General features: G+C 38.8%; 1 protein-coding gene, 1 long non-coding RNA gene and 1 other non-coding gene across 15 annotated transcripts; 2 read left to right on the top strand and 1 right to left on the bottom strand.

The window, feature by feature from the left end:
- Positions 1-35,100: 35,100 nt before the first annotated feature.
- Positions 35,101-137,362, bottom strand: MBNL3 (muscleblind like splicing regulator 3). Of its 13 annotated transcripts, none has more exons than XM_081567217.1 (11): positions 137,154-137,362; positions 104,446-105,300; positions 68,875-69,039; positions 59,919-59,933; positions 55,003-55,197; positions 53,499-53,735; positions 50,164-50,338; positions 48,452-48,487; positions 45,537-45,631; positions 44,562-44,635; positions 35,101-42,784 (listed from the first exon to the last, which is right to left on the bottom strand). In XM_081567217.1, the coding sequence occupies exons 2-10, from the start codon at positions 104,620-104,622 to the stop codon at positions 44,579-44,581; spliced, it is 1,152 nt and encodes a 383-aa protein (XP_081423343.1). In that variant the 5' UTR covers positions 104,623-105,300; positions 137,154-137,362; the 3' UTR covers positions 35,101-42,784; positions 44,562-44,578. The 13 variants fall into 13 exon arrangements, with proteins under 13 accessions (XP_081423343.1, XP_081423342.1, XP_081423339.1 ...); XM_081567216.1 differs by lacking the exons at positions 59,919-59,933; positions 137,154-137,362 and adding exons at positions 136,264-136,344; positions 136,802-137,071; XM_081567213.1 differs by lacking the exon at positions 59,919-59,933.
- LOC145537238 (U6 spliceosomal RNA) lies at positions 91,160-91,266 on the top strand. Its single transcript, XR_014076269.1, has one exon. It is a non-coding gene; the product is annotated as a U6 spliceosomal RNA (small nuclear RNA).
- On the top strand, positions 92,972-100,773 carry LOC145536923 (uncharacterized). The gene is made up of 2 exons (XR_014076083.1): positions 92,972-97,656; positions 98,306-100,773. It is a non-coding gene; the product is annotated as an uncharacterized LOC145536923 (long non-coding RNA).
- Positions 137,363-144,179: the final 6,817 nt, after the last annotated feature.

The following is a 144,179-nucleotide window of genomic DNA, read 5'->3' as shown; positions in this document are numbered from 1 at the left end:
ACCCGTGACACTTTTACAGTCTCTGTAAAGCTTTCACATTCAGCCAATATCTCCCCTTTTAAATGATGCCCTTGGAAATGTTTCTTTAACTTCAGTATCCACTCTGAACTCAGCACCTTGGCATAGATTAGGTACTCAGATACTTGCTGAATGAATCAGTGATGAAATGATGGAAGGAAGGAATGATTGAGACAGATTTCCAAATCCCAAACAATATCAAATAGGCACTAGCAGTGAACGAAGACAAACGTTCACTTTGGGGTTCATCTTTCCCTATCTTTGTGGTTTTGTTTTTTAAAACCATGGTAGAGGGAGCCCTAATAGATTCCTAGTTTAGAGGTATGCTGTACCTTGCCAAGGTGGCAGTAGCTGTTTCCAAGTTGACAGTTTTTTATAAATTAAAACGTCTTTCTGAGTCAAATCATTAGCCACTCCATCAGTCTTGAATTTGGTCCCATAATCACCAAGCCCTAATGTCAAGGTAGCCACAGATTGAGACTCATATGCTCCACCTCTGGCTTACAGTGTTGAGCCTAAGGACCAAAATCCTACATTAAAAATATGGCAAAGACAGTTATGGCAAAGTCAGCTTCACTCTCTGTGCTGATCCCATACCCTGGTTCTCTTACCATCTCTTCCTCAAAGCTATTGAGCTCAGACTGAAGAGAAACAAAGAGATATTAATGGTCTCAACCTACTTTCCTGAGGGCCAGGGAGATGTGGACTTCACTCTTTTCTATTTTGACTTCTCCCAAACATACCATACATTCTGACTGATGATGATGCATCCAGCCAATAGGTAACAAGTATTATCATAATAACAATGTAGCAGCACATTGCCCTCAGAATCACTTGTGCTGTATATTTGGGTAATACTTTTTCAATATCCATTTGCTCCTTAAAACAAAAAACAGAACTCTTTATTCAAAGGAGCTTGCCCTGCATCTTAGGAATAGCCATATTTCAGATTTCAGCCAGTTAAACGTAAACAGAAGTTAATAGATAAGGCTACCAGGAAAGCTGTTTTCCTTCTAAGAAGACAGAGATTCAGTTATCATCCTTGTCTGGAGCATGGACTCAGTGCTTGGAGCTACAATAGCTATCCTAAATGCACAAGGAAAGAAGACAAATAGTAAGAAAGCATAAAAGGAAGATTGGATCAGGACTGCTCTTGAGCAATTAAACCAATCCTGGGATGCCAACCACCAAACCCACTGTAAAAGGAGAAGGGGAAACCCCTTATTTGCCTCCAAACACTCCTAGGTGATATCTCTCTTTAACTCTGAGCATCAGTAGGCTCTTTCTCAGGGCACATCTCTACCATGCAAAGTTCTCATCTTTGCTCACCACCAAGAAAGGCCCTGTTGAGAGTTTCTGTGATTGTCTCAGTTACTTTGGGTGTCCCTCTTTTCACCCCTCTTCTTCCATGGCTGGTTTTGTTTTCCATGGAAAGAGGTTGAGAGGCACACATTCTTCTTCCACAGGGGGAACAGCTTCCACTGAAGTTGAGGGAACCCAACCTCAGCCTATTACACAGACTACCATTATCTGTGGGAAAAGTAGAAAAATAGTGATTGAAGGGGAATATAATGCCTGTAGAAATATTTTGTGTTGGCCTGCTCAGTGTTTTAAGACATTCGAATCCATTGCCAAGAATTACAAGTCAGAGGATTTTTCATAATTTCTGGATTTCCTGCATCTCATGAAAAATCCGAAGAAGTGACAAGACTGGGTCCTCATGGCAACAATCGACTAAAGTATCACCTTCTCGATTTAGAAGAGAGTAGGCACTTTCCAGACTACCACAGTTCCTAGCCCTCTTCCACATGGCTCCCTCTCTGCTGACCACTCCAGACAGCTAGTGGCAGGAGATTGGGTGGGGGAAGTGCAGCATGACCGCATCTCCATTGAGTATACCTATTTGTCAAAACTCATTGAACTATATACTTGAACTGTATGCATTCTACTTTTTTAAAGTTCTTTTTGGAAAAGGAAGGAATGTTGAACAGATTACATGGTAAGCATGTATGTCAACCTAAGTAAACATTTTATGTATAAAATATTAATCATATTTAATTTATTGGCCTAAAAAGAGGTCAAAAATAAAATATCGGACCAAACAGCCTGCTGTAGGCAGGAATGGGAGGAGGGTTGCTTAGAATTAAAAGGTACTAACATGCATGGTTTTTGGGGGAGGGAGAGTAAGGTGTTCTTGTAACTTTAGGCTGTGTTATGAAAGAAAATGTACTAATAACTACCTAAAGAATATTACTAGAGGGACTTCCCTAGTGTTCCAGTGGTTAAGACTCCATGGTTCTACTGCAGGGGGCATGGGTTTGATCCCTGGTCAATAAGCTAAGATCCTATATATCATGTAGTGTGGCCAAAAAATTATGTATTACTTGATGCATAAATTCCAAACTGTTACAAAAAGAGTGGAATGTGAAAAAGAATAAAATGAAATAATTTTACCATAAAAATCATGAGATTTTTATCTCATGAGAGAGAAAGAATTAGAAGAATAGAAAAAGAAGTTTGAATAGAAATGAAGCAGTAATATGGTGGCCCAGATGGTAAACGAGCCCGCCTGCAATGCAGGAGACCCAGGTTTGATTCCTGGGTTGGGAAGATCCCCTGGAGAAGGGAATGGCTACCCACTCCAATATTCTTGCCTGGAGCATTCCATGGACAGAGGAGACTTGTAGGCTACAGTCCATGGGGTCTCAAAGAGTCAGACATGCCTGTCAGTCAGTCAGTTCAGTTGCTCAGTCGTGTCCGACTCTTGGCGACCCCAAGGACTGCAGCACGCCAGGCCTCCCTGTCCATCACCAACTCCCGGAGTTTACTCAAACTGTCCACTGAGTCAGTGATGCCATCCAACCATCTCATCCTCTGTCGTCCCCTTCTCCTGCCTTCAATCTTTCCCAGCATCAGGGTCTTTTCAAATGAGTCAGTTCTTCACATCAGGGGGCCAAAGTATTGGAGTTTCAGCTTCAACATCAGTCCTTCCAATGAACACCCAGGACTGATCTCCTTTAGGATGGACTCGTTGGATCTCCTTGCAGTCCAAGGGGCTCTCAAGAGTCTTCTCCAAAAGAAGAAGCACACTTCAAAAGCATCAATTCTTTGGCACTCAGCTTTCTTTATAGTCCAACTCTCACACCCGTACATGACTACTGGAAAAACCATAGCCTTGACTAGACGGACCTTTGTTGGCAAAGTAATGTCTCTGGTTTTTAATATGCTGTCTAGGTTGGTCATAACTTTTCTCCCAAGGGGTAAGCATCTTTTAATTTCATGGCTGCACCATCTTCAGTGACTTTGGAGCCCCGGAAAAAAAGTCTGCCACTGTTTCCACTGTTTCACCATCTATTTGCCATGAAATGATGGGACCGGATGCCACAATCTTTGTTTTCTGAATGTTGAGCTTTAAGCCAACTTTTTCACTCTCCTCTTTCACTTTCATCAAGGGGCTCTTTAGTTCTTCTTCACTTTCTGCCATAAGGGTGGTGTCATCCGCATGTTTGAGGTTATTTATATTTCTCGCGGCAATCTTGATTCCAGCTTGTGCTTCCTCCACCCCAGCATTTCTCATGATGTACTCTGCATATAAGTTAAATAAGCAGGGTGACAATATACAGCCTTGACGTACTCCTTTTCCTGTTTGGAACCAGTCTGTTGTTCCATGTCCAGTTCTAACTGTTGCTTCCTGACCTGCATACAGGTTTCTCAAGAGGCAGGTCAGGTGGTCTGGTATTCCCCTCTCTTTCAGAATTTTCCAGTTTATTGTGATAAACTGTGACTGAGTGGCTAAGAAATATATATAATCTCAATAAGAAAATATTTCTAGGAAGGGTTGAAATAGTAGATTATCAAAAGATATACCAAGGGCAGAAAAAATATGTACCAGGCAAAACAATAGAACAAAGAAAGCTACGATAGCACTATTACTAAATTTAAAAAAGAGACTAAGACAAAAAGCATTATTAAGGCTAGAGATGGTCACCACAGAACAAAAGGCTGAATTCACCAGAGATATATAGTAATTCTAAAATACAGCACATGTAGATAGCTTTGAAAATTCAGCAATGTAGAAAGAGAGAAACGAGCAAAAAAAAAAATAGAAACAAGTGGCTCACACAAAGTCCTACCTTATCAGTAATTATATTAATGTAAATACATTAAGCACTCCAAAGAAAAGGTAGAAATTAGAAGAATGGATTTTTGGAAGATGATCCAATTATATGCTCTCAGCAAAACACATGGATTGAATTCAAGGGCACAAAGAGTAAAAGGAAAGATCAATGACCTAAATGTAAGATCTAAAATTGTAAAACTCTTCAATGAAAACGTAGGAATAAATCTTTGTGATCATGGGTTAGGCAACAGATTCTTGGAGATAACACCAAAAGCACAATGACGAAAGAAAGAGTGAAATTGGAATTAATCAAATTGAAACCATTTCTGCTTCAAAAGATACTATCAATGAAGTGAAAGTTAACCCACACAATGAGAGAAAATATTTGCAAAGTATATATTTGATAAGACATATCCAGATTACATTAACAATTCTTACAACTCAACATTAAAAGCAAATAAATGAGTGCTAAACTTTTGTTTTCTGGTTTCCCATGTAAGGAACTTAAAAGCCGCCACCATATCCTAATAACAGGTAAAAAGCTGAACAGACTGAAAAATCAACAACTCTTCTTGGACACATAATAGAGAGGCGAGGACACTGGACAAACCACTGCCCGCAAGATTAGAGAGGCAGACAGGCAAATACAGGGAGTCATGGCTTACTGGAGCTGACTCAAAAGTGCAAACTGCCGCAGCAACTGGTGCCAAGGTAGGAAAACCCAAACTGTAACTGACAAATTGCTGGAGATTCAGTGTAGACAAGACTGAGAATTAAAAACTCCACGGGGACCCAGTCATAGCGGGGACCCTATGCTTTTGTGAGTTTTACATCCAGGAACTCAACCAGGTTGTGACAGTAAATGTTGGAGAAAATTTCTGTAAAATAAATAAATAAATAAATAAGAAACAAAAACCTCAGTTAAATAGAATTGGAAAACCAGAAGGGGGTGCTCTCGTGCCCTGCAAAGATAGTAGAGCTCAACAGGAAGAAAGCTTTCTCTTCTTCCCTGGGGAAGACTCAGCCAATGAAAAGCCATAGACTCTTTGTTCATTATCACTCTCCCAACCTCCTATTCCCCTCTGTAAAAGAGTTCTCCTTCCCTTGCTGTGCAGGGCTTGGTTTGCCATGATTGGAGACTTCTGAATTGGAATTTTCTGCTGACCGCCAATAAACCCATCTTTACTGGACAAATATCTGGCAGTCTATTTGTGTCCTATTCCCTTGTTCTTCTGGCAAAGGGAGAGGAGAAGAAACCATTTTGCAATATGCCATACAGTGGAAATTAGTGAACAAGAGCTTAACCTGCTGGAGTGTTATCAGAGCCCAACTGACCTGAGAGAAGGGACATACTCAGCTACAGCCCCCTCTAGCCAACCTGTCCCACCATAGTGGGAATAGGGAGGTATGGAGAAGCACTTGTGAAGTTCACAGTCTTGAGGTATAGGTTCCCTTAAATAATGAGAACTAATCATAAGATTATAGAATGCTTCCCTTCCCGTCACATGTCACCACAATATTACTAAAGGCCTATTTACCATAGTTCCTCTTACCTGGTACATCATGTCTGAATATAAATAAAATTACAAAGCCTACTAAAAATAAAAATATGTGGTTTGAGGAGACAGAGCAAGCATAAGAACCAGACATGGCAGGGTGCTGAAATGATCAGATGAGGAATTTAAACAACAATAAACAATATGCTAAGAAGTCTAACAAAGTAGGCAGCATGCAAAAACAACTGGGTAATGTAAACAAAGAGATGGAACTCCTAAGAAAGAACCAAAAAGAAATGCTAGAGATCTTTAAAAAATGAAATCAAGAATGGCTTTGATGGGCTTATTAGTAGACTGGACATTCCTGAGGAAGGAATCTCTGAGCTTGAGGGTATCTCTTCAGAAGAAACTTCCAAAATGCAAATCTAAGGGAACAAAGACTGAAAAAAGAAGAGAATATCCAAGGACCGTAAGGCAACTACAAAAGCTGTAACATACATGTAATAGGCATACCCTCTCCAGAGGGAAGAGAAAGAGAAAAAAGGATAGAAGAAATATTTGAAAGAATAACAAAAACTTCTCCAAATTAATATCAGATACCAAGCTTCAAATCCAGGATGAATGCCCTTGAAAGACACCTATACATATCATTTCAAACTACAGAAAATAAAACACAAACAAAAAATTGTGAAAGAAGCCAAGGGGAGGAATACCTACTTATAAAAGAGCAAAGATAAGAATTATATCTGATTTCTCTTCAGAAAACATGTTAAGAAGAGAGTGATGAGAAATATTTAAAGTGATGACAAGAAAACCCCCACCAACTTATAATTCTACACCCTGTGAAATTATACTTCAAAAGTAAGGATAAATAAATACCTCCTCAGACAAAAATTGAGGGAATGTGTTACCAGTAGACCTGCTTTGCAAGAAAATTTTAAAGTTCTTTAAAGAAGGAGAATAATATAATCAATGTAAAATAATAGAAAACCCAGAAACAGAAACATGTATATATAAGATCTTGATATATGACCCCCTGGAGGAGGAAATGGCAACCCATTCCAGTATTTTTTGTTGGGATAATACCATGGACAGAGGAGCCTGGCAGGCTACAGTCCATGGGGTCGCGAAGAGTCGGACACAACTGAATGACTGAGCACCATATGACAAAGGCATTAAACTCACCGGGTAAGAAAGATTTAGTTGTTCAATAAATGGAACTAGTGCAGTTGGTTATCCACATGGAAAATGAAATAAAACTACCACTTCATGCCCTACAGCTAAATAAGTTCCATATGAATTAAGGACTGAAATGTGAAGCAACTCAGAGTGAAAAGGATGAAACAAAACTATTTTTTATTCAAAATTCATATGATATTATTTACATAGAAAACCAAAAAGAATCTATGTGCAAATTTTTACAAATAATAGAGTTTCTTACATGGCGTACAGTATGATCAATATATAAATTTTATTGCATTTATATATTATAGCAACAAATAGAAAAACATAATTTCTTTAAAAAGCTATCATTTATGGAAGCTAGGAAATTATTAAGGTACTTAGGAATAAATATAATAAAAGATGAACAAGATATCTATGGAGAAGTATCTGAACCTACATTTAATCACATTACAAAAGACTTAAGTAAATGGAGATATATTACATGTCTATGAATTTCATGTTCATGTTCTAACACTTTTAGAAGAAACTATAGAAGAATATCTTTATGACCTCGTCGTGGTGGTGGTAAATCGCTTGAGTCATGTCCAACCTTTTGCAACCCTATGGACTGCAGCTCACCAGGCTTCTCTGTCCATGGGATTCTCCCGGCAAGAATACTGGAGTGGGTTGCAATTTCCTTCTCCAAGGGATCTTCCCAACCCAGGTATCGAACCTGAGTCTCTTACATCTCCTGCACTGGCAGGCAGGTTCTTTAACACTAGCGTCACCTTATGACCTCAGGCTAGGTTACATTGAAGACCAAAAAAAAAAAAACCTACTATTTAAAAAAAAAACAACTAAGTTTGATAAATTTGATTACATTAAAATCAAAATATATGCTTATGAAAATATACCATAAAGAAAGTGAAAAGATAAACTCTAGGTTGGGAAAGCATACCTGCAACATATATAATAGACAAAATTTTGGTATCTTAAATAAAGAAAGCATTTCTTACAAATCAGTAAAGAAAAACAAAAAATTCAGTGGATAAAAGCAGACAGGGAGTGAAGAGAAAAAATAGACATTTCACATCAGCAGAAACATGAATGACAGTATAAAAATAGGAAATTAATAATCTGAAAAGTGAAAATGAAGACCTCAGTAAGGTACTATTTTACAAGTGATTGACAGTGATTAGATTATCTGACAATCCCAAGTTTTAGAATGTAGATCAATGGGAATTCTTATATAGTACTGCTGTTGGTATAAATTTGTACAATCTCATTGAAAATAATATTATTAAAATTATTAATAAATTATTGAAAAATAATTTGACTTTATGATGAAGAGTCACATAATCTTATTCTCAGAAATTCTGTTCCTAAGTCTTTACCCTATAGCATGCCTGCATGCTCAGTTGCTCCATCGTGTCCGACTGTTTGCAACCCCATGGACTGTAGCCCACCAGGCTCCTCTGTCTGTGGAATTTTCCAGGCAAGAATACTGGAGCAGGTTGCCATTTCCTATTCCAGGGGATCTTCCCGACCCAGGGATCAGACTTGTGTCTACTGCATTGGCAGGAGGATTCTTTACCAGTGTGCCACCTGGGAATTCCTTACCCTAGCAGCACATTCTGACAGAAATCTAGGATGATCCACAAATGAAGGCCAGATATGTCATTTTTAATATTCTTGGAGCTAAACAAAAAAGTGAAGAGAAACAGGTGATATTAATTTAATAATATATTTAATTTAAGAAATATAACCAATATATCACCAATTCAACATGTAACCAATATAAAACTATAAGTTAAATATTTTATATCTTTTTTTTCACACTAAGTCTTTGAAATTCAGTGTATATTTTATACTGTTGGCATATTTCAATTCTTTTTTTTTATTAAATAAATTTATTTATTTTAGTTGGGGGCTAATTACTTTACAATATTGTAGTAGTTTTTGCCATACATTGACATGAATCAGCCATGAGTTTACATGTGTTCCCCTTCCTGGACCCCCCCCCCACCCTTCCTGGACCCCCCTCCCACCTCCCTCCCCATCCCATCCCTCTGGGTCATCCCATTGCCCCAGCCCTGAGCATTTGTCTCATACATCAAACATGGAATGGTGTTCTGTTTCACATAAGATAATATACATGTTTCAATGCTATTCTCCCAGAACGTCCCATCCTCACCTTCTCCCTCAGAGTCCATAAGTCTGTTCTATGCATCTGTGTCTCTTATTCTGTCTCGCATATAGGGTTATCATTGCCATTTTTCAAATTCCATATATATGCATTAGTATACTGTATTGGTGTTTTTCTTTCTGGCTTACTTCACTCTGTATAATGGGCTCCAGTTACATCCATCTCAATAGAACTGATTCAAATGTATTCCTTTTTAATGGCTGGGTAATATTCCATTGTGTATATGTACCACAGCTTCCTTATCCATTCGTCTGCTGATGGACATCTAGGTTGCTTCCATGTCCTGGCTATTGTAAACAGTGCTGCGATGAACATTGGGGTACACGTGTCTCTTTCAATTCTGGTTTCCTCGGTGTGTATGCCCAGCAGTGGGATTGCTGGGTCATATGGCAGTTCTATTTCCAGTTTTTTAAGGAATCTCCACACTGCTCTCCATAGTGGCTGTACTAGTTTGCATTCCCACCAACAGTGTAAGAGGGTTCCCTTTTCTCCACACCCTCTCCAGCATTTATTGCTTGTAGACTTTTGGATAGCAGCCATTCTGACTGGTGTGAAATGGTGCCTCATTGTGGTTTTGATTTGCATTTCTCTAATAATGAGTGATGTTGAGCATCTGTTCATGTGTTTGTTAGCCATCTGTATGTCTTCTTTGGAGAAATGTCTGTTTAGTTCTTTGGCCCATTTTTTGATTGGGTCGTTTATTTTTCTGGAATTCAGCTGCAGAAGTTGCTTGTATATTTTTGAGATTAATTGTTTGTCTGTCGTTTCGTTTGCTATTATTTTCTCCCATTCTGAAGGCTGTCTTTTCACCTTGCTTATAGTTTCCTTTGTTGTGCAAAAGCTTTTAATTTTAATTAAGTCCCATTTGTTTATTTTTGCTTTTATTTCCAATATTCTGGGAGGTGGGTCATGGAGGATCCTGCTGTGATTTATGTCGGAGAGTGTTTTGCCTATGTTTTCCTCTAGGAGTTTTATAGTTTCTGCTCTTACGTTTAGATCTTTAATCCATTTTGAGTTTATTTTTGTGTGTGGTGTTAGGAAGTGTTCTAGTTTCATTCTTTTACAAGTGGTTGACCAGTTTTCCCAGCACCACTTGTTAAAGAGATTGTCTTTTCTCCATTGTATATTCTTGCCTCCTTTGTCGAAGATAAGGTGTCCATAGGTGCGTGGGTTTATCTCTGGGCTTTCTATTTTGTTCCATTGATCTATTTTTCTGTCTTTGTGCCAGTACTATACTGTCTTGATGACTGTGGCTTTGTAGTAGAGCCTGAAGTCAGGCAGGTTGATTCCTCCAGTTCCATTCTTCTTTCTCAAGATTGCTTTGGCTATTCGAGGTTTCTTATATTTCCATACAAATTGTGAAATGATTTGTTCTAGTTCTGTGAAAAATACCATTGGTAGCTTGATAGGGATTGCATTGAATCTATAGATTGCTTTGGGTAGTATACTCATTTTCACTATATTAATTCTTCCAATCCATGAACACGGTCTATTTCTCCATCTGTTTGTGTCCTCTTTGATTTCTTTCATCAGTGTTTTATAGTTTTCTATATATAAGTCTTTTGTTTCTTTAGGTAGATATATTCCTAAGTATTTTATTCTTTTTGTTGCAATGGTGAATGGTATTGTTTCCTTAATTTCTCTTTCTGTTTTCTCATTCTTGGAGTATAGGAATGCAAGAGATTTCTGTGTGTTAATTTTATATCCTGCAACTTTACTATATTCATTGATCAACTCTAGTAATTTTCTAGTAGAGTCTTTAGGGTTTTCTATGTAGAGGATCATGTCATCTGCAAACAGTGAGAGTTTTACTTCTTCTTTTCCTATCTGGATTCCTTTTATTTCTTTTTCCGCTCTGATTGCTGTGGCCAAAACTTCCAAAACTATGTTGAATAGTAGTGGTGAAAGTGGGCATCCTTGCCTTGTTCCTGACTTTAGGGGAAATGCTTTCAATTTTTCACCATTGAGGATAATGTTTGCCGTGGGTTTGTCATATATAGCTTTTATTATGTTGAGGTATGTTCCTTCTATTCCTGCTTTCTGGAGGGTTTTTATCATGAATGGATGTTGAATTTTGTCAAAGGCTTTTTCTGCATCTATTGAGATAATCATATGTTTTTTATCTTTCAATTTGTTAATGTGGTGTATTACATTGATTGATTTGCAGATGTTAAAGAAACCTTGCATTCCTGGGATAAAGCCCACTTGGTCATCATGTATGATCTTTTTAATATGATGTTGGATTCTGTTTGCTAGAATTTTATTAAGGATTTTTGCATCTATGTTCATCAGTGATATTGGCCTGTAGTTTTCTTTTTTTGTGGCATCTTTGTCTGTTTTTGGAATTAGGGTGATGGTGGCCTCATAGAATGAGTTTGGAAGTTTACCATCTTCTGCAATTTTCTGGAAGAGTTTGAGTAGGATAGGTGTTAGCTCTTCTCTAAATTTTTGGTAGAATTCAGCTGTGAAGCCGTCTGGTCCTGGGCTTTTGTTTGCTGGAAGATTTCTGATTACAGTTTCGATTTCCGAGCTTGTGATGAGTCTGTTAAGATCTTCTATTTCTTCCTGGTTCAGTTTTGGAAAGTTATACTTTTCTAAGAATTTGTCCATTTCTTCCAAGTTGTCCATTTTATTGGCATATAGCTGTTGGTAGTAGTCTCTTATGATCCTTTGTATTTCTGTGTAGTCTGTTGTGATCTCTCCATTTTCATTTCTAATTTTGTTGATCTGATTCTTCTCCCTTTGTTTCTTGATGAGTCTGGCTAATGGCATGTCAATTTTGTTTATCTTCTCGAAAAACCAGCTTTTAGTTTTATTGATTTTTGCTATGGTCTCTTTTGTTTCTTTTGCATTTATTTCTGCCCTAATTTTTAAGATTTCTTTCCTTCTACTGACCCTGGGGTTCTTCATTTCTTCCTTCTCTAGTTGCTTTAGGTGTAGAGTTAGCTTATTTGTTTGATTTTTTTCTTGTTTCTTGAGGTACGCCTGTATTGCTATGAACCTTCCCCTTAGCATTGCTTTTACAGTGTCCCATAGGTTTTGGGTTGTTGTGTTTTCATTTTCATTCGTTTCTATGCATAATTTGATTTCTTTTTTGATTTCTTCTGTGATTTGTTGGTTATTCAGAAGCGTGTTGTTTAGCATCCATATGTTGGAATTTTTAATAGTTTTTTTCCTATAATTGAGGTCTAATCTTACTGCATTGTGGTCAGAGAAGATGGCTGGGATGATTTCAATTTTTTGGAATTTACCAAGGCTAGATTTATGGCCCAGGATGTGATCTATCCTGGAGAAAAGTTCCGTGTGCACTTGAGAAAAAGGTGAAATTGATTGTTTTGGGGTGGAAAGTCCTGTAAATATCAATTAAATCTAATTTGTCTATTGTATCATTTAAAGTTTGTGTTTCCTTGTTAATTTTGTGTTTAGTTGATCTATCCATATGTGTGAGTGGAGTATTAAAGTCTCCCACTATTATTGTGTTATTGTTAATTTCCCCTTTCATACTTGTTAGTATTTGCCTTATATATTGTGGTGCTCCTATGTTGGGTGCATATATATTTATAATTGTTACATCTTCTTGGATTGATCCTTTGATCATTATGTAGTATCCTTCTTTGTCCCTTTTCACAGCCTTTATTTTAAAGTCTATTTTATCTGAAATGAGTATTGCGACTCCTGCTTTCTTTTGGTCTCCGTTTGCAGGAAATATGTTTTTCCATCCCTTCACTTTCAGTCGGTATGTGTCCCTCGTTTTGAGGTGGGTCTCTTGTAGACAGCATATATAGGGGTCTTGTTTTTGTATCCATTCAGCAAGCCTTTGTCTTTTGGTTGGGGCATTCAACCCATTTACATTTAAGGTAATTATTGATAAGTATGGTCCCGTTGCCATTTACTTTGTTGTTTTGAGTTCGTGTTTAAACATCCTTTCTGTGTTTCCTGTTTAGAGAAGATCCTTTAGCATTTGTTGGAGAGCTGGTTTGGTGGTGCTGAATTCCCTCAGCTCTTGCTTGTCTGTAAAGCTTTTGAATTCTCCTTGATATCTGAATGAGATCCTTGCTGGGTACAGTAATCTGGGTTGTAGATTATTCTCTTTCATTACTTTAAGTATGTCCTGCCATTCCCTTCTAGCCTGAAGAGTTTCTATTGAAAGATCAGCTGTTATCCTTATGGGGATCCCCTTGTGTGTTATTTGTTGTTTTTCCCTTGCTGCTTTTAATATTTGTTCTTTGTGTTTGATCTGTGTTAATTTGATTAATATGTGTCTTGGGGTGTTTCGCCTTGGGTTTATCCTGTTTGGGATTCTCTGGGTTTCTTGGACTTCTGTGACTATTTCCTTCCTCATTTTAGGGAAATTTTCATTTTAGGGAAATGTTCATAATTATCTCCTCGAGTATCTTTTCATGGCCTTTCCTTTTATCTTCTTCTTCTGGGGCTCCTATGATTCGAATGTTGGGGCATTTCATATTGTCCCAGAGGTCCCTGAGGTTTTCCTCATTTCTTTTGATTCTTTTTTCTTTTTTCCTCTCTGCTTCGTTTATTTCCACCATTCTATCTTCTACCTCACTTACCCTATCTTCTGCCTCTGTTATTCTACTGTTGGTTCCCTCCAGAGTGTTTTTTATCTCCTTTATTTCATTATTCATTATATATTGACTCCTTTTTATTTCTTCTAGGTCCTTGATAAACATTTCTTGCATCTTCTCAATCCTTGTCTCCAGGCTATTTATCTCTAACTCCATTTTGCTTTCAAGATTTTGGATCATTTTTATTATCATTATTCTAAATTCTTTTTCAGATAGATTCCCTGTCTCTTCCTCTTTTGTTTGGTTTGGTGGGCATTTCTCATTTTCCTTTACTTGCTGAGTATTTCTCTGCCTTTTCATCTTGTTTAGATTGCTGTGTTAGGCGTGGCCTTTCTGTATTCTGGTAGTTTGAAGTTCCTCTTTATTGTGGAGGTTCCTCACTGTGGGTGGGGTTGGACGGGTGGCTTGTCAAGGTTTCCTGGTTGGGGGAGCTTGTGTCGGTGTTCTGGTGGGTGGAGCTGGATTTCTTCTCTCTAGAGTGCAATGGAGTGTCCCGTATTGAGTTTTGAGATGTCTATGGATTTGGTGTGCCTCTGGGCAGCCTGTATATTGATGCTCAGGGCTATGTTCCTGCGTTGCTGGAGAATTTGCGTGGTATGTCTTGCTCTGGAACTTATTGGCTCTTGGGTGGAGCTTGGTTTCAGTGTATATGTGGAGGCTATTGGATGATCTCTTATTAATTAATGTTTCCCCTGGCTTTCAGTCTTATTCTTGCAGTAGCCTCAAGACTTCTCCATCCATACAACATCAATAATAAAACTTTTAGGTTAATGGTGAAAAGATTCTCCACAGTGAGGGATACCCAGCAAGGTTCACTGAGTTACATGGAAAGGTGAAGTGGGGGAGGGGGGGTTGAGGTGACCAGGAGGAAAAGAGGGGGACTCAAACGTGGAGAGAGCAGTCTAGCCAGTAAGCACTTCCCTCTGTGCTCTCCACAGTCTGGAACCCTCAGAGCCGTTCACAGAGATACATAGAGAGGGGGGTGGAAGGTAATAGAGGTGAGCATGAGTAGAAAGGGAGGAATCAAGAGGGGAGAGAGATATCTGGGCAGTATTCTGTTCCCGAAGTGTTCTCCGGTACTCAGAACACCCTCAGAGATTCACAGAATTGGGTTGAGAAGAGGAGGAGGAGGGTGGGAGATAGAGGTTCCCTGGGGGAAAAGAAAGAGCGTCAATACGGGGAGAGAGTAATCAAGCCAGTAATCACACTCCTGAGTAAAAATGCGTACTAAAGATTGGGTTTTTAAATGTACGAAATTGATATCAAATATGTAAAACAAAGATTAAAAATCTAGAGTAGAGGTTAGACTCTTATAAAACATACAATATAAAAAAAAAGAAAACAGTGTAAAAAGGAAAAAAACAGTAAAACAGTAAAAAAAGAAACAGTAAAACAGGAAAAAAACAGTAAAAAAAAGAAAACGCAAAAGGTATAAGATATATGTATGCAGTTTGCTTTAAAAATAGGGGTTTTTTTTTGCAAGGTAATAGTGGGTTATGAAAATGAAAATTAAAGGTGTAATAGAGGACTTAACGAAAAAAGAAAAAAATTTTTAAAAAAAAAAAAAAATGATAATCGTAAAAATATATACCCCGGACTTTCTCTGGAGCTGTTGTGAGCAGTGTGGGGTCTGTTCAGTTTCAGATAGATCCTTGTTCCTGCTTATACTTTTCAAGATCTATAGGCCCCTTTCAATGCAGTCGGTGTTAACTACAGGGATTTTAATCTGTTGGCCTGTCACTTCCAACGCGCTTCCCTCTGTTTATTTGGCTTCTGTTTGCAGGTCTCTTCAGTATCTAATTTCCGTCCTGCCACAAAGGGGCGGAGGCGGTCTCTTTAGGTTCGCTTGTTCAGTCGTGCTGTGGGGAGGGAGGAACACTGCAAACCAATATCACTGGCGTGTGTGTGGAGAGCTCGCAGTGTCTCGGCCGCACTGGGTTCGCCCCCACTCACAGCGTGTATGCTTTCCCCGTCTACCCTGGTCAGGCTTCAGGTTACTCGGCCGGGGAGTGGGCTCTGAGATGTGTGCACTTCCCAGGTCTAAGCCGCTCAGATTCAGGCCCCCGGTTACTCCACAAAGGCGCAGACTTGGTTGCGCCAGCGGTTTGTGCCATTCCCGGTCGGAGCTGCCAAGGCGGCCAGGAGTTTGGCGAACGCACTCTCCCCTGTTGGGCTGGTGCAGCTTATCACCTCCCTGGCCCCCACCTCGGTTTACGGGGCGCACCAGGCTCCGGTGTGCTTTGTGTTGATTCTGGGGAGCTGGTCTCTGGCTGCGACCCTCCCGGTGGCTGTCGACCCTCCAGGATCTCAGGCAGTCTTTGCTTAGAAACCGGGAGCCTGTTTGCAGTTCGGTAGGGGGTGCCCTCTCTGGGGCCGAGTTTGCCCCTTTCAGGCTCTGGCTGGCCCCGCCTGCCTGCTGTGTCGCGGGGGATGGGGCGGTCCGCAGCCGGCTAGCTCTCCTCTGGTATCGCTCAGTCCTTTGTTCTGTGAGCCGGCCGGCAGTGCCTTAGATTTGAGCTTTTCCCAGGATAGTTCTCTCTCTCTGGCTGTCCCACAGTTTAGGTTACTATTTCACGTTAGCTCCCTCAGATTGCCCTCAGGGCGTTAGGGCCCAGTCCTTACCCTAAGCAGTGCCGCCCGCTCCTCTCCGTTCAGCCCCTACTTGCTGGTGGCGGATGCGAGTGTCTGGGGTTCTTTGCTGGGAGTTGCCTTTAAGCACGTAATCTGTGGGTTTTATTTATTTTTTCTCCCAGTTACGTTGCCCTCCGAGATTCGAAATCTTCCCCCAAACCCGCCGGTGAGAGGGTTTCCTGGTGCTTGGAAATTTCTCCTCTTTTTCGACTCCCTCCCTGGGACGGGTCTCCGTCCCTAACTCTTTTGTCTCTCTTTTTATCTTTTATAATTTCTCCTACCTGCTTTCGAAGATAATGCGCTGTCGTTCTGGGTGCCTGACATCCTCTGCCAGCGTTCAGAAGTAGTTTTGTGAAGTTTGCTCAGCGTTCAGATGTTCTTTCGGTAAATTTGTGGAGGAGAGAGTGGTCTTCCCCTCTTATTCCTCCGCCATCTTCCATATTTCAATTCTTACTTGACCATTTTAAATGCTCAGTAGTGAAATGTAACTAGTGCATACCACATTGGACAATGCAGCCCTAGAGAAAGTCTTGTACGTGAGCAACAAGAGATATGTACTGTTTATGTTTATAGTAGCATTGATTGTAGTCACAAAGATAAAAAATAATCTATATGCCGATCAGTAGTAGTATCAATAATAAGCAGTCATATAATGAAATGCATTTTTACAGCAGTAAAGATGAGAGAACTATAGCTATATAACAACATGGTTGAGTATTAGAATGATGAGGAAAAATGCAATTCCATGAAGAATATATATAGTATGACTGCATTTTTATAAAGCTCAACATAAGCAAAACTAAACCGAGTAAATTTAGGGAAACGTACATTATATGGTTAAACTATTTGTTAAAAGCCAGAGAAGCGAATTTAGAGAACAGTGATGGCTGCCTGATTCTAAATTTCCTCCACACCCTTCCCTCAAAAGCCCGTAAAATCAACAAGGAGGACCTATTAAAGCATACATTACCCATACCTTCAGCATTTCTGGAAAATCAAGAACACGGCAACCTTAAAATTACCCCTAAATAGAGAAAATAATAATATGATAAATAAAATAATCAAATGGGCAGAGTTCTTTCTGCCTACTTGTTGCTGGAAGCTTATGTGTGCAGAAAATGGGAGAGGGATGGTTTAAGAGGCTTCTGGAAAAACAGTTGATGTAACCAGAGGGCTTAGATGAAGCAGTGATAAAATTACCTCAAAATGTGAGCATTCAACATTAAATGACAAAAAAATGTTTAGGTATAACAGATATGAATCAGTGTTTTTACATATTGTATAAAATATACCCACATCATATGCTGCTGCTGCTGCTGCTAAGTCACTATAGTCGTGTCCAACTCTGTGTGACCCCATAGACGGCAGCCCACCAGGCTCCACCGTCCCTGGGATTCTCCAGGCAAGAACACTGGAGTGGGTTGCCATTTCCTTCTCCAATGCATGAAAGGGAAAAGTGAAAGTGAAGTCGCTCAGTCGTGTCTGACTCTTAGAGACCCCATGGACTATAGCCTACCAGGCTCCTCCGTCCATGGGGTTTTCCAGGCAAGAGTACTGAAGTGGGTTGCTATTTCCTTCTCCAGGGGATCTTCCCGACCCAGGGATCGAACCCGGGTCTCCCACATTGTAGGCAGACGCTTTACCATCTGAGCCACCAGAGAAGTCACAGAGAGGTGACAGTAAACTAGAAAAATGAGGCTGTGTAAGGAGAGAGGGGAAGATCAGGGTAAAATTAAAGATGTTGTGGAAAAAAAAGGAAAATAAGACAGATCAACCCCCCTCTCTCTCCCTTGCACCAACAGCACTGTCCACAAAAGAAACTTCAAGGAAGAGGGCAGAATGGACAACAGCATTCTCTAAGAATTCTGTCCATAAAAATAATAGAAAAAAGTAGATCATATTCATACAAAGCTACTGTAAAAATAATCAGAACATACGAATCAAAGAATTTTTGGTGGTGAAAGTTATCTCCAAAAAAAAAAAAAAAAGCCATGCAGTTAAGTAAAACTGAAAACAGTATTCCATACTGAATTTTATATATCCCCCCAAAAGCTTTTAGATATATTTTTTAAATACCTTGAATCAGATATAAAAAAAAGAACATAGATAGACCAAAAAAAAAAAAACAGTAAGATATGAAATAAAAGTTGACTCAACTCAGATTAAATAGGGGCTTCCGTGGTGGTCCAGTGGCTAAGAGTCTGCCTTCCAAAAGCAGGGGGCCGGGTTCATTTCCTGGTCAGGAAACTAGATCCTACATGGCACGACTAAGATCTGGTGCAGCCAAATAAATGAATAAATATAAATATTTTTTAAAAACTCAGGAAAAATAGAAAAAATTAAAATTAATATAACAAGACAAAACAGCCCTTATGAAAGTCATCAGTGACCTCCATGTCACCACCTCAAATGGACACATTTTCCTAATGGCTGTTTTGTTGGAATGGTAGAGAACAAATCAGAATGGGTTGATGAATGAGGAAATTAATAAATATAGACAAAATTTTAGAGAATTGTGTCTGTGAATGGGAGGAGAAAGACAAGGAGGCATCTGGAAAGTGCTGTATGAGCTAGGGCAGGATTTTTAAATTAGGAATGGACTTGACGAGCCATAACTATTAATGAGGAAGGTCATAGTGAAAGAAAGAAGTTGACTTTACAGGAGATAGGATTTGATGATTGCTGATAGTGTAAGTAAGTTTCTCTAGAAAGCAGGGAAGGGAAGAATTTAAGGACAGAAATAGATCAAGAGGGTGGGAATATTTATATAGTTACGACTGATTCATTTTGTTGTACAGCAGAAATCAACACAACATTGTAAAAGCAACTAACCTCCAATTAAAAAAAAAAAAAAGAAATAGGGATTGCCTCGTATAGGAACACGGAGAAGGCAATGGCACCCCACTGCAGTACTCTTGCCTGGAAAATCCCACGGACGGAGGAGCCTGGTAGGCTGCAGTCCATGGGATCGTGAAGAGTCAGACACGACTGAGCGACTTCACTTTCACTTTTCACTTTCATGCACTGGAGAAGGAAATGGCAACCCATTCCAGTGTTCTTGCCTGGAGAATCCCAGGGACGGCGGAGCCTGGTGGGCTTCCGTCTATGGGGTCGCAGAGTCGGACACGACTGAAGCGACTTAGCAGCAGCAGCAGCATATAGGAATAGGGACATTTTCTTTGTTATATAAAAGGAGGATAGAGTTGCAAATTGAAAAACAAAAATCATAGCTTATATGATATTATCCTATGATTACTCCATGAACAAAAGACACATGTCAATTTAAATATAGGATAAAATGCAGAGAAACAGTTTAGTGGGCTGAAGTTGGAATCAGAAGATGGGAATAGTGATGACTTGAATATTCTATATTATGAATGATGTTAACTAACATTGATTAAGGGCTTATAGTATGCCCTTATTTACCATGCTGTGCTGTGTTGTGCTCAGTCACTTCAGTTGTGTCCAACTCTTTGTGACCCTGTGAGCTGTAGCCCACCAGGCTCCTCTGTCCATGGGACTCTCCAAGCAAGAGTACTTGAGTAGATTGCCATTCTCCTCTCTAAGAGATATTCCTGATCCAGGCATTGAACCCACGTCTCTTATGTGTCCTGCAGTGGCTGCTGCTGCTAAGTCGCTTCAGTCGTGTCCGACTCTGTGTGACCCCATAGACGGCAGCCCACCAGGCTCCGCCGTCCCTGGGATTCTCCAGGCAAGAACACTGGAGTGGGTTGCCATTTCCTTCTCCAGTGCATGAAAGGGAAAAGTGAAAGTGAAGTCGCTCAGTCGTGTCTGACTCTTAGCGACCCCATGGACTGCAGCCTACCCGGCTCCTCCGTCCATGGGATTTCCCAGGCAAGAGTACTGGAGTGGGGTGCCATTGCCTTCTCCTCCTGCAGTGGCAGGCAGGTTCTTTACCACTAGCACCACCTGGAAAGCCCCATATTTACTATATGTCTTCCCTCATAGCTCAGTTGGTAAAGAATCCACCTGCAATGCGGGAGACCCCAGTTCAATTCCTGGGTTAGCAAGATCCACTGGAGAAGTGATAGGCTACCCACTCCAGTATTCTTGGGCTTCTCTTCTGGTTCAGCTGGTAAAGAATGTGCCTGCAATGTGGGAGACTTGGGTTTGATCCCTCGGTTCGGAAGATCCCCTGAAGAAGGGAAAGGGTACCCACTCCAGTATTCTAGCCTGGAGAATTCCATGAACTGTATAGTCCACGGGGTCACAAAGAGGCGGACATGACTGAGTGACTTTCACTTCATTTCACTTTATCATAAGAACACAGGCAATGTTCTTAGCACTTTTGTACATTACCACATTTAATTTTCATAAATAACCCATGAAGTCAGTATTATCGTGTTCCCTACTTTGCAGGCGAGGATACTGAAATTCGGAAAAGATCAGTATCTTACCGAGAATCACAAAATTAAAATGTGTTTGAGTAATATTGAAAGCAGAGATCTATCTGATTTCAGAGACATGCTTTTCACCAAAATGCCACACTGAATTTCTCTATATTTGTATTTTTTAAACAATGAACAGTTATTATTTTTGTAAGTAGAAAAAAAACACATGTAAGGGTCAAGGTCTGTAGTGAACATAATACCTCTTAGATTCAGCCCAACAGTACTTTGTTTTAGGAACTACCCCTCCCTAATTACCTTATGTAAGTTGTTTTCACAAATGATACATTTCTCATGGACACAGAGATGGGTATGGTACCCAGAATAGGCCGATCTTCACACTGAATTCCCATAGACATAGCAATTTGTACAGAGAACAGCTCATGAGCCAAGTGGAGCTGGACTTGAGATTTTCTATGAGTATTTTGGGGGAGAAAAGCTCTCTCTACTTTTTAAATTTTGAGTTACAAAAATAAAGCCTCAGAACTACCACAAAACATCTTTCATGCCCAATGGAGAGAGCCCAGCAAAGAAATAATCAGCATATAGAGAGGCACAGAGCTGGGAAGTGAAAGGGTTCCCAGACTTCATTGTCGAGCATCTAGATCTAGCTCTGCCAGATCTCCACTTGGACATGTGAGCCCATACACTTTCTGTTGCTTAAGCTGTTTTAACATGGATTTCTGTTGCCTGTATCTGAAAGATTCCTGACTAAAGCAATGTTAGAAACAAAATCGATATCTAGAAAGTGACGGACCTATAATACAAAATTTGCTGCATTGACATGGAAAGTTGGACAAGAGATCCCTTCATCTCTGACTGGAAAGATGATAATCTTTACTATGAATCTGCACGCCATCAAGTTAAACTGGTTTTATTAATTCTTGTAGATAAGTTCATGTACCTAGTGGTCTGAAGTTTGGAAAAGATAAAGATGCTGAGGTGGTTACTACTTTTTGTAGCTTTTTTAAGTGTCTGCATAGATCTAAGTTTTAGTCCATGCTGTGGAGAAGGCAATGGCACCCCACTCCAGTGTTCTTGCCTGGAGAATCCCAGGGATGGAGGAGCCTGGTGGGCTGCCGTCTATGGGGTCGCACAGGGTTGGACACGACTGAAGAGACTTAGCAGCAGCAGCAGCAGCAGCAGTCCATGCTGGCCCATATGTAAGTGGAAAGGAAAGAGCACAAAATTTTCTTTAATGAGGCCATATCTTCCTACTGCCAAAAATGTTAGATGGCTGAGAGTCATTGTGTATGTTTAAGTATTTCCCATGTTAGAGAAAGAAAAAAGTAGGAAGTCTGGAAGTATTGGTAAATCAGACTAGGACCAGGTGAGCCTTAAAATTGAGGGACACTTGATTCATTAGCTCCATCCCCAAAATACTTACATACATTCCCTTCCTGAAACAAGTTAGTAATTATCATCCTTTGGAATACAGCCTAGGAACAAGGAATAAATTATCCCTGTCTCTACTCCAGCTCATTTATCAGAGACGGAGACTGTTTCAAAGAAATCCTCAAGTGGGAGTTGGTCTGGATTTAAGGACCATGATTTAGTACTATCTCTTGTTTGGTTACTAGCCAGTTGATTCAAACTGTACATTCTCCAGCAGCTGTCTAAATACATATGTACTATATTATTAGGTATATTCATATTTAGTTATACATATAACCACTGTTGAGTTGAGCTTTTTACAATTATAAAATTTTCTTATCTTGCATAATACTTCACTCCTTAAACTGTAGTTGGCCTGATGCTAATATAGTCACACTTCTTTTGATTAGTGTTTGCATAGTGCATCTTTTTCCTTAATTTTATTTTCAATCTATTTCTATCTTTACATTTAAAGTGTATTTCTTGGGACTTCCCTGGTGGTCCAAGACTCTGTGCTTCCACTGCAGGGGGGTATGAGTTTGATCCCTGATTGGGGAAGTAAGATCCCATATGCCACATGGTGTGCCCCCCCCCAAAGTGCTTTTTGTAAATAGATATAGTTGAGGGCTCTATTTTCTAAAATGCAAGTCTGATAATTTAGTTATTTGCACTGGAGTGTTTTGTCTATATTTAGTGTAATTGCTGATATGCGTGCATGCGTGCTAAGTTGCTTCAGTCATGTCTGACTCTTTGCAACCATAGGGACTGTAGCCTGCAAGGCTCCTCTGTCCATGGAACTCTCCAAGCAAGAATGCTATAGTGGGTTTCCATGCCTTCGTTCAGGGAATCTTCCCGATCCAGGGATCGAATCTGCATCTCTTATGTCTCCTATACTGGCAGGAAGATTCAGTTGATCTTAAGTCTACCACCTTGCTGTTTGCTTTCTTTATGTCTCATCTATTTTAATTTCTTTATTCTTCCTTTTTCTACCTTCTTTATTTTAAAGAAGTGTTTTTTTTATTATTCTATATTTTATCTCTTTTATTAGCCTTTTTCTTATGCCTTTCTGTATCATTCTTTTAGAAGTCACTCTAAAAAATTTTTAAAATCCATCTGTAACTTGTTACAGTCTGTCTTAAGTTAGTATTTCTACCACATTCAGAACAATACAAGAACTTTATAGCAGTTTAGCTCTATGTACCCCTCCAATCTTTTAAATTAACACAGTATATTTTGCATTTAACCCTACAAAACATTATCATTGTTGTTTTCTTTTTTCTCTTTTAAATTAGTTTATTTATCTATTTTTAACTTTACAATAGTGTTGTTTTAAATAGTCTTTTATAATTGCCAAAATATTTATACTTTCCATTCCTGTTCATTCTTTCTTAGACTTCCATGCTTGTATCTGGAAAAATTTCCTTTCAGTTTACAAGAACTTCCTTTAGTATTTTTTCTACTCTAAGGTGGCTGTTAAAAAATCTTGCAGCCTTTCTTGGTCTGAGAATGTCTCTGTTTCAGTGACCTTTGAAATATTTTTATTAGGTATAGAATTCTAAGTTGGTCATATTTTTGTCTTCCCTTTATTCTTTCTGGCACTTTAAAGATGTTGCTTCATTGTCCTCTGCTTTCCATAGTTGCTGTTGATAAGGCAACTATTTCCTTGTATTGTTCACCTAAGGAAACATGTTTCTTTCCCCTCTAGGCACTTTAAAGATTTTCACTTGAACTTTGGTTTGAGCAGCTTGACTATAATATACGTAAGTGTGGAGTTATTTTCCCTGACAAATGCTACAACAAGATGAACCTTGAGGACACTATGCTAAGTGAAATGAGCCAGTCACAATAAGACAAATATTTTATGATTTTACTCATACAAAGTATAAAGAGTAGTCAAAGTCATAGAGAAATTTGCATGGTGGTTGTCAGGGGCTGAAGGGAGGGCCAAGTGGAGAATTTAAAAAAGTTTTTTCTTGAAATATGGTTGATTTACAATGTTGTGTTAATTTCTGCTGTACAGCAAAGTGATTTAGTTATACATATATATATTATTTTAAAATATTCTTTTTCAGTATGGTTTATCTTAGAATACTGAATATATTATAGTTCTCTGTGCTATACACTAGGACCTTGTTGTTTGTCTATGCTATATATAATAACTTATATCTGTTAACCTTAACTTTCCATTCCATCACTCCCCTAACCCTCTCCTCCTCAGCAACCACAAGTCTATTTTCTGTGTCTGTGAGTCTGTTTCTGTTTCATAGATAAGTTCATTTGTGTCATATTTCGGATTTCACATGTAAGTGATATCATATGGTATTTTTCTTTCTTTTTCTGAATTACTGTACTTAGTATAATCTTTAGTTTCATCCATGATGCTGCAAATGGCATTTTATTCTTTTTTAGAGTTTCAGTTTTATGGCTGAGTAGTATTCCATTGTAGATATGTACCACTTCTTTTTCCATTCATCTGTTGATGGACGTTTAGGCTGTTTCCATGTCTCAGCTATTGTGAATAGTGGTGCTATGGACATAGGAGTGCATGTATCTTTTTGAATTGGAGTGTTGTCTGAATATATACCCAGGAGTAGGGTTGCTGGATCATATGGTAATTGTATTTTTAGATTTCTGAGGAACCTTCATACTGTTTTCCATAGTGACTATACATTCCCACCAAGAGTGAGGAGGATTCCCTTTCCTCCACATCCTTTCCATCATTTGCTATTTGTAGAGTTTTTAATGATGGTCGTTCTAACCAGGGTGAGGTGGTATCTCGTTGTAGTTTTGATGAATTGTTTTATTAATTGAAGTGTAATTGATTTACAATATTGTGTTAGTTTCAGTTGTACCAGTGGGGAAAGTGGGGAGGGATGAATTTGGAATTTGAGATAAACAGATACACACTACTATATATAAAATAGACAACAAAGATTTACTATATAGCACAGGGAAGTATAATTAATACCATCTAATAACTTATAATGGGAGAGCATTGTTTTTTAAAGCAAATTGTTTTATTTTTTTAACTTTTTATTTTGTATTGGAATATAATTGGTTAACAATGTTGTGATACTTTCAGATATACAGCAAAGTGATTCAGTTATATATATACATGCATGCTTCTATTCTTTTTCAAATTCTTTTCCCATTTAGATTGTTCCATAGTATTCAGCAGAGTTCCTTTCCCTGTGTTATATGGTAGGTCCTTGTTGGTTATCCACTTTAAAGATAGCAGTGTGTCCATGTCAATCCCAAACTCCCTAACTAGAGAACTGCTTTTTAATGAGTATAGAGTTTCAGTTTTGTAAGATGAAAAAGTTCTAGAGGTTATTTGCACAACAGTGTGAATATACTTAACACTACTGTGTTGTACACTTAACAGTGGTTAAGATGGTAAATTTTATTTATGTTATGTGGGGGCAGATTAGGGGTGTGAGCTCTGCTACATCTCTACTGATTGAGTTAATAGGAGTTGAGATTTCCCAAAGGAAAATCAGGATTTTGTTACTTAAAGAAGCAAAATAAGATGTTAGGCAGTTATAAATAGCAGTTGTTTATTTATAGTATCTTGGCAAAACACAGTCCTAGATTTGAGTAACAAACTCTTTTGGAATAGAAGATTTGTGGAGCAATTTTCTTCTTCATGTCTTCCTTCCCACCCTGGTCTATCGAAGAGGGATTCTGACCCCTTCATAAATATTAAATAGAGATTATGCTCTCTTTTCCTGCCTCTCACTCACTGTTGCGGTCCAAGAGGAATGAGTTATGTGTTTGATGAAACTGGGAAAAAAGATTATGTGTAGCTCAGACCTGCCTTCCCCCACTATGTGGCCATGTGGTAAATGCACTGAGTCTAGGCTTTGTCTCGGTAGCTAGTCAGTCCAGTTCGATTTGGGGAGGGGCAAAGTGACAGGTATTAGAATCCCATTTATGGCCACAGATCCAGGCCACATTTTCCAATCAAACCTTAGCAATAAGAAAGCTGATATTTTGGTCTCTGACTCCATATCTATTTTTCAAATGTGTCTAAGTGTACATGGTCAAAGGGATATGACCACTTGAATTGGTGTGCAGTGATAGGAAGTATATCAAGTTGGAAATTAGGTGACCTAGGTCTCCAGACCAGCAGGTAGATCACATCTTTTCTCTAGGATTTAGCTTTCTCATTTATGAAACAAGTAAGGGAGCTTTGGAGAGTTCTAAGGGTATCTCCAAATCTAGCATGCCATGGCTATCATCGGGCTATAAAATGAGTCCTGAAGGGAATATATGATTCACATTTTTAAAGAGAAGGATGTGAAGAGTTGGGGAGAATCTAACAGGGATGAAAGCATCAAAAGAAGAGTTAGCATGGTAAATATGAAGAATAGAAAGAGGCAGAGCTGATTATCCAGCCCAGGTTGGGATTTGGTGATGGACAGGAAGGCCTGGCATGCTGCAGTCCATGGGGTCGCAAAGAGTTGGACACAACTGAGCGACTGAACTGAACTGAAGACCTGATACAAGAGGGATCATCCAATATTTGCCTTTTGTGTCTGGCTTATTTCACTTAGCATAATGTTCTCAAGGTTCATCCATGTTGTAGCATGTGTCAGAATTTTGTTCCTTTTAATGGTGGGATGTATTCCATTGCACATGTGTATCACATCTTATTTATCCATTCATTTGTTGATGAATAATTGGATTGTTTTTTACCGTATAGCTATTGTGAATAATGCTGCTAGGAACACTGGTGTGCAAGTATCTGAATCCATGTTTTCACTTCTTTGGGGTATATACCCAGGTGTGGAATTGCTTATTCATATGGTAATTCTATGTTTAAATTTTTGAGAAACTGCCAAACTGTTTTCCAAAAAGGCTATACCATTTTACATGGCTACCGGCAATGCAAAAGGATTCCAATTTCTCTACACCCTTAACAATACTAGTTATTTTCCATTTTTAAAATTATAGCCATTTTAGTGAATGTGAGGTGGTATCTCATTGTAGTTTTGATTTGCATTTCCCTAAGATGATGTTGAGCATCTATTCATGTGTTTATTGGCCATTTCTTTACCTTCTTTGGAGAAATACCTGCAATGGACAAAGGAAGGACAAAGTTCTTCCTTTGTCCATTTTTGAATTATTTGGTTTTTTGTTGTTGAGCTGTATGATTCTACTTTTTAAATCACTATGTTAAATGCTGGAAATATAGTAATGAGTAAGACACAGACCCTGTCCTCAAGAAATTCACAAACTAGTGGGAGAAGCAGACAATATTCTAATGCAGTGTGGTGAACCCAGTGATAATTATATGCTCGAGATATTATTAGAGTTTCAAAGAGGGGTACACTAGTGGAGGTGGGACACAGACATGGAAGTTTTCCTGGGTGATATGGTACCTAGAATCTCAAAGGATGCTAGCTAAGCAAAAAAGGGAAAGGGGTTCATATTCCAGGCAGAAAGGAAATGATGAGCAATGGTTTGCGGACATGCAACAGCAGGGCATGTGTTGGAAACTCCAAGCATTTCCCTGCTGATGGGATGGGAAGTCCAACGAAGGCAGGGACAAAAGATGAGGCTGGAGAGCTAGACAGGGATTGGATCATGCCAAATGTTATAAGCTGTTATAAGGTGTATTTATGATTTATCCTGAGAGCTCTGGGGAGTCATTCAAGAATTTTAAGCAGAGGAGTTACATAGTGAAACTTGTGTGTTAGATCAAATCTTCCCAATCTTTTTTCATATTATATCATGGTATACATAGCATGATGAGTTTTGTATGGCATTCTGAGGTAGGTATACTTACAGCTGTATGCTGCTGGCGATGACAGGCCCAGGCTTTAGCTTCCCCAGGTCCAACACAGCTGTCTCGAGAGCTAAGAGACAGCTGGGAAAGTGTTTTAGATAGATCGTGGTGACAGTCATGTGAAGAACAGGTTGGAGGAAAACAGCACCACAGGCAAAGTGTCAACCAGGTATAGCAGGGGTAGAGAATATAACTAGGAGATAGAACTGACCAGACTTGATAGATTAAAGATAGAGGATGGGGAGGAGGAGTCAAAAGTGATTCCCAGGTTTCCTGCTTGGACCACTGGAAGGAGAAGCAGCATATTTAAGAGGGAAGATTATGATTTAGGGCTGGATATAAAGATTTGATTTACTTTGATGGGCTGGATATGCCCAATAGATGGTCATTATGTTCTTACTGGCTCTGTTGGCTATGGAGAAATGAACTGCATAGACCAAGAATCCAGTTCAGTGTGGAAATTCTTATGGGAATGACTCTACCAGAGATCCACCTGTGTTGAAAAGCTTCCCAGTCCACAGTCTCAAAAAGGGCAACCTTTTCTATATACCGTGTGACTTCAAACTTTGTCCACGCTGAATGTTATAGGGATAAATATTTGACCCACTCTTGAAATGATCTCTCATGAGAATCAGGCATTGGGGCCCCATGACTTTGTTTCATGGGGAACCAAACTTAAAGGTCAGATAGATCCATCATTCTCAAATTTCATCCCCAGATTATCAGAATCATTTGAGAACTTGTTAGAAATGTAAAATCTCATACCTCTTCCCCTAGCTACTGAATCAGAGCCTGTTTAACGGCTCTCAGTAATATATGTTTTACAAACTTTCTTTCTGGTACAGGGTATCACTGATAGAGACTCTAAGGATAAGACTGCCATTCTGGGAGTAACCCTGATCAAGCACCCAAGTGCTGATAAGTAAGTGGAGAAAGCTGGTTTGCAGAGAGAAGCAGGAGGCTGAAGAGAGACAGGCAGGGAGGCAAAGAAACAAAGAGAGGAGAAACAAGCTACCCAATAACTTTCCAGTTCCATGAGTCCCAGTTGTTCCTCCTGCAGTTGGAGTTTGTGAAATTTCCCTGCATCATTGCACAAATCAGGTTTTCTTCTTTACGATAAAATGCCTGATTTCTTAGTTTTCTATTTTTCCAAAAATCTATTGTGCACTGACTGTATGGCTACTGTACAAGACATTATAAAGGATAACAAGATCAACTAGACCTACCTAGTTATCGCCCTTGAGAAGCTCCATTTAATGAAGGAGGAATGTTAGAAGCCCTGTAGGGGAAGTGGCTCCTGAACTTTGAGATTAACTGGTAAAAACTAAATACAGACCTTCTGTCATTTACAATGGAATTACATCCCCATAAACCCACTGGAAGTCGAAAATGCATTTAAAACATTGAACCCACAGAACTTTGAAGCTTAGCCTCAGTTCAGTTCAGTCACTCAGTCGCGTCCAACTCTTTGCAATCCCATAGACTGCAGCACACCAGGTTTCCCTGCCCATCACCAACACCCAGAGCTCACTCAAACTTACGTCCATTGAGTCAGTGGTGCCATCCAACCATGTCATCCTTTGATGTCCCCTTCTCTTCCCACCTTCAATCTTTCCCAGCATCAGGGTCTTCAAATGAGTCAGCTCTTTGCATCAGGTGGCCAAAGTATTGACGCTTCAGCATCAGACCTTCCAATGAATATTCAGGACTGATCTCCTTTAGGATGGACTGGTTGGATCTCCTTGCAGTCCAAGGGACTCTCAAGAGTCTTCTCCAACACCACAGTTCAAAAGCAGCAATTCTTCAGCACTCAGCTTTCTTTATAGTCCAACTCTCACATCCATACGTGACTACTGGAAAAACCATAGCTTTGACTAGACAGACCTTTGTTGGCAAAGTAATGTCTCTGTTTTTTAATATGCTGTCTAGGTTGGTAAAAAAAAAAAAAGCTAGTGGAGGGGATGGAATTCCAGTTGAGCTATTTCAAATCCTAAAAGATGATGCTGTGAAAGTGCTGCACTCAATATGCCAGCAAATTTGGAAAACTCAGCAGTGGCCACAGGACTGGAAAAGACCAGTTTTCATTCCAATCCCAAAGAAAGGCAATGCCAAAGAATGCTCAAACTACTGCACAATTGCAGTCATCTCACATGCTAGTGGACTTCCCTGGTGGCTCAGACGGTAAAGCATCTGCCTACAATGCGGGAGACCCGGGTTTGATCCCTGGGTCAGGAGGATCTCCTGGAGAAGGAAATTGCAACCCACTCCAGTATTCTTGCCTGGAAAATCCCATGGACAGGGGAGCCTGGCGTGCTGCAGTCCTTGGGGTCGCAAAGGATCGGACATGACTGAGCGACTGAACTGAAATTAAAGGAACTGAGATTGGTAAATGTGTTCAGAACACTTATATTAGCCAGCAGTTGGGCCCATTTACCCAACACAAAACTGATTTTACAATAAAGTGTGAACTGTCTCATGTAACTTCTTGAATCCTGTGCTAAAGCTGGAAAACAAAATGGTTGTGTTTTGGGTGTTTACTCTCGTGATCACCGAGCTGACTGGCATTGCAAAATCGAAAAATTGTAAATCAGGGACCATCAGTAGTAGCCCCATCTCAGTATCTAGTAAGGCCAAAGAAGACCTCAAGGAAGAGGCAATAGTTAATATATACCTTGAATAATGAGTGCAAAGAAGAGGAGGAAGAAGAGGGGTAGGTGTTCCAAATAGAAAAATAGCACAAAGATATGGGAATCGATGGGGTGCCTGTGTGAAACAGCGAGTGGTGTAAGGCAAATGCAGATTAAAAATGAGACCCTTAATTCTCCTGGTTGAGAATAAGGGAGGAGACTTGCTCTCCACTTCTCCCATTTCTTTCCAAATTTCATTCCCTGTCCCTTTCAAATGAATGTAAATCTTTTAAATGGCTAAAGAAGCCTCTCACAGCTCTGGAATGTTACCTGGAGGACCTGGAAACTATCTCTTTGAAATGCAAATATCAAGGGAAGTAGAGCCCTGCCCTATCTCTCAGTTGCTGTAGGAGTTTAGGAGTCTAACTTCTCTGGGCACCTTGCTCCAATTTGCAAAACTATCTCCTGTGGTAAAGATAGGTTAAGTTTGTTTCTCCAACAGATACAGTCAACATAGGTGGTCTCCCCAGTAGATGAGAAAGCTAGGACGCAGTCTGACCACAAGTGCTCTTAATTGAGGACTAGTTATGGTGTATCCTGAAAACATGTATGGAATGGGTTCTATCTGTTTGACCACAAAAGAGGGGCAAGATTCCTTTCTGTCTCTGCAGTCACATAGTGGGTTGCCTCTGATGCTCATCCCATTCTGCTTTAATGTTTATTCAATAATAAACATGTTTTCCTTCACAACTATTTTTGTGGAGAGGATTTGGGGGTTGGAAGATCTCATTTTTTTTTAATTTCCCCACCAGGGATTTGGGGATTCCCTCGTGGCTCAGCTGGTAAGTCTGCCTGCAATCTGGGAGACCTGGGTTTGATCCCTGGGTTGGGAGGATCCCCTGGAGAAGGAAATGGCAGCTCACTCCAGTATTCTTGCCTGGAACATCCTACAGACGGAGGAGCCTGGTGGGTTCCATGGGGTTGCAAAGAGTCGGACACAACCAAGCGACCTCACTCTCACTTTTCACCAGGGGTTTGGCTTGTCTGGAGCGTACAGGTTACAGAAGGTGGGGGAGACAGGAAGTGAGAGGGTGAGCCTAAGGCCAGAGCACAAGCGTGTTATGTGAGCAGATCAGTGTTATTCTACAGGCAGGAAGGAGCTATGGAAGAACTAATCCAGGAAATGAAGTAATGTTCTACCTTAGAAAAATGACTCTGGCAGTAGTGTATGTGGTGGGTTGGAAGGAAGAAGCATCTAGTGACATAGCACTGCACGTGGACACAATCTTAGTGCGTATCACTCAAAGATTATTCTTGGACTGACCTTTCCCTAAGCCCCCCTACCAATATCTGCATTTGTGTATTTTAAGTTTTACCACAGTGACATTTCTCCAGGATATGGACAGTAGTGGACAATAGTGGATGTAGCTGCACGTCTGACGCTCCTTTGCTGTTTTTCCTCTATGGTTTGGGAGCTCCTCTGGCCCCACAGCCTCCACCCAGTGGCTCTTGAGGTCCCCAGTATCTTCAGATTCTAGACTATCTCTGGTGATTTCCATCAGGAGAAGGGACTTGCTTATATTGCAGGGATCTCTACCATTGGCTGGTGCTCAGTTTATGATAAACACTTGCTTGATATTCAGGGAGGTCCTGTAAATCAGCCAAACTGAGGTGTGCCGGTTAGCTCAGATGCCTTATTTATTGGCAACCCCTACTGGGAAGCCCCGGATTGTGACCATTGATTCCTTGGATTCATGTGAGTTCAGGCTTTCCTATTAAAACAACCCATTAAGTGGATTTCTTTCACTTGGGGCTTTGTAAACAGAAATTGAGAAGAGTCAAAACTCTGTGAATGAACTACATATACATTTATTAAATAGTTAACAAAGGCACAGCAATAACCACTTACTATATATATATATATAATAATACACACACACATATATATATATATATATAATTAATACACATATGATTCTCCCTTAACTACCAGTTTCCCCAAAGAATTATTCACTTCAGGTCACGAAGGCTAAAGGCAAAGTCTCAATCCCCACCCTCTTCTTGATCCTCCATGGGTTGACCATCATTTCCTGTAGCCATAATGTCTCTAGAAGCATGCTGAATGCAGAGAGATACCTCAGGTTCCTTCTGCATTCTCAGGTCCAGCTCATGAACAGGCTATCTGCTTTAACAGGTGCTGTTACTACTGCTTACTGCTATTCATCCAGTTATTCTACGATTTTTCACCAAGTTTTCTCTTTGCACTCAGACACACATGCTGGGCAGCGTGCTAAATCACTTATAAGGTGAAACCTCCCTCTCTCTCATCAGGAAAATCTTTGATTTTTCTTGCATCTCTCAGTTTTGCCCAGGTGTCCTGCCTGCCTCCGCACTGCACTGCAAAACAGAAAAATGCTGGGCTGACCAGAACTTCCTTCTTATACAGATTTCAGCATGCACTTTGGAATGGAGTATCTATTTGAGAGGACAGAAATCAAATCTCCTGTTCCTCTCACAAACCTCACCCTTCTGTCAGGGTGGCTATCCTTTCTATCAGTGGAGCTGTTGGCTTTTGTTCCCCAGACTCCTACTGTCCTCCTGCTGAAGGGAGAGTCCAGACATTGAGAGAAAAATCTGGGAGGGCTCAGTTAAACAAACACTTCTAGTACAGAAAAGCATCAAGTAAAAAGGCTGAGTATGTGCATCCATCTGTTGGAGATTACCAAATACAGGCATGAGGCTACTCCAGAAATGTCATCACTTGTCAGGCCCATCACTCTGTTATGCTCTTTACTACCAAAGTGGACCATGAGGGTGGATTCAGGTCTGTGGAATTTGGGGATACTCAGTGTCAAGTCAGTATTTTAGGTTCATTATTATATCAGAACTTTTCTGACCATGAGAAAATTACAGAAATCTGTCTTTTTTGGCCTTCTTGAGGTAGTGAATGGCTGTATCGCCCATACATGGGAATTTGGTTGCTGGTTAAACGTTGTGATTCAAGTGCCCAGAGTTTTGCTTCAGTAAAGCGTTTCTCCCTCATCTGTGCATGTGGCCTCTGATACTTGACCACCAGCGTCATGCTTTTTTAAATATAAACACTCCCAGCAGGGGCCACACATTAAGCACGGCTGCTAACACCTTAGTGTGATTTGTCTCTTAGATCTCAGTGATGAGCTGCTCTCCATAGCCTGAGATAACCAACAGGAAAGTTCTAATGGGAAAAAACCCATTATCTATCTGGGGAAGCAGGCCTGATAAGTTGCTATCTTGGGGTTTCTGGAAAGTCAGGGGATGAGAAAAGGAGGGACTTAAAAGGATATTGGGGAAATGGTCAAAGAATGCCAAGGTAAACTCGGTTAACACCTGGTTTTGCCCCTGGGTCAACTTCCCTCTGCCCGGTAGAAACTCCATTTTGATGATGGTCGAGAACGCCTGCCCTGAACTCTTGCTGTTATCATTCAGCAGCTTCAAAGAGAGACATTAGCTGAATTATTTAGAGGCCAAAGACCTCTTGTAAATGTCTATATACTGAACTGGTTTTAGTGTGGAATTATCAGAGTCACAGAAACATATCAAACACACCAAAGGGCTCAAAGTCAGCTTATCAAGAAATGCCACAGTGGGAACCACACTTAGAAATAGTCTAGCAGGGCACAAGGGGCCAGGAAGCTAGTAGCTCTGTATGACTCAACTGATACTAGACAAGAACGCAACCTCCTTTCTGGCCCTTTTCATTGTCCCAGATATGTGAATAATACTGTGTTGTTCAGTTGCTCAGTCGTGTCCGACTCTTTGCAACCCCATGGACTACAGCACACCAGGCTTCCCTGTTCTCCACTATCTCCCAGAGTTTGCTTAAGTTCATGTCCATTGAGTCAGTGATGCTGTCTAACCATCTCATCCTCTGCCATCCCCTTCTTCTTTCACCTTCAGTCTCTCCCAGCATCAGGGTCTTTTTCACTCTGTCACAACCTCTTATCCAAAGTCTCTTCACCTCAGTTTTCTATAAGCCAACTACTGAACAGTGGAGAAGTTCCTGATTAGTGTTTTAAGTATTTAGAAATCTGACTAAATAAAGTGTTACCAAGTTACATTTTGCTTTCCTTAAAGAACAAAATTGATTATCCTTTCATTCCTGTGCCATTGGTTGGAAAAACCAATTTGAAGTGAGAGAAAACATTTAAAAGGAAAGTCATGCAACCTCGTGTCATGAAACCAGTGATGCCCATCTTGAAAAGAATGAAATGAATGACACTGGCTTCATATGTTACACTCAAGATAAAGGATAGAAATTAATAACAGGAAAATACAAACACCTAATAATAATGTATCTTAGAATATGCCTCAGAATTTCTGAAGCACAATAGAAACCAGTGAGCATTATCTCAAAATGTTTAGCGTTCTTTTGCTAAAATAGAAGTGTGTCTTTCTTGTGGTAGTTACCTCAATATTATAGGAATAATATATCTAATACACTGGATGTATTAGCTATATAATTCAAAATACTGAAGGTATATATTTAGAAATAAATTTATTCTATGTATGAAATATAGCATTGAACCAAGTCAAATTTTACATTAAAATTACTAAATATTAAGATTAATATGCTAGAAGACAAATAGCTTTTAAGTGAACTCCTAATGTGTAAATATGGATTCATAAAAAAAGACAAAACCAGGAAATTTACACATTTTATTAAAAGAACGAAAAATAAACAACATGGAAATAGCATACTAAAATGAATTGCATAATGCACACTTCCAAACACAAACAAGCAGTATACAACTATAACTTGGAAAAACAAAAACAAAAAATCAAAGCATCTGACCTGATAACAGTTGAGGAAATGAGCTATTGCATTTTGGAGGCAAAATATTAGGGGAACAGTTTATATTTATATTATGATCATTATTTAAATCTATAATTGTTGCACAGGCCTAATAATTTTCATATTGTATGTGAAAAAGTGAAGTCGCTCAGTCGTGTCCGACTCTTTGCGACCCCATGGACTGTAGCCTACCAGCTCCTCCATCCATGGGATTTTCCAGGCAAGAGTACTGGAGTGGGGTGCCATTGCCTTCTCCAGAGGATCTTCCCAACCCAGGGATCGAACCTGGGTCTCCTGCATTGTAGGCAGAAGCTTTACCATCTGAGCCACGAGGGAAGTTTACATATTGTATATAAACTGGCATTTTTCTGTCCAAAATATGTACTTCCATTTTCTACATTATACCAGACTGTTGTTATATGAATGCATAGAGTTAGCTTCTTAAAAAAGAATATATTTAGGAGCATCTTTAAAAAGTCTTATTTAAATTATTGTAATTTTGGTGCATGTAACGAATGGTTCATTTTCTAATAATTAAAGCAACAACAGTAATAAAAGGAAATTGATTTTGACAAGGGCAACCCTCAAATCCAATGATATAATAGTCATAATAATTCTCTCAACTGCTAGACACGAAAGACACAGCAACAAAATAATTTGGTTTCTATCATTAACAAATAGCATCTGTATACAGAAATAAAGCTTTGCAATCATGCAGTTCTATGACAGATAAATGCTTAGGTTGTGTGGGGGAAAAGAGGACTGATTAAAGTTGGGTTACTTTTATAGAGGTTTTTTTCTTAAAAGAATTAAAGTAATATGATGTAGCTTGATTTATTTCACAGTGATACATTTCCTAAGTATGCTATAATTGAGGATGGTTAAAGAGAAAAATGCCTCTGGGATAATCCTGCTTTGGAGTATTGATGGGTAGTTCTCTTCCAGGGAAGAAGTGTAGGGGGTGGAAACTGAATTAGTGAAACTAAATCCTTTTCTGGGTTTAACAGAGGTCCTTTCATCCTCTAATTTTACTTACTTAGAAGACAGCACTGTGTTTAAGCTCCAAAGAGTGTGACCCAGTGGCTGTCAGTACACACAACATGCCATTAATGAACTGATTATCTTTTGTGATGCTTCTAGGTTCATTCTTACTATTTTATAGTTTATTCTGCCTAACTTAAAATCTTACTATATTTCTATTTACCTTATGAAAATATATTCGTGTGGCTTATATTTTCACAAGGAAATATTAACACAAGAACATAGGTTAAGCTGGGAAAATACATTGGTGGTAAGGTTAAAGTTGGAGTTCCTAACTACAAAATAAATGAATGCTTACATTTTACATCAATGGAAATGCTGGTCAGATGGTCAGGCTGTTAGCTGTAAGTGATCATGGATTGAAGGGGGAAAAAAAAACAAATTTCTAACCAACTGGCCCTGAGCTGTTGGACAACTGTAAGGCTTGGATTGCTTTCTGGCTTTGGCTTATTTTCATGTCTCTGTAAGTGAGAACTATCAAACTTGGTAGCAATACTAACACCAACTCCGTCAACCCCAAGATGTGCTCCTTTTCCAGGGCAAGGGCAACAGGTCTCAAGATGGGAAGGAGTCAAAGTCCGTATGGTGATCTATCCTTAAACCTTTCTAACCTTGACCTTTTTCTAAGCCTCATTGCCTGGAGGCAACAAAAAGATAAATGGTGATCTTTAGGTGATGAGGGAGCTGAAATTGACAGAGATGGTCTGACAGACATTCTTTTCTAGCTCCAATGTATTACTATGTAAGATTTTGGCTGGTTCTCTTCTGTTTGGTTAAAAGAGTAGGAGGCTGAGGTGGCACAGTGAAGCACTGTCTAATCTGCTAAAGGTAAGTCAGAAAATAGCTTCCACTGAACAGGTGTAAATATAAAATTGTGCCAGAAGCATTTTTTTCCTTTTGTTGGAGGGGATGAAATGCCCTGTGCTGGCCATACTTAACTGTTAAATTATATCTTTCAATAGTTGCCACTTTGGTTTTGGCTTCTGGATCTTGAAGGGGAAATAGTGGTGAGGGTTAACAATTTGATTGTCACTTAAATATATATTAATTGATATAACCGATATATCCCAATTGATAATTTTCTGTGAAAGATGAAATCTAATTGGATCAGAATGGGAATATCCATCTTGCAGCTTACAAGGTATTTCACTGCTTGTAACCATTGAAAAAAGAAGACCTTAGCACCAGAAACCTGCCTGGGGTTGTGTGTGTGAGTGTGTTCACACTGAGGATTAATTCACAAAACAATCTTTGCTAGAGATCTTGCTAAAAGTTGAAGTACCTGAACTTTTGTTTAGTGCCATTGGCTGAAGTAGACCTGTTACCTGCCACCAGTCTTGTCTTATGGTGAGCCGTAGAAAACTAGAAAGCCTCCACAACAGGAAAGCAACATCGTGCTTTAGTTAAGTCTTGTAGGAAAAAAAAAAAACAACCTTCTTCTCAAAGTCTTAGAAATAACTCTCTCTTACTTTTCCACTATTATCACAGACTTCTTATATTAAAAAAAAAAAAAAAAACTCCAAGGGTCGCTTTCATGAACTATGTACATAAGTGCAAAAAAGGTGTGTCTCACACGTTCGCACCCTAACTGAGACCATCAGTTAACTGCAGCATATGTCTCTTCAACACTGTTATGGGATCATTCCACAGTATCTGTATGAATGAGTTGTTCACCTATGTGAATGAATGTAATCTGTGCTTTTGTCATTCTTTAACCCTCCTTTGGATAGATTTGAATAAGAAAATTTTTGTAGCTACAGTTATGCCACTTGAGTAATTTTGAATAAGTCAGGTTATAAAAAGAGTTCAGGACGTATTATGAATACAATTGTGTCTAAATACTGTGGAATAACCCTATCCACACAACAAATTCTATCAGCTCTAAAGCCTGATTCTAGAATCCACATGTTGTAAACTTTTTGCTCAAAAAGTCACAGAAGGACGCAAATTCAGTTTTCACAGGGAACTTTGGGATTAAAAAGACAAATCAACCCTATCTATATCTGAGCTGTGAGCTGTATCTGCTACATGCCACACTGTCAAAAAACCACAGTTTTACAAGTAAAATTTTCACACACACAAAAATGTCTAAAGGTAGCCATGTTGTAGGTTTGTTGCTGAAGCAACAACTAAATATAATTAGTTCAAAATTATTATTTGAATATAAAGTTAAGTTTGTTCTTAAATTGTGAACTGTAAGAAATAGTCATGAACTAAACTCTACACCTTGCTTGAGGATCTATCTAGGCGGGTTGAATACACGCAGTAAAATCTTAAAATTTTCTAACTCTCCTTCAAAATTAAATTTGTGAACTACTTAAAGATATGAAAAAGGAACAAGATAAAAACCTTAAAAACAAGAAAAAGGAAAACATGGCACCGATTAGTGAGTTGGTGCTCAGAACCTTATTTGTAGTTATATTTACAGTTGCATTAGGCTATCAGTTAAACTTGCTAAAGAAAGTTGTTATACTCTGTTACCTAGTGTCTATTCTATTGCCTTTGCCAGGCAGTGATAAACAGTGAGGCCACCATCTTCCTAAATGTATTCAACAGAATTTGGATATCATATTTCCCTATTTCTATTTAAACATGTGTGAAATGTAGAAGAGATTCAAAGAAAGAAGATTCCAGTTTCTATTCATTCTGTGCATCACAGCCTACCCTACAGACTGAAATAACCTGAAAACCTGTGGCTGCATTTCGTCTAAGAGCATCCTCATAAACTCTCTAAAGGAGTAGTGTAGTGCAAGGCCGAAATAACATTCCAAGTAGCACACGGGCCTTCCCTATATGTTATTTAATAAAATTTAATGCCAATGTTGTCCTTCATCAGACATCACTGTGCTGCTTGGTCGTGCCATGAAAACAGATTCATGTTGTAATGATTCATTTTACTTGGTTGCTGATGATGGTAGGGAGGAGGTACTTGCTTTGCCCAAATTGGAAAGCTAGTGAGCTGAGGCTGCCCATTAGTGAACACAGCCTAGTGGTGTAGGACAACACTTACGGCAAGAACAAAGTGCTTCAGTGTGTTCAGGAATGGATGGAGAAGATTGATGGAGTAGGCAGAGGATGGCTTTACACAGAGCAATTAACTACAAATTAAACACTGTAGACAAGTGAAATGAAATGCAACAGCTAGTTGAGGAATCATGCTCCAACTGCAAAAGCAAATACTGCATTTTACATAGCGATTTTATGAATCCATTTTAATCCCTCTTTAAAACATACTTATGTTACGGTCACGTAGTGCTTTTAGAAATTTGCCATTACTAAAACCCTCTTAAAAGAAACATTTAGATTATTTTCTCTGTATACATGACCTGTTTTTGTCCAAGTTGCAGCACACTTGCGTATTTTTGAAAGAGACTGAGAGAAGGGGACAAAAACAATAATTTTGGATAAATAAAAAAGAGGCCCTTGTAAACTACAAAGCTTATAAAATGTTAACTAAGAATCACAAGTGATTAGAATTTTACATATATACATGTAATCCAGTAAATTGTCGTTTAGAGTCACTGATTAGTTCTGTGACTTCTCTTTTTCACCAAACTTTATAGTCTATGATTTGTCTTTTCTTGAATAAAGATCATTTGAATAAGTCATTGCACAACTAAAGAGTGCTATCTTAAAATTGCATTTTTGTCAAAATTCTTTCACATCAGAACCTTAGTGCTTTGAGTTTTCTTTCTCTAAATTCACTCACAAAGCAACTTTTAAAATGCCAACAATATAAAAAAATTGTGGCACCAAAAATACCACTACCCTGAATATCTCTCACCGAACCTCTTACTCAAAAATAGATCACTATTCATGTCTTCCAGTGCTTAAGGCAACATGCAAACAGCTGTACTCTAGGTTTATTGTCCATGTACATCTTTGTCAGAAGTTTAAAAAATGAGACAGTATGCTGTATCAAAACGTCAGATGACCCAAAAATCTTCATTTCACACTGAAGATGTCTCTGTCTCTTTTAAGAAATACATCTAGAGTAGCTCAGGTACACCCTTCCTCAATCAAATCTGCCCTTCTGGAGAGGCCCCAGGACAGGTTTTATAAAACTCAGCTCCAAACACAAGTAACAATGCTAGAGTACAGAGTTAACATTTTGGGAAATAGAAATTAAGTGGTTCAAAGGACTAGTAAGTAAAAGTCAACACACCTCTTGTTCTCTAACTCCAGACAACGCTGTTAGCAGATGACAATGGTTCAATACAAGCAAGATCACTTAGAAATCACTGATGATCGTGATTTGAATGGATAATTAAGATCAACAGGATATCAGCTACTGAAGAGCTAATTTTGCTCTTTTGTATTCTGAGCCAAAATGATCTGCTTTGGGCTGGAGTCTCAAATGTTCTGAAGCACAGACAACGTGAAATGGAGGAACAACCAGGAGTCAGGAGATATTTCTGGGTCCAACTTCTACCAAGTAGCTAGGCAGTCCTGGACAAGTCACACGCTCTGGTGGTGAAAAGGTTTTTGCCAGTTCCACTGTTCTGTGCTTCAAATACTACTAGCTGGCTTAAGGTATCCAAAATCTGATTTTACCTTGGCTTGTCATTTTCATGAAGGAGAATAATAAACTTGGGACATACAACAAATTTGATGACTTTATACTTTCCAGTGAGGGAACATATATATAGTAGAAAATACTAAATCTGTCTAAACCAATGCAAATTATCACATGGTTCTACCACTGATTAATAATAGTAACTTTAATAACTGAGTGGGGTGGAGGAGGTATGTGACATACCATAGGAATTAATTACTATTTTACTTGGCTGTTCAATTATTTCAGAAGTGTTAGTAGTGTGAATTCAGGTCAGTTCTGTGGAGTGCAGCCACTCCATTTCATCTAAAGGGTGTTACAAATTCTCTTACAATTTTCAAAACATATATATAAAAAAAAAGAAATCCAAAGAGACAAAAAAGAGGCTTGGTTGTGATATGAAAGATTCTGTTGCTAATAAAGTTTGGGAAGGTGAAAATGTATTAACATATATCACAGGTGCTTGCTTCTTCACTGAAATGTTTTAACAAAATGGAAAACTCAATTGAACTGAAACTAAAGACAACTGTGGCCATCCTTCCTAGAAATTTTAAATGAATCGAAGAGTAATTTCAAGTGGCTCCCTCCCTCCTTAGACCAGCCATTTCTCCAAACCTATACTCAGTCTCCAACTGTGATCAACAGAAAAGACTGTCCATTTGGGGAGGTAAGGCCTCACTTGGAACCAATTTTCCTTCACCCTGACTGACTTCTTCAGATTGCATCTTCCTTGTTATTCAAAGAGTAGTGTAAAGAGCATGAGCCATTTCCATTTGGAAAATGGCACTTGTATCAAAGGTTCCATTGCTAAGGTTTTTACACACTTCTTCCAAAACATAAAAACTATCTCCATGCCCCCCTCTCTCTGCTTAATTTATAACCTGTAATTAGAATACCTTTAAGCTTCCAAGAACCAATTTTTCAGCTGAAGATTACAAATCGCTCAGTTTTAGACACTTAACCTAGAAGAGAGGATTCTTGAGCCACAAAAACTGTAATGGGCACTTTACACAATTTATAGTCTAAATGCTGAGAAAACCATTTAAAGGTAAATCCAGAATTTACCTTAAGTAGCTTTTGCAAGCTACTTAAGGAGTGAAATTTAGGTTAATGTTTTAAGAGGTTCCCTGCTATTTTCAGGTATTTTCCTCTCTCACAAAAAAATCTAGTAACATTGACTGTACTACAGGTCAGATCTACAGGTACAAACTATATACATGCATGTTTATGAACAGGTTTTAGACATACTCAAAAGAGAGGCCTTGTAAACGTCTGCCTCAAGAAACCTACAGAAATATTCTAAAGAGAGAGCATATCAATATTAACCTGTCATGTTTTTCAAGCACATGTGTTTCTGTTTCCCATTGATAACATTTTAGTTAAAATCAAACATCACACATTACAGTAAAACACTTTATACTATGTAAAAACCTAACACAACACACAACAACACAATATGATACAATAATGAAGAAAATGGTACTGGATATATGCGTTACATTCTGAATAAGCCCAATAGACTCGGTGTAAACAAACTGGTAAGGTTAACACTTCAAAACAGAGGAACATTTATCCACCAAGAATGCACAATAAGCCAACAGTCCACTGTAGAGATTGACTCAGCATAATAGTTACTGGAAAATCGCAGAGAAACATGTGCTAAATTACAAAATGTTATGCTGTTTTACATAATAATTCAAATAAGATAGACAGATGGTAGTTATTCATTTTCCATTTGTGTTTTAACATCTCCTTTGTTTAATGCCTTATTTTTTGTTTGAATTTGCCGGTTGGCATGTTTGTTTTAATATATTGACTGCACCATGCTTATTGTTGTGTTGGTAGAAGAGGACATACGTGAATGAATATAGAAAGGCCACGTGGAGGTCCTCATGCAGAGATTCTGGTAATCTGTAACTCTGTTGTTCAGAATTTCAACTGAAATGGAAAAAAAAAAAGAAAAGAGTGAGAAATATTGGACGGTCATGGAGGTAGGAGTCAGGATATTTGGTTTTTGCTCTAGTTGTGTGTGTGAACCATTTGCCAAGATATTCTCCATCCTGAATTTCATAGTCTACATCTGTGAAAACCGAACTGTTGGGAATGTTCACTAAGGAGTCACATACCATGACAGCCCATGGTTCTCGATGAGTGCCAATGCAGACAGTTGCCCTTAAGTTATCAGAGAAGCACTCAACTGTTTAAGGTCTTATCTGCACAATGCCAAAACTTTTTGATGAACATCCACCCATCCATCCACTTCCTCCAACAAGCAGATATTGAGAAAATAGGTTTGATTCCATTTTGAAATATGCAAATATTAAACAAACTTTAATTTTGTTTTTATCTGAATGTTTTGGACCTACACAGGAATGGCCTAAGTGTGAATTCTGGGTACATAGTATTTTACAAGATTACATTTTTGCATTCTGGAAAAATGATCAATATCTGTTACATGTTGCAATGATTATGGCGTGCCAAATCTAACTTTTCTCATGGAATCAAGCAAAAAGGAATCACTATTCCCAAACATGTTCTGTTGGAAACTTAACTGCATTTGACCACTTTTGTTTACCTTGATGTGAAGCAGCCCATGAAAATCAGGCAAATGTTTATAAAACCTATTATTCTCACATTTGGTGCTATTCCCAAGTTGCCACTATAACAAATGATACCTCTGAAAATGACTACAATTTACAGCTACTTCAGTTATTCTGTATATGCAAAGATGTCTTTTTAGAACATTCCTTATGATTAAGGGGACCTGTTCGTCTAATGTACAAATTGTCTATATGCTCTGTCCAGAACCATTAGTGTTCTGGGCCTGCATGTCCTCAGCAAGAAACAAATGCTAATTAGCTTCTGGGGAACCAGTCCATCAAGAGAACGGCACTGTTGCCTCCTTCAACCAAGTCAGACACTCCCATGGTGAAAACTTCAAGCTTTCAATGACTAATGGATGCAATTCAGAATCACTGTATTTTTTTTTTTTAGTAACTCCCTATAATCAATCAATTAAGATGCCTCAGTGGCTTAAGTGACTTCCAAAGTCACATGTTCCATGTGAACGACTGCTCAATTTAAGTGTGTCGCTATTACAAGCTTTGGACCAGGCATAGGACATCAAAGGTGAAGGGGGGAACTCTGAAAACAGCAACAAAAATTTTTTAAAAAAGGTGTCATGATTTGAATGAAAATAATGATTAAACTACTAAATTAAGTCACTGAAAATTGAAAACAGCTGGAGCAAATCTGCTAGACTTACATGGGAAGAAACACAAAGCGGCAGAATGTGAAAGCACTCTTTAATATCTTAGGAGAAGCATATTGCTTACTATCTTTAATCATCTTAATCAAATTGTGACAAAATTACCTAGCTTTATTTCAATTAAAAAAACAAAGCTAGAAAAATGTTAAAAGATTAAAATTCAGAAGCGATCTGTGTCTTTGGCTAACCAGTCATACCCCTTTAATAATGGGAAAACATTTGGGAACTTATAAGCTTACTGGTAAAATACAGCTCTCATTTTCATATAAAAAATCACCTATATGCTCTCCACAATTCGAGGTGGAAAATTTAGAATGCTTAAATTGAGCTCTAAAGTTATAAGCAATGTCTATTAATGAAAATATTTACCAAAGTCTTTAGCAAATGCAACCGCGTAGATAAAAGATATAACCTACAAATATTACATTAATACTTAAAGAAACTTACTGTTCTACTGGGAACTTCTACATCTGTGTAACAAACATGCTGTTATTCAGATCATCTATTGATAATGGGGGTATCTATAGTAGTAAAAAAGATTTTAGATTAAAACAGTTTCTTGAGAGAATTCCATTTATTTTGTTTACTGCTTGGACATGGTAATCAAAAACCATAGTCAATTTTACAGAAAAATTTAGACATATTAACCATATCCAATAATAGTTAATGTTGCAAAGCACAGGTTAGAATGTGGTTTGTTTCCCCAATGAATTAATGCTCTGTGTCCTATAGGGTTATCAAACTTGTAATTAAAACAGCAGTGGACTTAAAGTCTTAAAGCGTGGTTACCATTTTAATAAGGTGAAATGCCCATATTACACAATAATTATTTTAAGTATCTCCTTACAATTTCAAGATTTCCCCAAAATTCATAATTTGCCTTGTGACTCTGCCTGTAAAAACCTCAAGCAAATGAAAATTAAGACAGCACAAACACATCTAATGTATCAGAAGGAATTTCTGATGTAATCACTGGGTAATGATAAGCGTATCTGTGCCTTGGAAAGAAATGTGTTATCTTTCTTTCCAGTAGACCTGAAGACAAAGGTGATGATAGTACTAAACAAAGTTCAAATGCAATAACTAGAAATGGTAGTAAAGTAAATTCTGTTCTCAACCAATGGGAAACATTAAAAAAAATTAGCATATGTATTTGAGGATTGCTGTAGTAGCAACAACTGTATATATAATCTAGCAAGAGTAACACATGTAACCAATTAAAAGAGCCTATTCTGCTGATTCATCTCAGGATGAGTAGCAAAGCAGGAACATCTGTCCAGAAAATACAGAAAAAGAAAAATTCTAAATCTAAGCATGGCTTAAGAAAGACTAGTATCTCTCACCAATCCTCAAAGCATATGCCGTGCCTTATCAACACACTGTAGTTAGTTAGGTCCAAACAGGTGAAATAAATGGCCAAACCTGATTGCCCGGAGCTGGTGCAACGAAGGGAATGCTGGTAGCAGGTGGTGGTGCTGCAGACATAGTGGTAGGTGTAGCACTGTGCATCATGGGCACTTTCAGTAGGAAATCATGGAAGCAACGAACGAGAGGGTGGAGCATTTATGCAACCATGATATAAACGATGGAATGGGGCGTGGCAGGTATCGCAGCAACAAGCCATGTGACATCATCATGATGGATGCACCAGGGTGCAACATGCAATCACAGTCAGTGCAAAGCAACACAGCATGGAAGGGGGGAAAATTTAAAAAGAGAAAAGGGGAAAGCCAATTATAGTTACCATTAAGGAAAATGGAATCATTCTCAACAATTACCAATAGTTTTTGAGCAGAATCACACTGTAGTTGACTTCAAGGGCCAAATTTTCAGAAGGGGTTACAATGGGTGCCTAGGACAAATCAGTTTTTACCAAGGCTATCTCTATGAATAGCTAGTCAAGCAGAAAAGTAACTTGGTTGTATAGTCAAAATGGGAGTAGGGAACTGTAAATTGGTATTTGGGTTCACTAACTCATGACAGACATGAGTGCTGTCACTAGATTTGTAGGTGCGAAGGGACAGTTTTATATATAGATATACTTACCTGATCTGCATACAAAAAGATTGTAGTTTGGTGGGTATATGGTAGAGAGCATATACAAAGAATACAATGGACTATGTGTGCAGGTTTTAAGCACATCTGTGGCAAACCCCTTGGAAATGTGGGCTACTTATGAAACTACTCAGGCTGCTTATTTATTGTTTTATAAATAGCCTAAGTTTCCAAGGGGAACTTCACAGTAAATATCCAATGAAATCTTGCCTTCACTGCAAATACTACAGCGACAGTGACTAGCAGTAGTAACAACCTTTCAGGCGGATTTCTCTTTGCCTTTTCTAGTTTCTATGTCATTTTCAAAGCTTCTTGGATGCTCTTCTTTTTTTCTAACTCATTTTGGGAAGCCAACCAAGGAATTAATGTGTGAATGGCAAGCAGGAATATGTAATACTTTGTATCTACATCGATTGAATTCAGATTTTCTGAAAGTCGACAGAGAAAGTGAATGGCCTAGAGAGAGGAAAATCAACATATGCAATGTCATAGAAACCACAAATGTATCCCAAGTGGTGATTAACAGAAACTCTGTAATAATTGCTCATGCCCATCTATCTCTAGTTATCCACTACCTATCGACACCCCTTATTGCAAAAAGTGAAGTGAAAGTGTTAGTCGTTCAGTTGTGTCTGACTCTTTGTGATCCCATGGATTGTAGCCTGCCCAGGCTCCTCTGTCCATGGGAATTCTCCAGGAAAGAATACTGGAGTGGGTAGTCATACCCTCCTCCAGGGGATCTTCCCAACCCAGGGATTGAACCCGGGTCTCCTGCATTGCAGGCAGATTCTTTACCATCTGAGCCATCAGGGAAGTTCATCCCTTACTGCAGCACATGTGAGTTCTAAAAACACTCTTGTTTTCCCTTTAGGAGCACAGCAACTACACAGGGAGCAGTAGCAGTGGAGCATGCAGTTTGCATTCCCACACAGAGCTCTTAGCTGAAAGGACAAGGGAGCAGAACCACAAAATGGGAAGATGGAGACACATTTCACAAACTTGCAAACGTCTGTTCTCCTAATCATATGCATATAATGCTTCTGTTAGTATCAGTGGAGATGTTTTTAATTCTGACAGGGCATTACTAATAACAGTGGCCTCACCTGTCAGTGAGTACTACTACTATGTGGCTGTCATTTTGAGGTTTTTGCTTTATCTTGATAAACCCCTTAGTCCCTTTTGGACTCTGCATCAACTTTGGCTGACCAGTGAGATGGAGGTCAAGCTGTTGCAACCTCTCAAAAAGGATAAAAGGAACTGGATTGATATGAGATGGTGGGATGAGGTGGGGTAATTCTTCCCTGTATGGAACAGAGCTATTTTCTCCTGGTCTGTTCCTGGTGCCCATGGAAATGACAGGAGCTGTGAACTCCCCTGGAGTTCCGAGAGGCAAACGAGTCGCTTTCCTTGTTTTCTTTCTAGGTGGCGCTAGTGGTAAAGAACGCGCCTGCCAATGCAGGTAGACATAAGAGACATGGATTCGATCCCGGGGTGGGAAAGATCCCCTGGAAGAGGGCATGGCAACCCACTCCAGTATTTTTGCCTGGAGAATTCCCATGGGCAGAGGATCCTGGTGGGCTACAGTCTATGGGGTCACAAAGAGTCAGACATGACTGAAATGACTTAGCACACATGCATGCACAGAATGGTTTTGAGATGGCTACCATATTGGATGGGTGGCTAATTAAAGGTTCTGTGTGTAACTGGTTATTAAAAATCACATACCCCCAAGAGTCATTTTGAAATGATTCTGTGGTGCCTGGTTTCTGTGCAGATGGCACTTCATCCTAGAACACTATAGAAAGCATTACAAAACACTACAGAAGGCTCTAGTTTTGCTTTTTTGCAACATCTGAATATTGAATGATGTTGATCTTTTGGGTAACTTTTTTGGGAGGAATGGCTTTGTTGTACTTTACAAATTATACATTTGAAGTATTTTAAATATTTTACAATTTCTTAGTAACAGATGTAAACCTAACAATAAAACTGCCCATTCTGGCTAGATAAGGAAATGTTTCAAAATATTTTAGCTACAATTTTTAGTGTGAAAATATAGAAATGGCAAGGTCAGTATTCAACCACAGCAGCAATCAACTAGAACTTGAGAGTGTAGGACTGCTGTGATTTCACAAAAACATGTAACAGATAGCACCATATTAAAACTTAAATACTCAGAAAATGTTCAGCTATATCATCCAGTTGCTTGTTTCTTTCATAGTCACAATAAAAACACTTTTTTTCAGATTAGAAAAAGTTGAGAATTTTTGTACAAAACCTACCAATATTTGAAGCGGGTGCCATGCACAGTATTGGCCCTGGACACCATGCAGAAAAGCGTGAAAAGTAAAGAAAAGAGATATTTCATTATTAGAGCTTTACTGATAGAAATAATTTTTAACTAGAATGATATTCTTAGCAATATTAATGAACCAGCACATGCATATCCAGTAATCTCCCATGCTCACAATTACAGCTTAAGACCCCAAACCCAGGTGATCAGAGTAATTCTTGGATTCTTAGGTATAAAAATGAATGTTAATTTTCTCTTTAAAGGCATTGGCTCAACTTAAATTAGTTATATATTTATTTTGGACTAATACATCCTAAGTGATTTTTATTATGAAAGGGAGAGTTTTAATTTATTACATATATGATTTTCAAAATATGCACCAAGATCCGGCAGCTGGTCCCAGCAAGTTCTACTTAGGGCACTAATCTACTATCATGTCCTCCACCACCTAGTGATCAAGGACTTGACTGTGAACATATGGCAAACAGGAGTTTCATCAAGGGGGGCTCTCAACCTGACAAGGTTTTATTTTGCCATAAATTAAGGGGAAAGGGATTCTTCTGACAAGTTTGCTTAAATCTAGATTTTTAAATTAGCCAAATCCAGCTCAAAAAAGTCTAAAAATTGTGATTTTAAATGGTGTCATGAAGAACTATTCTGGTTAGTAACTGGACAGAAGTTAAGATTTTTATGGCTTCTTTCAAAATTAATTAACTGATTAATATATCAGTGAATCAATGGGTTTCTTTAAGTCCAGGCATATAATACTATCATGTGCTTAATATGCTTATAATTAACAAGGCTCCTAAATTAAGTTTTAAAGCATGCAATTTTCATTTAATAGTTTCCAAACTGGGGCATTTAAGATTCTGACCCAAAAAAAAAAAAAAAAAAAGTCTACCGGACTCCCAGTGGTTAGCATTTTCAACTTATTCCTAAGAGATTATATGCTAATTCTTAAAGTACTAAACCACTGGAAGAAAAGTATTTTCCCCTCATATATGATGTTTATTTTAAAAGACTATGGCTTAAATTTTTCTTTTCAATTTTGTACAAAACTGTTATACTAGTAAATATAGTTGAATATAGGAGGTAATAAAATATGCTGCAAAGTGTTAGGAAAATGTGATAAACTTCCATATATTTTATATTAACTGATTTAAGAGTTAGAGGCTAAAACTCCCTGTTTTATATTGTATTATATAAATACACACGGTATTATACTGTATATATATATGTATATACATATATATACTGTATTATTCTGTATATTCTGTATATTATATATATATATATATATATATATATATATATATATATATATATACTGTATTATTCTGTAATCTAAATTTAAAGGTAGTTTTTTTGAGAGCAGACCATTGCCTTTGAAAGTGATATCTAAGAGTCAAAGAATTAGTTTAAGACTGAAACAAGTGAATCACACATGAAAAGCAAAAATTAGGAAATGCTCAAAAGAAAAATGCTGACAGCGTTTCCTAGTTTGATTTCAAAACCATTAATTTTCAAGAATCACAGGAAAATAGTCTGTTCTGTACACAAATAGACTGAGCATAACTGCGTTGTTTTATTTCTAATCAAAATACCTATTGACCATCCTCACATAAAACTTCTTTGAAAGCTGGTGTAAACTGTATTCATTCACAACACCACTCAACTTACAGGGCCCGGCCCTGTTCTCACCTGTAGGGATAAACTGCGGCTGCGGATGCGGCTGCGGCTGCGGCTGCGGGATCGGCATGTTAGGCAGAGCCTGCTGGCAGTGGAACACATTGGGATTAAAGACCGGGGGGGCACAATTGGCCTTTTCAAGTGCCGATCTCTTTGGTATCAGTTGAAGTGTACCAGGCTGTAGGCCCTGTGAGGGAAGGATAGATTAATAAATAGTACCAAGGAAAGTAAAATATGTACTCAGACCAAGCAAGCAGCAGTTAGATAAGGTCTGGCCTGGGAACCCTTTGCGAGGGTCACCACTGAGCAAGGTAACTAACTAAAGAGATGAAGTCATTCACTATATGAGTACATACTCAGTCCAAAACAGAATACTGGGGGGAAAGAAGTTTTTCAGCTTCACTAATTTAGACAAATGAGTGAAGTTGAAAAGGACTTCATCAGGTGGGCAAGATGTGACAGGATGCTGTTGACAGCAAATAATCATTTAAAATTAACATTGAAGGCTTCCTGGATGGCTCAGTGGTGGAGAATCTGCCTGCCAATGCAAGAGACACAGTTCCGATCCCTGATCCAACATGCTGTGGAGCAACGAACGCAAGCATCACAACTGCTAAGCCTGTGCTTTAGAGCCCAGGAACTGCAATTACTGAAGCCTGGGCACCCTAGAGCCTGTGCTCCACCACGACAGAAGCCACCGCAATGAGAAGTCTGTGCACCACAACTAGAGAAAGCCCGCATGCAGCAACAAAGACTCTGTGCAACCAAAAATAAATAACTAAAAATTAAAAATAAATAAATGAACATCTAAGGGATGCTCATCTATTCACCTATTAAAATGAGATTAGCAGAAGCAACTTATTAACAGGAAAGGGATTTTTGCCAGTTAAAATTCTGATCTAAATCAAGGAGATACATAGCATATAGGTGGAAAAAAACAGATGTCAGTAGATCTGAGTCTGATTCTGTAGCTCCAAAATCCAAAATTCAATTTATACAAGGATTTGGGGTCCAAACCCTGTAACTGTATCTTTCCCAACTAATGTGTAAGGAAAAAGCAAATGAATTAATTGCCCGCACCATCTACCTCACCTAGAAACCATAGTTAGCAAAATGCATGCAATCCTCATTTATTTAGAGACCCGTTGTGCATTTCGGTACACACTGTTTGCTTTGTTAGGACCTTGTAAGGTTGAATTTAAGGTAAGAGGTTTTACTCTTACTGTGTTAAAATCTTCCTTTCATGTCTACAATTCTGTAAAATCCTACTGTGCTTATAATAGCCAGTCAAACTTGCCCCTGGATCAGATTCACTGGAGAAATTGGACCTGACATTTTTCCCTCTACTAACTGCAGAGTACTTTAAAAACGTGTCCTGGTAACAACTGGGTATGCTCCAAATTCTTAAGGAGATGGGCACATTTATGCTGAGTACCTAGCCTTCCATATGCCAAAGAGGGCATGCCATGACCTCCTTATTCCTGTGGATAAAGAAGGCCTAACAGTATCTCTATTTTTATTTGGGAACTTTATAGCACCCCTTTAAGTCTTTTATATGCGTACAAGTTGCTTTCAGTGATTTCAACCTGAGCATGAACAAGAACAGGGTAAAAAATATCTCCCTTTCAAAAAGCATTTCAACTGTGAATCCTTACAATACAGAAAGTTTAAACTTCTTCATGCAGCCTCCTTTGTTTAATCTTATCTCACACAAATTCCTATGGGTAAATGTAACTTTTACCTTTAAGACTCTGCTCTGATGACTCAGAAAGGCATTTTATATTGATGTTCAAAAATACCAGTTGAAGGCCTATTATATAGTATATTTAACTCTCTACATGGAAATTTGGGGCTGACATATATATCTTACCAAACACACCAAAGTCATCAGAAATAGGCACATACATATGAAAGTCCCATGACTGAGCATGGGACAGGTTTACCAAAGCACAGGCAAGCCATTTCTCGTGCATCCCATGCATATGAGAACCTTTATTTTTAGGGGGCCAACTATATTTCCTCTCTATGCCACCAACAGAAATAACTAACAATTGGAGGCTTAAATTCTGCATTGATATTCTGGATACCTTCCTATTTTCATAGCTAAAAATACCCTCATTCAAAAGAATTTAAGACAAAAAATGTGATGAAGTCTTTTTTTAACATTAATTCACAGATTCTGCTGTCCAGATCAAGGGAGAAAATAAGTGTGTTCTATGTTGGTACTCAGCTCTTTCACAAAGTAGTGGGTTCAGTTCTGAGAGAGCAGGGTTACTGAGAAAGAGGAACAAGTCCAACATTGGTGCTATGGCCTCAAAGCTGTCATCTGTGAGAAAAGTTTGGAGAAATTTGGGGTATTTGGCTTATAGAAAAGACATGAGAATCAGGTTCCTATGAAATAGGGATAGACTTTTTTTGGTAATAAAATAAGTGTAAGTTCCAGTTAAAGTGAGGTAGATTTTAACTTAGTATGAGGAAAACCTTCTCAATAAATAGGGATGCCTGAAAATAAATGTATCTCTCTTATGAAAAGCAAAGATCTCTGTCATGGGCTTCAGGGTCATAGAGGTGATTTTTTCCCACAGCCAGGAAAAATGAGGTTTCCTCAGAATGTTGTCCCTTATTTGGGTTATACCCTATTACGTAAGGAAAGGCCCAGGATGTAAAAGAAATGGATAGCTTACAGCCTATCAAAATAATTGACAACTATGACAAACCTAAGTAATCATAATTCCTATTTTTCAGCCTATCACACAATAGTGTTATGCAAGTATTTTTCCTACCTCCTACCTTACATAGTTAAGTAGAACTAACTTTTCTCCAAAATTTCCTTACTATGGCAACTCAATAGTCAGGCCGCTTCTCCCAACCATATAGAAACTCCTCCCCAAGCCTTGCCTGGCTGCTGCCTTGAAATCATCAACCTTTGGGAAATTAGAACTTAATTACCAACTCATCCTCCAAGTCCTCTCTTTTTGAAAGTTACTAAGGATATTACCAGCAAAAGTGCCCATCTAGGTGGCTCACAGGATATTAAGGTTAGTTAGGCTGTAAAAATAACTCAAAAATAATTTACTGTTAACATTGTATAATTTACTCCTTCTTAAAAAGTGGGAGAAAAAGCACAGTAAGAATCATTAGGAAAGTTTTTAAATAATTACCTTTAGAAACTTTTAGTGAATTAGAATAAACAGGTTCTCTCCTTTCCAGTTTATACCCTGGGAGATTCATTTTAAGGCCCACTTATGACTATCCAAGATTGTGATTCCAGGGTATTAGACAAATTGAGGCATATATGAGTCATTTATCACCAAACAGAGAGTTGACAAGTCCTGGCCCGTTCTTACCATTGCAGTGGCAGCTGAATGGTTCATCTGGTAATGAGCTGCTTTGAGTTTGGCTTGCAAGTGCGCAGGAGGATGAAAATACCTGCATTTCTCCCGGGAGCATCGACCTTTGATGTAATCCATGCAGATGGTCACAGTATTATCACTTGCCTCAATCATGGACACATCAGTAGGGTGAGCATAGCGGCAATCATTCTCACCACGGGTACAATTACCTCGCTGAAATTCACGGCAAACCTTGAAGAAGAAAAAATCACATTGACGCTTGGAAGGTGATTAGTTTTTATTTATTTTGCCAGTGAATGTAAAAGCAACAGTACACATTCTTTTGTCATCTATTTAGGAAAAATTTCAAAAGCTGAAGGATAATGTCAAGCCATAGTCACTATGAGACATAAACAAAATTTCTCTTCCAAGAAAGATAACAATCCATTGTCCCCAAAGGAAAAGTTTGTCAGCCTTCCTTACATTGAAATGAAAGTATTCTTGAAAACCAGGCTTCCCTGGTGGCTCAGCAATAAAGAATCACCTGCCAATACAGGAGATGCTGGCTTGATCCCTGGGTTGGAAAGATTCCCTGGAGTAGGAAATGGCAGCCCACTCCAGTATTCTTGCCTGGAAAATCCCATGGACAGAGAAGCCTGGTGGGCTACAGTGTATGGGGTTGCAAAAGAGTTGGATATGACTTAGCGACTAACCAACAACAACCAATTATTGAAAACCAGTTTTTAATCCTCCACTTGATACACAGCCTAAAGTGTACTTAGCTACATTTGCAAGAGGGGATTATTTTGTTAAGGGCCAAGATGTGTCTTTATCACACAACAATGTGCTTTTTACAAGCAGACTTGTGAACCATGACTAAAGGACATGTACAGATTCCAGTCCGATACATGGCCAAGCATTTGAGGAGTTGGCAATGGAGCTGACTTTGTAAGAAATTGACTAGTTGTTTATTTCACCTTATGAAGAAGGACATAGTTTGAAGGACTTCCATAAATCAAAAAGCTGTTTGCAATTTTCTTTTAGTTTCCTTTTCTTAGGCATAAGGATATTTCTGATCTAGTACATCATTCTTAATATGGAGAAACAGGTTTAGACTCTATGAGACTCATTTACATTCTGCATTCATAGACAGTTAATGGGTCTTTTTTTTTTCAGTTTGATTATTCTAGCAAATAGAAATCCACCAGTGAATACAGACTGTAATTCCAGACTGTAAAGCTAGAGCATGCCCACCAGACTTTCTGTGCCATAGCAGAGGAGACGCACAGTCTGTGGCCGGGCAAACTAAGACATTGTTTGACCTACTGTACAACCGTGTACTTCATAACAGGGTAAAATTGCAGTAGTAAAATGTCTAATACTTCTCTGAGGTTATATTCCAGAAGCTTAAAACCCAGATGTACTTATTTAAAGCATTTAAGACATCAGGTTCTGAAAATGTTTATACATAAGGCTAATATCTACCCTTATAAGTATTCATAGATTTCTACACAAATACCTCCAGTTTATCTGAACGCATCAGTTTCGGACCAACAGCCCCTGGCAGTGGAAGAGGTGGGTTTCCAGAAACCAGAACAGGTGCGTTTTGTACCAGTTCGGCGGGGACCAGGCCCATCCCAGGATGATGAGGTAAGTAAGGATTGTAAGCCATGGCAGGATTAGCTGCAACTGCAGGATTCACAGGAAAAGAATTCTGTATGTTTAAAAGAGGAAAAAAAGGTGTTAGAGGTCAATAGATTATGCCTATTATTACATAAAGAAGCAGTCTTTCAAAAAGCATAAGCCATATCACAATTTACCATTGTATCTTCTGATTTAGTTTTAGTCTCATATTAGTTTCCATATAAGAGTTCCTTTTAAACCAACAAATCTCTTTGAGTAACAAACTAACTGGTAAGCTGATAAACCAAGCCACATAGTTTTAACAGTTATGAGTTAGGTAAATCAAATCGCACTGATGGAGTCTGTTCCAAACATGCTTTCCCTAGCACTTCCACTTTTATCTAAAAACCTTGTCACCATCGATATCATATATGTGGGCAATCTGAAGGCCCCATTCATTTCACTATCCTCCTTTCTCTTCCTGGCAGCACTGCTTTGCTCCAAAGCTTCTGGTCCTACCATGGTTCCCACCTGCCCCACCAAACACTTGCTTTTCTTCTCGGCCCACTATCAATTATGAATACAGACAAGGAGGGAGGAAGAAAGGAGTAGATTTTAAAAGGTGAGAGCTTTAACAACTTCTTGGTGTCTACCTAAAAGGAAATTGGTATGGTCATTTTTTTTAAGAGGTCTTATTTTACAAATGAATCTGACTTGCCTAGCCTTGTCTTTATCTAAGGGACCAGATGATATGCACAGTTTAAAAGAGGGCCCTAAATATCCTAAATAGGATTCCTATTAGGCAGGGAGAGATAACAGGATTATAAGGTACATACACTAGAATATAACTGGTAAAAGTCTTGGAAATGCAAAAGGCTATTACTGGGTTTTTAAATTTGTTAACAGTCCTGATCTCAAAGAGTGTAATATATGTATTGCCTTTATTATTATCTGTGATGAAATAATTTATCACTTTACTCTGCTGTTTTCCAGTTTGTTCCACATGGGAACGTCTTTTCTTCTCAATGTGGTCATAATTTCTTTGATAGTTCTCTTGTCTCCCCGACAGCACCCAATATACATAGTGAATGACTGATAAAATCAATGACATAATTTAAAAATAAATGTAAACATTTTAATGAATGAATAAGAAATCCTGGTTAAACGTAGTATATTTCTAATAGTGACTTTATAAGGTAGGTGCACTGCTGTACAACTGGTGATGTCTCATTATTACTAATAGCATGTGTTCTTGCTTTCTTTTTAATTGCTTTCACTAAAAAAAAAAATCTGTTGCACTGTCAAGCTGTGCCCACATCTTGTGCTAGATCACAATAATAGGAACAGTTCTAAATGGAGGTAAAATAGGACTCTGTAGAGTATGAAGTGAGGGACAATCCATATTCATGTTGCCACCCTCTAGTTGGAGTTGAAATTTTCACCAGCATAGCCTTCCCCATGAAACCCATGGTATAAATCACATTCACCTTGGAAAGAAGGGCTTCCCCATTAGCACTCTTCCTTAAGATGAGTTTGTTGTTTAGTCACTAAGTTGCGTCCAACTCTTTTGTAATCACATGGACTGTAGCCCTGCCAGCCTCCTCTTGTCTATGGAATTTTTCCAGGCAAGAATACTGGAGTGGGTTGCCATTTCCTACTCCAGGGGATCTTCCCCACCCAGAGATTGAACCTGCGGCTCCTGTGTCTCCTGCACTGCAAGCAGATTCTTTACCACTGAGCCACTGGGGAAGCCTTAGATGAGTTTTGTTTGTTTAGTTGCTAAGTTGTGTCCAACTCTTTGCAACCCCATCGACTGTAGCCCACCAGGCTCCTCTGTCCATGGGCTTTTCTAGGCAAAAATACTAGAGTGGGTTGCTATTTCCTTCTCCATAGGTGAATTTATCATTAGCTAACTGGCAAATTAGAAACAACAGAAAGAGCATGTCCCGCCCCCTTCCAAACTGGTAAGACTCATCAGGGTAAGTAGAGAAGGTATGGTGGCCAAGAGCTTTAAGAGGAAAGGGGTGACACCAGGTGGCAGGAAAGATGATGGGGCAGTCAGAGGAAGTGCTTTAAGGTTTAAGGACAAAAGCCAAGGGCTGACCCAGCCTAACTAGCACTGTGATATAACAGGTTATAGGAACATATCATACTTCTCATAGAATGAGATATAAAGCGTCAGGAATTAACTGATGTGATATTATTTTATATAATGAGCTAAGATAGACTTTATCAATTTGATGATTCAGGCTGTCTCAAAATTAGCAACAATCTCAAATGGTAAAATCACAGAACCAAGAAGAGCCATTATTACATTTTCTAAAGCTATTGAATTAAAAGGAAAACTGGCAGATGAGTGAATTTTCTAGATTACAAAAGTATTGATCACTAATAAATACTGATCAATTAATAATATTTAGGAATAATCGACATGTAGCAATGCTTCTTATTATAATAGCTCCAAACTTCTGTACGTTTTTCCTTCCTTTTTGGGGGAAAATTTACTGGTTAATTTGGAATATATTTTAACCTTCTTAGGTTTGTTATATGTTCCAATTTCATGAAAACAAGCTGTAAATTAATTGAAAGTCTATATAAATAGTGCAAGGGGCTTGCTAAAAAAGTTTAGGGTTTGTAAGATATACTGTGTCATGTTTATGTTTTAAAGTTAGCGTTGTAGATTTTACAACAATTTCCTCTTTGGTATAAAGTTGATTCTAATAATGCTGCTTATTGAGAAGAAGCCGGTTTTTGTTTTTGTTTTTTTTTTAAATTCTCAACCCTTGGGCACAGCTGGAACCCCTGAGTTTCTTATTTATTTTCAAATGGACATTTCTATTTTTCACCACCGCCTCTGCCCCAGGGTAAGTATTCCATTTTCATCAATTTGAACATTCAAGGGCTTAGCTTTATTTAACAGCCACCTGTTATATCAGGCAGCCGCAAGTTCACACATTCAATTTTAATAAGCAAATTTTATCCTTCCTGTACCTGTCTTGCAGCCCTTGATGTAAGCTGAGCTAAACATGAACCAATCTGTGGGGTAGTCTTAATTTTAAAGAAAAAGGTAGCTAATAGGTTGAATCTGATTTCTATATACAGCCCAAATTGACTGGGCACTTAAAAATGTTTCAGATATTCACTCTAGCCTACAAATCATTTACTAAATATTTGAAAATATGAGAAAACTTTTCCTCTTAGAACAAAGGGTATGGATTTTCATCTTTCTTAAATCTTATAAAACCAACAAGAATGATGGCAACAACTGACTATATGAAAAAAAGATCACCTAGACAATTATTTACCCTCAATGTGTCTTGTAGTATTAGCTGCTAGGGTAGGAATTTCCACAAGTTACTGGTTACTTGCATGTGTGTGCCTGCTAGTCAATTTAATCATGTCTGACTCTTTGCGACCCTATGGACTGTAGCCCACCAGGCTCCTCTGTCCATAGGATTCTCCAGGCAAGAATACTGGAGTGCGTTGCCATGCCCTCCTCCGGGGGATCTTTCCAACCCAGGGATCAAACCCACATCTCTTCTGTCTCCTGCATTGCCAGGAGGGTTCTTTACCACTAGTGCCACCTGGGAAGCCCCAAGTACCTAGGAATTATCAGGGCCTTAGGAAATGCATTCTAAAATTTGGTGAATCGTCTCTAGAACAGTGGCATCTAATCTTTTTCAAGTCCTGAACTTCTCTGAGAGTCTGATGAGAGCTGTGGACCCTGCCCATGGAAAAATTAATATGGGTACAAATTGTGATCTCAAGAAGTTCAAGGACCTCATGAAACTCACCCCTGGGTTATGGAGTACTTACTGTTCAAGAGCTTGTGTTCTAGGGTAATAGTTGGCAAACCACAGCCTCTGAACCAAATCCAGCCTGCCCTGTTTTTGTATGGCCAGAATGGTAAGAGTGGTTTCTCTATTTTTATTTTATTTGTAGTTGATGTACAATATTGCTTTAGTTTCTGGTGTACAGCAAAGTGATTCAGTTTTATATATTATATGCATATGCTTTTTAATATTATTTTCCATTTTGGTTTATCACAAGATATTGACTATAGTACCCTGTGCTATACAGCAGGACCTTATTGTTCATTCCTTCTAGATATAATAGCTTGTATATGCTAGTCCCAAACTTTCAATGCAACCCCCTCACCCATCCTCCTGGCAACCACAAGTCTGTTCTCTGTATCTGTGAGTCTGTCTCTGTTTCATAGATAAGTTCATTTGTGTCACATTTTACATCCCACATATAAATGATATCATATGGTATTTGTCTTTCTCTTTCTGACTTCCTTTACTTAGTATGATAATCTTTAGGTCCATCTATTTGCTGTAAATGGCACTGAAAAGTTCATTCCTTTTTATGGCTAATATTACATTATATATATTCCAATATATATAATTAGCTTATATATATATATATATATATATGGTACTTACTATAAAATAGCACTGATATGAACATAGGGCTGCATGTATCTTTTCAAAGTTTTATCTGGATCTACGCTTAGGGGTGGTATTGATAGATCATATGTTACTGTTGTTGTTTGGTCACTAAGTCATGTCCAACTCTTTTTCGACCCCGTGGACTGTAGCCTGCCAGGTTCCTGTGCGCGTGGGATTTCCCAGGCAAGAACACTGGAGTGGGTTACCATTTCCTGCTCCAGGAGATCTTCTAGACCCAAGGATTGAACCCGCATCTCCTGCACTGGCAGGCAGATTCTTTACCATCTGAGCCACCTGGGAAGCCTGTGACAGATCAAATGGCAGCTCTCTATTTTTTAGATTTTTTGAGGCACCTCCATACCATTCTCTGTAGTGGCTGCACCAATTTACAATCCCACCAACAGTATAGGAGGGTTCTCTTGTCCCACATCCTCTCCAGCATTTGTTATTTTCTACATTGTAATATCTCATAACATATGAAAATTATATGCAATTCATGTTTCAGTTTCCATAAATAAATTCCACTCTTCTCACTCGTAGACTGACATAACAAAAAGCATGAATATCTGTTTTTTCTCATTACAGAAGAACCTATATAATATCCTCAAATCTTGTCTCTTGTCCCTCAAAGGCTGAACCATTTGTTAGTCATTTAGAGAAAATTTTGCTGACCCTCATTCTATAGGATTCAAAAATATAAAGCATTCAATTTATGAAGTAAAGCGCTAATTATATAAAAATATATGGATATGAATTTAATACTTGTAGCAAGATTACACAAATTGAAGAAGTTAGACTTTAGAAACAAATATTAAAGTGTTCACTAAAATGTTCTTTTACTAAAAGAACTAGTTACTAAAATTCACATTCTTAACTATTTATTTATAGAATAATAACTACTTGGTGACTAAGAATGGGAAGATAGATGGAATCCTGTAAAGCAAAAATTTTAGGAGCCACCGCATTTTGATCTTAAAGGATTCTGAAGCACCTTTGAATAATAATACAATTCAGTGAAAAACGATGCCTCAAATAAATATTTCTAGTTTACACAGACATCTTAGGAACATTGATTTATTACTTAAAATGAGTTATTCCTCAAGGTAGTATAAAGAAATAAAACCTAATAACAGCCTAGATCTCTTTGTAGTAACTTGAATAATATCCAGTGTCACTCACAATTATTGTTGGATGAATGCAAGATACTTAACTCACTTAGGCTAATCCTGGCCTGAAGTCAACATCATAATTGAGGCCTTCCTTCTAAGCTCCTGTCTAAAGGTGGACAACTAAACATTTTCTTTTATAGGATGGTAAACATTTGGTAACAATTTGTTGACTTGATTTTAATGCCAAAAATATAGCACTCTTAACTTTTCGCACTCATAATATCTTAATTTTATTACTCATTTACAAGCATTTATACAGTATAAAAGGCAGCCCCTTTCACAATCACCATGCATATTTCTATTCTTGGATAATCCCAAAGCACAATGAAATATATCATTTTCATTTTCATCAGACTTTACTAGATGTTCACAAGGAGCATAACTGAATCATTTTGTTTCAGTTTTTCCTTGGTCATCTCCACACTCTTTGACTGGTGTTATGGGGGCACTGAAGGAGGCTCACATAATCTCCAGATCAGTTGACTAGTCCCTCAGTAATTGAGAGTGAACTTTTTAAACAGATGCAAGCTAATAGTGGTGTTTATGTACTAATACTTGTTAATAAATAACCCACTAATACTTGTTAATAAATAACCCACTGTGGCCCAAAAGAGAGTGAAGAAAAATACATTCAAGAATCAAAAGTGAATAGTTATCCTCACCTAAACCTGGCTTTTCTGACCTTATTAATCATGGAAGTCTCCAAATAAGGGCAAGCATTGAAGGGAGGAAGGTAGGTGAAGGATTGATAGATTACTGTGGGTATAATAGGTGTAAAGTCGAGCAAGCAAGAGGGAACAAGTTATGGTTTGGATCTCCCTGTAGGTGGTGAGAAGCTGTAGAGCAGGGCAGGAATTATAACCAACAGCATAATAGCAGGTGATTCCTACAGAAGAATCTGGTAAAAGGGTAAATGACTTGTTTCTTAGTTGGGGGGGGAGGGTGGATTTTAACTATGTTCCTGAGACATGAACAAGAACTGCCCTAAAAATTATTTGTTGCTAAATCACTATATAATAACATTAGCAATTCAATTAACTTCAGTATAGCACTAGGAAAGAAAAAGTATTTAAAAAATCAATGACTACTTAATTATAACAACAGGCATGAGAAAAAGGGTTTGGGCGGGGAGGGGAAAATAACAAGAGCTGAGAAAAGCAAAAAAGCCACAGAAAGCCTGGAGACTAGAGCCATCTCAATGCAAGGGGTTATAATTATCAGCGGTTTAACAGAGCACCACCACCACCAAAACAACACCACAAAATAAAACAAAACCTTTCATGACTCATATAAAAAAATCACTATACAGAGGGAAAAAAAGCTCAAAGCTATAATAATACAAAGGATAGAAATCAGAAACTAAGGGGATCACAAAAAAATTAATCCATCATCTTACTATTGCTAGATCATACATTCCTAGAGGGTAGAGACTATTTCTAATTTACCTTTTTATCTGTTTCTTACTCTTTTAAATGCCTGGCATGAGTAGACGCTCAAGAAATATTTAGTGAATTGAGTCAAAATGGATTCCTAAGCCATTGATTACATTTAGATTTACCAGTTAGAAAAATCAAAATAAAAAACAAAACAAAACAAACATTCAGGGATCAAAAGCAGTGGCAGAGAATTCCATCTGTTTTGCTCTCTGGTGGGGAAAACTTTAAGCAGAAGACCACTCCCAAACTGTCTTTTGATACAGATGTGAAATACTACATAAACAGTATGAGAAGCATGAGGTATTATACACATACACATGCATGTGTGCATGCACACACCCACACCCACACATACGTATGCATGCAGTTTTTAACTGGAGTGGCTAAGTCATCAGTATCAAGAGGTATCCAATGACGAGTTTTGAAAAAAATGGTTTAGTGATAATATAGACTGAAATATACAACTTATTACAAAAAGTGTGGTTCCAGGAGACAAGTGAATTGCTAATATGATATTCACAGAATGGCTAAAGAGAGGAGACTAGGTAAAGGAGGGTTTCAAATAATATTTAGTTCATCTATAAAGATGATTATGGCTTCCCAGGTGGCCCTAGTGGTAAATAATCTGTCTGCCAATGCAGGAGACATAAGACACACAGGTCCATAGGGTTGCCGAGTCGGACACGACTGAAGTGACTTAGCACACACATAAAGATTATTATGGCAGATTAGGATTATTGGGGGGAAAGATTACCCAGTGGGGAGGGCAGCCATGTTTTTTCACACTAGGTCTCCTCATGGCCCTGTTACTGACAAACCATTGAATTTTGTTGATCTAGGCAAGAGGATGGTGATAAGAAAATAAAAAAATCATCCTCTCTAGGTGAGGCTGCCAAGTATTGGGTTTGTTTCTTGTTGCTGTTGTGATTTTCTTTATCCTCTGCCAGGGAAAATGAGTTTCACAGACCTTCCCAACTTCCTGCCTTCATCTCAATGGTTATGAACGGCAAGCCAGGCTGATGTAGCTGCTGGAGCTTAGACTGTGACCGTGAGCAGGAAAGCTAATAGGCCCACATGGTCTCATTAGCACCCCACCCTCACCAACTGAGCTAACCAGACCCAGAGGAGAAAGACACAAAATGGGCTGAGACGATTACACTTTAATTTATCCCCTGGGAATACAGGAGGGCGGATAAAGGGAGAGTGTTGCGATTGGTTACTATCAAAGAAACTACGCACTGTGAAAGACAGCATGTACAAATGCCCTCTGTTTGGTGGCAGAAGTGTAGCATTTTCGTTTCACTTTAAAAAAAAGATTTCACCTTGTGTATTAAACCGAGCTGAGGCAAGGCAGCAAAGCTCCTGCTGTTGTGATTTCTTTTGTTTTACTGTTAAAGGAGCTTTAATCTGTGTGACATACACAGCCTCAGGAAGGGACCTGAATAACTGCTCTACCTTGGACCAGTAATTGCAATCAGGAATGAATCCAGGATCTGAGGGGCCTGCAGTTTAGGTTGTTGGGTAGAGAAGGGGAGCCTTAAGAACAAAGAATATACAAATATTTTTGGCAAGTTTTACAAACACATTGCTAGGCCTCCTCCCAGGGCCTTGGAAGGAGACCATGCAAATAAGGGGCCCAGAGCCTTCCTTCGGGAACCTCAAGGAAAGCCTGGGAACAATCTATAGAACAAGTACATAATGTTAGGTCTCAGTTGCTATATCTAAAAGTAAAATTTTTCTAATTTTTTAGAAAACTTAGTAAAATCTTGATAAAATTTGGGGCTCGTAGCATGGTACCACTTCAAACACTCCTGTGGTATGATCTGATCAACCTCAAGTCAGTGTGGATATTCACATGATAACAGCCATAAATATTAAGAACATATTAATCTTATAACTACATATTGCCTGTCATCTACTGACTTTAATATTTCGCAACAATCACTTTACAAAATACTGAATGTCACTACGTTAAGATGAAAGAGATTAAATGTCACCATTTATTATTTCATGAGTAGGTAAACTGAGAAACTCATTGAAGAATCTTCATTAACATTCACTGTAACTTCCATACTGACCATGAGGCTAGTAATCTAGAAAATTTTAATAATTTTTAACAGAAGAGCCCTGAAAACAGGGAGATAGCATAAATACTTCAGCCAATAGTTTATATGAAATAGAAAATCTATAACTCTGATGTGACTGCGCAAAATGTATAATGTATCGTGGTGAGGAAAGGATATTATCCTTTCATCTTTAACTATGAAATGATTTATCATTTTCAAAAATTAAAAAGTAAATAAATATTTTGCAATTTTACTTCTATTCATTTAAATCTGTCCTAGTCCAAAAGTGCACAGAGTAACATAATATCTTAGAGCTCCTATTTAATTAAAGAAGAAAAACACTTGAAACACTGGAGTCTAAAAATACTGATATTATTAATTAGTATATATCCCTTCCTCCTATCTACTGGAACTTCCTACTTATCCCTGTTTGGTCCTGAAGTGTCACCTCACCTTTATTCCTTACTACATTAATGTCAGATAGACATACAAGCTTGTTTCTGAGAAATGTATGTGGTAAACAGGATTGTAAAAATGATGTAAAAAGGTGGGGAGGGTCTAGACAACATCAGATGATTCTATCTGCGATAAAGAAAAAGGCTGAAGTCCTGTGTTTATAGACTCTGTGGTTTGGAATACTATGACTTGGCCACAGGAATGCAAGCCATGAAAAGCATAGAGCAGACCAGAGGACTTGGCACACTGCTATGGCTGAGCCAATAACCTCTATATAAGTCATCGGGTGCATACACTCAACTGGGTCAAAGTTTACCTTCATGTAAAGAACTGCCTCCATGTGAACCAACCACATTCAAACAGAGAAAGGAAAGGTATTTACTAGATTATACAGAATGTCTGAGTCAAAAATATTTTTATAGCCTATAATATCATATCCACCACACACACACACATACATACATACATATATTACATCTAGCAGTGAGAATCCTTCCTTTGAAATTTCTTTCTGTAGGGAATATTCCAAGTTATGAAAAGATCTGAAATTCCAAACATTATCTGTGCTCGGAAGTTGGAACCTAGTGTGTCTGCTTGCCCTAAAATTCTTCTCCAGTGCTGTTTGTCTCTTAATTATGCCAAGGGGAGTTCTTAATTGTATAATTTTTTTTTTGCTGTGAACATCAGCAGCTCTCTCTCTTAAACTGCACTGAAAAATACTAGGGAGTCGCACCCTTTATGTCACTTACTAAACTTCCTCAATAAAGCTACCAAAAGCTTTCTGAGGTGGAATTTTATACTCGCAAATGTCAATTCAGATCTGTTAGATACAGTGAACAAACTTGCCTGCTACAGCAAGCATTTCACCCAAACTGACTAGGTGTGGCTTTTTTTTTCATTGTTCAGTCACACTGAACAGAATCTGTTCTCTGGCTACATCTAGGTTGTCATTCCCTTTATCTGGGGGCTTGTAATAAGCAAGCCGTACTCAATTTTCCAAACGCAGATGTGCTCTTCCGGTATCCTAGAAACAGATCAAAGTGTGGTTTGTGGGAAGACATAACGTTCAAGGCAGTGATACCAATGGGTCTTAATATGCAGCCAGACAAACAGCAGGACTGGAAATTTAAACATTAGCTTGAATATTTTAGGGAAAAGAATCAGATGATCAGAGCAGGAGGGATGTGCAGTTAGAAGGGATAGACAGTTGTTTAGGGAGAGTAGGTACCAAAGAAACGAAGTAAAATTATACGTTACTTCCATAGTAAAATCAAGATCCATAATAAAGAACATTTCTTTCAAGTCAGACTGGTAAATGTCACTTAAAATTGCTCACACTAGCTCAATGACAACATGCCCACAAGGCAGCTTTCTAGACCACAAAAGAGGATCATATCAACCATCTCGAGGTTAGCTTTTTGTACACATAATAACTACAGAAATTAATCTTTTATCAGTTTATCACATCGTAACAGCTATTGTTAAATAATCTACAAGGTAGAAAAGCAATTTCCAATTGTTCCCTGGGGTCTTCTAAGTAATGTCTCGTGTCTTGTGCTATGCTACAAAATAAATAGTACTCCTGTGAGTCATAACAGTCATATTCTGCAGCCTGAAATTACCCTCATTGAAGAAAAAAGGGAAATGTATTCTATTATAGAAAGCATGGAGAATCAAATTAGAAAGCACAAGAAGCTGAAAAACTCAATGAATCTCTCACTGGACTCCAAAAAAGTCACTCCCTGATCAATAATGCATGAAGGGTTGAGACTTGGCATGGAGATACTCGACGGGAGGCTCAACAGAAGATGAATAGTGTGCCTTCTGTCTTTACCCCTATTTTACCCCAGGCCCTTGGTCTCTGATTCCCTGAAATAGGGCAGTTGATTGATGTCCCTTGACCTTTGAAAAAATATAGGCTCCAGCTGCATAGGAAATGTTGGGCTCAGGTGTGTGATAAAATCTGGCTCTTATTCTTTGCTCAGGCTGAAAATGGGACATCCCACAAGAGGCCAAAAGCAGTAACGCTGGGTAAAAGGCTCTCTTGCTTTATTCCCCATCTACTCACATTTTATGGACTCACCAAACATATTCATTTCTCTGTGGCTTTATTTATACTATTCTCAGTATCTAGCGGAGAAGGCAATGGCACCCCACTCCAGTACTCTTGCCTGGAAAATCCCATGGATGGAGGAGCTGGGTAGGCTACAGCCCATGGGGTCGCTAAGAGTCGGACACGACTGAGCGACTTCACTTTCACTTTTCCCTTTCATGCACTGGAGAAGGAAATGGCAATCCACTCCAGTATTCTTGCCTGGAGAATCCCAGGGACGGCAGAGCCTGGTGGGCTGTCGTCTATGGGGTCGCACAGAGTCGGACACGACTGAAGCGACTTAGCAGCAGCAGCAGCAGTATCTAGAACACTTTCTCTTCCCTATCCCTTCAAAACCAAGAACAAACTGAAATACTTCAGTGTTTGAAAGCTAAGGACAGAGTTTGGAGGAGTTCAACCATATAAAGTATTACTAAAGGTCAAAGAGGAACTCCAGGGAGCTCACTGGTGACATTCTGGGAATGAATTTATCAATGTAGTTAATCAGCACTGAATTCCAAGGCAAGTATTTTTGGCAAACGAGTAGTTTAAACACATGAAATCTATTTATTTTACTTAAAATTTTCTAGACATTCTGGAAAGAGTATCATGGAACAAAATTTTAGTGACGTGTCAATGCCCCTAGGACCCATTTTTTGCATTATTCATAAAAATGTACCAATTAAAGGGTGCCCTATCTACACAGATGTCCTTGAATTCTGAGAAACAACTTTGTAACAAATAGGTTTTGCTGAGAACAGACTGACCTACTCCCACACTTTCCTTGTATCTAAATGTTACATACATCTTTTAGTTTTCAGTGTGTTCATTATATAGTAGTCAACAATGAAATGGGTTACAAATAAAGATAACACAACCCTTTCCAAGTACTAGCCTGATAATGGTTTAAAGGAAGTAGGCCAGCTGGAATTAGAATGAGGCACCATGGAACTAAAAATGAGACCTGGAAGAACTCAGTAGACAGGGACAGTTTTCAATTCAACCTTAAACAGTCTAAGGCCAAACTGCAACTGTATATTTTAAGATATTAAGACAAGATGAATTCTCTGTAGGACACTTAAATCACTTTTTAAGTGATCCATTTAAACTCAATGATCCAAACAAATACTAGACATTGGTCTAGAATGACACCAAAATATTAATTTCACCAAAGGGAAACTCTGTGGCTAGGTTAAGTTAAAACCCCCATCAAACACCTGGCCAGTATCCCTCAAGACTGTTAGGGTCCTGGGAAACAGAGAGACTGAGAAACAATCACAGACCAGAAGAGAGAGCACAGATAGGATTCAAATAAATACACTGACACCCTGGATTGGACACTGTAACAGAAAGGGCACACTAGTGAAAAATCTGGTGAAGTCTGAAGAAAGTCCCGAGTTTAGTTAATAGTAATGTGCAGATGTCAGTTCCTTAGTTTTGACAAATAAACAATGCATATAAGATATAAAAAGTGGGAAAAACCAGGTGATGGGTAATATGATAAGTCTCAGTAGTATCTTTGCAACTTTCCTTTAAATCTAAAATTATTTTAAAGTGAGAAATCTATTTAAAAGTAACAACAGAACTATCAAAAAGCAAGGAAATTTATCTGAATTAATATCCTAAATTAAAAGGTTTCTATGTAGTGATAATCAAACCTCCTCTCTTCCTAAAATGTCCCTGCTCCTTTTATTAGTATTCTTCTATAAATTACATTTTTTGATTTATTAATTTGCTGCATTGGGTCTTAGTTGTGGCATTCAAGATCTTCAGTTGTGGCCTGTAGGATCTAGTTCCCTGAACCAGGGATAGAACCCGGGCCCCCTGCATTGGGAGCGTGAAGTCCTAGCCACTAGAACACGAGGGAAGTCCCTATAAGCTACATTCTTGGTTCCTGCAACCCCGTGTTTAAATCTAACACCTGATTGCTCCCTTCACATGCATAACATCTTTGGAGTGTCAATTAACATACTAGCTCACATCCTCAATCCTTCGGTGACAACTTCCCAAAGTCCTTGCCAGGTTATTCCAGTGTAGATATGCACCCTTAAAAAAGGACATACATATGCAATTTTGAAAAAGCAGAGCTGTGACTTACAACTGATGGCATCTGAGCATTTTGGAACATAAACTGCATCTGCTGAGCGAACATGGCGGCGGCACTCTTTTGTTGAATCAGATTGTTCCGTCCATTAATTTCCAGCTGCGTTTTCAAATGTGGAGGAGGGTGGAGGTACCTGCAGTTCTCTCTGGCACACCGGCCCTAAAAATGAAGGATTTTATGAATTGACATTAATATATTAAAAAATCTGCTGTGGCTAAGAAAATAAGAAAAGTTTATTAATCTCTTAGCATGTGGGATGAACTATTGTAAGTACTTTATGTGAATTAATGTATTCAGTCTTGATACACACCCCCTAAGACTGATACTCTCATCATTTTTATCTTCCAGATGAGATGAAGAGGAGTTGCACAGCTAACAAGTGACAAAACCAGAACTAAAACCTAGTAGTCTGACTCCAGAACTCATTCTTGTAGCCACCTTGCTCTGCTCCACTTTGGTATGCATCAACTTACATTTAAAATATAAAACATCAGGGATAGTTATATAAGCATAACATTACAGATGTAAATAAAAATATCCCAACATGAGACATAAAATCAAATATGATCTAGGATGTGGATCTACATATGTAATCAGGAAAACTGAAGAAAAATGTTAAATACATACACTTAAATGTATCTTGTAACTTTTAGATCCATTATTCTGGACAATTTTGGCTCTAAAGTTCTTTTTCCTGAATCCATATAATGTGAGAAACTTCTTGAAATCCACTGATATTTTGTTAACTGAAGAATAAATCTCTTCTACCTCACAGTTATGCTGTTCTTTAGATTCTAGAGGGAATGGCCCTGGATCATTCGGATAACTGACACCTAAGTATATTTGGGAGTGTCAGGTATTTGGATGGTTTAGAGATGGTTTGAGCACTTCCAGACAGGATCATATGGCAGTCTTGTGGAACCAAACACGCCTTTGGTGTTACCTAAATGCTGATATGGCTGCTAATTATGGTGTTTACTGTGTGGCAGCAAAGGATGTCAGTGACCAGGTATTTATCACATTGTCAAATGTGTTATGTTGTGTTTGTTTAACTCAAGTACTATACAAAGCAGCTAATGATGATCCCATTTGAATTACTAAGCCTGCCATAATCCCTTTAAGATAAGCACAACTGCAAGCCATTCTTTTTCCCACAGTTACTTAGATGCTTTATAGCAGGAGCTCACTGGAGGGAAGGGTGGAAAAAAAAAGGCAACTTTTTTTGTACCCAAGAGGGCAAGTTGCTAGGCCACCTGAATTCCCAGGAGAAAATCAGTTAGTTCATCAAGTGTTTTCAACACATGCTATGCATTTTACGTATTTATGATGCCTGAATGGACTATATTAATCACTCCTTCATATTTAGTTATCTTGTTATTAAAGCACTCCTGTAATTTCACTGGGAACAAGGTGTGGCCCTGAAAATTAGAGAGTTACCTATAATGTTGGGCTTCCCTTGTGGCTCAGCTGGTAAAAAATCTGCCTGCAATGCAGGAGACCTGGGTTTGATCCCTGGGTTTGGAAGATCCCCTGGAGAAGGGAAAGGCTACCCACTCCAGTATTCTGGCCTGGAGAATTCCATGGACTGTATAGTCCACGGGGTCACAAAGAGTCGGATACTGACTGAGTGACTTTCACTTTCTACAATGCAAATAAGAAACGTTGCAAATGCTCTTTTAAATATCAGATCAATGGGATGAGGTGGCTCTTTTACCTCCCCTGGCAGGGAACTGAGTATAACTTAAAACATAGCTTGGTAAATCAAGGTAGCCACTATTATTTTCCATTAGGCTTCTCATTCCGCTTCTCCAATTTGATCAATTTATTTTTAATCAAATTATTTATAAAATCAAACAATATCTTAGTTTCAAAGTACCTTAGAAAAGAAAGCATTTATCGGTAGAGTTGAGGGTGATATGAACCCAGTCCTCCTGAACTCATGAAGGTAGGAACAACCACATAATTTCAGCACATGTAAGGACTATGAGTGAAGTAAAAGTCACTCAGTGTGTCCGCCTCTTTGTGACCCCATGGACTATACAGTCCAGGGAATTCTACAGGCCAGAATACTGGAGTGGGTAGCCTTTCCTTTTGCCACAGGATCTTCCCAACCCAGGGATCAAACCCAGGTCTCTCATATTGCAGGCGGATTCTTTACCAGCTGAGCCACAAGGGAAACCCCAAGGAAATCCTTATATGCACTAAAACTGGCGGTAATGGAAGTCCCCCCCCCCATTAACATGTCCCCCTAAGAGAAAATATTAATTCTCCTTACATCTACTGCAAGGCAAAGATAATCACAACGATTTCAGTCCCTAGATTCTTTACCCAGCATAACTGGGATTATCTGGGCCAAAATTAACAGCTCAGGGGAACTGGCGGCACTTAGAGCCTTCCGCAGCCAAGCACGGCAGTTTTATACTTCCAGGGTTTGTCTTTCTCCTCCTGTTTCCCCAAGGTAGAGTCCTAAATCTTCTGCTCTCCTCTTTAATCTCTTTCCCCTGGAGAAATGAAGTCAGGGTAAAGTTTCATCTCTCACTGCAATTGCTCAGATCTTAAATCTCGATCTCTATCTCTGACCTCTCTTCTGAATTTCAGGCCTTTTTTAAAAGCACTAACTGCAGTTGCATTTAGAAATCCTGCCCCCTAACCAGGTCTAAATAACTTATTCCTGACCTTCCTTCTCCTTAGACTACCCTTCGTCTTCCTGCCTACTAGCATTTAGGACTATTGCTCCAGTTCCCAGGCTTTGGGATAGCTGCATAGCAGCACTGAAAAAAGAAACCAGGCTCTTGCTGAGCAGGACTGCCTTAGGATCGCAAACCCACCTTGATAGTTTTCCCTGACCAGTGGCAAACACAACCGTAACCATTTAAATAGGACACAATCTGTAACCCACCCCCAATTAGATGAGGACTGTCTCTTATACTCAGGAATTCAAAACAATAGATCATTTTTTTAAAGGAAAAAGAATACATTAAGTTTTTGCCATTTGTTAACAGTTTAGAGTTTTAACATCAATTACATTGAATGTAATCAGAGGGGAGAGGAGGGCGGGAGAGAACATGCTGTATTTGGCTCATTTCCTGCCAATGTACAGATATAGGATTGCTACCTGCCTCTGTGCTTTTACATTATTGTCCTTTACAAATAATAAGTTTTCTTAAGCTTTTTCTTGGGAAACTAATGACATTTTTACAAAGCAAACACAGTACACAGAAATAGGAAAAAAAAAGAATTACACTTTAAAAATCACATCAAGCTAGGTTATAAAACTAAAGTATGGAATATGAGGCAGCCTAAGATTTTAAAAAAACTTACTCATCTTAGTTATGAGATTGTACTTGATTTATAAAGCATTCTTTTTTGAATGACAGAATCCATAATTTAATTCTATAACAATGCAAATGCACAGCACTACCTTACCAGAGATTGCTGCTTATGTTAAAGAACACTTATAAAAGAGAAAAAAAAAAAACCCTGCATTTTCAATCGAAACAATAGATGAGACCAAATAATTTAATATCAATGTTATCTGTGGAATACAATATTTCAAAAGAAAGCCAAGCCCCTTAAATTTTTTCAAAACAACTTTAGGACTCGGGGTAATATATTTATATGCACAACACTTGGTAGCAATAAATCTCCTCTGTATTCATTCTTCAAGACGCCCAAACTTAATTATAGGGCAAAATACTTTTATTGGAGTTGGGGAGGGGGTGGCAAACTTTGTTCTTGACATTTGCTAACATTTGCTTTTAGTCCCTGTAGGGGATTAAGGATTTCATAAGCACGTATGGATGAGATGGGGTGGAGGCAAAGGATGGATTTGCCCAGCACAGTATGTAATAACTTATTGTTTTTCTGTCCTGTGGAAAACCAGTGACTATGAAGTTTTCCAGAGGCCAGCTAAGCACTGTGAATGGGCCACAAGACTTTATCACACCAGGTCCGTAAGAGCCCAGAAGCTATCTTGGCAGAAAAATATCACCTGTTGGGTTTCCCAAGCCAAGTCAGTGGTGTCCAAGCCCTCCTTCTAGACCCACAGGTTCAAGAGTCGCCATGTGCTCAGTGCAGACTCACAAAATTAAAGAAATTAGAGTGCAAGCTTCTTTAGGCTTGCCTCAATTTCACGCCTTTTCCATTTCCTTTGGCCTTAAAAACAAATCATTCTCATCAGATCTTTCACTGTGATACTGAGTCAAGAAAATAGCAAAGTGATTTGATAAGAAAGTGATTCTCTGCTGAAATAAGTGTTACTATATCTATGCATCTCCTTGCTCCCCTATTCTATCTACTCTCTTTGAAAAAAGCACCCAAAAAAGCAGCAGGGGGAGAAAATGACCAATGAAATTTCTGAAATACATCAAAAAGTTGATGACAGACAAAGGAAAAAGTTGCAGAGCATTCATAAAACCTCCAAAATTCAATCTATTTCCTTTTCCTTACCTTCAGGCTTTTCACAGTACAAAGCCTTCGACTGAAAGAGAAAAATAGCATTGTAGAGATTCAAATCCCACCTAAGTCTTGGGAGTTTTGAGAATGAGTCTGTCAGAGACAAGACTTCCCAGGCACTTGGTGGTAGAAAACTCCTGTGAAATGTACTTTTTTATGTTCATGAGACCAAGCTCTACCATCCATCAGAATAAGAAAAGGACCCCAGGAAGCTGAAAATTACCCTTTGTCAGTCACCAGTATCTTAACAGGAACAGCTGTTTACAGAATGACTTGCTTCTTCAAATACATTAGGAATTATGGGAGGGGGGGAACCTCTCAAATACAATAATAACTGGATTACCTTTTCAAAGACATCTCATTGTTCTGCTACACTACCAAGAGTTAAATGTTAAATAAAGCCAACAAAGGTGATTTTATTTCTTTAAGAAAATTATTTCATTTTAATGATCATGTATTAAATGAAAAAACCTCTTGATTATACTACCTCACTAAAACATACTTACATGCATGGACATGGCTTCTCAGAGGAAGTAACAGTGATTTTAGAATAACCCATGATCCGTACTAGGTTGCCTGGTTCCTACAACCATCACGGACCTTTTAAAGGCTAGGAACAATCTGAAACAGCTAAAAGGCAACATCAACATAAACTGAGTATCAGCCAGATATCAACACACTAATGGCAATTTCCCACTTTCTCTTAAGAGTTGTTTTTATAAAAAATGTGTATCCTTCAGAATTGTACCATTTATGAATACTGAGATATATGCACAAAAAGCATCCTTAAAATCTTGCATACAACTCAATTTAAACTTGGGATACAGACAAAAAAATCTTTCTTTAAAAAGCCTTTAATAAACCACTTCCTGAGTATACTGAAGGCAAAATTAATGAGGCTGACCGTCCCTCCACCATGGAGAGGGCAGGCAAGTACTCCCCCCACCGAAGCCAGCACTGCATCTCTGCTGAACTCTTTTTTTTTTTATGTTATTGAAGTCTAGTTGATTTACAATGTTGTGTTAATTTCTGCTGTACAGCAAAGTGATTCAAGTTATATATATATGTATATATTCTTTTTCATATTCTTTTCCATGATGGTTTATCACAGGATATTGAATATAGTTCTCTGAGCTATACAGTAGGACCTTGTTGTTTATCCATTCTCTGTATAATATTTTGCATCTGCTCATCCCAAACTCATGAACTCTGCTTTCTTGACATCCCATATACATATATAGAGGGCAATGACTTTGGTGCAAACCAGAGACCAAGTCTGAATAAGTAAGAAGCTGGGAGGAGAGCAGAAGAATTTTCTTGCCTATCTGCCTCAAGAAAGCTTTCAAATGATGACCTCCAAAAGATGAAGGGAGGAGGAGCTCAACAATCACACTGTTGTTCTCTGCAACAGCCCATGAGATAACCTGATTACCAGAACTGAAACATGTAGGGCTGAACCGGATTTTAAGGAACATCTCCTGCACCTTTATCTTACAGAGAAAGTGAAGGCCAAATTGATGATGTGGCTTGTCCTAATTAACAAGCAGCTCAGTAAGGACAGAAGCCAAGTTTCCAGACTCTCACTACCCAATATGGATTTTCAGTTCAAATGACTCTTTCTCTATAAAGATTTTCCTGAAACCATGTTCCCACCCCCCACTCCCCCACTCCCTTTTATCTCTCCCTCGTTTGTGCTTCCAGCTGCATCTTGTACTCAGTTTTATCATAGCACTTATCACTGTGTACATTGATAAATTGTTTGCATGCCTATCTCCCTATTCGACTTTGAGTTTGTTTAAAGGCAAGACTGTATCTTCCTCATCTTTGAACCTCCAGGGCTGTTTCTGTGCCTGGTGAATAGTGACTACTCTATAAAAGTTTGCCGAGTGGATAAACTTTGTGGGAATAATTTTATAGGGTATCACACTAAGCCTGCCTTAGAAGCCTAATTGCTTCTCTTGCTATTTCCTTCCCTGAGTTCTTTCTTCTTCCTCCAAGAAGAAAACAATAGCCAACACATGACTGAGGCTGTTCCTGGTTTTCTGATTCAAGTGAACCGTTATTTTATTCAGGTATAGCAAATAGCTCATTTGTTACTGTTTATTTTTTTAAATGAATATATACTCTGACATGTATGTGACCATCATGGCTGAAAATTCCTGGTCATTCAGTATACACTGAATCAGAAATGTTATGAACCCAGGGCACGCAGACACAAACCCTGGTATAATTCCCAGTGGTCTGTGGTCACAAGAACCCCCCAGGATATAGAGCCCCTACAAAACTGAATTAAGGAACCTGCAGCAGATTCATATTTAATCAGCACCTGGGCCTGCCCAAGGGGAGCACTGCTTTTCGAGGGTCAGTTTAGAATAAAGTGCCTCCTCCAACTGCTCCATCCCCACTCTTCATTTCTCTAACCAGCTGCAAGTCAAATTCCCTGAAGCTACTTAGACAAAGGTAGAATATAAGGCTTTAGGATAATCACATCGGGTGAGGCCTTCCTGTGCATTTCTACTGACCTCTTACAACAAAAATGTTTCTGCTGTGCTTAAGACCCATATTCAGCTGCATTCACATTAAACATTGATTCTCAAATAATCATGAGCTTGAACTTTTTCTGAAGAACAAATAACACCAAAAATCATAGTTGCTGTTCATAGTGAAACCAAGCCTGCCTACCCAATACCCCAGGTCTGCTCCCTGCCCACTTCCCAATTTTCTCCCCTGTGGTCTAATACCTTCAGTTGCTTGAGAAAAATTTGATATCTGTTCAATATGTTCCTCAGGAATGTATCATCTCTGTTTACAAAACAGACAACCAGAATCAAATTAAAACCCCCAAACAACTGAAGCACACTGGTACCGAGTTACCAAAAGTCAGAGGCGTTTCTGATGCTAAGTATTCATGGAAGCTGTCTTTAAAGTAGTTGACGGCTGCCAACATAAAATGTCATTAAAACACAGAAAAAGAGGAAAGAATAAAAAGAATGACATTGAATTTGTTACTCCAGGAAATAAAATACACAGAAAATCGTGCAACTTCAAGAAGCTACTTATTACATAGGCTTCCTTAGGAAGCAACATAAGGGAGTGTCTCCCTCCACCCTTAGACAGTCAAATCTCTGGCTCCCAGCATTGCCTCGGCTTCCTTTTCTGGACACCCATCCAGTCACTACAGCGACTTAGAACCATGACAGAAAGGACACTGGCTGTTTGCACCCTTTCTTCCCGGCTAGAGCTTCCATCTGGGCTCACATCTAGGGTTGCCAGATTTATCAAATGAAAACACAGGACTCCCAATCAAATTTGAATTTCCCATAAACAAGGACTCATTTTTTTTTTTTTTTTAGGATAAGTACGCCCCATATGAAATATTATCTGGCAACCCTCTCCCTATCTATTCGTCCACCCCAGTGAGTTAAGCTAAATAAAGTCAAATCCTCAAAAACCCATTTACCTCCCTTTACCTTAAGGTCACAAGCAGCCCCCTCCAGTGGAAACAGCCCAGGCTCTACTAGGCCTTCAGTTCCCCCAGAGCAAAGCAGAAGGCCCTCTCAGTCCCAGCTTACCTGACCAGCTGCAAGGAATTTAAGGAAGTTGACTGTTGGAGAAAGCAATTTTTTACTCCCTGGCTCCTCCCACCAAAAGCTTCACACGGCTCCCTACCCAGTCAGCCACTCCACTTTCCCTACCACTGTGGCGCAACAACTGTGTATTCAAATGACTTTGATGCCTGCCTGCCAGAACTCCTCCTTTAGACTAGGATGGGGGGAGGGTGTGGTGAGTGACCACTGTGCCGATCTCCTGACTCTTTAAGTCTATATAAATTTTCTTGAACATATGAATTATTACAGGAAGAGGAGGCTTTTATGTTTTAAAGTTGTTTTTTTTTTTTTTAGCAGGGGGAGGGAGAGGAGAGCAGATTAACTTTCATTTCTTCAGTCCTGTCGGTGGCATACTCAGATTCAAGCAAAAGTCATCCAGTGAAGCCCAGGAAAACATCTGCTTAAGCATCATGTTTCTACAAGCACACATATGATGGATGCAGATACATATTCACAACATGCAAAAAATGGCATGAATAGCCATTATTTGCATAGATGTCTTTTACAGTCAAGCCTTGATTACTCATATTAAAACAGAGGCAGATATAGAGGAGCATGGTTAATTCTAATGAACAAAATAATATATTCAGGAAAAATGGCGATTCATAACAGCCCCGCATGACAGACTAGGTATAACACAAAAGTGGCAGTGGTGAAGGTTCAGGAATCAGTTATGAGACACAGTTCTGGGATTATCAAAGAGTCAGAATTAGTAAGATCAGAGAGAAGGAAATTGTACTTCACTGGGGAAGCTTATGTGTTTATAGACAACATGTCGTAAAAACATTAAACGGTAAAGCTGGAAAGGCTCTTAGAGATCAGTCTGTGTAATATTCCTAAGAGAGGAGCCTCAGAAACTGAGCTTCCTGGTGAAATACTTCTTGTAAGGAATGGCACACTCTGTTCCCCTCTTGGAGATGAACAGTCGACCAGAGCAGAGTAAAGGTTCCCTCTCACATGTTCTAAATAAAGAAATCGGCCGGTTTTTAACTAAGAAACACAGTTCAGTCGCAGAAACCATTCCCTCATTTTTTTTTTCATAAGATATCCTGTAACATATCTCATTAGAGAATCCTTATGAAAATACTAATTTAATTCAAAGCAAGCCCCATGGCATACAGTGAACTCCAAGGAACTGGATGGCCGTTATAATGACATTGAACATTTCTGTCCATACTTGATCTCCACACAGCTAACAAGATGGAGATTTTTCCTATGATGGCTACAAAGATCCCACAATCAGCTTCCCAGCACCCCTGGCCAAAGTTGTAAGTTTTGCCAGAGCTTTCCAAATGGCTGCTGCGGTTTCTTCTTTTGTTTGAATGCTTCACTCAGGCAACTTTGGAAATCACAACTTCAAGCCTTCTCTGTCTAACTGGCTTTGCTACACTGTGACTTCTAACCCTTGAAACCATGCCAGTTACCTTAGGTTTTCCATGACTTAAGGGTCTCTAGTGAGTTCTAACAGCACTAAAACTTGGGAAGTAAGAAGGTATTTGGCAATCCCTTCAATTCCTAAGGGTCTTAGTTGTGCACTAAACTTAAACCTTGCGGTTTCCACTTGGCAAAATTAAATTTCCTGTCTCGAAGTAAAAAAGAAAGTTTCAAAGAAGAATTAAATGTAGACAACTATCTTGCAAACTGAAGGGGAGTAAAAGGTGAGAAAGGCGCTGATTATTGTTTAGACTTAAACAATTTATCTTTGCAGAACTCAGTATGCTGCTAAGAATAAATTAAATAATTACATCTCTAGAGCCAGCCACTACCTCTCCACCCAGAGGTTATATAAAGGACAAATATAGTTATTGATTTACCTCTGTATTTTTGAAATTAGAGGTACAGAGATGAAAATCAGTCCCCCTCTCTACTCTTTTTTTCCCTAAACATAAGCTTTCTTTCAGATAAAGAAATTTAAAAGCATACCAAATGGCTGTTTACAGGGGTCTTGCTAAATTCTTAAGTAGAAATATTTTGAACACCAAATAGAGCCAAATGTATGCAGTTTAAAATAAGCATTTTTCTCACTCTCCTACCCAACTACCTAATTAGTACCAAATATGAAGCTTCCAAGCAGAAAGGTTTACCTGGTGACACGGACTGCCATGAGAATACTTTGAGGCATGGACTAACTCTACGTTTTGTTAATGATAATATATTTTTATCACCAAAAGCCCTGCTGAAATGTCCCTTTACACTAACTTGTTATTAAAACTGTAGGCATTTAAGAGTAACAGATAATCTCCAAAGAAAGCTCCAAATGCCAAATGCAGTGTGTATTTAAATGGCTTTTCTTTGCCAAGTGATTCTTTATTAGGCCAAGTTGCTGTTTTTGTTCTGACATAAAAATAAGCAATTTATTGATACAAATTCTTTCTCTTTAAAAATAAAGATCTATTCTGCCTGGCCTGAATGTCTACCAAATATACTGTTTCATCCAAAATGTATTTCAGAGATGTGAACAGAATTAGAAAAGTTCTCGATGAAACTACTGAGACTACTTTTTTAAAAGAAATGTTTTAAAATGATCTTCTCTCAGTCTCACTTAGTAAATATGGCAACCTTGTTAAACTCACCTTCTGCTTTCAGTGAGCAGTTAATATTTGATGATGATGAAACTGTTCCTGGTATTTAAAGAACTAAACAAGGCCATCCACAAACAATGTAACTAGAAATGGGCTTGTTTAAAGAAGATAAAATGATAAGTGGAAGTTTTATGTTTTCAAATAAATCAATCCCTCAACCATAAAAGTCTCATAGCTTTACAGAGAAGAAGTTGAAATAAGACCTCTGCCAGAGAAAGCCTATCTCCACATCTAAAACAAAGTGAAGCAAAGGACAGCGAAAGTTAATTAGTTTTTAAAAATCTATTAATTGTACTCCACAAGTCAGTTTAAGCAGTTAGAACAAGAATTATGGGGAGAACAGAACACTTGTAAGGATGCAGTGTTTCTTAAAAACCTAAACCCTCTAGAGCACAACAAGTTTTCTGAGCTCTAGTCACTGCCTTTTAATTAGCAGAATCCTTATTCTGGTGAGGGAAAAATTAAATCTACTCTAGCTTCATTGTGCCTTTCCTGAAAATCAGAATAAAATTAGAAACCTTCAGAAAACGTGTCTTGCCGAAAAAGAAAAAGAGTCTAGTTTATGTGTCTCTTACACAAGGTAAACCAGATTTCATTCTAGAAGAATATTTGATCAAGTGATACAACGAAATAAACTAGGCCATGTAAAAAAAAATATCAGTGTGCTAATATTTCACACTTATTTTTCTCCTGAAGATAACTGGAGCATTTAACGTTGTTTTATGGTTTACATTGATTTTATATACCAGACTCCAGCATATAAGGGGCAAATGACCCTTCAGATGTGAACTAATTCTGACCTTTTATGAGTGGGCTACAGAGTAATGGTATCTACAGGTTTAGCTCATGTTCCTTGGCATGTGACGATTATTGACACACGTTTAGAGACAGGTGGGGCCCTTGTAAAATTATATTTTCTATTAATTTCATGAAAGTAGTTATAATAGCACAACTCATTCGCAGGCTTTATTGAATGCTGTTTGGGTTTGCATCTTTTTCACACCATGTCCACTTGAAGAACAGCTGACTTTGTAGTATATTTACCATATGTCAGACACTGTTCAAAGTGCCTTATGTGCATTACCTCACGTAATCTTCACAATATAACCCTAGGAAGTCAGTGTTCTACTGAAGAACTGAGGCAGAGAGGTGAAGGAACACTCACAAGGGAACAGAACTAAGGTAGCAGAGCTGGAATTTGAACAAGTACACTAACGCTTCACATCACCTCGGTGTGCTAAACTGGAGAATGAGCTTGTTCAAATATTTCCAATGTTTGGGTCACTATTTTCCCCTCTAAGATGATAATAAAGATTACATACCAACTGGCTGTTAGCTATGTCCAGAAACTATTCAATAGGTCAATGTATGCCAAGTGGCCTGTTTTGTTAAGTACCTTGGGAGCTTGGGTGACTTGAAAACGAAGAAGACAAGGTAACTGAATGTCCAGTGTTTTTTTACACCACATCCACCTGAGTAACTTTACTGTGTATTTACCATGTGCTGGGAACTGTTCAAACTGCTTTAAACGCATTATTAAGTCTTTTATCCCAACCAAAGCAGAACAATTAGTACAGATATCTCATCTCTTAGCACAGCTTTTTAGTAAATGCACAATAGGAATGTTGCCAGTTGGTCTGGAAGAAGCAGTGTCCTGGAATCAGGAGCTGGGTTATGAAAACTTAAGCACAAATGACCACGGCCTGACAAAAGTAACAGTCCTGAAAACCCTATGGACATAGAGAATGGATAAAAGTGGGGCTCAGTGAAAGGCCTGGTTGTGTGCCTTTTGGGACTATTATTATTGCCACCCTAAAAGAAGAATTAAAAACAAAAACACGGCAGGGCCATTTAGAAGGTTTACTCAGACTATAAAGGAGTGCTGAGTGCTGTAGGTTCAACACTAGGACAAAGCAGAGAAAATCCCAAACAATGACAGAAGATTCACTTTATCACAAAGAAGTACGAAGTGTTCTTCTGAAGCATTTCATTCCACAAAGAACACAGACAAATAAGAATTCACACACACCTCACAAAAGACATGCCACCAAAGGCTCAGTTTTAGTGGGGACTTGACTTAAATGACCAGAGAAAGTATAAACTTCGAGATGGTGCTACATGGGGCGATGATATGTGAACCTGGGAACTAGGATTTGATGTTTTCAGTGCTTCCACTCTGCCTGTTAGCAAGAGTTATGTTTGTTTTCTTTTCTATATGGTCAATTTATTTTTGGTTAAGTAAACATTATTCACAAAATAAGACTGAAGACTTCAAATGCAAATTAACATGGGGATGCATCAGGTAAACATATAAATATGATATGAACATATCAATTCTATTCAATCTAACTTATCATTTAGGGTTTTCCACAACTGTGGTGTTGGAGAAGACTCTTGAGAGTCCCTTGGATGGCAAGGAGATCCAAGCAGTCCATCCTAAAGGAGATCAGTCCTGGGTGTTCATTGGAAGGACTGATGTTGAAGCTGAAACTCCAATACTTTGGCCACCTCATGCGAAGAGCTGACTCATTGGAAAAGACCCTGATGCTGGGAAAGATTGAGGGCAGGAGAAGAAGGGGACGAGAGAGGATGAGATGGTTGGATGGCATCACCGACTCAATGGACATGGGTTTGGATGGACTCTGGGAGTTGGTGATGGACAGGGAGGCCTGATGTGCTGTGGTTCATGGGGTCGCAAAGAGTCGGACACAACTGAGCGACTAAACTGAAATGAACTGAACAGCTTTTAAAAGTCAAAATGTTCTAGATATTTGCTGATGATATATATAGTAGAGAATCTAGATCTTATAATAAATGACTACACAATTGAACATGTAGAGTCCAAAAGGGTATTTATACTTTCAAAGACAATTTGATGGGAAAATAATCATGATAAATAAAACCAATGGTGAAATGAATCTACTGTTTGGAATCAGGTCACCGGCAGTTCACACTCTCACTTCTAATGCATTTATTCCAAGACAAAGCAGGAATGAACCTAAATTTTTAATATGAATGTAGTATTTTACTAAGTATGAATGTAGTATTTTATTAGGAAGAGGGCTAAATTGAGATTTAAGTGAACTGGATTCTAATTACCTTTAGATCATGACTAAATTATTTTCCAAATCTGTTAATTAGTTTTTCTAGGAATAATTCCTGCTTCTACACACTTCATAACTACTTTGAAAGGAAAAAGGGAAAAAGTGAAGTTTAGTATGCTTTGGATGTCAAATCAGTAAAAAAAAATATTATATTTATTTTCTTCATTAGTTCATTACAACAGAGCTAAAATTGTTGCTGTGAATTTTTTCAAATTTGATAGGTTACAAACTGTTTTACCATTTTACTTCCCCACAAAAGATAATGCATCATTATATGAGGAATCTTTGACTTTGTAATACAACTTATCATGTGCCTAGGAAGGGAATTTATACACAATGTTAAAAAACCAAGGACATTTCTCTTCTTAGAACTGGAGACTGTTATACAGTTGCTGTCCCCCAGCTCACTGGTAACAGTAGGTGAAAGATCAGAGGGTAAAGAAGCAGATCCAGGCTTTAATCTTATCCTTGGAAATAACTGAAAAGAGAAAGGAATTATTGCTCCCTTTACAACTGGCAATAAGCCAGTGCCCACTTAGAAGACAAGTTTATCTAGTCAAGAGGCACTTTTCTACTATTACAAGCTTCTTCCTTTAAGATCTCACAGAACACAAATTCACTATAGAATTATAGTGAATAAAACATTCAAAGTAATTTCTATCATATGAAAAAGTTTGGAGCGTCACATTTTTTTGGTTGGTACTTTTTGTATTTTATTTTTGCCAAAACAGCTGTTATATTTTATTTATGCTGTGTTAAGTCGCTTCAGTAGTGTCTGACTCTTGGCGACCCCATGGACTGTCATCCACAAGGCTCCTCTGTCCATGGGGATTCTCCAGGCAGGAATACTGGAGAGGGTTGCCATTTCCTCCTCCAAGGGATCTTCCTGACCCAGGAATTGAACCCATGTCTTCCGTGGCTCCTGCATTGCAGGCAGATTCTTTACCACTGAGCCATTGGGGCCATCTATATTTTATTTATAACACATATTAAAATAATAAAAAGAAATCAGGCAAGTCATTTTTTCCTAGAAAGTTAGGAGGATAAAGCAAAACAAATAGGCTATAAAAGATATTAATGGTGCTTAAAATACTAACACATAATTAATTATCACAAAGGGATTTTGAATATGATTCATCTAAGTTGGTAAAATAATAAAAATGAATCTCATTATAAAACTGTTTCTAAATATTTGAACTAGCTTTTCATTTTTGTTGTTTTTCTTCTCAATAGGCCAACTGCTTAGAAGCCAAGAGCAACTCACATAAATGTGAAACACATTTGAACATATTTATTCATTTATTGAATATTCTTATCATACTGAATACTATATTGAATATATTTCTATTATAAAGAACAATAAATATTATATACAAATGCATATTATATATACTATATACATATCTAGACCCTTTTTGTCCCCACACTTGCTGCATATGAAATTTTGAAAGTCTACTTGTGGCAGCTAGCGACACCTACATTAGAGCTTTTGGAGTATAAAAAAGTCACTAATCCTTCCAAATGGTCACAATAGACAAATGATTAAAAAAATCTTTTTCTTTTTGGTTTCATACATTTACATACCAATGTTATTCTTGCCAAACTACCTGTGATGAGATGTTTCATGGAAAGTTTCCATGTGCTCCACAAAAAGAGGGTTCTGTGGTGAAATATTTTTTGAGAAATGCTGAGTGTAACAGAGTCGGAAACAACTGAGCGACTGAACAGCAACAAAAGTAAACTGCTCTTTCATACAGTACATCTCGTGCAGTATGTCTTATCTCAGCTAATAAGCATTGTGGTGCTCCCTGGGGAGAATAATATAACTTTCCCAAAGATATATGTCTTCCAGAACATATGTCATTTTCTTTCCACCAGATCTGAATATAAACAATAAGCCAAGGATGAGGCCATTTGAAAAAAAGTGGAATAAAAGAAAATGCATTGAAGGAATAATAAGTGCTGAGAATTCTGAAACTGAGATACATTATCCTTAGTTGATACTCTCCTGGATTGTTAGACAGTGAAACTGAAAGCTAGTCACACAGTCGTGTCCTACTCTTTGCAATCCCATGGACTGTAGCCTGCCCAGCTCCTCTGTCCATGGAATTCTCCAGGTAAGAATACTGGAGTGGGCTGTCATTTCCTTCTCCAGGGGATCTTCCTGACCTAGGGATCGAACCCAGGTCTCCAGCATTGCTGGCAGATTCTTTGTCAACTGGTTTAGAGAAACCAGTGGTCCTCAAACTTGAGTGTTCAGGAGGGCCTTTTAAAACAGACTGTCAAATTCACCTTCAAAGTTTGTGATTCAGCAGTTCTGGGTGGGACCCAAGAATTTACATTTCTACCAAGTTCCCAGGTGAAGCTGGTGCTGCCAGTCAGCCAACAACACTTTTCCAACACTGGGAACGCAGCTGTCTTATCCAACAATAGATTGAGCCATTTACTGAGCATTTTCTCATGTTGCTGATAATTAAGTTTCTAAAAGGTCATATCAAAGGGCTTTTGATATCTTAATTCCACATCTCTGACCTCAGTAATGATGTTAGCAGTCGCATAAAAGAAGGCCAGTCCAGGTCATGCAAAAACAAGGATTGGACCTCTGAAAATTCTATTGTACTACTAACACTTTCATTTTCTGTTTACAAACGTAGTGCAATTAGCTATAGAGATAAGTATATAAGAGCTCTGTACTATGTTGCCTACATTTGCTCTACAAATCTCCCCAGGGTGTGCTTTTGAAATGTTTGCTAGGTACCCAAATTTAAGCAGATAAAAGATTTTCTAGTAAATTCTCCTTGGCTCTCCAATAAATTAATACCTTTACTCATTGCAGAAACCACACTCATTTGAAAGCACTACCTCTTCTCCTCACTCCCAGAAAAGGTGTTTGGAAAAAAAAGATAAGCTCAAAGGAAGGAAATACTTTTCACATCAAACAAGCAAACAACCCAATGTTGACCACAGCATTTCAACATGGATAACCAAAAGGTGAAGTATTGATAGACTCCCAAACCTCAAAGCAAGCACCAAAGTTCATCCGTTGTACCCTGCAGTGATGCAGTAAGGAAACAGGACACCCCACAGGACACGTTCTTCTTTTCATTGTGAAGAAAATAAATAACCTTGCTAAGGAGTTCCAAGTATTCGCTAGTCTTTCCCTTCTGATTAAGAGTAGTCTCAGCAGCACGCAGTTTACTTCTGAGTATCACTGGCAGTTTATTTAAACTGAAGCCCCCAGTTTGCAATACCGTAATGCTTGCAATACATTGACATGTCAAAAATAAAAAAAACACTCAAACAGCTTAATAAGCTGCAAATAAGAAATTCGGAAATAGAATTAACCTCTTCTCTTGCCCTCTCACTAGTTATAGAACTACATTCTCCCACAAAGGCTTGGAAATAACTTATAAGGACACATTTCCAAAAACACCATTATCATGGGCCTAAAGAATCAGAGTGATATAATGGGGAAGGTGGTGGCAATTACATCAAAAACTTCAAAAAGCTAGATAAGGTTAATCGCTTCAGCTGGGCCCTAAGTGTAGCTCTGAGTTTTCTGATAACTACTGTAAAGAGGAAAATGTATTGAACTGCATTGTTCTTATTGCTTGATAAAAGAAAGTACACTGGTTAATAAGCACCTCTCTGTAAAAAGACTGCTGGATACTATGGAAGACACAAAGAGTAAGGTAGGGAACCTGCCTACAAGGAGTTTATATATCTTATCTCTCCTGCAATTGCAGGGGCCTGGGGACTGTTGCTGAGAGGGGCTCTAGCACTTGATAGTATGGGATAGAAATCAAAGGAAGACAGTGAGGTAGAAATCAAAGGTGGCTAAAACAGGGGTCTAGAGATGCTACTGAGGAGGAGGAGAAATCTGATGGGGAGAATGAGACGTCTCTGAGCCATAATTAATCACAGCTCTTAATTTTTGCTTCAAGGAAAGCCAAGGAGTTGATAATGGAGTTTATAATCTGTGATAAAAATGGCACAAATAATTCTCTCTCTGGGGGAGTCTCCCTTTCTCTATCACCCCCTCTTTCATTAGCATGTTACTATATTCATTACACTTTCATTCTGGTTTTGTTTCAAATACATTATTATTGGAGCTGAAGTATTTCAGAATGAAAAGCCTCTCTCAATAGATGGATGTCTCCAAATTTCTTTCTTTTTTCTCTACAATCTCTGGCTAGGAAGTAATGTTATTTTTTTTTTCTTATGTGTTTCTCTAGTGGGAGAATAGGTGATTTGGGGGAGGAATAGTGAAATGTGATGATTAAATTTTATCATGAATATTTCAGAGATGGAGTAAATGTCATGTGCCACCAGAGTGACGCCTTTAGAAGCTGGGAAAAGTAAAAGAGAGTCTTGGCTTCATCTTAGCTGTCAGTTGCTTATTCAAATATGCGAGTTACAATTATGAACATTATTATAAACTATTAATGACATCAGCTGAATGCTGCTAAATACTTAAAACCATCTTAAGTTTTCTTCTTTGTTGAAACATTTTTCTAAAAATGTCCCAGGTACTTTTCTTATTTTTGAACTAGAGTCAGTTGCCTAAACCTGAATCATGTCCTGATTCACCTAAGGCCTCAGGATGTCTGTCCTGAAAAACTGAAATCACTATGTGAAATGGAGATGAAGATAGAGATGGTATAAGAGATTGAACTGTCTGTACAAATACCAAGGTACAGCTCATAAGCCTAGAAATCCCTTTTTAAAATTCCATCTTGAAATTACTTTAACATTTTTTATTATTTCCCCATTTCTTTGAAAAAGCAGATTGCTAGGTACATTTATTTTAGAATGTCAATGCAGGGGCTCTCTAAGAATTTTTCTTTGCCTTTCCATGCTCAAACTCTTTGGACTTTTAAAAGATCACTGTACATTCGGAACAGTCGTTATTGATTAAACTTTAAATATATAGTTTTATTGGAATAGGAAGTTACCTTTTACACAAAACACTTTTCTGCAGATTTTGACCTTGTAGTTGACTCAGAATGACCTTATTAGCACTAATTGTGCTTCTAAGATTACCTTTACTTGCAAGCTAGCTATTTGCTGTGAAATTAAATTTCAAACATTTAAAGGCAAAAAATGATGCTTGAATATTACTAGCTTATCACACTAATTACTTTAAGATATTAATATGTTACAGTGCTTAGTTGCTCAACTGTGTCCAACTCTTTGCAACCCCATGGACTGTAGCCTGCCAGGCTCCTCTGTCCATAGTGATTCTCCAGGCAAGAATACTGAAGTGGGTTGCCATTTCCTTCTCCAGGGGATCTTCCCGACTCAGGGATCGAACCCAAGACCTGCACTACAAGCGGATTCTTCACCATCTGAGCCACCAGGGAAACCCAATATGTTACAGTGGCCACTCAGCAACATTTTTAAAAATCCACATAGAGGGTAAAAACACTCAAAATGCTACATTTGGAGAGTATCCAAGGTGCTTGGCCAAGGAACATTCCTATAATGCTAAGGGACAGAAATTCACAAAAATCAGCAATCTGTAGGCCATCAAATCTAGGTTAAAATGTGGTTGCGTGAGGAATGTTGACACATGGGTGTACACAATTTTCATTCATATTCAGTTAAAAACTGAACCGGGAGTAGAAGTATAGACACACGTGGAGAGATGACTTGGCACCTTGCAGGGGAGCCCATATTGGTTCTCCCTCTGTCAAACTGATGCAACAAAGTGGGGAATGTTTCATTCAATGAACACTTTTCAAGCTCCTAATATGTACTATGTGTGCTAGGGACAAAAGCTGTGGTGGTAAATGACAGCATCTAATGTGAAACAGAAAAAAAGTCTGAGACATCTTCATGTCAAATGTGATGAAATTGGATATTGAGGTGAACACAACAGCAGTAAGCAGAAGTAAAACTTCAACCCCCTTACTTAACCATGTTGACTTGAACAACATTTCAAACCCATCAGTGGCTTTTCCTTCCCGCTAATTCAAGTTCTTATCATTTCATTCCATCAATATGAAGCTTTCTAAGCTTCAATAGGGGAGAAGGCAATGGCACCCCACTCCAGAACTCTTGCCTGGAAAATCCCATTGATGGAGGAGCCTGGTAGGCTACAGTCCATGGGGTCGCTAAGAGTCGGACACGACTGAGCGACTTCACTTTCACTTTTCCCTTTCATGCACTGGAGAAGGCAATGGCAACCCACTCCAGTATTCTTGCCTGGAGAATCCCAGGGACGGTGGAGCCTGGTGGGCTGCTGTCTATGGGGTCTCACAGAGTCGGACACGACTGAAGCGACTTAGCAGCAGCAGCAGCAAGCTTCAATAGGAGCTTTCTAAGCGGTTCCCCTGTTGCCAGTCTCTTTGGCTCTATCCAGTCATCTTACATAGGCTGGTGATGCCATTTCTCTACTTAAAAATTGTCAGATTCCTCAGAGCTACAAAATCAAGTTTAAACTCCTCACTTCCCTTTAAGGCTACTCCTCTACCAAGATAAGATCTACACTTCAGAGGTTGACTTAACACTCAAGTCCCCAAATCCACGCTACAGTTTTTCCTCTGTCTTTGCTGAGGTTATCCTTTCTGCCTGGAATCTCTTCCTACCCCTCCTTCCAAGAATATCTCACATGGTACCACTTTCATGACTATTTCTTTAATCATCACTGCTGCTGCTGCTGCTGCTAAGTCGCTTCAGTCGTGTCCGACTCTGTGAGACCCCATAGACGGCAGCCCACCAGGCTCCGCCGCCCCCGGGATTCTCCAGGTAAGAACACTGGAGTGAGTGGGTTGCCATTGCCTTCTCCAGTGCATGAAAGGGAAAAGTGAAAGTGAAGTCGCACAGTCATGTCCGACTCTTAGCGACCCCATGGACTAGCCTACCAGGCTCCTCCGTCCATGGGATTTTTAGGCAAGAGTACTGGAGTGGGGTGCCATTGCCTTCTCCAAACAACACTAAGCCATATTATACAAACTCATCATGAATAATATTGCAAAAATAATTTACTTGAACTCTAAATAACATGGTTAATCTAAATGGTGGAGACTATTTACAAAATAAAAGGTTGTAGAACAAATGGAACTGTTTACTGACTTTTAAGAAAACAGTATCAAGACAGGAAAAAGCATGAGTTAAACTTCTCATTACGTCTAGTAGTAAAACTGGACCCTGTGGTGATAACTGAATGCACAGTAATAAAAACACTGAAAACCTAAGCAGGGCTGCAAATCTGGGTTAGACAGCAACAGGAACAAAAACCATAGATTTAAGAAACCAAAGACTTATTATACAGTGGAGGAAATACAGAAAAAAATGAAAAGATTATTTAGAGATAATGAGGAAAGAACAGACAGCTAAAATTCCTCTGGAATATATAACCCTGTAGGTCAACAATCAAGCAGCAGGCTGAGACAGAGGAAAACAAGGCAACGTTGGGGATGTTACAATCAGAAAACTAATCTGTAAGGGCAAAAACAGCAGTGAGTAAATGATGTTATATGAGAAAAGTCATGTTCCTAGAAGAACTAATTGCTATTTCCAGATGCACAAAAGTATCTTGTGTCCACATTTCACAAAAACGTGAAGTAGAGAAAAAGTATTTGTAATGATTATACAGCGATGTGACATGAGAGAAGTATTAAATGATAAAGTAAAATCAGACATCTATGCCCCTAACATATAAAGAGCTTCTTCCATACACGAGTTGACATACAGTAGACACTGCTCAAACTTCAGATCTCTCATACTAAATGGGGTTCCTGTGACAAAAGGTCCACCTTAATGGTATCAAATTGTGGTTGAAAAATACCTCCCTGGCTATATCACAACTCCTTTCTTACTATGCAGCCAACTGCAGCCTTGGCTGCAAGGGGTAGTGAGAAATGATCTTGAGCTATGCTTCCATAAAACAACATTTTAAATTCATTGGATTAGATTTGTGTTCTTTACAAAACTGTATTTGACCCATAACAAGGCTGACCTGCTACTGCAATATTTTCAGCTGATCTATGACAGGTACCTCCCTAGCTGGCCAGGACTTTGTACTAATGAGTATATCTATAATGGCATCAGGCATCAAAGAGTTTCTTGCAGTGAAGCTATACATGATCCACAGCCCATTACAATCCCTGATTCTGGCTAGCTAACTCAGTGGTGCAGGGTTTGGAGAGAAGAATGGGCGAGGGAGTAGAGACAGCTCAGTGTTCTGACTCTCGGTGATTAAAAAAAGCTCAGTATCACTAAGTTAGGTAACTTGCTCTAAAAATAAAGCACCCTGGCCCCTCTTCCTTCTTGTTTTCAAAATTATCAGCCAAAATGATTGTCAAAGAAATAAATAAAAGAACTTTAAAGTCTTCATCTAAACACAATATTGTGAAACAATAAATGAGGGAGATATTAGGAAAGGGAAAGATGACTTCCCCCCCTTCTGAAGTAACAAAAAGTAGAGGAGAACCACACAACGTCGAAAAGCAGGGCATCCCAATGTCACATGGGACAGTCTGACCGTAAGCGCTGGATGCTTTTGGTTTAGTAAAACAATAGCCCAGTTCTTGCTTTGACAGCACATAGTCTAAAATTGGAAAGATACAGAGAGGATTAGCATGGCTCCCGCACAAGGATGACATGAAAATTTGTGAAGCGTTCCGTATTTTTGAGCAGTATGTTTCTACATTTCTCCTCAGAATTAAATGAATGCTGCAAAGGTCAAAAATAGAAACAAAACACAATAATCCCAAATGATGTGTTCTCTTATTTCCTTCTTCTCCATGGGGAAAAAGACTGAAATGACTGGAAGAACACTGCAGTTTTCAGGTTCTTTTGATTACTGCTTATGTGACCCTGGGCAAGGGACTCTCCCCCTCACTGGATCTCTAGTTTCCTATCTGTAAATTGTAACAATCTCAACTGAATATTCTACATTCACACTTTTTGATTTGCTACGTTTGTGAAGCGCTGTTATGGGTATGAGTGCTCTTGTTAACTATTTCAATTATCCGACTCATCTAGCTAGTTGAGGTGAGTTTCAGGATCAGCCATTGCATGGATTTCAGAGCTTTCTCATTACCACATCCAGAGTTTAAAAGAAGAAAGAAAAAAAAAAAAAAAAACTAATACTCCACTGTATTTCTGAGCACCAAAAGAGAGAAGGTGCATGTGCAAGACTAAGAAAGTTCTTTTTAAAACATTTAACTTTTAAATAATTTTAGATTTACAGAGAAATTGCAAAAATAGTACAGAGTGCCCCTGGAGACCCTTAACTCAGACTCCTGTAATGTCAACGACTTACACATCCATCATACATACCATAGTTATCAAAACCAGGAAATTAACTTTACTGTAATTCTATTAAGTAAACTAGAGACCTTATTTGAATTTCACCAATTTTCCCTCTAATGTCCTTTCTCTGCTCCAGGATCCAATCCAGGATCCCACACTGTATTTATTTGTCATGTTTATTTAATCTCCAATCTCTGACAGTTTTCTCAGTCTTGCCTAGTCTTCCACGAGCTTGACACTTTGCTCACTGGGTGCTTCTTCAGGTCAGCTCCAGTGTCCTGCTATCAGGCCCTTTCGTTTTCCAAGCACTTCCTCACTTTCTGGCAGCACAAGATGTCACAGATTCATATTTTTCCTCTTCAGTCCAGCATCAGTCATTACTCTGAGAATTCCCTGGTTCCTTTAATGGAGAATGGAATTTATTTGGTGAAAAGACATGTCTGGAATGCTTGTGGTGTGCCAGGTTCTATTCCAAGTGCCTTACATGGATCATCACATTTGAATGCTTAGGAACTCAGGTGTTAGTCACACAGCCGTGTCCGACTCTTTGCAATCCCATGAACTGTGGCCCGCCAGGCTCTTCTGTCCATGGGATTCTCCAGGCAAGAATACTGGAGTAGGTAGCCATTCCCTTCTCCAGGGAATCCTCCCCAACCCAGGGATCGAACTGCATGGGCAGGCGAATTCTTTACCGTCTGAGCCACCACCACATCTGAACGCTCAGGAACTCAGGAGGTGGGTACTAATAGGAGCGTTGTTTTCACAGGGGAGGAAATTTAGGAACAGGCAGGGTGGGTACTTATCCAAGACCACACAGCTGGTGAAACCTGACCCATCAGTGGGAAAGCCTAAACAGGGTTAAGGAATAGAGTTGGCACGTGAAAAGTTTCTGGAACATAGTAGTCAATAGAAGGCAGTTTATTACTATTATTATTATTACATGGTTCTCATAAACATAATTTCTGATGGCCTCATAGAATTTGAAAAATAATATCTTTTAATTTAAATATATTTATAAAATACCATTCCTTCCTAAGTTTTAAAAGCCATTTGCAATGCATGGAACAAGTGAAACTTTTTTTTTTTTTTAAGAAACAGTTCTCATTAAATATTGAAAGGACACAGACCAACATGGGAAGGGGTTTCAATGGGTAATGGAATTACAGGTTAGGTTTCATAAAAATTTTTGTCTCTATATTACAGTTTTCTAGAAAGCATATGTTCTTATTTTCTGATCAGGAAAAAAACCCCATGATAATTGGTATATTTTTAAAAAGTCTATGACGGAAGAAGATCAGGCAGTATTTAGATATTTTTTGATACTCTGGGAAAAATCTGAAGCTGACAGGAGGATAAAGGGAGGGAGAGGTTGACTTTGCAGGATCAGCAAGTGGGAGTAAGAGGGAGAGAGGTCTATAAGAAGGCAGAAGGTAAGGCAAGGTTTATGCAGCAATACATACAATTTGATAAAGAGTGAAAGGAAATGCATAATGTTGGCAGTGGTACTGGGGATGACATTTTGCGGGGAGCCAGCCCATGAGATCCCACCCATGACAGAGTCACGGGAAAGAGGAATGATTGAGCACGGCTTCTCAGGCCTCAGGGATTCTCGGAAGGCTGCCTCAGCGCTCACCTTAAAGATATCTGTCTTTCTGATGTTTACTATAAAAAACCTCTTCCTATTTTCTATGACTTAGGCAAAAGGCCTTTCCCGATTTCCTTCTAAAATAGATCATTCTGAAACCTCAAATCAACAAGGCCCCTGAATGGTAGCACCCTAAATAAAATTATCTGGGATATAGAGTATGCTGATCTAAATTCCTTTTGCTAACATATTAGTTTGTTTAATAAATGTACCTGTGCCTTTAGAGCTAATATACATGACTGCTCCTTAATAATAAAACAGCATTGAGAGCCTCCACACAGAAAGCCCCTATGGGCACAAAACCCTTTGCAGGAAAAAAGGCTTGTTGGGAAGTGCAAAAAATATTGCTTTGTGGAACTGTTACTTAATCTAGATTTACTCACTATGTTTTTACTCAACGTATTTAGCCTATATAATGAAAGCATAATAGTTAAAAATGTATAAAAGTTTGGCTTTAATACAAATAATAAGACAATTGTTGATTATTCTTTTCTGTCAAGCTCAAGGCGTAGAGTAAATTACAGAAAACAGGCTTTACCTTGAAACTTCCTATTGATGAATTCTTTCCTGATGTGCCCTATACAAAAGTATTCTGATTGATCAACCTTTATCAATAGAGAGTCACAAGGTGTTAGCAGGCTACCAGGCCAGAAGATGATGTAAACAAAATGAGGCTTTTGGTAACTAAAAACATGCAAACAGTTTTGATGAAGGTCAAAACTGCTGGCCTATTGAGCTGAATTGATAGGCCCATTAAGCTGAATTCATATGCCCATTAAGCTAAATTGGTATGCCCACTAAGCTGAATTGGTATGACTCTATGCTTTACATTTGTTTCTATGTACCACAAAAAATATAAAAGCTGTCTTAAAAACAATAAAGTTGGAAGACACTGGGGAGACACTTGGAAACACCGAGACTCGCTGTGTCTTCTCATTCGTATCACCGACGCCGTCCATCCTGAGGGAACCCCTGGACCTGCTGGAGCTGGACTCCGGCAAGTGGCGCCCGGGACAGGGACCTGAAGGTAATCCCCCCCCAATCGTTCAGCTTTCGGGACGGTTAGGCCCCCCACTGAGGGTACTGCAGACCCCCCTGCAAAAGAGAGGTAGGGTAAGGATAGTGGGTAGGTCAGAACTTTGAGAAGATTTAAGGCCTCGAGAATAATTCTCGAAGAGAGGAGTTTTGAAAATATTTTTGAGAAGATTTTAAGGCCTCGAGAAAAATTCTCGAAGAACATTTTTGAAAAGAAACTTAAGACTTTGGAAAGAATTTTGAAAACAAAAAAGAGATAAAAATGGGTAATAGCGAGTCAAAAAAACGACAACTTTTTATACAAGTAATCTTACAATTATTGAACAAAAGAGGAATTAAGGTGAAAAAAGCTAGCGTTCAAGAGCAATGTCCTTGGTTTCCAGAAGGTACTGTTAACTTAGAAACTTGGGAGAAGATAGGAGAGCAATTGAAAACTTATTACACTCTGCACGGTCCAGAAAAGGTGCCTACTGATACCTTTTCCTTATGGAACATGATTAGAGATGCCCTAGATCCCGTGCATGAAACTAAAAATATACCTGTTAAGAAGAAAAAAAAAGAAAGGTATGAGATAGACATCAGAGAGAAGGAAATACAGAAAGAGAAGCAAAAAAGGCAAATAGACATTTTAAATTTGAAGTGGAAAACTGAGGTTTTTGTCTGTCCAGATTCATGTGTGTCTCAGTGTGTGTCTCTGTCGTTGTACAACATTGCTGAAGCCTAATTGGTCAATGAGCTCTACTTAATTGGCCTAAAAGAAAAGTAAGCGCTTACAAATCAGACAATTCTAAACACAAGAAAAATTAACCTAACCAAATTTCAGATTCATGTGAACTGAAAAATATTCAATATTAAGTATCTAGTATTAATGTTTATTTGCTAATCTAATATAGACATGTCTAATAGTCATTAACATTAAGCATATTTTATTGTACCTAGGTTTATTATAAGTTAAATATTGTTATATTGTTATATCTATCACAAGTTTGTCGGCAAGGAAGGTACCTCGAGTGAAGAAACTTAAAAAATATATACATATAAATGAGATATAAACTTTTAGATAAACTCTGTTAAGATTAAAAATGTCTGTCTAAAACAGTCTCTCTAAGATTTTGGTAACCTGAATTTCTAGGGTTGTGCTAAACTAAATAACAGAAGTTTATTAAAGCTAGGTCATTTCCAAATAAAATAAGATTCTAAAACATTCATTACTAAATGCTAACTTACAGAGAAAGATTTTAGACTGTTAATAAATAATGTTTGATGCCATCCTGAGATGTTTGCTAGAATTTTTAAAAATTATCACTGGTATTTATGTTCACCAATCTATAAAATGCTAATATAAAGGTCAATTCTTGGTTGCTTAAGGAAAGTAGGATGTATGTTTTCAGTAAAGAAGGTATGAGAAATGAAGTTACATTTTATGAAGGGAAAAAGAAGTAGGTCTGACTTACAGGTGGCTATTTCAAGATGAAAAAACAAATGGGTACAGTAAGTGATAGAAAGTTTTTGTGGAAAGTGGACCCCAAGGAAAGAGTTTTGCAAGTTTTCTTGAGATGGTGAACTGCCTTTGATAATAAATTTTAAGTTTCTTTACATCTAAAGTGATCTATTCTATGTTTACCTTACCTAAAATCTTCCTTGTTACTTTGGCTAAGTAAATATATTATTTCATAGTGATCTATATAATTCTATCTGACTGAGTGTTATAAACTCTTTTGATATCTATCAACAAAACTGCCTAAATAACTTAGACTTCTAGCTGACTTTGGGATGCTTCAGAGGGCCCCTGAGACATCCCAAAGAGCTATTAAACTACCTGAGTTCATTTTCTTTCAATAACAGATTATGAATTTCTTTACCTTTAAGTGATTTATATTTGTTTTTAAAGTCTTTTGTTACTTTGGTAAAGTAAATAAGCATTATTTAAGATTATGGTACATGTAAAAGCTTATTCTGCTTATACAAAAATAACCCCTCACTGTTAGACTTGTGTTATCCTAATGTCCTTAAAACATGACAACAGTCTACTCCTAAACTGGGAAATTAAGAATGGGTGAACAATAGCTAAAAATCAAAGAGTCAGGGCTATGGGAAATCCAAGTCGGCCGCTTGGCTTTTCCCAGCTCCCTGACAAAACTCATTTTTATTTGATGGGTTAAAGCCTTCCTTGGCTACAGGGTTAATGCCTCCATAATAAAAAAAATCATGTTACACTAAATATTAAGTTTTATAAATTGTTAAACTAAGTTTCTAGCCTTGTTAATTAAAGTCTAGTGTTTACTCACTTCTGAGATAGTTCTTTGTTATATTATATTGCTAAAAGATTTAATAAAGTTATTTAAAAAGGACACTCTAAGTTTGTTTCTAAGGCTGATCTCAGTAACCAATCTTCAGATAAAGATCAGATGCTCCATGATGTACAACCAAGAGATTAACACCGTGCTTTGTTTATAATTAATCATTTAAACGCAGACACACAGGGGCGGACTGCAATGATGAGGCACTGGATTCCTGAAGGGGCTACGACTCGGCCCCTGGTCAAGTAAAAAGACCTCCTTACTAGAGAGTAAAAAGGGCCATTTTTGCTGTTAACTTGCGGGAGAGGGTATGCTTGTGTTTCCGCAGGATTCCACTTCTGTTTCGATTTCGATTCCTGACTTGAAAAAACCAAGCAAAAGCCGAGAGGCAAATGACCTTTCATCTGAGGCTTCTCTGCGAGTACATCGCCTCAGGCACCTAGCGCTTCAAAGAGAGACTACTCCAGTCCAACTTCCGCTTTTCCGCCGCCGCGGGAAAAACAGCCCCCACTCCCTCCCTAGTTTCTTTTCAAAAAACTACAGCCTCTTTCAGAACAGGCACCGCCCTGTCAGCAGTTTCAGAATCTCAGTCTGAGCGTCGCTCCAGGACCCGTTCGCCCCAGACCGCGACCTACACCTGTGCTGCGCAGACATCCTCCCCCTGCTGCTTCAACCAGATCTTCCTGCCTGGGGCCGCTCACGGGCTGGTGGCCGAGCGGGGAGCCGCCCCAACTCCCGGGCATCTTTTTGTTGTTACTGTTATGCTTACACTGCTTGCCTGTCACGGTAAATACCTATTTGTATGACAATTACGGTCTAGCTGTTCTGCAATAATATAAGATTTAATGTGTCCCCGACGGTTTGTAGGGCTACTTGTTTTAGGGATTTTAGCTTTAATAACAGCAACTACTTCTGTTACTGTGGCAACAATATCATTGACTCAATAGGTACATACTGCTCAATATATCAATACTATGTCCAAAAATGTTTCTTTAACTTTAGCTATGCAAGAGATTATAGATAAAAAATTTAAAAAAAGTGGACGCTCTAGAGGAGGCAGTTATGCATATTGGAACCGAGTTACAGGCTTTAAAGGTAAAGTTAACATTATCCTGTCACTCCGACTTTCGGTGGATTTGTGTGACACTCTTAAAAGTAAATGATACAGATTATAATTGAGAAAAAATTTAAAAACTATATTTCAGGTATTTGGGATAGCTCCAGCATTGGCTTAGACCTGAAAAAACTTCATGGTCAGATAAGGACCCTAGAGCAGTCCCGTCTAGATTTTACTACTGCAGTGGCCGCTAATGATTTCTTTCATACCTTTTCTGACTTTAATTACTAAAAAGAATTTCTTATCAACCATTTTCAGTTATGTTGCTGTAGCCGCCTTAGTTCTGCTTCTCATTATAATCCTTCCTTGTATTGTCAGAACTCTTCAGCTGAGTACTCAGAAGCTCGCAACTGGAATCCACCTGGCCGTCTTAAAAAATAAAAAAGGGGGAGATGCCGGGAGACAGCCCATGAGATCCCACCCATGACAGAGTCATGGGAAAGAGGAATGATTGAGCACGGCTTCTCAGGCCTCAGGGATTCTCGGAAGGCTGCCTCAGCGCTCACCTTAAAGATATCTGTCTTTCTGATGTTTACTATAAAAAACCTCTTCTTATTTTCTATGACTTAAGCAAAAGGCCTTTCCCGATTTCCTTCTAAAATAGATCATTCTGAAACCTCAAATCAACAAGGCCCCTGAATGGTAGCACCCTAAATAAAATTATCTGGGATATAGAGTATGCTGATCTAAATTCCTTTTGCTAACATATTGGTTTGTTTAATAAATGTACCTGTGACTTTGGAGCTAATGTGCATAACTGTTCCTTAATAATAAAATAACATTGAGAGCCTCCACACAGAAAGCCCCTATGGGCACAAAACCCTTTGCAGGAAAAAAGGCTTGTTGGGAAGTGCAAAAAATATTGCTTTGTGGAACTGTTACTTAATCTAGATTTACTCACTATGTTTTTACTCAACGTATTTAGCCTATATAATGAAAGCATAATAGTTAAAAATGTATAAAAGTTTGGCTTTAATACAAATAATAAGACAATTGTTGATTTAACTGATGATTCTTACTTAAAGCTGAACTTCAGCTTGCTGTTCTTTGACTTTATGGACCACATTTTTTTCTGTCAAGCTCAAGGCGTAGAGTAAATTACAGAAAACAGGCTTTACCTTGAAACTTCCTATTGATGAATTCTTTCCTGATGTGCCCTATACAAAAGTATTCTGATTGATCAACCTTTATCAATAGAGAGTCACAAGGTGTTAGCAGGCTACCAGGCCAGAAGATGATGTAAACAAAATGAGGCTTTTGGTAACTAAAAACATGCAAACGGTTTCGATGAGAGTCAAAACTGCTGGCCTATTAAGCTGAATTGATAGGCCCATTAAGCTGAATTCATATGCCCACTAAGCTGAATTGGTATGACTCTATACTTTACATTTGTTTCTATGTACCACAAAAAATATAAAAGCTGTCTTAAAAACAATAAAGTTGGAAGACACTTGGGAGACACTTGGAAATGCCGAGACTCGCTGTGTCTTCTCATTTGCATCGCTGACGCCCTCCATCCTGAGGGAACCCCTGGACCTGCTGGAGCTGGACTCCGGCAACATTTTATTACAGTTTATTACATTTTCTTTTTCTTTTTATCTTCTTGTGTATGATTTTTAAAATTTCTTTTGTATTTTCCCTTCCCTTCATAAATAACTTTCTAAATTGGGGGAAAATGTTATTTATCATGAAAACAAAAGGCAGAAAGTCTGTTTCCTGATGCAGAAGTTGGAGGTGCTGGGGGGGGGGAGGCGCTGACTCCAGCACAGGGGCCACCCTATAGGAGCAGGTGACAAGGACAAGCACATCACATTTCTTGGGCTTCCCATTCTCCAGGGCTCTGTCTTTCTGGTGGCCAGTTGCTGCTGTTTCTCTCTTATGGTCCATTTTCTTTTCCCTATCTATCTTGATTGACTGTAAGTAGAGACTTCTAAGATGGATACTTTTCCACATTTTGACAGCTTGGATACTGGGTGACCCTTCAATCAATGGTATGTTGAGATGTTGAATAAATGAAGATATTTATCGATTTTCACAAAAGAACTGGTCACTTTACAGCAGAGAAAGCCAGCAGACACCATCTTTAGCAGGTGATAAAGGTTACCATGAGAGAGGAGACACATCAAGTACCCTCAAATATGATATGCACATCATTTCTATGGTTTTCTTGTCAAAAAAATGCACGACCTCAATCAAATTATGCCACTGCATTCAGCAAACCCAAATTGAGAGGCATTCTATAAGATGAGTGACCAGTATTCAGCCAAAGTGCCAAGGTCATGAAAGATGTGGAAAGACTGAGGAACTGTCATAGATTGGAGAAGACTAAGGAGACATGATCCCCAAACAGAATGCGGAGTCCTGGACTGAACTCTGGAGCCCAGAAAGGTCATTAGGAGGGAAATTTGTGAAATTCAAATAACGTCTCTAATTTACTTAATAGTATTGAACTAGAGTTATTTCCTGGTTTTGATAACTGTGCTATGTATGGTATGTAAGTTGTTGACATTACAGGAAGCTGGGTGAAGGGTATGCAGGAACTCCTTATACTATTTTTGCAACTTTTCTGTAAGCTTAGCTAAAATTACTTCAAAATAAAAACTTTAAAGTGAGGCTGAGCCATCGATATGTATTTACTTGGATGCTGATTGTAATTCCATTTTTCTTTCAGGAGATTTTTTAAATGTCCAAAACAGCATTGACTTAAACTGGTCAAAGATACTTCCTTTTTAACGTCAGTAATGTAAGAAGATCCTTAAGTAAAATGTTACTTTCCTTGAGTCTCAGGATGACAGGTGGTGTCTATGGATTCTTTCCAGTGCAGGTAGACCTCTCTGATCAGGTTCATAAATGGTTCTAAAACTTGTATAATCCAGAAACCCTTGGGATTATGTTGCTAGGAGTCTTCTGCTCCTGCTAAGTTTTCCCTGAGCAAACAGGGATGAGGTAAATATTCAGTCAAAAATAATCAAATTTTAAACTGATGGAAACTGCTGTGACTAGTGATAGTCACATAGAATATACTGGTAACTCAGGACAAAGTTAACTCAGGACCTACAAGGATATATTCACATCCACATACCTATACAACTGGTTTCACTTGCCAAAATATTATTATTATGCTTGTGATCATATGCGATATTTGAAGACAGTGTGGCGCTGTTTTCTATTTTTCCTTGCTCAGTTCCCATCTTCTAGGAATGTATATAGGTTGACATGGCTGTCCTGTGACTATGCCAGCTGCTAAGGCCCCTGCCAGGAAATTTTTGTTAAAAAATTACACAAGGTGGTAAGTGGGGTGGGCAGATGTGATGGATGTTGACTTTTCATAATTAGATAATGACAGCATTTATATTCTTCCTGGATAACAAGTGGCAGATATCACACTGCTTCAAGTATGGAGGAAGATAATATTGGCGATGAAAACAATCACAGATTTTGGGCTGGTATTTTCAGTGACGATCTTTTGTTAAAGTGGACAGTCGCTAAAAATACCAACCTAGATTAACTGTGAACTGTAATATCAAGAATTTGGCACCGAATGGGTTAAGCAATACTTTCTGAAATCAATTGTGCCAAGCGGACTAGCCAACTGAGTTACAAGAAAAACAGCTACATATTAACATGAAATGAGACTCTTTTATGTAGCTGGAAATTAACCTATGGGTTGTGACGTCTACATCTCTAACTGAAGATGGTGCAAGCCTCATCACTGAATACTCAACATTCATAGAGTGATGGGCCCAGCACTTCAGCACAATGCACAATTAGCTGTCAAGCTTAACCTCCTTATTTTCCCAACATTCCCTCATTATGAGATGAGTATAGGATGTTGTTAACTACTATGCCTATTATGAAGGCAAAGAACCATCGTTATCTGGTAGAGTACTTAGTGCTAATGGAATCCTTATAAAAACCAAAAACCAAAAGCAGTCACCCAAAACTCATCAAGTGATTGCTTCAGTTATTTAACCACTCATAGAAGAAGAAACAGTACACAGATACATTTCAAAAGTGTTTCAATCACAGAAACTCAGAGTGGGTAGTGAATGCTGCAGTAACCATCAAGCTATGTTATTTGTATATTGTAGATATGGTAGTAGTACAACCCACTTAGGTCAACTGTATTCATGCATACCATGGTATGGTTTTTGTGTATATCACGGATAAGGAATAATACAACAGGACTACAAAGTTTTTGTGCAGATATGCAAGTGCTATCTAAATGGCAAATTAATTTTTTTAAAAGGCATTGTATATTTGAAATTCTAAGATTTTCATTAAAATTTGAGAATGTAAGGATTATGCAAATCGTCTTTATCCTGTGTGGTCATCAAGATTTTAACATATCAAAAGTTATTTTAAAAACACTGGATACGGTCAGTAAACAGTGTATTTAAATAATTAAGTGGCTTATTAGTATTCATTGGCCAGTATCTATGTAGTTTTTGAACTAAACATTTTCCAAGCTTTAAAGTGTAGTGCAGTATTGCATTTTGTTAACAATCACGTTCCATATAACTTTTCTTCAAAACGTTTCCATTATGGCATTCTTTTGCCTTTAAAAGGGAAAAGCGATGTGAACTATATCAATGATTAGTCAGATCACACATCTCTTTCTGCCAGATGCCTGAAAAGATAGAATTTACAAAGCCTACAAGGAGCTCTATTTGTAAGAGCAAGCCATAAAGACAGTGATACTTTGCTTGAGGATACGAGCATGTCCCTTTGAAACATGAGTGTGTAGTTTTAAATAATAGAGCCTTAACTAAATAACTGTTTTGAAGAACTCCTAAAACAACAGTTTAGTTAATAGTAAGACAGTAATTTTTCACTTAATTCACTTTTTTGAGGGGGAGGAGGGATGCCACTTGGCTAGTGGGATCTTCCCTGACCAGGGATTGAATCTGGGGCCATGACATGAAAGCACCAGGTCCTAACCACTGGACTGCCAAGGAAGTCCTTAATTCATTTTTATTGTGATACATGGTTTTTCATTTATGTCATCTTACTGGAATCTCAGCAATAATCATGGAAGTTAGGGAGAGAAGAATTATCCACACATTAGAAATGAAGCAACTCAAGCTCTGTCACAAACAGTAGTGGGGCTGGAACTTCTGAAACAAGATATGTAAAGTGCCTGGTGCAGTGGTGGACCCTCTATATGGACTGGCTAAAAGACACTTGCTTCCCCCCACCCCTGAACTAGTCCAGTGCTCTTTTCTATTCAAGGCACTGCCCAGTCCTTGATTTAAATAATATACAAATGATTTAAATAATACATAAAATAATTATAGATGAAACTTGAATGAAAATGAAGCGAAGAAAACAGAATAAGCCCTTTAGTCAGAATATCTGCTACAAAAAAGAGCAATTCAGACATTTTCAATGTTAGGAGTTGCCATTATCTTTATAACTAGTGCCCATTTTTGAACTGGAATGGTTTGAAACAAAAACTAGCAACCATAACATAAGCAAAAGTAACTACTTAAACAGGATATCATGATAAAATGTTTTCCGAATAAGTGATCATACAAAAGAATACATCTCTATTAGCCAATGCAGCCATAAATAAAAATGTTAATGAGATAAAATTGGTCTTCATGAAGTAAAACAGTATTAAGAAATTGAAAAGGTTCTTATTAATATTAAGCTTAATTCATTTTAACATATTTTGAAAAAAATCTCAAGTGTATCATAGCAAATCTTATTAGTTAAACCAGGAATCTATTACCATTTTTAACTCCTATGTTTTAATTTGTACATGTTTACCCTTAATTTAAGGATAACCATGAATAAAACATGGAAATCTATATAATATCTCATCCTCCCTCATATTTTGTTTGTACTCTACTACATAATATTCAAGTTTGATAACCTTGGCAATAAAACTTTCCTTATAAAATGTGCTCACAAATCTGAAATTGATCAATCAGCTGTTTAGGAAGAAAATGAAATGAACCTAGTATTGTATCAGGAAGTTCAAGTTAAAGGTTCAAAATAGACTTTGACTAAAAAAATTCAAAATGCCATCATTTTCCTCCTGGATGATGAGATTTTCACATTTTACTCTCTCCATCTGACTTTATTTACCCTCTGATTGGTCCCTGCCAAGTATCTTTTGGTAACATAAGGATTTCTCTAAGTTAATCTGAGGATTATGATCACTGCATTAAAAAACTAAATAATATACACAGAAGTAAAGTAAAGCAAGGCTAGTTTCTCCTACAAAATTTCTTGAACTTTTTTCTCTATCTATTTTGGTCAGTGAGCTTTGATGGGTATGCTTTAGTCTGGCTTAGTTCTACAAATACAAAGTCTCCATCCTGCCTTAAAAAACAAACTTATCACTTTCATACTATTATTAACTTGACTAATTTCAAAGTACAACTTATTTCAAAAAGCCCAGAAATCAACAAGTGTCGATTTTAAATGATGTGCATTTAGATGAGACTCACCTTTAGAGAATCAAAACAAGCCATCACACGACCATTTTCCACATGGCAAACTCTTGGCGGATGGGCAAACTTGCAATCTGCATCAGCTCGAGAGCAGGTTCCTCTCTGAAATTCTCTACACACTTCCAAAGTCAGCCACTTGGCATCACGAACCAGGGTAATACTGGCAGCCGTCATATTGAAAGCAAACTTAAAATCAAGTACACCCTCTCTACAGCACTATTAGTGCTGCTGTTGAAAGGTTAAAAATAAATTCCAGCTAAATGTGAAGAGCTAACAGGTTGCTTTGGTGAAATGCTTCTTTGTTAGCACTTAGGGTTGAATTTAAGTCAAATTCGGTCCGAGTGGTCAAACGAAAAGCCCACTGTGAAATAAAAATTGTATCAGAATAACTAAAAATCAAATTAGAGACCAACTCCTAAGAAGGCAACTGTCAACGTTAAGATATTGAGTGTTTTGTTTTTCCTCTGCCAAAGTTACTTCAAATAACTGGCAGAATTTCAAAAGGATTCTGTGCTCTCCAGTTGATGTTTTCAATTTTTCTTACAAAAGAGCATATGCTGTTGGCTGCCCGTCAATTTGTGGAATGGTCTCAGATCAAGGGGAGAAAAGGTTTTCTCCCTATCTCTTGGATTTAGAGATTAAGATTGGTAGGATGTTACAACTGCAAAATTTTTCTTTTGGTTGCAAAATCGGGAGGAGAGAAAATGACTAAGAAAATTGAGAAATTCGGTGAGGGGGGCGCAGGGTGGGGAGAGGTGGCAGTGATTGTGGTAGGGAGAGGGGTTTAGAAAGAGACAGCTCTGAGGTGGAATCCAAGCTGCAGCGTTTTCAGAAAAGGCACTTTCCAGAAACCTGCAAAAATAAAATAAATTAAAATTAGCTAATATAGCACAATGCTTTTGTTTTAAACTCTAGATTTGGAAAAGCAGTAACATAACCTCTTTAAAATAGGAAGCATCTAGATACTGGGGCTTCCCCAGTCACTCAGCAGTAAAGAAACTGCCTGCAATGCAGGAGCCACAGGAGACGCAGGTTCAATCCCTGGGTCAGGAAGATCCCCTGGAGGAGGAAATGGTAACCCACTCCAGTATTACTGTCTGGAGAATCCCATGGACAGAGGAGCCTGGTGGGCTACAGTCCATAGGGTCACAAAGAGTCAGATATGACTGAGCAACTAAGCACACACGCATTCATCTACATACTGACGGTGCGGCACAGCATAGTCAGCCGTTGTCAGTAAGAAGGCCATTTCCCAGTGTAGAATTCTATATAGTAAAAGGAAGCCACCTCTTCGACTTACTGTTGAAATACAAGACTTGGCAACAGCCCAATTAAAAAGAAAAAAAGACCGTTGCATTTTGATCTGTTTGGGGGCAGAGATTCATTTGGGGTTCCACTGCACAGAAAATGCCAGACCCTGACGTGACATCCCTTTATGCAGTCATGATCCACCTGTATGTCTCCAGCTTTTAGAGGCTACCAAAGGCCTGCCATTAAACTGGCTTTACTATGGTCTGGTTGAAGGCTTGTTCTGCTCTCAGAATCCAAAAAAACAGAAAGAGGACACTGTGTACTTGAAACCTACAAGTGGTATCACTTTGTGGTTTTCATTTGTATTTCCCAGTCTGGCTGTTTAAAATAAAGAATATACTTTAAATGTTTTTCTAGAGGTCATTCACCTGACAGCCTTAACCCTCCGGAACATACTGCGTGGAAGATATTGCAAAAGGGTTTCCAAATCTGTAAGAGTAGTCACACACCACACACCTTCTGCATGAAAGCCTGGTACTTTGTCCCCAGACCCCTCATGTAGTGAATAACTAACTGTTATTTAACATTCACGATTATGTAGTCCAGAAAGGAGCTGGACAGTCCACCATGGCAGATACTGTGGCAAGTAGGGAAGTTACAGTAGAAGTGACAGTTAACAATCTGCTACTGAAAGAGAACTATGATACTTCCCAGGACATTTATAACCCCAAGTCTTCAACCAGAGGTCAAATTATGCTCAGTACTTTTTAAGAAGGCAAAGCTACATATAATACGTTTTGGAAATATTTCCATGAAGAATGACTTAGAGAAACACGTTTTGCTCTTAAATGGATAAGTTTGAATTTTCCGTATACTTAATTTCCTAATGGTATCTGAAAAATCAGGTGAATGTAGAAAAGATAAACCGAAAATTCAGATTCTGTAAAATTACTGAAGAAACTGTTTAAAAAAGTAAATGAAATGTTTTCAAGAATTTTAATACTGCTTTTTTGATGGGTTAACAATTAGTTGATTTGTCTGATACTCAGTGCTTACTTTTTTTGGTACATGTTCATGGCAGAACGCTGGTAAATTAACATTTATCTTCTCAGCTCAGTTCCTGGAAATTGGTGCTGGTTGACAGTGGGTTGAAGTGCAAACCCTAAAACTGTACAGTATTTAATGTATGACCAGTGTATGAACAGTGCGTTCTGTCTCACTTATTTGTCCACGCTGAAACTTCCTTCTGAGCTTCCCAACATCCCTTCACAAAGACTGAGAACTAATAGAGCATACACATAAAAAAATAAATCCAGCATCTTTTCAAGGGTTTCTTTCTGGAACTGAAGCACATTTTACATTTCATAGTCTTTCCCCTACCTCATTTGCAGTGGGTCTCCAGCTAGTTATGTCATGACTGTTTTCTGTGATCATCAAAAAAGCTTATCCATTTAAGAGCAAAACGTGTTTCTCTAAGTCATTCTTCATGGAAATATTTCCAAAACGTATCATATGTAGCTTTGCCTTCTTAAAAAGTACTGAGCATAATTTGACCTCTGGTTGAAGACTTGGGGTTATAAATGTCCTGGGAAGTATCATAGTTCTCTTTCAGTAGCAGATTGTTAACTGTCACTTCTACTGTAACTTCCCTACTTGCCACAGTATCTGCCATGGTGGACTGTCCAGCTCCTTTCTGGACTACATAATCGTGAATGTTAAATAACAGTTAGTTATTCACTACATGAGGGATCTGGGGACAAAGTACCAGGCTTTCATGCAGAAGGTGTGTGGTGTGTGACTACTCTTACAGATTTGGAAACCCTTTTGCAATATCTTCCATGCAGTATGTTCCGGAGGGTTAAGGCTGTCAGGTGAATGACCTCTAGAAAAACATTTAAAGTGTATTCTTTATTTTAAACAGCCAGACTGGGAAATACAAATGAAAACCACAAAGTGCTACCACTTCATATCCATTAGGATAGCTACAATAAAAAAAGAGAGAAAAATTGGAGAAACTGGGGCTGTTGAACATTGGTGGTGGGAATGTAAAACAGTGCAGCTGCTGTGGCAAACAGTCTGACGGTTCCTCAAAATGTTAAACAGTTACCATATGACCGAGCACATCTATGCCTAGGTATAGACACAAAAGAATTGAGAGCAGGGTCTTGAAAACATATTTGCACACTCATGTTCATAGCAGCACTATTCACAGCAGCCAAGAGGTGGATACATTCCAAGTGTCCATCAGCAGATGAGTGGATATGCAAAATGTGATGTATCCACACAATGAAATATTATTCTATCCTAAAAAGGAATAAAGTATTGACACATGCCACAACATTAGTGAACCATGAAAAAATGATGACATTTCTCCAAAGAAGACATACAGATGGCTAACAAACACATGAAAAGATGCTCAACATCACTCATTATTAGAGAAATGCAAATCAAAACCACAATGAGGCACCATTTCACACCAGTCAGAATGGCTGCTATCCAAAAGTCTACAAGCAGTAAATGCTGGAGAGGGTGTGGAGAAAAGGGAACCCTCTTACACTGTTGTTGGGAATGCAAACTAGTACAGCCACTATGGAGAACAGTGTGGAGATTCCTTAAAAAACTGGGAATAGAACTGCCATATGACCCAGCAATCTCACTGCTGGGCATACACATCGAGGAAACCAGAATTGAAAGAGACGCGTGTACCCCAGTGTTCATCGCAGCACTGTTTACAATAGCCAGGACATGGAAGCAACCTAGATGTCCATCAGCAGACGAATGGATAAGGAAGCTGTGGTACATATACACAATGGAATATTACCCAGCCATTAAAAAGAATACATTTGAATCAGTTCTATTGAGATGGATGAAACTGGAGCCCATTATACAGAGTGAAGTAAGCCAGAAAGAAAAACACCAATACAGTATACTAATGCACATATATGGAATTTGAAAAATGGCAACGATAACCCTATATGCGAGACAGAATAAGAGACACAGATGCATAGAACAGTCTTATGGACTCTGAGGGAAAAGGTGAGGGTGAGATGTTCTGGGAGAATAGCATTGAAACATGTATATTATCATATGTGAAACAGAACACCATTCCAGGCTCGATGCATGAGACAAATGCTCAGGGCTGGGGCAATGGGATGACCCAGAGGGATAGGATGGGGAGGGAGGTGGGAGGGGGGGTTCAGGATGGGGAACACATGTAAACCCATGGCTGATTCATGTCAATGTATGGCAAAAACCACTACAATATTGTAAAGTAATTAGCCCCCAACTAAAATAAATAAATGTATAAAAAAAAAAGAAAAAAGAAAAAATGATGCTAAGTGGAAGAAGCCAGTCATGATGGCCACATGCTGTATGCTGCTGCTGCTAAGTCACCTCAGTCTTGTCCGACTCTGTGCAACCCCATAGATGGCAGCCCACCAGGCTCCTCTGTCCCTGGGATTCTCCAGGCAAGAACACTGGAGTGGGTTGCCATTTCCTTCTCCAATGCATGAAAGTGAAAAGTGAAAGTGAAGTCGCTCAGTTGTGTCTGACTTGTAGCGACCCCATGGACTGCAGCCTACAAGGCTCCTCCATCCGTGGGATTTTCCAGGCAAGAGTACTGGAGTGGGGTGCCATTGCCTTCTCCGATGGTAGGCTGGTTGTTAGGAATTTAAAGAAAGTGAAAAATGTATAAATGAGCAAATTATGGTATTAATTTGATGTTTAGGTTTGACTTGAGTCAAAGCAAACATTTAAATAAATTCAGTATGGGAGAGGACAGAAGACCTAGATGGAAAAAAAGTAAAGAGCTCCCCTAGGGGCAGAAAACAGAGCTGATGTAACAGTATCCTTAGAGACTGAACTAGAACTTAACTAGATATTAGTACATCAGTTAATTAAAAAAGAAAAAGTTTTATATGATCAAAATAAAGGCATAGTGATTCAAGGTGGCAAAAACGAACAGAATAAATGGAAGCAGAATTTTTCCAGATCTTTAAGCAGTACCTTTTTCAGATCTTATAAAGAAAACTTGAATAAAGTCTCATGAAAAAATGGAAAACTTTAAACAACCAGGTACTTACTTATGAGAACAAAAAAGAGAAAAAAATGAAATGACTCAGCTTAAAAAATTAAAAAATAAAACCTACCACACCATAGTGGTTGACATAGAATTTTGAAACAAGAAGTCCTTGTTCACAATCTCACCTCTTGCCTCCCAGTTGAAAGACCTTGGGCAACTTATCTAAGTCATCTGTACTTCAGGTTCCCCAACCATAAAATGGTGTTAATGACTATGAATCTCACAGGGTTGGTTTGCAGATTAAAATGTGTTAATATTAATATTTACAAAGCACTCTGGACAGTGCTTGGCACTAAAAAGTGCTTCTGAAATAAATCATCAGACTTATTCGATATGGAAATAGGAATCTGACAAACCTCATCCCATGACTACGATGACTAAAAATTTTTTTTAGTGTTTTGCTGTGAATTTACTCTGAAGCCATCAACTTCCTTATACAAACACTTAGGAAATAAGGAACTCTGCAGACAAGCAAATATAAAGGCAAGAAGCTGACTTGTTTTCTTTTTTCCAGATGGATCCGGGGTGAAAATAGAGAGTGTGGAGATGCACACGTTACCTCAACACAGTGAAGAGCCAGCTCAGAAACATCAAACTTGCCATACTAAGCTAAGATGCCATTAAGCCAGTAACTTTTTATCAGATAGGAAGTGCGTTGCTAACTTGTAGGCTATATGCCTAGCACTACATTTGGTCTTTGAGTAACAAAAAATACATTTAAGATAGATTCCCTTCCCTCAAGTAGTTTATAATCTATTGGGGGAGATAACCTTACCTCTCCAAATTATTAGAGGTAGCATACGATTAAGTTCTGAATGTCCTTTGTTTTATAGCCACAAACTCCTAGAAATACAGAGACAAGCTGTGTCCTCTTAGAATACTCTCTCTTATCCAAAGGTAATATTTCTTCTAAATCAGAATGACTGTGTCTATGTGAATGAAAGAAATAAGTACTCTAGGGTTCCTGTTGTCCTTTAGTGTGAATAAAAAGTGTTGTATCTACCAATGTCTCCCAAATGCGAAGCACTGTCGATAGCAGCAAGTCCAGGAAATAAAGGAAAGGAAAGGAGAAAGAGTGAACCTATACATCTTCATTATAAAAATGAAGACACATAAAATAAGACACATAAAAATCTGTGCCTTATATTGGTAGTTGAGTTGTTTAGTCAGGAACTCAAGCAGATCTGAAGCTAAGATACATTCCCCACATTTTTGCTTTAATATGAGCACAAGTCATAGACTCACAGCGTGGGCAATGATAATCTACAGGCCAATTCCTTCATCTTCCTGACAAGATAACAGGACTATAAATGATAAATCACTTGGTGACAGTTACAAGAAAGTTAGTGACACAGCCAGCACAAGAGCTCAGTTCTAACAATCAGAATTGAATACTTTGTTCTACATCTTAGAATGTAGAACATCTACTTTGTTCTTACATCTTAATATCCCTCCTTTCTTTCTCAGTCTCTCTGTGTGTGTGTGTATGTGTCTGAGTCTCCCCTCCCTTCTTTTCCTCTATCAGTGTCATTCTCTCTGTCCTTTCTCTTCCTATTTAAACTCTTGATTTTCACACATGAGAATACATGAGATCATAAGGACTGAAGCCACTATGTCTCTACTTAATACCATTCTGTTTATTGAAAGGGAAGTTGAAATAAATGCTTTCAAAAGTTCAAAAGAAATAAGAGTACGGGCCTTTTTCTACAAAGCAGACTATAAAACTGTCAGGAACTTGCTAGGGAAGTTAATAGATAATCTCTACTATTTGATGCAAATTAGCTTTCAAAACAATCCAAGCATCAAAGTCCAAAGGAAAGCAGGAGTTAGAATTCATGACCGTGGCTGGCAGTTAGCTGGTGGAAAAGAGACCACCACAGGACTTTGAGAGACCAAAAGACGATACAGCCACTTACCTACATGTGTATATTATGCTGCTGGAAACCAGTGCACGAAGAGAGGGAAAGGTGCACGCACTTGGCCTGTGTGTATGTGTGTGTGTTACTGGGGTAAGGCATAGAATGTTATAACTGCTGGCTATAAAGGAGCTGAACCTAGTGAGTAATTGTACTGAATACATGACATGCTTCTTTTCTACATAAAAAAATGCCAAGAAATAATACTTCACCTGACGTAAAGAAACCAGACTTAGTCATTTAGAGTAATTAGAACTAACAGCAAAAGCAATTAACTAGGGCAGCAGAAGAGACAGTTATAGCAGAAAGCCTACAAGAAGCTGTATAAAGGCATATAGCCTAAAGCTCCTTAAAACACAAAGTTAAAAGGAAGACAAAAATTCTCCCTGAAGAAAAAAAAAAGCATATGAGGTTATTAATAATAAAGTCCGATGGGAGAAAGGTACTCATAATTATGTACTTTCATTTCTTTAAATATTATTTAAAGTGGTGTATTGACCTGTCTATAATTAGTAACTGACTGAATATTTATATTGAAAAATTTAATAACTAATTAATTTTCATTGAAAAAATCTGATCCACATGTATACTATAAACTCATGGTCATTGTTATTCATGCATTGGAAGCCCAGAAGGTTAAATTTACGAACAGGCATCACCTTGTGGCAGCACACTAAATTGCAAGCATAGTGGCTTGCCTTCATAATGTCTAGCAGTACAAGCATGAAAGTGAAAGTGAAGTCGCTCAGTCATGTCCGACTCTTTGTGGCCCCATGGACTGTAGCCTACCAGGCTCCTCAGTCCATGGAGAGCATAAATGCCACCAAACAACTAAGGCCATGCCTTTACAATAACTGCTTTTCTCACTTTTGTAGTGTTTAAAATATATTATTACAGCTGAATTAACTGTACATCAGTTTCTATCAATGGATAAGATTAAGAAAACGAGTGGATTTTTTATTCATAAACAGATATGCTCTGTATAGATAGTAAATTAAACAAAGGCCCAGCTATCACTGTACCTAAAAAGAGGCTGGGTAAAATTTTTTTAAAGGATAAGAGGAGAATAATGTGGCATTAGATTATGAACGTATAAAATGAATGAATGAGAAGAAATAGCTTTTCCTCATCAATTTTATGAAGAGATAAAGCATGCTATTGTACAAAATCTATAGTTCATATAAAATAGATTCAATTAATAAAAACACTGGGTGACCCTTTTTAAAAATCATGGTTACTAGAAACCACTTTGTTAAAAATCTTTTCAATATATGTCCTTTTTTTTCTTTTTGTCTTAATAAACAACATACAGTAAACCTAATTAAATCTTTCTCTTATTACTAGAGATACTTTAATGGCTTAAGGGCAGCATTCCTATGCATCAATTTTTATTAAGGTTAATAGAAGTTGTTGGGGTTTGGCTTCAATATGAATTGACCTTAGGCTACAACATGGGTAATTTTCCTTATAATCTCTGGTAAATTCATGTTTTATCTCTCCTAATAACCAAATGCAGATAAAATTCTTATTGATTAGGGGTTTCAGACCATTGAGTTCCATTTAGCAGCTCACTGTATTTGAAAAAAATGTATAAACAACCCTCAGTAAAAGGAAAAATATGATCTTACAATGTAAATTCAAAATTAAATATATCTTATGTGTGTGTGCGTGTTAAGACTCTTCAGTTGCATCCAACTCTTTGCAACCCTATGGACTGTAGCCCGCTGATTGGGGCTCCTCTGTCCATGGGATTCTCCAGGCAAGAATACTGGAGTGTGTTTCCATGTCCTTCTCCAAAGGATCTTCCTGACCCAGGGATCGAACCTCCGTCTTTTACGTCTCCTGCACTGGCAGGCGGGTTCTTTACCACTAGTGCCACCTGAGAATCTGTGAGACAAACAATGCTAGCTAAAAATCGAGAAACTTTGCTCTTCACAATTGCAAAGGTTGATATGATAACATAAAGAATGGAAGAACATTCAATTTTCACATCTAGTAGGAATCAGAAATGAGACTTAAAACCCAAGAAAAACACTCATTCCATACTCCATTCCTTTACCAGGTTATTCGTACCAACAGAAATGATTAGTAATTAAGTAGAATAGTGCTGTACCTGCTAAAGATGGTTCTGTGTTTGCTACCCAAATACACTGGTTATGCTAAGCAGAGGTAAGAAGAGCTTGCTTTTAAAACTATCTGATGCAACAGAAATGCCATTTTCTAAAACCAAATGTAAGCTGAAATGATAAAACAGAATTTAAAAGGAAAAGGAAAGGGAGTAATGTAGAAGAAAAGGAGATAAAACAGACTTTTTAGTGCTGAGTGCATAGTGTGTGTGTGTGTGTGTGTGTATGCTCAGTCGTGTCCCACTCTTTGGGACCCCACAGATTGTACCCCACCAGGCTCCTCTGTTCATGGGATTTCCCAGGCAAGAAAACTGAAACGGGTTGCCATTTCCTTCTCCAGGGAATCTTCCCGACCCAGGGATCGTACCTGCGTCTCTTGTGCCTCCAGCACTAGCAGGCGATTCTTTACGCCCAGGAGTGCATAGTAGGTTTTCACAAATACATGTTAGCATAAATATCAATTCTAACATGCTGCTGCTGCTGCTAAGTCGCTTCAGTCGTGTCCGACTCTGTGCGACCCCACAGACGGCAGCCCACCAGGCTCCGCCGTCCCTGGGATTCTCCAGGCAAGAACACTGGAGTGGGTTGCCATTTCCTTCTCCAGTGCGTGAAAGGGAAAAGTGAAAGTGAAGTCGCTCAGTCGTGTCCGACTCTTAGCGACCCCACGGACAGCAGCCTACCAGGCTCCTCCATCCATGGGAGTTTCCAGGCAAGAGTACTGGAGTGGGGTGCCATTGCCTTCTCCGTCTTATAAGCTAGTATGTATTTATTTTGTTATGATACCAGGAACTTTTAAAAATAAATTAGAATAGTTGTTGTTCATTACAGTGTGAATGAAACAAAGCTGAACTTAACTTTCAAAGTTCTGCTTCTGAAGAAAATGCATGTGGTTTTTCGTTAAGCACACACAAGCGACATTTCCATCTGTATGGTACTCTCTTCAGAAGATTACTACCTCTAACACAGGATAGCATGAAAATTCCATCCACACAGCATTTGCAGGGTAAGCAAGGTGTTACTGTCATTTGAAAAAACTTCCACTGGCAAACTGAAACTCAAAAAAACATTTTAAAGTATTTATTCTATTTTAGCCCACACCTCTATTTCTTAATTAACGAAGAAATATTTTGGAGTGTGTTATGATATTAATGAAAGAAAATATTTTTTCCTCCAGATACAAATGCATATTTACAAGAAAAAGGGTGCACATGCAAAAATTCAATAGTGACACCAGTTTTAGGCTTTTTTTCATCAGGCTCCCTTAAACTATTATTAGTTAGAAAATAATTCTTCCATTATATTTCACTGAAAAAGAGGACACAGAAGATTAATATTCTGTATTCTTTTCCCCCAACAAACAAACTCGATGAATTCGGAAGTGCTTTTAATGAAAGCAGTTACCTCTTTATACTAATGATTCTGATCCCAAAGTAATTGTCTCAGTGTTATAATTTCCATGACAAATCATTTTTATTAATATCGCTGGCCCATCAGATACTACAAAAGTGCATAAGTTCACATTAAGGTCTTATTACAGTAACACCTCATTTATTGGAACACTATCAGGCAAGGAGGTGTTCCAACAAATTTGATATTTCAAAAAACAAAATTCTAAAACATGAATATTTGTCTCCTATCATCGATCTGGAAACAAATCTTTCTGAAATGCTTTTTAAAATTTTGTTGCTTCCTTAGACATAGGATAGTAAAAAAAAAAATGTTAGGCTTTTTCTGATAATTCTAGATTATCATTACAAAGAAACATTGGTCCTGCCTTGACTTAAATTGTTGAGCAAGAGGGAGGCTTAGATTTTCCAGGAAGCCAACTAAGAGAAAGCATAGTTTGGATTCCTAGGGAGAGACAGAGCCCGCCTTAAATCTAAAATATGACTAAAAGGCATGCCAATGATTAGGAAAGACAAGGGAACTGGTTATTGCTGCTTCTGTTTATTTACCTTAGTACAAGCTCTAGATTATTAGTCACTGAACACGTAATGATTTCTAGAAATAATTACAGTATGTTATAAAAACTGTGGGTGTGTCCTCAGTCACTCAGTTGTGTCCGACTCTTTTCGACCCCATGGACTGTAGCCCACCAGGCTCCTCTGTCCATGGGGATTCTCTAGGCAAGAATACTGGAGTGGGTTGCCATTCCCTTCTTCAGGGGATCTTCTTGACCCAGGGATCGAACCCACATCTCCTGCATTGGCAGGCGGATTCTATTTGTTAATAAATATTTAAGCCCAACTTAACTGTTTACATATTTTATCTAAGGGAACTTCAGAATAAAAATTGATAATGACCACATATGTGAAAGCTATAATTAAACCATTTGCTTACTGCTACTGAAAAAGCTTTCTTAGTGGGCACAATATAAATATGCTTGCATTTAATGACAAAGATAAAATTGTAATCTAAGTATAATGATGAGGACATTGCAACAACCTGGTCCATAAAGGTTAAAAGAACAAAGTGGATTTCCCCGGGACCCTGGGCTGAGCTGCACTTACTATAGCGTCTAGTTCCTCCAGTCTTCTGTTTTCTGTGCCAGACTGGCTCCCTCACTCCTTCCTGTCGTTCTCAGCATTTTTTCATGTGCTTAAACTTGAAAATGACTATATCATCATTGTACTAGAAATAATGTGACATAATATAGAAAGAAGAAAGGCTAACGATACTGTAAATTAAGGCAAAAACAGTAATCTCAATGTTAATTTATTATTATTCTAAATAACTGTATCTGTCAATTTTTCTAGCCAAGTAAAAACCTTTATCAGCAGTAGGAGACTGAAAGTCACCACTAAATCCTGGCTCCTAGATAGCGGACTGGCCAATGATGCTAGTGGCTGACTAAAAAAATGCCCATGTAAACCTGGCCAACAGAATGGCATCAATGCAGTCAAGTAATGTAAATCCAACTCTGTGGTATGCTCTATTTCTTGTGGATTATAAACTACACATCAAACATTCTAACAACACTGATCCCTTAGCATGAGATAGTGTGTGAGCTATGGAAATTTTATCAAGATAACTGATAGACAGCCATGTAATTAACTGTAAAATTCTGCGGCCTTGTAAAAGGAGCAGAAAGGAATGTCAAAGTTGACCTCTCATTTCCAAGTACAGATAATGGAGAATCTACTTGGCTTTTGGGGTGAAAAGACTCAAAGGACTATAGAGAAAACTTCACATCAACCTCCAATGATTTAAATTTCATTTAAAGGTGAGTATGTATGATTTATGAAAAACAGAACAATAAAGCATGAAATTTCAGATGAATTGAAAATATAACAACAGGAAATATGCACACTGTGTTTACTAATCTTAGCCTGGCACTAATCTTAGCATTTTCATGTACATTAATTCATTTACTGCTCATAACAATCCTATGAGGTAGATACCAGCATTTTCCCAATTTTACAAATGGGGGAACTGAGATCCTGAAAGACTAAGTAACTTGCTCCAAGGTCACACAGTGGGTGAGCGGAAAAGCCCCGGTCAATTTTGGGCATGCTCTAGAATGCTTGCTGCAATCACTAGTCTGTACTGCCTCCTACGGGCACAAAAGTACACAAACATAACCTAAAATTTATAGGCTTATTCCTAGATATTTGGGCACAGGATGAATCCCAGTACTTTTAAGTTCTATTAGGATATGATTTCTGGAGGTGCCAAGCAATACTAACAACAGTTCTACTTAAGTTTTATTTACAAATGAAGTATGTAATTGCATTGTATTCATAGATTCAATGTCAAAACACATGGCATTTGGTAGATGAGAAAAATGCAGTTAAACTTCACCATGTTGGTAAAAAGCCTTCTTATTGGTGTGTGTGTGCTTAGTCGCTCAGTCGTGTCCGACTCTTTGTGACCCCAAGGACTGCACCCTGCCAGGCTCCTCTGTCCATGGGGATTCTCTAGGCAAGAATACTGGAGTGGGTTGCCATGCCCTCCTCCAGGGGATCTTCCCAACCCAGGAATTGAACCGGGGTCTCCTGCACTGCAGGCGGATTCTTTAACAGCTGAGCTACCAGGGAAGCCTTCTTATTGGATGTGTTGAAATGTAGAGGAGGAGAATGCCTCAGCCGTGCTATGCATATCAGATGAGTGGATGAATGAGATCCAGATACAGAACTATACTCAGGATTTTAGCATCCCCATCAAACATGTGTGCCCATCTCTATCTCAACAGTTGTCATACTATAGTGGAATCCTTGCTTATCTGTCTGCTCAACTGTGAGCTCCTCAAGGGCATGTGTTATTCATCTTCAGTGTTTGGCTCAATACCTCATATATACTGTTACTAACAAACACTTCCTAAACCAACGTAAGCAGTGAGTATCTGCTATATGGAAGACGCTCTGCTGGTGGAGGAAAAAAAGATCTGTTCCATATGCAGGGTAGCATGGCAAAGTGGGACCAATAATGGCAGCACCTCAAATAACAGAAAAGTTCAGCATGAATCTTTCTGTAAGAAATCAACTTTCCCCATAAAGGTTAAAGAATGAGTGGGAATCCCAACATGTCTCGATTTACTGCTTCTCTTTAAAAGAAGATCAACAACCCTCTACATTTAGCTGTTGCTTAACTTCTGTAATTCTTAAAATGGGAATAATATAACTGTCATCATACATAAGTCAATATAATTTTAATACCCCCTTTATTGAGATATAATTCACATACCATGACACTCAGCCTTTAAAATGTACAATTCAGTGGTTTTAGTATATCCACAGATATGAGCAAAATCATCACAATTTTAGAATATTTTGGTCCCCTAGCCAAAGAATTTCTGTACCCCTTAGCTATGCCCCTATCCTTCCATTTCTGAGCAACCACTAATCTACATTCTGTCTCTATGGATTTGCCTATTCTGGACATCTTATATAAAAGGAATCATACAGTATGTAGCCTTTTGTGTCTGGCTTCTTTCCCTAAGGATAAAATTTTAAAGGTTTGTCCATGTTGTTGAATACACATATTGGTACTCTATTCCTTTTTATTCCTGAATAGTATTCCACTGTGTGAGTATACCACATATGTTTACCTATTCATCAGCTGATGTACATTTGGATTGTTTCCTATTTTGGGCTATTATGAATAAGTCAGTACAATTTTAAAACAACATGATTAGGCTAAAGAAGCAGATCCAAGGCATTATGGATAATGATGCTTTGTGATGCTCAAGTTATTTTTTTTTTTAAACTAGGTTCTTTATCTTAATACTACAACTTATTTGAATACTTTCTCAGAGTTAAAACCTCAGCACCAAGAAATATGGCTGATTCATGGGATGTGCTCAAAAAAGATATGCTGAATTAATAACCAATGCAAAAAAATAAAAAGGAAGAAAGAGGCTGAAAGTGGGATAGAAAGCAGAGTTAAACAGAAAAAGTCCTGGGAAGTCAAGTATCAGGGAAAAATCAACCTGAGATGTAAAATGTGTGTGATAACTACATGCATTCAACACAACTGACATGAAAATCTCCTAAACAAACAATTCCTATAAAAAAAAAAATACCAGGCACTACCACTATTAAATAATAGTATATGTTATTTACAAAACAGAAACAGACTCACAGACTTAGGAAACAAACTATGGTTACCAAACGGAAAAGGTGGAGAGACAGATAAATTAGAAGGTTGGGATTAACATATATACTCTATATAAAATCATGAACAAAGTCCTACTGTATAAGACAGGGAACTAAACTCAATACTCTGTAATAACCTAATCAGGAATTAATCCAAAAAAGAATAAATGTATACATATGTATAAGCAAATCACTTCGCTGTACACCTGAAACTAACACAATATTGTAAATCAACCATACTCCAATATAAAATAAAAATAAATAATATTATATCCCACCATAATATGACTTTTAAAAAGTCTGACTGCTGTTACTGACAATATTGTGCCAAGCAGACTTATTCTGCACAAAGGTATTGTTAATTGAGTGATGCTTTCTCCCTCCCACTTCTAGCAGTTTATAGGTCTATAACTTAGAAGTGTATTGCAAAGTCTACAGCATCTGGTCATCCCAGATCTTTACTTCCTTCAAGCAGCACTGCTTTATCCAGTGCTCAGTCCTAGATCACATAGTGAAAGAGACAGGTAGCAAACTCAGGTTCTCAATGAAACCTTTTTTATATTTCCACAATATAAACACAGACTATGGAGTCACAGTTAACTTCAAGTTTGGACACTGCTGTTTACTAGCAGAATGTCTTTGGGCATGCTACCTAATCTCTTTGAGCTTCAGGTTCACCATCTGTAAAAAGGAGATAATAACACCGACCTCACACGGTTGCAATGAGGGTTAGATGAGATAATACATGTATAGTGCTTATCACAGTGCCTGGCACAAAGTCAGCAGCTCTTTCCATTAGAAAAGAGTACAAAATTACATCACTTCTTCCTATCACTTCTTAATATAGTCTTAATATTAGTTTCATTTTCCTCTTTTCTTCCTAATAAATTGTTCTAGAGTTAGGCCTTCTCTGACACTAAAAAACTGGTTATCAGTTAATGTCATGTTTAAAGAAAACAGTATGAGTGTTTTATTTTAGGTCAGATATTACATAGGAAGATACACTTGAAAAAGATCCACAGATACTACATATCTATAACACAAGTTAAAACTGTTCCTGTGTATGTTTGTGTGAATATGTGTTGGGGGGGGCGGCGGGAGTGGTGCCAGGGTTGATATGCTGTAGAAAATCAACTGCACAAATCACACATAGCTGGTATATCTAATTTTTCTCCATGTATGTTTTGCAGATTTGCTTTTTTTCCATATGAATTTGTTTAGCTTGTTGACTGCAGTCAGATAAATTGCCCCTTCCCCCTTCTCTTTGTCAACTGCTCTGCACATATAAGACTATGGTTTTCAATTTGGATATTGGAAGAATCAAATTCCTGCCAAGAAAAGAAACTACAGACCGTTGGATGTCAACATGGATATTGAGGAACATTAGTGTTGTTCCAGGAACTGAGGCTAAAGGGCCAAATGCAAGCTTACCTTTTGAGATAAGGGGGAGTTCCAATGATGAACAGACACAAGAGAAATCGAATAGAAGTGGAATCTGAAGAAATGAGTAACTACCTCTCAAAGACAGATGGCAAGTCCTTTCGGAAAAAAAAAGACAGCAAGTTTGACAAAACCAGACTTCCTTAGCTTTGAAAAAGACAAGTAACTTGGAATTTTAAAGTAAATTAAATGTTTCTCACAACTTAATGCAGCTGGGCAGAAGTGGACACAAAGGCTTTTACTGAAAAGCCATTTTAAGAGAGGTTTGTTTGGAAATACTCTCTCATCACTCACTTTTGTCTTCCTTGCTGGAATTTCTCCACTCGAAGCTCGACAAACAAGTTGTCATTTCTTTGGCATTTATTATAATATTAACCATACATGCAAATACATATACAAAAATAATGCATTAAAGACTTTGGGAAAAATACATTTTCTATATGTATTTTAATTATTTTAATGACTAATTGTGAAAAATTTGAATGAGTATCAATAATTTTGATTTAATTTTAATGTGTAAACATCATTGTTAAAAAATATAGTTTCACCGAGGTTGTTATTATTGATACTATAACCCCCAAAGGGTTCATTTGCAAATTCAATGTCTTTACTGAATCCAATAAATAACTGTAATAGTAATAAACCAGAGAGCAGACTATGGAGGAGGGGCTCAGATGCCTGTGAGGTGTTGTTAACTGGTAGCACGGAACACAGCCTTTGAAGAGATATCAGATTAAATTAACTCGTTAAGAGATGCACAGAGTTCACAACTTGATTATCAAGCTGTCTGATTCCCTCAAAACAATAGCCTTAATTTAAACCAACCATATAAACTTGTCTTCATTTTCAGTTCTTCCAATTATCAAGCAAACAGTTGAAAATTGTTGACCACAGATTTAATCAGCCCATTCAGGCTATTGTTTCAAGTTTGGATCTGCTGCCTGGTTTTACCAGAACAAAGTAAAAAGATACTCTCAGTAACTTAAATGTGAAACCATTTCGTTTGCTTCTTTATTTAGGACAGTATAGAAATACTATTTTCTCCAGTATAAAATGGTAAGGAAGAAGCTGAAACTAGAAATCATAAATAAGAAATTAAACGCAAATTCTTCATAGTCATTTTAGAATTATACTTAACAAACATTTCCCTTGCAGTGGGGGGGCATCTTTTAATCTAAGTTACTGCTGACTTTGTAGAGTGTGTCCTCTTGGCAGGAATATATTATTAAATCATTTTGATTTCTGTTGATGGAGTATTCTTAAATTCTTCTCAACAAGTCATGTTTGCACAGCAATTTATAATGTAGCATTAAAAAAAGCTGAAAAAAATTATATACACGTATATACCCACTCATATGTATATATGTATCTAAACATATATGTCTGTATATACATATGTATGTGCATATACATATATGGGGCTTCCCTGGTGGCTCAGATGGTAAAGAAACTGCCTGCAATGTGGGAGATCTGGGTTTGATCCCTGGGTTGGGAAGATCCCCTGGAGAAGGGCATGGCAACCTACTCCAGTATCCTTGCCTGGAGAATCCCATGGACAGAGGAGCCTGGTGGACTACAGTCCATGGGGTCGCAAAGAGTTAGACATGACGGAGCGACTAAGCAAACACACATACATTATAGTTTGGGAGGGGAAAGAGGGATGGTAGCTTTAGTATAATTTAATCCTCAGAATATGGTATTCATTTTAACCATCAATTCCCAGGCATTCCACCTAAGAAAATATGGCAAAATAAACACAGTTTGGCAAATGCTGATTTAGCTAATCAGTACCTTTATAGTAACTTCAAAGATTTAAGTTTTTCAACATGTCGCAAAATTTGCGTCATTTTGTCTTCTCTCCAGAGTAAAAAAGCATTTTCAGAATCTCAAAGCAGCAGCCATTTCTTTTTGTCTAGAATCAAACATCACCCTAGACATTAAATACAAGGCTTACATTAGAGATATTTGTACCAATTATCATCAGCTTCTAAGAAAGGAAGAACAAAATATACCCTAGAAGAGAGAATTGGGAGAGTGATTAAAATGAGGGGAACTGAATCTGGACCCAAAGTTTATTTTTTAAATTACATGTTAAAATATTACTATAAAATCCACAAAAAACTAAAGTTGCCAGATACAACTTAGGGAAGCTGCTTCCCATGTTAAAATTTCTAACTTGATGAAGGACTGACACTGAATCTGAGTCTAAAGGGAAATTACAGAGTAAAAGTCCATCCTTGGCAGTTATATTGGAATCATTATTTTTTATAGCTTTTACCACCTTCTCTTTCATTTTCATTGAGCCTGACCTATACAAAGATGTCAGTCACATTTTCACTAATTCAGTAGCACTGACTTGTCTCTAGAGCTACTTAAAAACAACTCTATCTATTTTTTTGGCTGAATTCCACTGTCTTTTTTTTGTCCAAACCTATCCCAGTTCTTTTATGACAGGCTTAATCCTGTACAAAGAGAACAAACACCGGAGCCTTTCATAGATTACTCAGTAATACTGTGCATATTAACCGAGACTCAGGGCAAGGAGGGCAGGTATTCAATATATATTTGGTGACTTACAGACATTTCTTATATTCTACATTTGATGAGTAAAAGTAGGATGAAAGAGCTCTTCACCTCTGCCTCCCTGTCAGCCAGTAAGCATATTTAAGCCACCCCTACCCTAAAAACAACAACAAACTCTTCCTTCCCTTGATCCTATTTCCTTGTTAAGTTCCAACATTTCTCATTCTTAATCATCAAGTGTCTCAAAAAAGCAATCATTACCACTTTCATGTCCCAATTTTTCATTTACTCCTCAACCCTCTGCGAACTGGTTTCTGATCTTTAAAAAGTCACCCATAACATTTAAAATACCAAAACCAGCGGCCTCAACTTACATAATTCCTTTGATATTGGTTGATATCCCACTCTCCTTCTAAAAACTTTCTACTTTGCTTCTGTGGCACAAAGCGATTTCTCCTCTGATGCTCTCCTTGGGCTGTGCTGGACCACTCCTAGGCGTAAGAGACTGACTCCCAAGGCTTTACTCTGCTATTGTCTCTGCATTCTAAACAAGTTTAATCCAACTTTGTTCTAGGCTTTTCTGTCCAGCTGTTTTAGCAGCACTTTCATTCAACATCATTTCATACTCCTGACTCCTTATGCTTCATCCTCTGTTATTTCCCACCCTACTGTAGCACTTGAAACTCAATATTAAAAAAACTAGGATCATGGCATCCAGTCTTATTCACTTCATGTGAAACAGAAGTGGAAACTGTGACAGATTTTATTTATCCTTTATGCATGAAAGTGAAAAGTGAAAGGGAAGTCGCTCAGTTGTGTCCGACTCCTAGCGACCCCATGGACTGCAGCCTACCAGGCTCCTCCATCCATGGGATTTTCCAGGCAAGAGTACTGGAATGGGTTGCCATTGCCTTCTCAAGAGAAGCCCAAAAAAGTAATTAGAAAGGCTATGTGACTATTGTCTTTATTTGTGTAATCATTCCCATCAACAGGACTTTCCCGGATAGCTCAGTTGGTAAAGAGTCTGACCCGACTGAGCGACTTTCACCTTCACTTTCTCATCAACATCCTAGGTATATTTAACTTTCAGCTTATGCCTCCCATTCACAATTTTACAATTCATTTCAATGTGTGCCTTTGTTCACTGCAGGAAAAAAATAGCCACCCACAGGTTTTCTTCCAACATATGGTACATGTGTACATTTACAACTTATTTAAAAATCAGTTTTCTTCTTTCTTGATATGACCATTTTAGATTTGTAAAAACCAATTTTTAAATTCTTTACTATATAATTAAATTCATCCTATAATAATGTGAGCTTTTTTTCTACACATGAATTTTTTGACCACTCTTTTGCTGCTAGAAGCACCTCACATCCAGCCATCTCAAGACTTTTAGTTACTGTTGTTGTTTTTCTAAGATGTCCTCTTTTGTCCTCTGTTCATAGGTAACATTGTTTTCTGTGTCTCATGGTCTATCAATATCACTTGGTAAATACATAATACTTACATAAAGTACATACCCTCAGGACTACAACAATATGATAGATGTTAAATCTTACAGCATTCCTACAGCAATATGTCTCACTTCTTAGTTTGAAAAACAGACACACAACTGTCAGGGTACTTAAACAACATCCATTCAATATGTCAGCAACCAAGTCCCCTGTATCTCTCGACTACCTTCCTTTCAAAAAAAGAGGAAAAATCATTTTTGACCTGGTTTGAAATAACATCTAACTAAAACACTGACTTTTAAACTTTTCAGCAGCAACAAATAATAAGAAACACAGTTTAACATCCTAAGTATATATGTGTATAGATCTGAAATAATAGTCTCATCAAAAATATTTAAATGTATTATATGATATATTTTGATGTTTTCTTGCTATATATTCTATTCAATTTTGTTTAAAAGAAATGCTAGTCATAACTTCCTAAGTGGATTTCATTATGCACTAATGACTCGCTGCCCACCACTTGAAGACTGCACTGATAGAAAAAATAGACTTATCACATGCCACAAGGTAATGGTATTAACTCTGCTAATAGTAGGGTAAATCTTCATTAATTATGAGGCCACTAGTACAGACTCCAGTAATTGAATCTGAACCAGCGTGAAATATATTTGGGGATAACCTACAAAGAAAGGGCTTACTAAACAAAACACGATGTCAAGAAGATGGAAGGGGTATTTAACCTCTTAGAACAAGATACCTCTAAGGTTTCTGGATCATTATTTAAATGCAGCTGTGTTGCTAATTATAAACGCATGTTAATATTCAGATCAATGGGACATCTACTCAGAAGAACCTTGTTTTTCTTAATCCAAACCATTTTGTAAATCAGAATATTATATTGAATCTGAGCTTGAAAAACTTGAGTGTATCTTAACATTCAAATGCAAGAATGCTCAACAATAAAATTACGTTGTAATTTTTTGTTTAGTTCATCCAAGTCACTTTTTTGTTTATAAATGTGTTCGAGGTATCATCTAATAATAACAACAGTAATTGGTATACAGTTCATTTGTAGAGTGTTTTAAACTTCAGAAAGCTCCTTTAATTTTGGAGCTGGTGATGACCAGCAATCTTTGGATTACTGAATATTTAAAAAGCATATAATGACATTTTCCAGACCCAAAAATGAAATTTAATATTTGGTGTGCTCTGCCTGTGACAGATGACTCAATCCCATGAAGAAATCCAGGTGCCTGGCCTATTATGATTGCCTGTTTTTCAGAGGTTGGGTCCACCCCTGCCATTCCCCTACCAAATTTGGAAGATATGAAAGAAAATTTCAAGGTAAAAGACTAAGCCAAGTTCTGAAGGGGGAGTGTCCCAGAACCCCCTTACATGGAGGTATCTATTAAGCAACTTAGAGCAGATGTTTATCCTTTATAAACATTTAACATTTTTGCAAATTGAAGGCTTAAGAAGCTAAGGGAGTGAAGGACAGGCCAGGAAGTCAGGGATTCCTGGATGTGAACCTAATCTTGGTCCTACTCTGCTTTTGCTCTAAATCAATGCCAAATGCTTCACACCTCAGCTGCTTTATAGCAGGCAAGAATTACACTGCGGACGAAACCGTTTCCTGAGAATGTCTTAGGTTAAATGGTTAATATTACAGCCCTCAAAGATACTTCCTTTCACAAGAGGCAAAGCATTCTTCATACATATTATTTACCTTCTTTATATTAGGAAATTGAAACAGAATATTGGTGTCCTGCTTAACTGACCTTGAAAAGAGATCATTCTTTCCATCCCTAAATTCTTGTCCACTTCACAATGAATTGGTTATCCAACCAGTTAGGAAATTCAATCCTGTGATCTTAAAGGTTTTTAAGGGCGCTGTAACACCTGTGAGTTGACCATTTAGGCAACTAATACTGGGCCAGCTCAGGGCCCTCATCTTTCTCTGTCCTCTCTCCATGGGTCATCAACCTGAAGGAAATGCCCTCCTCATCCACGTCTTGATTGGGTACCCTCTTGGGAAAGTCAGTTGGTCCTGGTCATGAAAAGAAGGTCCATTTTTCACACCACAAAGCAGCACCTCCATATCTGGCTCTGCTTGCACTGCTTTGGGCTCTTCAAAAGGCAGACAATGTTTTCACTTTCTCCCCACCACTTCACGATAAAAGTGTCCTGGTCCCTTCGTGGCATTTAATGAATGGTCTTCTCTCCCTGGATTTGGACCGTTGGCCTTTCCGACCAGTCATTAGCTGGCAGGAAATGCCCTTCTCAGCAATCACTATTCTGTAAATAGAGCTATAAACTTTCGAATGCCCCTGCAACCCCAGACCCTAAAGCTGCACGTGTGTGGGGGTGTGTGTGTGGGGGGGGGCGGATCTTTATTGTAAAAGCACTGCCTTCCAAATTAAACTCAAACCACATGATACAGTTCATAAAATATACAAAATATGCAGTCCAGTGACAGATTTACTGTGGCCCTACAGAATAAAGCCAAAAAAAATCATCTCTATACGGAAAACACTGCTACTTTTGACCCAAATAGCCCCTAAACAGGAAGCGAAAAGCAAATAGGCAGCTGTGGCCTCACTAAGTTATGAAGGAGACCAGGGCAAACGGCATTTCCTGTCATTGCTTGTCACCATTTCTCAGTGCCTCTGTCAGAACTGTTTTCATAGATGGCTAAAAATATTATGGAAATTTCTTTGGGGATAAGATGGAAGGCAATGAGGAGAGCTGTTAGATGATCTAGGCTTGAAAGTGAAAAATGTAACTTTTACCAAAAAATTTCCTTAGGACTGGTCACACAACCAGTCACTTGGACTTCCGCATTTTAATGAATACAGGAATAATAGACCACATAAGAAAAAGTAAAAAGTAAAAGTGTTCAGGATCAGACATTAGATAACCTAGATGTTTCCTGTTCATTTCAGGTCAGTTTTCAGAACAATTTGCATACACCTGATGAGTAAGGAGAGAATTGCAGACTATAATCTCCCAGAGAAGAGGAACTAGCGTCTTCAATTTGGTTTCTCTCTCTGTCTCTCACCAGCCCACAATATGACCTGTGTAACCTCAAAGTATGTGCAGGTATGAGAGGTCTCTAAGGGAATCACATTTGAGATTCTTCACTATTGTCAACACACTCTTCACACCATACGGAGGGATTCCTGTCTTTTTTCCAGAACTGTGAAATGCCAAGCCCTGTGTCACATTTCTGTAGTCTCTCAAATTCTCAATCACCAAAGATCTTTGGAGGGGAAGTTTCAGCTGGAAAGTACAAGTGTTTTGCCCTCATGTTACTGCTACACTGAAGCTCTCGGGATGTCCAAATGAATCCCCCAGCAAAACCAGGTTTATCAAAGAAAGAGGATTACTAAACGGTAGCAGGGCAGCTAGTTGGCCAAAGTTCCACCAAACTCTTTCTCCAAAAAAAAGGCTTTCCCTTGGGGAGACTGTGAATGTGATCCCAGCCCAGACCCTGGCTTCAGAAAGCCAGCAGAACACTTATAGACACAGTCCCTTCCTGCGGCTGCGGCCATTGCTACAGGCATTTATGAAACAGATCAGAGTACCCAGCACCTCCTCGACCCCCATGGTTTTCTACATTTTGAAGCTCTTAGACATAAAAAGTAACCCTATAATCTGTATATTTTTCACCTCATACTTCTGGGTGAGTTAAGAAGGTTTTCTTCATGCTATCCAATCACTTAGGAAAGATGCTGACGTGAACAACTTGGGAGTTTAAATTTTGCTCAAAATCACCTCTGAAAAGAACCCACTCCTCTTCTCTGGGAGCCTCACTGATAACAGATAGCAAGGACGGGGAGACACATCAACGTGTTTGTTCTTTAACAAAAATATTGGGCCATTTATGGAGTGCCTGCAATTCGGTGGACAAGAGCAAACTCCAGTAGGGTGCTGAGAAGGAATGTGATCTCTGCCAGCGTGCCGTGCATCTGGTTGAGTGTGTTTCTATATATTTTAAATAGAACTTGGAAAAACCACTACAGCGTACATGGATCCAATCATCATAAAGCAACCACCCTAACATTATGTGACAATCTCATTTTCTCAGTTTGTAAAGCAAAAAAAAAGTGAGAAATTATACTACGGGATATATGTCCAAATTAATATGCTACATGGTACTTTTGTTCTGCTTTGTTTTCCTGCGTGAAGGCTGAAGACTAAAAACAAAAGTTGAAATGCAAGCTCTCTGGTTCTTCCACTCTCATTTTTTGCTAACAGGCCAACTGCCCCCCACCAAATAAAAACACAGCCCCTTGTTTGGTTTCTTCATGCTGCTATATAAGGAGAGACTACAAAAGCTGTACCTAAAGCCTCATGGTCCTCTGAGCACAAAAGATGATTGTGGTGGATCTGAAATGGCACTCGTCTCTTCCACTGAGTGGACTTTGCTTTCTGGATACAGTAAAAAGAGGCGCTATTCACACCTGTATCTTGGTAAATAAAAACCTATGCAAATTCACCCTCTAAATGGGCAATCAGTGCTTTGAGTGAAAATGAGACAGCTCTCAGTGTCCTTTCGGGGTTTTGTCTGACTTCATCACTTTCTAAACTATACATGACACGAGGCATCTGAGTCACGGTATTTCTGATTTTGTTCCTTTTTTTTTTTGAACATGGTGAAATGGTTTGAAGGACTGTTTCTACATAACTTCTGGTTGTGGACTGATTTCTCTGCGATGTGCTGGGGATACACTAAATGCAACTACAGGTGACAGGAAAAGAGCAGCTGGCTTTCAGGCTACTCCTTGAGGTCTCAGCCCAAAGGCTGCCACTGCCTGCTTTTCCCTGGACTTGTGACAGAGCTGCTACCATGGCATCAAGCAGGATATCCTGTTTGTTGTTGTTGATAATTATTTTGTCAATAAAAAATAGATAACGCTACCTGAAATCACAGGAAGGCTGTTCATAAAATAAAACAACAAGTTAGAAAGAAAATTCTCCCATTCACTTAACCAAGTTTTACTGAGAACCCTCCCTGTAGCTCAAATGGTAAAGAATCTGCCTGCAATGCAGGAAACTGGGGTTTGAGCCCTAGGTTGGGAAGATCCCCTGGAGAAGGGCATGGCAACCCATTCCAGTGTTCTGGCCTGGAGAATCCCATGGACAGAGGAGCCTGGCGGGCTGCAGTCTGTGGGGTCGCAAAGAGTTGGACACAACTGAGTGACTAACACTACTACAAACTACTACGCACCAGGCAGTGGGGATATAAAGGAGACCCAGGAACTTTGCCTAAGAAGGAGTTACTCGTACGTTCAAGGAAACCTGAATAAGCCTCAAGAAGCTAGTCTCCAATTTCCACACCAGTTGCAGGCGATGCCAAGGAGCTCGAGATTCAAAAAAAACTGGTGGGGACAATTTTAAGCTAATTTAAGTAATCCACATTGGAAAACAAGATCAAGCAAACTGTCAGTCTCTAGGATGCTCCCATGGCCTTAAGGAGATCACACAGCCTGTCAGAAGTCTAATGCCAACCTCCTGCAATTCTGCCCAGACTGCCTTTCTCAATTGGAGGCCCTTTCCTTCTGGGCCCTTCAAGTTCGTCCACTGTGTGGTCATAAAACTAACCTCTGCCTAAAGTTAGAAACAAATCACTCCTTCTACTCATGAGCCTATGTAATGCTGATAGAAGGAGGCCCTAAGAATAGACATAATATTTTAAATAGCATGCCTAATTGATTTCTAAATCTCTATTAATCAGTCTCCTTTTTTTCCCTTAACACTTTGGTCTCATGGCTATCATGAAGAGTTCTGGGGTTACTATGCTTGAGTTTCCTGAAAAGGATCATATACATATAGAAGGAGAAAAAAATATATATGTATGTGTGTGACATGTATGTGAATATATATAACATACATGTCATTACACTGTACATGTTATATACATTCACATGTATATTCACTTACATGTATACACCCCTACACACACACAAACTTAAATCAAGCTTCCTTTCATTTCTGCTTCCTCCTGAGTTCTAATCAACATATTCTAATTAACTGACTGGAGTTCAACATACAGAGCCTTGGAGAGACATAGTGTAATGCAAACATTTACTATAGTTTATTGTGAAGTTTTTTTCTTTCATTCTTAGAATTGGAGGAGTGCTGTAAAAATAGGTATTTTTCTCTAATCATCTGGGAATAAATCAATGCACGGTTGTATAAACTGTCCTAAGATGAAGACTAATTTGTACATTGTGCACATGCGTGTGCTTCCATGTGCCCAGACAACTTGGGAGTACCTTTATTTCTCAAATAAAAATAAGGTCCTTCTTCCCAGTTGCATTATTTCCCCATCACTCTTTTAAAAACATATTCACTCAACTTAATACCAAGAAGAAGTAAATTATGGTTTTATATTGTGTCTTTATTAGAATGATCTGGGAAAAAAAACTTTTCTGACTCCTTTTAGGTAAAACAGATAGCATTAACACCTGATAATGTAATTGATACCTTATTTATCCTAATTCTCAAAGTTGTCTTTCCAACACTGTCATTTGGCTGTCTTGAAGCAATATATAACCATTCAGGAAGAGCAGGATGCTTCAGAACCAGATTCCTTAAGGTCTAAAAGCCTACGTTAATATGGCTCTATTTGCTTTCTTTTGGGTCATAATTTGTGTTTGTTTTGGGTTGGTCAGCAATTAAAGGTACTTGCTCCCAAACAGTTTATTCTCTTAGAGGGAAAGGGCCCATGTCATTTCATCTGAGGCACAGGTTTCCTTTTATTTTTGAATCGAGAGCTCTGTCACATGGAGCGAGGGACAGAAAAACCCCCGAAAGAAACAAAACTTCTGATTTCTACGCTCCTGACATCACATACATTTATAAAGGGAGAAAAATCCATCTGTTGACCCTACTATACTGTTATAAGAAAACTCAACCGTATGGAGCACCTTGACAAAGTCAAGGTGTGTGTAGCCTGCATGCTCTTTCAGACACTTGATAGTTATAACATGGCAGTGACCATTATCTAACTTTAATTACGGGATCAAATTACTTGTCAAACATGGACTGTAACTTATTCTTGTCTGCTAGGCTTCAATCTCTGTTTGTAATCCTATCAGACAGTGTGATTTATTTCAAAACAGAACAATTCTGCCACCTTCCTGAAAGGACTGTGCTATTAATAAGCAGGATAAGTGTACAGTTTTCGGAAGGAAAATCTTCATCACAGTAGGACTTTTTACTCTTTTCTTCCCTTCCCTTCCTTCTCACATATAAAGACATTTGGGTGGAGAATAAAACTGTACTTCCAACTACACTGTCAGCATCTGCACAGCAACCCAGACGCAGCCACTGTTCCAGCACGTGCAGTACCGTACAGCCTCCAAAGACAAGACCTTTCTTTCCCCAGGCTGCTGTGATTACTTTTTCATATGGCAGAGCTGGGCAGATAATAATACACCTACCGGGCAGAAAGATGAATTACACAAGAGCCTAGCAGTGCAGTGAGAAGCGAGGGAACCCATTTGAGGCAAATATAATGCAGGCAATGAAGGGAAAGAAGGTTCTAAATGACTTCAAATGTTGAGGTTCTTCTAGCCGGTGCGCAAAAAGCAAACTATCTTCTGTTTAAATTAAAAGCCGAGCACAAAATCTGCTCCTCTGTGAGTTTACCAACTACTCATTTTGCTTTTTAACTCAACATGTATTAAGGACCTAATTTGTGCAAAGCATTGCTTAGGTAAAAGGTAGGTGTTGCTGCTGCTGCTGCTAAGTCGCTTCAGTCGTGTCCGACTCTGTGCGACCCCATGGACGGCAGCTCACCAGGCTCCGCCTTCCCTAGGATTCTCCAGGCAAGAGTACTGGAGTGGGGTGCCATTGCCTTCTCCGAGCTCTTTCTCTACAAAACCCAAATCTAATGAACACAATCACACACACAAAACATATTCTTAAATACCTCACCCTTGAGTTTCTTTTCTTACTCTGACCTCCTTTCTCTTCTTTCTCTGCTCAGATAAAAAAAGTCTAACAGGGGACAGAGAATACTTAGGGGCAGGAATTAATCCAGCCTCCCCCACTCCCTTGTGCTGTTTCTGCCGGACATATGCTTACGCACTCTATGTGTGACACCACATAGGACTGGGGAGTCAGCACTAACATGCGATGCTTCCTAACTGGAAAAAGCTTACATTTGAGCAGGAAAGACAAGCACATAAGGAAAAGGTACAGTAATTGCTACCAAACAGAGAGAAAAAGAGAAACAGGGAAGGAAAGAGAGACAAAAAGAGAGAGAAACTGATGGCTGGGGGGGCTTAAAAAAGAGTTCCTGAAAGAGATGGCAATGGAGTTGAGATGCGAAGAATGGAGAGAGTTTGAATCCACAGCAACTACAGGGAACAAAAGAAGGCGTGAATAAAAGTCCTGGAGGGCAAAGAGCAAAGGTGAGGAGCAAGTATTTGACCCGGAGCATGAGCGGCAACTTCAAAGAGGAACGGATGCTTATCTCTACACTTCAAAGGAGGACACCTTGAAAGCCAAGTCAGGAAGCTGAGAAAGTCTTCAGTCAGCAAGCGGGAATCACTGAGGGAAACGAGAATGGTGGACAAGGAAATCTATCATTTCATCTTTACCTCTCACCCTATCCTGTCTACAATGTACTTCTAGTCATCCTGACTCACCCAGGCTGGGACAAGCTGCTATATTTCCACACTATAACACATATCATCAAATTTATCAACTTTTGTAAACACGGTTAATGTCAAAGACTAAATACATGAAGCCATGATAGTACATCATTATTTTTTTATTCCTAGCACTTAGCATAATATCTACCACAGTGTATCTCAAAGGCTACACATTAGAGTCACCAGGGAAGCTTTAATTAAAAAAAAAAATACTGAATGCTCAACCACCACCCTAGACCAATAACATCAGAATTTTTGGAAGAGGTGTTGATATATTTTAAAAGTTTACCCATGACTCTAATAGGCAACCAGGTTGAGAATTAATGATTTAAATCATAGCAGGTTCTCAATAAATGTTAATAAACTGGATGGATGAATGGACAGATAATGATGGAGGGACGGGCGAGGAGGAAAAAGCAGGGCTATTTCAAAAAGGCACTAGAAGTCTAGAAGACAGTCATGTCAAATGGGATAGAAAAAAAATTGATCTCTACTTTTTCACCAACTAATAAGCTGTAATTTCTGACTTCACACATTTTTAAAAATAAAACTACAGAGAAACACAAAGATGGTATTTTTCCTTTGGCCTGGGCTTAATCACCCTCCCTTCTTCCCCTGCACCACTGTGCACCACTGAGCATGGGTGTGTGTAGACTCCCATGTAAATGCAAATAACTGCTTTTATTTTTTTCCTTTCCCCAAAGATGTACGATACCTGTCATCCAGGTAGGTGTAGGAGATTACCAAAGAGAATTTGGACACCAGCTCGGAATCATAGGTTTCATCTCCCATAAAAGGCACCTGTTGTGAAACGCCTGGACTGGACAGTCGAGGGGAATCATTAAGGCAGCAAAGGAAATTAGAGAAATGAAGTACCTCTTAGAAACAGAGTGAAACATGCAGTCACCACCTCTAGCCCAGCACCATATCAATTCTCTCTCAAAATATTTTTTTTTTCTGACAAACTCCTTCGCTTATGTTTTCATACAAGGTCTCCAATCTCATCAGTCTAGGAAGCCACTGAATGTTTAACTGGCAAAATGTCTTCATAATGTCTCTGACACTAGTTCAGCTTGTCTATTCTGGCCCCAAGGTTTAGCCCCCCACCCCATGCCACCCCCACTCTTTTCAGGATACATTTGCCCAAAGTCATTCAGCAACAAGGCAGCATGTCAGGAAGCAGAGCTTCATGAACTGGAGTCTAAGGATGTAATCACTAAAAACTGGAGAAGGTCCTTTCTGTCATCCCTGGTCTCTTGCACAAATGCAGGTATCTATTTCTCTACCTGCAAGAGGAACTCTCCCTTCGGATGTGAAGTAATGAACTTCCCCGAACACTTCTGCCACCAATAATCTGAAAAATGGATTATACAGTAAATTCCACCGCAAACAGTTCAGTTCTTTCTAGGTGCACCACAGCACCTGGACAGGAAAACTGCAGCATTTCACACAGGTGCAAAACGATCTCTTTACCCCCACCACTCCTCGGGAGCTTGCTTATTTTAATAACAGAAGAATCTGCCAGGCAAGTTGCTCCTATTGCTTTGGGAGAAGTCAAAAGTGGACAGAGGTAGAATAATATCACCTGGGTTATGGGCAGAAGCCCTTTTAGGCTATGTTTAGGGAAGTTTCAATAAATATGAAAGCATCTCCCTGAAGTATTACATATTGAGAAACATTTTAAAAACAACTTTTAAAAGTATTTAAACATTAAGGACTACATTTCTCATAGGCAAAATGGAAAAACGTGAATATAACTAGAAAAATTCGAGGGCGCTGGTAAGCTCCATGGTCAATATGCCTTTCATCAGAGGGGAAAAACCTCAGGTAAACTGTATTAAAACACTGACCTCTAGTCATTAGTACAGCTATTTCAACAGTCCACTCTCCAACCATTACACCAGTAACTACCCAAAGACTTATTAAACCAAGGGGTCAACATAGTGAAAAATTAGCAATCATTTCAAAATTAAATCTTGCAAATTTTGTTTTAATTGGTGCTTTCCCGTCAATTAACCTGTGGCATTATGCTGTGAGGATTCATACCCAATTTAAAAACACCAGCAATTTAGGAACATCTGAAAAAAAACTTTTGGAAAACACACTATCTTAATTACAGCAACAATAAATTCACCCTCACTGTTGTATTAATCTATACCAACTAATGGTCAGCAGACAGAAAAACACACAGTAGGTCTACTAACGATAAAACTACACAACTGAATCACCTGAATGTTAACTTGGGTTGCTGGTCTTGATTTAATTTCAGTTTCTAACCATAAAAGCTTATCGTGTGAACGCTAAAAATGAAAATTCTATTTTCAAGAGTCTCCTGAAATCTACCTTCAGGCCCTTTCGGATGCCGAATAGTAAAAGCAAGCTGCCTAAATGTGTTGATCCGCAGCGGGAAGAGAGACCAGACCGCGCAGCAGGAAAGCTGCCGCACTGCCCACGTTACCGCACCGCCCCGGGGACGTGAGCGGCTAGAAGCTGTTGCGGATGGTATGCCATAAAAGAAGTTCCTTTCGATGACAAAATAGGCATTATATATGCCATACAGATATATAAAGGACGGAGAAAGAAGGAAGCAGAGAAAGAAGAAGAAAGATTAAAGCCCCTAACGTTAACAAACAAAGTTGTAGGATTACTTTTCCTTTTATTTGCCATTTTGAAAAATAAAGTTTAAAAGGCATTCGATTTCGCCGGCGCCCTAGAAAGGCAGCCACGCTCGGCAACCCCAACTTCTCGCCGGCCTTACCTTCTGCGGCTAGCGCGAACCCAGGGGCTAAGGGGTCCCGCTCTCAGCGGCGGCGGGGGCAGCGGCGGCGGCACATGCCTTCTGTTAGCGACAGAAGCAAAAGCCGCGCTGCGCGAGGTGGCCCCGGTGCGGGGAGAGCCTCTAGCACGGGTGGCTAACCAATGCCGCCATTTTAAAGCGAGGCTCCTGAAATCATTAGATATAAGCAAATTAAAGCCCGCCCCACCTACAGAACTTCGGGGCTGGGACGGGCAACCCGGCTCCGAGTCCGCCGCGGTGGGGTAGAAAATGTCAAGTGAGAGACGCACACCACAGGGACTCCCGGACGGAGGCGACAATCCCTCCGACCCCCTCCTCTCTCCCCGCCACCCCCCCGGGCTCGGGCGAGCCTCCTCGCGAGTCCTGAGAGGATTTTCTTTTTCTCCACTACTCCGGGACCCTTCCCCGGGGCCCGCTGGCGGGCTGGGGGACAGTGGGGGACCGGGGCCGGCCCTCCCCGCGCCTCCCGAGCGCTTGGTTCAGTCCACTTGGAGCACACCTCGCGCTCCCCGGCTCCCCGGTGGCGGCCGACTGTTGGGCGCGGGGCTCCGGGCCCGGCGAGCGGCTGCCATGGCAACCCCGGCCCAAACCCCGCCCGGCCGCAGCCAAACGCGTGCCCTCCGCCGGCCGGCCGGTCCTCGGCAGCGCCCGCCGACCCGGCGGCCCTCGCGGTGCCCCGCGCCCAGCACACGCGCTGCGCGCCGAGGGCACGGCGCCGGCAAGGGGACTCCCGGCGCCCCAGCTGCTCAACTCCCGCCCAACTCCGGCGGGCTGGGAAGCGGCGCGCTGCCCCGCCCGGCCAGGTAGCGCGGCGCGCCCCGCACCGGCCCTGCCGCCGCCGCCGCCCTCACCTGGCCCGGCGCGCGCGGCTCCCAGCTCCGGACGCGGCGAGAATCCAGCGGCGTGCGGCCCCCCACTTCGCGCCCAGCCCCGGACTCTCTGTCCTCCGCCTCCTTCGCTGCTCCCGGAGAGCGCCAAAAAGTCGCGCTCCGGATCCCGCGACACTGGCACTCCGATACTGTAGCGCTGTGTATATTCTTTGAGTCTTTCTTTCGCTCACGGGTCTCGTGGAGCGGAGCGCGGGCTTTATTCTCAGGGGGTGTGGCGCCTCTTCCCCCAGCCCGCCGGCCCAGCCCCCACTGCAAGGGCTTTTTGCCATTTCATTATTAAGGGAGGGGGCTGGGGCAGCAAATCATAACGCTCCGGCTTTACAAAAGCGAGAACAAACAGAACTTACACCCTGACCCAGAGGGGATGCGGGTGGGGGTAGGGGTGGGAATGGGGGTGGGAGTGGGGGGGGGAGGGAGGCAGCAAAGTTTTCAGAGCTGCAGGACCTGAAGTACCAATGAGAAATGCAGTGCGGTTCAAAGCTGGACGCTTCTAGTCACTCTGGATATAAGATGAAATACATAATTCCAAAAATGACCTTAGTCAATAAATACATCGGCCTACTGAAGGCAAAATACATATATATTTATATCTCACCAACACTCATCAGCTTCCTTCCTGAGTCCTCTTTTTTCTATAAATTCTTTATTTCCCTTTAAAACCCTGATCTCAGAAAGGGAAATGTTGGTCTGTACGAATAGTCCCCCTCTTTAACGGAGTTTAAAGGGTAGGAGGAGCCCTAAGGTAGAGTTCCAGATACTTTTGAATAACAAGTGGACAAAGCAAATGCAATTATATATTTTGATTTTTTCAAAAAATGTACATCTGGATAGCTAAATTACAAGTTTCTGTTTAATGCAAGTGTGATAGGAACACCAGCTGTTCCTTAACTGGAGCCCAACGGTAATCAACGCATGCTTTTATTTAATCTTAGGAGGACAATTGTAGCCTGAAACACACGTATATGCAGGGTCCTCCGTGACAAGCTCATAGCAATTCATGGGCTGCTCTCCTGCCATGAACTGCTTCACCCCGGTAACAGAGTTCCACATGCCCTGCAGAAAGTGCAGAAGCGTCACAGGAGGTATTCAAGCAGCAGTTAAATCGAAGAGTGGGGTGAATTCTCAGGCTAATTACATTTTTAAAAATTCTACCGGACTGATCCAAATAGAATTCTCCAGCTAATATTAGGCAAGAAATCAATCTCTGTTAAATGTGAGATAATAGGAGCAGAATCATAATGGTTAGAAGAACACTGGCACAAACTGCCCTTTAAATAATTGAGAAAAACCCTCTGTGGCATTTGACAAGCATTGTGAAAGTTATCAGGACAACGTGCCGGATGGTGTCTGATAGGTTTGTAATACTGAGTAGAATCCTAAGCATGAGTCAAACAAAAGGCAGAAGTTTCTAGTTATTTGAAAGGAAGGAGGGGGGAAAAAAGAGGCTTTCATTCCTAGCCACCTTTCCCCACCTCCCTTCCAACTTACAAAATGACCTGCCCTACTCTAAAAGTCAAATTTGGCTGATGTATAGGAAGTGGCTTTTGCAGTCCAGAGACTAGAAGTAGGAGGTGTTGGCTACCGCAGTAGGCTGGAGAGAAGGGCAAGGCTGAATTATATAACTCTATACCCAATGATCTAACAAATGAGGAACTGTTATCACAGCGAGTCAACAAAGGACTCTTTATACTAAACGTAACTTGGGTCAACACCGGTTCCCTTACCTCTGCCCACCATTGCAAACCACATCTCCTATGGGACACTCTGGCTTTCCCTAATTCCACACAAGCTGGCTTGATATTATTGTTACTGCCTGGCTGAAATAATTGTTTTATCATGAATTTCAGTTCACAAATAGAACAGCTTGGTGGTTCTCTGGGTAGCACAGCTGCAACTGTCTCTTGCTGGAATTTCTGACTTGTGAAACTTGCAAATAAGACTTTGTTATTCTCTCTTCTCCACCCTGAAGGGAAGAAATACCTTATAAACAAATTTGACCCTGGTAAACTGTCCTCCTTTTATCCAGGCTGGTGTAAACAATGAAGGTAGGCAAATTTCCACGCTACAGGTTCATCAGGGAGTGTTTTCAAAAGCGGTAGGAAATTGCTGTCCCCTCCCTTCAGCATTTTAAAAGGGTCCATTTGCTGTCAGGGGTAGACGCACCTTGGAATTACCTTCCAATTTAGTAGAGTGGGTAGAAACAGACAACCTTTTCTTTTGTTTTCTTTTCTTTTCCTTAGGCTTGAACAGGGGCATGACCTGGGAAAAATGAAGTTGCATACTCACTGATCCACTAGATGAATTCTTTTTTTTTTTGTTTTGCTTTACAGGGAATGTTTTATTTATTTATTTTATTTTTTTATTTTTTTAAAGAAATTTATTTATTTTAGTTGGGCTAATTACTTTACAATATTGTAGTGGTTTTTGCCATACATTGACATGAATCAGCCATGGGTTTACATGCGTTCCCCTTCCTGGACCCCTCTCCCACCTCCCTCCCCATCCCATCCCTCTGGGTCATCCCATTGCCCCAGCCCTGAGCATTTGTCTCATGCATCGAGCATGGAATGGTGTTCTGTTTCACATATGATAATATACATGAATTCTTAATGTATGTACATTATAGTCTCTGAATACTTAACACTTCTTTTCCCCTTGCATTTTGGGCTAGCCTCAGAACCATTAGTCCTAATGGATCTTCACTCTCCCCCCGTCAGTCAAATAGAGGTGAGTAACCAAACATTTAAACACACTTAGGGAACATACTCTCTGTATTCTCACAATGTCTTAACATTACACATACAGATGTAAAAGCTAAGACTGGAGGTAAGGATGTAGAAGCCTCTCAACTGGCATGTTCTTCCAATAAATCTAATTAACTTTGACTGATACAGGAAAGAATTCTAAAAGTTATGTAATGGTTTAGTAACAAAAGGATTATTGTAATCCACCACCGAACGAATGTTGCTGTATTTTTTTAAAGATGCTGAATAGGTAAAAAGTTAAACTCTCTCATATATCAGTGCACCATGCTTCCGAGGGATTTTTGAACTCTCAATTTATTCTATCAGAATTATGTTTTTACTCCTTTGCTAAGTCACATAACTCATTATTCTTTATAAAAGATGGTCAGCTGATACTGCTAGAAAGGCGGGCAGAGTCATGCTATGCACAGAAATGTGAAACATCACCTTCCTCTTTTGAACTCGTGTAATAATCACCTATTATTATTAGCAAATAGTACTGTTTGCTGCTGCTGTGTTCCAGCCTACAGCCCACAACACTATTTGTGGTGTCTCCATACAGAAGTCTCTGGCTATTTAAGGGTGGTTGAAGGGCTACAAGGAGAAGAGAAGGTTGTTTTGCAAAAACACTCATAGAACGTGTTGGTGTGAAGAACCTAAAGTCCTGGGCTAGTGTCAATCGAGGAGCCATTATTCTCTCTAGGTATGTAGAGTGTGTGCCTTTCCTGCTGAGGCTTCTTATCCATAATGCCTGTTGGTGCAAAAAATGGTTCCTTCACATTTATTTCGCGGTTGGAATGTCTGTTTTCAGTAGCCCAGCATTCCTCTCAGTCACCCTTGGTCTTAATTTGCCAAATATTAGAGAGTAAATGTCACTTTTTCCATATGCCCTCTTTTGGATATCAAGGGTCATAAGATTAGGGTATTTACAAGGCATCATTTGATTGTTTCACTATCTTTTTGGTTTTGACCACAGGATAATTGTATTCTTTTTTAATGAATTAGTTTTGTTCCTGTGGAATCTGATGAAGGTTTTTTTTAAATCACAACTGACTTTACATATAATTCTTTGTTTTCAACTATTCTGAAAGGGTTCGAGAAGCATTAGCTGTTACAATTTACCTGCTTATCTTTGTTTCTAATTAAAATGATAGAAAATTAATGATTTGTGAATTGAGACATATGGTTAACTTGTATATTGTTGACTGGACATAGGTTGAGTTTATAATTTACAGGGCATTGAAATCGCGGTGTATTCTGTTCCCAGATAAAACCCTTCTATTAAGGATATTCATTTATTGCTTAAAAATAGATTCTGTTGTTTTAAAGCAATCACTGTTGATTTTTTCCCCCTGCTGTGTCATCAAACTGGAAAAAACAGTTACCAGTTTCAGCTTGAATTTCCCATGGTATTTCACATGCAAGATCCTCTGCAATTTAATTTGTATTGTTTATGCGTCATAGGTATTTCTTCAATTTATATTATGATTTGGTACACATGCACTCACAAATATGTACATTCCAAATGGGCATTCTTTTTTTTTTTGGTATATCAGTATCTCCAGATGCACAGGTGATACTGATCACTAGTTTATTCCTCATTAAAATTAGCTCATTTTCCAGTTGATGTTGAATAGCTGGAGTCCCGGAGAAGGCAATGGCACCCCACTCCAGTACTCTTGCCTGGAAAATCCCATGGACCGAGGAGCCTGGTAGACTGCAGTCCGTGGTTTTCACTTTCATGCACTGGAGAAGGAAATGGCAACCCACGCCAGTATTCTTGCCAGGAGAATCCCAGGGACAGCGGAGCCTGGCGGGCTGCCGTCTCTGGGGTCGCACAGAGTCGGACACGACTGAAGCGACTTAGCAGCAGCAGCAGCAGCAGCGAAGGGCTACAGGCACTCTGTCTATCAGATCTAATCCCTTGAATCTGTTTGTCTGATAGACAGACTGCCTGAAGAACGATGGACAGGAGGCGGTGATCAAAACCATCCCCAAGAAAGAGAAATGTAAAAAGGCAAAATGGTTGTCTGAGGAGGCCTTACAAATAGGTGAGAAAAGAAGAGAAGGGAAAGGCAAAGGAGAAAAGGAGATATATCCCTCTGAATGCAGAGTTCCAAAGAATAGCAAGGAGAGATAAGAAAGCCTTCCTAAGTGATCAATGCAAAGAAATAGAGGAAAACAATAGAATGGGAAACACTAGAGATCTCTTCAAGAAAATTAGAGATACCAAGGTATCATTTCATGGAAAGATGGGCACAATAAAGGACAGAAACAGTATAGACCTAACAGAAGTGGAAGATACTAAGAGGTGGCAAGAACACACAGAAGAATTATACAAACAAGATCTTCATGACCCAGATAACCACGAGGTGTGATCACTCACCTAGAGCCCGACATCCTGGAATGCAAAGTTAAGTGGGCTTTAGGAAGCATCACTACAAACAAAGCTGGTGTAGGTGATGGAATACCAGCTGAGCTATTTCAAATCCTAAAAGATGATGCTGTGAAAGTGCTGCACTCAATATGCCAGCAAATTTGGAAAACTTGGCTGTGGCCACAAAACTGGAAAAAGTCAGTTTTCATTCCAAGCCCAAAGAAAGGCAATGCCAAAGAATCTTCAAAGTACCACACAACTGCACTCATCTCACATGCTAGCAAAGTAAAGCACAAAATTCTGCAAGCTAAGCTTCAACAGTACATGAACCAAGAACTACCAGATGTTCAAGATGGATTTAGAAAAGGCAAAGGAACCAGAGATCAAATTGCAAACATCTGCTGGATCATCAAAAAAGCAAGAGAATTTCAGAAAAACATCTATTTCTGCTTTATTGACTATTCCAAAGCCTTTGACTGTGTGGATCACAATAAACTGTGGAAAATTCTGAAAGAGATGGGAATACCAGACTATCTGACCCGTCTCTTGAGAAACCTGTATGCAGGTCAGGAAGCAACAGTTAGAACTGGACATAGAACAACGGACTGGTTCCAAATTGGGAAAGGAGTACGTCAAGGCTGTATATTGTCACCCTGCTTATTTAACTCATATGCAGAATACATCATGAGAAATGCTGGGCTGGATGAAGCACAAGCTGGAATCAAGATTGCCGGGAGAAATATCAATAACCTCAGATATGCAGATGACACCATCCTTATGGCAGAAAGTGAAGAAGAACTAAAGAGCCTCTTGATGAAAGTGAAAGAGGAGAGTGAAGAAGTTGGCTTAAAGCTAAACATTCAGAAAACTAAGATCATGGCATCCGGTCCCATCACTTCATGGCAAATAGATGGGGAAACAATGGAAACAGAGACTTTATTTTCTTGGGCTCCAAAATCACTGCAGATGGTGACTGCAGCCATGAAATTAAAAGACGCTTGTTCCTTGGAAGAAAAGTTATGACCAACCCAGACAGCATATTAAAAAGCAGAGACGTTACCTTGCCGACAAAGGTCTATCTTGTCAAAGCTGTGGTTTTTCCAGTAGTCATGTATAGGTGTGAGAATTGAGCAGTAAAGAAAGCTGAGCTCCGAAGAATTGATGCTTTTGTGCTGTGGTGTTGGAGAAGACTTGAGAGTCCCTAGGACTGCAAGGAGATCAAGCCAGTCAATCCTAAAGGAAATCAACCCTGAATACTCATTCGAAGGACTGATGCTGAAGCTGATGCTCCAATACTTTGGTCACTTGATGTGAATAACTGACTCATTGGAAAAGACCCTGATGCTGGGAAAGATTGAAGGCAGGAGGAGATGGGGACGCCAGAGGATGAGGTAGTCAGATGGCATCACCAACTCGACGGACATGAGTTTGAGCAGGCTCTAGGAGTTGGTGATGGACAGGGAAGCCTGGCACTCTGCAGTCCATGAGATCGAAAAGAGCCGACTGAACTGAACTGAAGGGCTACAGACACTAATTATTCATCCATTTCTGAAAAGACTTTTCCATTTTCCATTCATAGTTGGGAATTGAAAGATTCACACAAAATTCTGATTAGATAAACAGGGAAATAAAACCCATCAGAGTATAGTTGTTAAAAAGGTTTAGACAGTCAAATAAATGTCAGCTTCCAAGGTAACCCCTCTGTAAAGTGATGAAGACCGTATTTCTTACAGAAGGCGTGATAAAACCATCCATTAACCAGTTGCATTCTGAAATCATTGCAAAGATAGATAAGTAGATCAACAGTTCTCAGGATGCAAAGAAAATTTCTGAAATTCAGTTTTTTTTCACTTTGAAAAAATTGTC

This window comes from Giraffa tippelskirchi, chromosome X, assembly GCF_054371585.1.
Source record: "Giraffa tippelskirchi isolate mGirTip1 chromosome X, T2T-mGirTip1v1.2.pri, whole genome shotgun sequence".
Classification (NCBI taxonomy): Eukaryota; Metazoa; Chordata; class Mammalia; order Artiodactyla; family Giraffidae; genus Giraffa; species Giraffa tippelskirchi.
Note: the sequence above shows the minus strand (reverse complement) of the source record. Positions and strands in the feature narration are given on the sequence as shown.

Bases quoted from the DNA above. Each gene is read 5' to 3' on its own strand.
- MBNL3 (XM_081567217.1), bottom strand. From the start codon at position 104,622: ATGACGGCTGCCAGTATTACCCTGGTTCGTGATGCCAAGTGGCTGACT. The intron at 69,040-104,445 runs GTGAGTCTCATC...CTTCATTTTTAG, and splicing joins CTTGTTTTGATTCTCTAAAG to GGCCGGTGTGCCAGAGAGAA. The intron at 50,339-53,498 runs GTAAGAACGGGC...CTTCCCTCACAG, and splicing joins ATTCAGCTGCCACTGCAATG to GGCCTACAGCCTGGTACACT.